Here is a 124,156-nt window from a genome sequence, read left to right on the forward strand (position 1 = left end):
GAGATATTGTTCATGGCCAATTAACAAGTCATGTAATTCTGCAAATGATAAGGCAGTTTCTCTTGTGCTAATGGGTGCCACCATATCTCTAAACTCAGAGCCAAGTCCATTAAGCACATATAATGTCAAATCATCATCTGAAACGGGTGCATCAATCAAAGAGAGTTTGTTTGCAGTTACCTTAACTGCATGGAGAAACTCAACCACCGTGCGAGAGCCCTTTTGCATAAGGGTAAGGTCTTCTTTCAACTGCACAATTCTAGCCCGAGATTTACTAGCAAACAAACGGGCAAGATGTTGCCAAGCATTACGGCTTGTTGTGGTCATAGCAATAAGGGACATAACTGCTTCAGAAACAGAAGCAAAAATAGCATTTAGCAGCAACTGGTCCTGTCTATTCCAGTGTGCATGGAGTGCTACAGCAGAGGCAGAAGAGTGCGCATCAGGTGTGGGAGGGCATTGAAAAGTGCCATCCAGATATTTCATTAGATCATATCCAATGAGAATGGTGAGAAAAGTTGCACGCCAGGAAGGATAATTTGAGGATGTGAGTTTGTATGGTAATTGGCTGGAGATGTTGATGGTAATGAATGTCAAAGAACCATCTCAACCCAATAGCTTAAGCTATTAGGTGAGGTTCCAGGATATGATTTATATTATTCTCTGACACACCCCCTCAAGTGAAAGCCATTTGGGTTTGAAACTTGCACAGACCCACATTACCTTGTGCTTAATTTTTATCAAATAAATAGGGATTGTGAGATTCGAACTCGTGATCGCTTGGTCATTAAGGCTCTGATACCATATCAAAGAACCATCTCAACCCAATAGCTTAAGCTATTAGATGAGATTCCAGGATATGATTTATATTATTCTCTAACAATGAAAGGTAGTGAAGATGCAGCAGACTCTGAAAGAGAAGTAGGGTTGCTATCGGTTGCCATGGAGATAAAGAGTGTTTCTAACCTCGTGAGAGAAGAAGGCTTGATACCATAAAAGGATTTCACGAATGATTTGGTAAATAACTTAAAATATTCATTGCACAGTATTGCCTATATATATTACAGAACATGTTACTATGTAAGGAAAGCTAGTAAAGGAATATACACGGCTGCAACTATTTAGGAAACATAATAAAGCAGAGGTGCTAAACATAGAATGAGATCATTGATGAGCTGAAGTCATGGTGTAAATCCGTGATGAGCTGAAGTCATGGTATTTTTCTTATAAAAATATATGAAAACATAAAAAATAATTTAAAATAAAAAATAAAATTCAACTTTTTAAAAAAATATTTTTGAAAACCTGGTTTATTTGGCATGAACAATCACACAAGCAATAATTACCCGAAGGTCTTCATATATATAGACCTTAATTCACTTGAACAAGTATTCATCGGAGCAAGGTTGCTGAAGGCATCTTTGGGACCAAGTTAGCACAACAGTCTGATTTCTAGCCTCTTTGCAATGGCACTTTGTCTCTTTACCAACTTCCCTAGCGTGAACTCCATGAATTGGAAAGATATGCCGAGGCATCCCCTGCCAAGAGCAGCTCATAGAACTTGCATTAACTTGCAGTTCACTTGTTCAGCAAGCTTGAAAGAATCCCACGAAGTTAGTAAGAGACGATTGGCCAATTACCAACCAACAACTTGGAGCTGCGATTTCTTGCAGTCTTTAAAGAATGATAATGCAGTAAGCACATGCCATATTATTTTTAGCTTTTTGTTTCTCATATATATATATGAAGCATGGTGTGAAATATCCATATATATTGTAGGACAAAATATACAAAGACAAGGCGATGGAGCTAGAAGAGGAGGTGAGGTGCATGATTAACAGTGGAGACATGGAGATGTTAACCATGCTTGAAACGATTGATGACATTCAACGGTTAGGCTTGGGGCATCGGTTTGAAAAAGACATAAAGAGAAAACTTGATAGAATTTCTTCTTCAGAACAAAATTACTTTGAAGCAGAGAAATCTCTCCGCGCGACTGCTCTTTGCTTCAGGTTACTGAGACAACATGGTTATGAGATTTCTCAAGGCACGTTATGAAAACCATGTCTAAAAGCCAATTGTTTCAACAACGTACAGGGTCCATATGTTTTTTTTTACATGTTCACAAGGACCATGCCCCGTGATTTGATTAACCATGTTGTTTATGTGATCTACAGATATTTTTCATGGCTTTATAGATGATCAAGGCAATTTCATGGCCTCCCTTCACAACGATATCGAAGGAATGCTTAGTTTGTATGAAGCTTCACATCTTGCCTGCGAAGGAGAAGAAATTTTAAACAAGGCGAATAAACAAACAAGCATATACTTAAGAAACCATCTAGGAAACTCAGACTCTATGACTGCTGAAAGAGTCAGTCATGCTCTGGAGGTACCATTGCATCACAAGATGATCATGTTAGAAGCTCGATGGCATATTGAATCATACGGTAAGAGAGAAGATGCGAATCCCACACTACTCCAACTTTCCAAGTTGGAATTCAACATGATGCAATCAGTCTTGCAAAGAGATCTCCAAGACATGTCAAGGTACGTATGACTCAACAAACTTAACAATAAGGAAATCGAGCTAGGCTTCAGTGTTGCTTTTATAATTGACCTCCCTGGTGTCGATGATCAAGGTGGTGGCATGACCTGGGCTTGAAGAAACAAGCTGAGATTTAGCAGAGACAGACTAATGGAGTGCTTTTTTTGGACTGTTGGAATGGCCTTTGAACCTGAATTTAACTCATGTCGCAAAGGACTGACAAAAGTGACGTCATTCATAACCACCATAGATGATGTCTATGATGTTTATGGGGCTTTGGATGAATTGGAAGTATTCACAGAGGCCGTTGAAAGGTTTGTATCGGCAGTATAATTAATAAATCAATAATCATTAATTGTTTTTATTTTTTCCTGATCCCTAAAGATATTGTTGAGAAATCCCAATTGTTTTTCATCAGGTGGGATGTCAGTGCTGTGAGAAATCTTCCAGACTATATGAAGTTATGCTTCTTAGCCCTTTTCAACACAGTTAATGAAATGGCATATGACCACCTTAAAGAACAAGGAGAAGATGCCATTCCTTGTCTAACCAAAGCAGTATGTTCATCTAATTTAATGGCTTCTGTCCTGATAGTGATAACCTATATATACTTTATCCACCGAAGTTACAATTATACAAGTTCTATTACAGTGGGCGGATTTATGCAAAGCATTCTTGCAAGAAGCAAAATGGAGCTACAACAATATCAGACCATCATTTGAGGAATATCTTGAAAATGCATGGCGATCGGTATCAGGAACTGTCATCCTCATCCATGCCTATTTCCTTCTGGGAGAAAACATCTCCAAGCAAGCTCTTGATTACCTAGTAAACTACGATGAATTACTCAGATGGCCATCCATTATTTTTCGACTCTCTAATGATTTAGCCACTTCATCAGTACGTAGTATATATGAATACTAGATTCTACTGCCAAGATTTGCTCAAGAAATTTATAGATTGTGCTACTTAACATTCTTGTTGTGGTTAATTTTTCAGGCAGAGATGGCCAGAGGGGAAACAGCTAATTCAATCTCTTGCTACATGTACGAAACCGGTGCTTCTGAGGCTGAGGCAAGAAAACACATAGAGAAACTAATTCAGAAGGCATGGAGGAACATGAACAAATGTCAAATTGATAACGAAACTCCTTTTGCTAGAAGCTTTGTAGGAACAGCAATTAATCTTGCTAGAATTGCCCAGTGCACGTACCGACATGGAGATGGTCATGGAGCCCCAGATAGCAGATCCAAGAACAGAATCTCGTCCTTGATAATTGAACCCATTTCATTTCATTAATGTGTGTGTGTATACACACACATATATTACCCACCTTGTATATAGTGTGTTCCTCGCATTTCATCTTGATTTTGAGTTTAAAAGGTGTTTATTGTGAGATCAGGAGGTTAGAGTAATGCCTCAATTTTAATATTATTGATGTTATTATTTTTAATTTAATCTATAATTCCTTTTTTTGTCTCGCTAATTACTAATTATATTAATTTTTTTTAATTAACATGAATATCTGGACGAACTTACCTACATTTCAACTAATTTTATAAACCTTAAAAATAACAACCATGTAAACTTTCAATAACCCTAAGGTTTCTAGAATTCGAACAGGTAACTTCTAAAAAGTAAACCTAATATCTAACAATTTGAATTACATTCTAGAATTAACTGTATATTTACTTGATTTCAAATAGAATTTAATAAATAATTTGGTCCACATAGATTAAAAATCTTTAATTCATTTGATCACATCAAAATATGGTGGCAAGTGGTATTATTCCGACCATAGATTCTAGTGAAGGTTACGTGTTCAGTTGTTAATATTGTCATGATTAACAGATGAAATGAACAGATGAGAAATTTTAATAATTCATATATATATGAGGAAAAAAAAAGATGAAGAAGAAAGCAGCTTCATGGTCATAGAACCATGATCGTGACATATAGATGTACAAGAACCACAAAGATCTCAGATTTGTTGACACGGGCTGGGCTTGTGGGTCCTTCCGAGGTTCCTAATAGCCATGGCGGACCTACCTCCCTCGCCGACGAACTGTACATTTGTGATTTGTTTTCTTTCGTTGATGGCTATGGATAATAAGAAATATATAGTTATTTATTAAGAATAGAATTAGTCTATTTATTATTTTTAGTTTTTTTAGTTTATATATAATATCTTTTTATTTAGATTAAATTTATTTTTTAAAATTATTTTTATTACATTATGGAGTATGAATAGAACTTTAATTATTTTTTCTTTTTTCTTTTTGTATTTCTCTTTATTTTTTTGGATTATTTATCAATAATTACTCTTGTTCTCCCCATTCCGAGTTTTTGAATATTTTTTTAGTTTTAAATTATTTTTTATATATATTTTTGAATTATTTTTATGTATTTATGTATAAATACATTTTTAAAAAAATATTATTTTTATATATTAAAAAAAATTAAAAATAAATTTTTTTATAGTATTGTTAGATGGACTCTTAGACCTCTTCAAGGGACATCGATGCTTCAAGGGACATTGTCTTCTTGTTCTTATTAATTTTTTTATTTGTTATTAAATAAAAATTTTAATATCTTTTAGAACAGAGGGTATTTTTTTATAATATTTACAAACATTTATTTTTTGTTTAATTATTATATTATTAAATTAACTAACTGAGCCGAGTCACCTCAATAAAACAGATGAGGAAAAAAGCTGAAGAAGAAAAAAGTTAGACATGAAGGAACGGAGGACATTGATAATAGAATGCACGAGAACCACGAGATCTAAGATATACTAGCTTTGATACCCGCGCGATGTTGCGGGTTATTTTTTTTGCATAAAAAATATTTTAAAAAATAAAAATTTAAAAATCTTGGGTTTTTCTGAAAAGTTATACCCAAGAATCTTGGGTTTGGCTACAACACCTGACCTAAGAGTAATATTTATAATATTAATAATAAAATTAAACTTGCATGATCCAAGTTTAAGTGAGTATGACTGTAACACCGGACCCAAGAATACTGGATGTGGGTCTGGCTATAAGGTCGTGTCATAAAAGTGTGATAATTAAATAGATTAATTAAAAAAAACAAAGAAAAAAATCAACATGAAGGAAAAAACTAATGAAAAAAAAGAAAAAAAACATTGAATTAATTGAGTCAACCTTTTAAACCAGGTTATCCCGTAAAACCTGGGATTTGCGTCATGAAAGTTTGATAACTAAATAGAAAAAAAAATGACTGGTTTACCTAGAATTAACCGGGTTAACCCATCAAACCAAGTTAACCCGTCAAGCCCAGGATACATGTCATGAAAGTATGAAAGTCTGATAATTAAATAGAAAGAAAATTAACTTTAACAAACTAAACTAAATGAAAAAAATAACTCGTCAAATCAGGTTAACCCATTAAACTCGAGATTCGTATCATGAAAATCTGTTAACTAAATAAAAAAAAATTTAACATTAACAAACTAAATCAAACAAAAAAAATTCATTAAAAAAAATAAAAAGAAAAAACAAAAGAAAAAAACAGTTATATAATATAATACAATATAATTATAATTATAATTATAATTATAATTATAATTATAATGAAAAAACATGGGGAAATTTTTTTATAAAAAAATGTGGGGAAAGCTAAAGCTAAAGCTAAATTCTCAACCAACTCAATATTGAAAAAATAAATTTAACAAAGATAATTTAAAAAAAAAACATGTGGGGGAAATACTGTAGCAAAACAAAAACCATGTAAGGGAAACACTGTAGTAATCCATAGTAAAAAACCGACAAAGACTATCTTAAAAAAAAAAAAAAGTCAATTTTAGGTAAAAGAAATGAAAAATAAAATACACAAAAAAGGAAACAAAAGCGAAAAAAAAACACGTGGGGAAAGCTACAGTGTTTTAAAGAAAAAGACAAAAAAACTAAATTTTCAACCGGCTCAATAGTAAAAAAATAAAATCAACAAAAATAATTCTGAAAAAAACAAAACAAAACAAAACAAAATATGTAAAAAATGACAATTTTGGAAAAAAAGAAAAAAATAAAATAAAAAAAAAACATATGGGGAAAGCTAAAGCTAGATTATCAGCCAGCTTAATATTGAAAAAATAAATTCGATAAATATAATTTTTTAAAAAAATATATGGGGAAACACTGCAGCAAAACAAAAACTATGTAGGGGGAACACTGTAGCAATCCATATTGTTTTTTTAAAAAAAAAACTACAAAGCTAAATTCTCAACCAACTTAATATAAAAAAAATAAAATCTACAAAGACCATTTAAAAAAAAAATTAAAAAATCATAAAAAAAAATATATGAGAATATTATAGCAATCCACAATGTTTTAAAAAAAAAAACTACATAGTTAAATTTTCAACCAGCTCAATATTTAAAAAAATTAGCAAAGATGATTTTGAAACAAAAAAATTTTTAAAAAAAAAGAAACAAAAAAAAGAAGAAGAAATCAATTTTGGGTAAAAAAAAAGCAAAAACAAAAAAAAAACAAAAGTAAAAAAAAAAAAAAAACCTGCTACAGTGAATATCCCACGCGTTTTAGAGTTCTTTAATATGTTTTGAGGTGATTTTTTTCTCTGGCAAGAAAGGCAGATCAGGTTTCATTTTGACTTTTGAAATTCAGTTGACATTTTTTTGTAATTTTTAAATGTTTTGGGGTTCTTTAGATGATTTTTATAGTGTTTCTAGTTGAAGATTAAATGAAAAACCTATTCTCCACTTAAAAAAAAAATAAGGGATGAAATCATTTTTTTCTAGTTTTTTTTTTAATTTTATCTTTTAATATTAAAATTTTATTGAATTTTTTTATTTAATATTTAATTGATTTTAAATTATTCTTCGTAACTTTTTTAAAGCAAAAAAATATCAAATGTTTTCAAAAAGTTAACAAATAAGGGATTACTAATTCATATATCAAAATTAAACGGACAAGCTACTTGATAACTTGGAACATAGGTGGATATATGATTGATAAAAAATAAAAAATAAAGTTCAATAATTGAAAATATTAGTGATTAATTGATAAAACAACAAATCCCAATCTTGATAGCGAGACAAGAGAGTTGTATTGTCACAACATAGACTAAATTAGAAAACAAAAAAAACCTTATAAAATTGAGACCTTACTCTAACTTTATTAAATTTATTCTTGTTAATTTTATTAAATTTCAGAAATTGATTTATGCGTTTCATTGGAAGGGAACATTGTATGAGAGTTGAATTGTAATTTTTAAAAGTTAATTTGATCAAATTAAAATTAAAATTATATAAATATTAAAATTTAATGGACAATTAAGTATTTGATTGAAGAAATTTAAAATCTAGGATCAAACTGAAAAGAAACATGTGAATTTAATGGCTAAAAATGATCAAATAAAAAGTTAAATTAAAAAAATTAGAAGTTTGATGGTTAATTAAATATTGAAATATATAAATTTAAAATCAATGATCAAAATAAAAAGTTGATCAACTAAAAATTTAAATTTTTCAATTTAAATTATATTTTTATGTAGCGTGAACCAGAAATGTTTCATAAAAATTTAATTTTTTTATTTTAAATTATATTTTTAGATTATTTTGATGTGTTAATATTAAAAAATATTTTTTAAAAAATAAAAAAAATTATTTTAACATACTTTTAAATAAAAAATATTTTCAAAAGCAACTGTTAATACACTCTCAAATATCTTTTAAAGCTCGTTTGACATTGTGGTAGTAATGTTAACGTGTTTTTCTTTTAAAAATATATTAAAGTAATTTTTTTATTTTTAAAATTTATTTTTAATATCAATACATTAAATTAATTTAAAAACATAAAAATTAATTAAAATTAAAAGTTAATTTTTTAAAATATTTTTATATGGAATGTTGATGGTTTGTATCTTGTTAGAGTTTTATTTTAAAAGAAACACATGCAACCCCACGTAATTTGTTTGTCGTCGAAGATGCGATTTGGAATATGGCGTAAAAAATCTGTTTTTTTCCTGCGCCGCCCGTAGTTATCAAACACATCCCATCAGGTCTGTTAGATGTCTTGCCTGTCTAGAGCTTAACCGAGTTCATCGGGTTTTGAGCTTGTTTTTTTAGTAATTTATTTTGGATTTGTATTTAAATTTTTTATAAAATAATTATTTTACTCATAAAAAATTAATTTTTTTATCATATCATTTATATATATTTTTTCATCACATGAATAAAAAATATAAATAATTATGGTAATTATCAAAATTGATTATTCATCAATTCTTGTTTCAAGAATAAGTATAAATAGGGGTGAGAAGGAAGATGTTCGGTGTATTTTTTTGGTAGAATATCTCTAGCCTTCTCTCCACTACTTTCCATTTTTTTTTTTGCTCATTTTTGTTTTTTCTATTTTAAAGCTGAGGTTTATATTATTTAGAGAGATTTTAAGTTTTTTTTACTTTAGTTTAAAAATCTTGTTTAGTAATATACTTAAACAAGGAGGAGCAATTGATAATTAACAACAATAAATAAATACTTATTTATAGTTCTTAAATCCTCAATAATTATGTATCTTACATTTATACTAGTTTTATTTTTAATTTTGATATTGTACATAATAGTTTATATGCTATGATTTTTTTTATGTTTAATATATAATCATTTTCTTTATATCCTAATTGGTCTCACGATTTCAACAACAACTAGCCTAAGTAAACATTTAAGAACGCGGTACAATTAGTATTTTTAAAAATTTTAATATTTTTTGTAAAAAAATAATTTTATTGGTTTTGACTTTACGAAAGATATGTAAGAATAATATGTTTTAGCATTTTATTTAACATTACTTTTAGAATATATATAAATAATTAAATAATTAAATAATTTTTTTTTTATTTTAACTTGTCAGGTAGCACCCTCTAAAGTTGTTATAGTAGGACAGTAGGGTAGCTATGGCCCAATTTGAAGGCATGCTTTTTTTTTTTTGATTATCGTAGGGTGTCCGGGCCAGCTTGCGCGCACCACGACTATTCCCCGCGGTCCACTGAGCATCCTGCAAGTCTAGTGAGCAGGTAAGGCACCGCGGGGGTGACAAGCATGCACATAGAGGATCGAATTCGGAACGGGAGCGAAATAAATCACACGGTTGACCACTGAGCCAGACCCTCAAGTGCGAAGGCATGCTTTTCACATTGGATGATTACTAGCTATCAATCTATTCTCCATGAAGCATCAAATATGGGAAATTCAACGGGGCTAGGTATGGCCTCTATTTGAAGGCATGATGACGTGTATGGATGAGTTTAAATCCAAAAAGGCGTTTAGACATGAAAACAACATTTTAATGAAAATGGATATAACTCTTGATTTGATTATTCAATCAGCTAGCCAGCCACCAGTGTGTTTTACAAGCCCAGTTCTGTAATGGTTCAGCTTCATATAATTAATCAAGGTTGTTTTTGTGTTCAAATTAGACCTCAAAGTTGTTGTTTAGACTTTTGTTCTTCTAGTTATATTTAGATTTCTTGTTTTAGCTAGGTTTCAGGATTTTGAAGAATTGAATTCCCAAATTGAATGACATGGGGTTTGAAGAATTGCAAATATAAAAGTGGAAGAATTTGAATTGAAGGGAAAATTATGGATTTTATTTTTGAATAGGGATGGAATTTAAAAAGATAAGGGTGTAATTGAAAAGTAAAAAGAAAACAATTTTTGGGCAAATTCGAGTTAGCCTGGGCCTCCTAAATCACACGACGGATTGGCTAGCAAATGAAATTTGCCTCGGCGATAATTTCTTCAATAAGTTATTTGGAACAATCATATGGAAGTGCTTGAGACTGCACCTCTTTCGATGGAACAATGATCTGCCCTTTTTCCATGAGATTTTAATAAGCTATTCAGGCATGCAGAAAGAATAAGGTTGTCATGCATTTTTAAGAAAAATATTTTAAAAAATAATTATTACTATATTTTTAATTTTTTTTAAAGTTTGTTTAGTATCATAGTAATTTTTTTAATTTTTTTATTTAAAATATATCAAAATAATAATAATATTATTTTTTAATATTATCTTATCAAAATAATTTAACTGTAAAAACAAATAGTATGTTAATGCTTCGTACCTAGTTAGAATTTTATTTTAAGAGAACACGTAATTTGTTTATCGTGAAGACGCGTGTAAATCATTATCACAAGAAATATTATTATTGGATTTTACTTGTATCGCCTAGTTACTCTCTGTTTTTTTTTATATATATATTTTAATTTTTTTTCAAATTATTTTTTCAATAAAATATAATTAATAAATATATTTGAGATCAAAATAAAAATAGATTTCATTCACTTTTAGAATTGAAAATTTATTGAAAATTATTTTTCTACTTAACATGAAATATTAACATGATTAATATAAGTTACAAGTAAATATTAAATTGATTTACAAAAAAATTGATTCACATGTTTTTTTTATATACTCGTAATTCTTTATTCCACATAAAAAAAATACAAAATTCTCTTGTATTTTATTTAGTTGAAACTTGAAAGCTCAATAATCATAAATGAGCCTTCACAAATTAGTATTGTTTTAACTATCATATGCAGGCTTTCTTCAGCTTGGCTTGGGCTCTAGCTCAAGCATGGGTCACGAGCCATGGGGTCTTGGGCTTGTGTTTTACTAACTTATTTTGAACTTGTATTTAAGATTTTTTTTATAAAATATTTATTTAGTTTATAAAAAATTATTTTTTTATCAACTCATTTATATATATTCATCACAGGAATAAAAAATCTAAATAATCTTATTATTTCTTAACATTTTTTTTTCTTTAAGTGAAAAAATTCTTGTTTTTAAAGCTAAACACTATCAGATTTTTTTTTTATGGTAGATAATCAAGTAAAATGACATAAATTAATTATGGTAATTATCAAAATTAATTCTTGGTTTAAAAAATCAATATAAATAGGGGTGTGAATGAAGATGTTCGGTATTTTGTTTTGGCAGAATATCTCTAGCCTTCTCTCCACCTTCTTTTGCTCCTTTTTTTTTTTTTTTTATCCTAGAGTTTAGGCTTATGTCCTTGTAGAGAGATTTTGAGTTTTTTTTTTTTGTTCATAGATCTTGTTTAGTAATACACAGGAGAATGAGTTGATTGCATAAGTATCATGTTTTCATCAAGGAGGAGGAATAAAATTTTAAGAACATAAAATTAATTATTGATAACAACAAATAAATATTTATTTTCAATTCTTAAATCCTCAACAAGTATGTATCTTACATTTATATTGATTTTATTTTTATTTTTAATTTTGATATTCTTGTTTTAGCTAGGTTTCAGGATTTTTATAATGAACATGTAGCTAGATTAATTCCCCAATTGAATTGAATGACTTGGGGTTTGAAGAATTGCAAATATATATAAAAGTGAAAGAATTTGAATTGAAGGGAAAATTATGGATTTTATTTCTAAATATGTATGGGTGGAACTGAAAAGGATAAGGGTGTAATTGAAAAATAAAAAGATAATTTTTTGATAAATTCGAGTTAGCCCGGGCCTTCTAAATCACGTGATTTGTTCTAAAACATTTCCTACCTCATCTTCCCCTAATCTTCAAAAATTTGTAATCATAAACTTAATAAATTGAAATTAGAAACCTCCTGGACTGTTATGCTACCGATTCAATCTTCTGATTGCTTTTCTCATTTGATTTTTCGTTTTCTACGTGCTCTTCTGTCGGTGTCCAAAATATCGTCTGCTCCCTGATTGGATCAATCCAAGTGTCCTTCACGTAACCTTTTCTTGTCATCCAACCGTCCACCTGTTTTTCCCGTTCCTGGGTAATATCTTGACCCTTCATTTCTGTCCTTTTCTCTCCCACCTTCTCTCGCCATTTCTACCCCCGTCCCTCTCTCTCTCTCTCGCCAAGGCGGTCCTTGTTTGAGGCATAGCCTTTTCCATAGCTAAGTTTTCTTCTGACCATAGATTTGCATTTTACACGCGTTCGCTTTCTAGTTCTTCTGGAGCACTATGGTCTTTTGATAGCTTCAATGGGCTTGGCGATAAGGTAAAAAGCTGTTTCCATAATACATTAACTTAAAAGCTTGGCGATCGATCAAGGTAAATACAGAACCTGGTGTATTTCTAACCTTTCAAACTCATCATCTGTTGTGTTTTGTTACTCTGTAAAAATAGAGAATGAACTTGTAGAAGAGGCCCTGAGGATGATCTCCATGCATTTCCGATCGAGGTAGTCCTCAAATGCCGGTAGTATTTACATAAATCAGTCCACTGAACAGATAACACAACGGATTGGTTAGCATGCAAATGAAATTTGCCTCGGCGATAATTTCTTCAGTAAGTTATTTGGAACAATCATATGGAAGTGCTTGAGACTGCACCTCTTTTGATGGAACAAAGATTTGCCCTTTTTCCATGAGATTTTAATAAGCTATTCATGCATGCAAAAACAATAAGGTTGGCATGCATTTTCAAGGAAAATATTTTAAAAAATAATAATTATTATATTTTTAAATATTTTTTAAAGTTTGTTTAGTATTATAGTAATTATTTAAAAAAAATTATTTAAAAATATATCAAAATAATAATATTATTATTTTTTAATATTATCTTATCAAAATAATTTAAAATTAAAAAAAATAATTTAACTGCAAAAACAAATGGTATGTTAATGCTTCGTCCCTAGTTAGAATTTTATACGTAATTTGTTTGTCGTGAAGATCTGATTTGGACTGAGGTGATATTTGTTTTTTATCCTTTTAAAAAAGTTGACTTCTTCAAACTTAAGTATTCCGATAACCTATGCTGGTTTAGGCCGGTGGCCAAACCCTATACTAGTTTAGATTGGTCAAACCCTAGTTTGATAGAATTAAATTCAGGAATTATTATTTTTATTTTTATTCAAAACATTATTGTTTTAGTTTTTTATTTTTTTAAAAAATATAACATCATTTTAGAATAAATCTAGATTGGTTAATGAATTGATGTATTCAACTTGCTAACTAAATTTTGGATAGAGTTGGGTATCAGTATAATAATTATAGTGTAAATCATTACAACAAGCAATGATATTTTGGATTTTACTTAACAAAGTAGTAGTGTTTTCACTATCATACGCGGCTTTGTTTGGCTTGGCTTGGCTTCTATCTCAAGCATGGTTCACGGGACATGGGGTCCTGGGCTTGTTTTTTACTCATTTATTTTGAATTTGTATTTAAGTTTTTTATAAAATAATTATTTGGCTCATAAAAAATTATTTTTTTCCAACCCATTTATATATATTCATCACATGAATAAAAAGTCTAAAAAATCTTATTATTTCTTAACATTTTTTTTTCTTTAAGGGAAAAACTTCTTGTTTTTAAAGCTAAACACTATTAGGTTTTTATTTTTTTATGGCAGATAATCAAGTAAAATGACAAATTAATTATAGTAATTATCAAAATTGATTCTTCATTAGTTTTGGTTTGAAAAATCAATATAAATAAGGGTGGGAAGGAAGATGTTCAGTTTTTTTTTATTTACAGAATATCTCCAGCCTTCTCTCCGCTATTTTCCACCTTCTTTTGCTCTTTTTTTTTCTTCTTTATCCTAGAGTTTAGGCTTATGTCCTTGTAGAGAGATTTTGAGTCTTTTTTTATTTATTTATTCATAGACCTTGTTTAGTAATACACAGAAGAAGGAGTTGATTGCATAACTATCATTTTTTATAAAGTGAGGAGTAATAAAATTTTAAGGATATATAATAATTATTGACAACAACAAACAAATATTTATTTTCAATTCTTAAATCCTCAACAAGTATGTATCTTACATTTATATTGATTTTATTTTTAATTTTAATTTTGATATTGTATGTGATAGTATATATGCACGCTAGGATTTTTTATGTTTAATATATAATCATTTTCTTTATATTCTAATTGACCTCATGGTCTTGGTAATGACCAACCTTCTCTTCCAGTGTTGTTTCTATTTTAGATTTATTATATTTGAACATATAAATGTTTAAATTTGTAGTAAACATTTTATTTTTATAGTAATTTATTTTAAAATTATAAAATAAATTTATTTTAATTATTTTTCTAGTTAATTTTATTCAATATGTTTTTAAAAAAATATTGGCGAGGTTACTGACGAAACTAGACTTTCAGTACATTCTACAGAGTTCAAAAAGAATTATTACAAATGTCACTATTATTGATGGGGTTACCAACAAAACTAAACCGTCGATATATTTTAGAAAGTTGAAAAAGAATTAATGTAAATTTCACTACTACGGTTAATTGCCAATAAAATTATAAGTGGTATTCTATTGATGATATGTTATTTTTACCAATGAATATACTAATGAAATAAAATAAGTAATTTTTTTTTGTACGCTTTATATATCTGTAAATCTATCAATATATTTATTACTAATAAATTTATTGGCATAAATTACTTAGGAGAGTTTTTCTAACAACTTTTTCCATACGTGAGTCTGGATAATATACATATTGACAGAAATTATCATTGTTAAATCTGATTGTGTATTCTCGACCACTAGACCCATCTCCATTTTGATAAGCACACTGGGCTTGCCGAGCAAGGTTAATTAAAGCTGTTCCAATAAATGGTTTTGCTCACAAAGAGTCATCAAGTCTTTCTTTGTTCAGCTTCTTCCTGTTTTCATCAATCAAATTCCTTACATGTTCAAGAGCAAGTTCCTCCGAAAGGCCAGTTCTGTTCATGTAGCATACAGAATTTGCAGTTTCTCCTCTCTGAATATCCGCCTGTGTACACAAACAAGAATGTTGATGTGAGGAACAATATTTTCTATGCATTTTTCCTGATGTCTCTCACTAGAGGTGATGCACCCTTCTCAGAGAATATAAAGGAGAGAACTAAGGCAAGTGAAAAACCTAATGATAATGAAACCAAACCCTGATGTATTTCTATGTTTTCAAGCTCATCGTTTGGTGTTTTTACTCGGTAAAACATGATAACGAACCAGTAGAAGAGGCCCTGAGGATGATCTTCATGCATTTTCGAGATAGTCCTCAAATGCCGGTGTGGACTTATTGCAAAACCATTTTGCTTCTCGTAGGAAAGATAACTGAATAGAGATTACAGATTGGTTAGCAAAAGAAAATGGCATATAATAATTTTTTCAGCTGAGTTATCAGAAAGTTAGAAATAACCAAACGGAACTGTACCGCTTTTGTCAGGAATGGAAGAATGTTTGCCCCCTTTTCCTTGAGATTTTCATAAGCTATATATCTCATTGATAGTGTTATAGATGTAAGGAAGCAAATCTCCATATAATCCGGAAGATCATTGATTGCATTGACATCCCTTCTGAGATAGTAACCAATTAACAAGAGCAAAAACTCTATGATTCAGCAATTTAACGACAGGATCAAACGTAATGGTCAAGGAGGGAATTCTTTCAGAGCACAAACCTTTATACAGTATGTGTAAATAGCTCCAATTCATCTGGAGTGTTGTTACCTATTTTTGGGTTCACATAAAAAAAAATACAAAAAAAATATATTAAAATAAATCCAAAAAATAATAGGAGCGAGAAAAGAATTGCTGAAATGCCGAAAAAATGCCAAAATTGATTGAGGAGATTCAAAAATACAAAAGGTTGAAATTTGACAGTGAGAGCCCTGTTGATGAGGAAAATTCAATTTGAGAAAAGAAAAGTCCAAAATCAAATGTTTATGAACTTAATTAAATTTTATCCAAGGTTTAATTGAATTCATAGAGGGTTTGATTGCAAGAAAATTGATTTTGTAAGTCAATTTAGGCTTTTATCTGAAAAAATTAAAATTCTGGGGTCCAATTGTAATTTTAAAGAGTTGATTTGCTCAAATCAGGGGCTTAATTGCATATTTATTGAAGTTTGATGGCCAATTAGGGACTTAATTGAAACAATCCAAAAACAAGAACCAAACCAGAAAAGGCGATAACATTAAGGGACACAATTACAATTTTGGCAAGGATTTGATTACAAAGCTGCTAGAAATTCAATGGCTGAATCAAAAGAAACCAAGCGGCGCCGTTTCACCATGTCATCGTCTGCAACAGCTGGTTTTCTTTGATAATTAAGGAAGGAGACATTGACAGCGATAATGGAGCCGTTTCCAAATCAAGAAGGGAGCGTATCACGGCTGAAAACCCTCACCACCGTGATGCACGCAGGCTTACCAAAAACATTCTCATCCTCCGGCTATAAAAGCCAGAAGAAAAACCAAACGTAGGGAGGAGGGGGGAGAGAGCAGACCGAGAGGAGAAGTGACATTGAGGAGAAAGCAAGAGGGCAACAGAGAGGAGAACGTAAGAAATAGGAGAGAGCGGAGAAATATTGAGAAAGCAAAAGGGAGAGCAGACGTATCCAACCGAACGGAAACGGAGGACACAGTAAAGAAGACAACACAGCGCCATCGTCATCTTCGTCTTCTCAAAACCAGGTACGTTCGATGGCCTTCTCAGTTTCTGTATAACGGGATGATGCATGTTTACTATGTAAAAGAAGAAAAGAGAACGTAAGGAAATCAATGCTGCAATCACTCTTTTTTTTCTTTCCTCTTTTGTTCTGTCACCGTAAACAAGATGATGAACAGTGCGAAGGTAATTTAATTACCTTTGCACTGTTCATGCACGCGTAAAATATTACGCGTGCATGGGGAGGGATGGGCTGGTCAGGCCCAGCCCATCTGCGCAAGTTGGCTGGGTCCAGCCCAGCCACATGGGCCGGGCTGGGCCCAACCCAAAAAAAAGTTAAAATAAAAAATAAAAATGTTTCAAAAAATCGGTGATTTTTTTTTGTTTTCTATTGTATTTTAATCAACATTGATTTGTATTTTTATACTGTAAAGATACAAGTTTGGTGTTAAAATACTGGTTTTCGGTAAAACCAAAAAATAAAAATAGAATAAAAAAAAATATATTTTGTTTTCATGCTTACGGCCAAGTCTTAGCATGCATTTTGGCTTTAATAACCAGTTTATTAAAGTCACGAGAACTGGGCCAATATTTCAAAAAAATTTAAAAAAATATTTTGTTTTGTTTTAATATCTGGGGTTATGACCTTATACGTAAAACATATTTCGAATATTAAATTTCTTTTGTTGCCGTCAGAATTACCTGATAAGATAAGGATTTCTTTACCGAGGAGGACTTTTCTTAAACTATAGACGAACCAACAATTAGAAAACACGACAACACCTTAGATTTTATCAGACAATAAAACAACGCAGCTTATCTTAGGTAGGGCATATTTGGGGTGTTAATACCTTCCATTTACGCTACCAGTCCCTGTACCCGATCTCTGAGACTAGTTAGGGTTCCTAATGACCAAAATATTAGGTGGCGACTCCCATTCCAATTTTTCATTGATAAGAGACAAGAATTCTTTGTCTCCCTATATTTTTAGATAAGATTGATGTGAGAGATTATGTTTTCGCCGCGACACCACACACGTGCGACATGGAGTACAATAAACATCATACACATCATTGTATAATGCTCTACTTTTGTCAGCTCTTGCAGGAAATTAGTATATTGACGTTCAAATACCACTCCAACCTGCCCAGTAGAAGCATTCCATTTATCTGTCTGATCTGGCAAAGTTCAACTTGGTTAAGAGACTAACGTTCCTCCACCAACAAAATGAGATAGAAGAACCATAATTAGTATACACGAGATGATATGTTCACGCGCTGCCGCGTACTTATAAAACAAATGCACTTAATAGTATTATAATTGTGAGCCAGAGCTAGATAAGTAATAGAAATTAAAAGTATGATGGAGCAAATATTTCATGATGAAAAAAAAAGTTGTGTTGGTGATCAAAAACTTAGAGACTTAACAAAATGATTTGTAGCAATTTACCGTGTTTTGTGAGGAAAAATACAGTGCTTTCGCCATATGATTTAACTTTTCAGTTAATAAAAAAAATTACAAAACTAAATTCTCTACCAACTTAATATTAAAAAAAAAAACAAAGATAGTTTTGGAAGGAAAAAAACCCATGAGAAAAAAACATTGTAGCAATTGACAATGTTTTGTGAGGAAAACTATAGCGCTTTTCCCAATAAAATAAAATAAAAAACCATTTAGAGAAATATTGTAGTAATCCACAGTGTTTTGTGAGAAAAACTACAACACTTTCCTCATATAATTTAATTTTACTGTAATTATAATTCTTAACCAACTTAATATTAAAAAAAAAATAGACAAAGATAATTTTGAAAAAAATCATAAAAAAATCACATGGAAAACACACTGCAACAATTCATAGTGTTTTAAAGAAAAAAATTACAAAGCTAAATTTTTAATCAGCTCAATATTAAAAAAAAAATCGACAGAGACAATTTTAGAAAAAAAAATAACAAAACAAACACTAAAAAAAGAAAAAAAAATTATGTTGGAAACACTGTAGCAATTCACAGTGTTTTGTGATGAAAGCTACAGTGCTTCCCTATATGATTTAGCCTTATTTATAATGACTTGTAATTATAATCTACAAACAACTCAATATTAAAAAGATAAAATTAAAAAAGATAATTTGAAAAAAGTTATAAAAAAAACCTATACGAAGAGACACTGTAACAATCCACAATGTTTTATGAGCAAAGCTGCAATGTTTTCCTCATACAATTAAGCTTTATTACAAAGTTAAATTCTAACCAACTCAATATTAAAAAAAATAAAATCAATAAAGATAATTTTGGAAAAAAATATCACAAAAAAAAAAAGAAAACACAAAAGAAACTGGAAAAAAACCATGTGAGGAAAAACTGTATCAATCCATAGTGTTTTGTGAGGAAAAACTTGTATTTACTTGTAATTGCAATTCTTAACTAGCTTAATATTTAAAAAATAAAATTGACAAAGATAATTTTAGAAAAAAAACATTATAAAAACAGGAAAAAACACTGTAGCAATCAATAGTAATTTTCAAAAAAAGTTACAGTGCTTTCCTAATATATTGTAACTGTAATTTTTAACCAGCTCAATATTAAAAATAAAATAAAAAAAGATAATTTTGGAGAAAAAAACCATGCAGAGAAACACTGTAGCAATCAACAATGTTTTAAAGAAAAAAAATTACCAAACCAAATTCTCAATCAGCTCAATATTAAAAAAAATAGACAAACATAATTTTGAAAAACAAAGAAATAAAATAGAAAAACTATGTAGAAAAACATTGCAGTAATTCACAGTATTTTTTTTAAAAAAATTAGAAAGCAAAAATTTTAACCAGCTCAATATTAAAAAAAATCAATAAATGTAATTTTAAAAAACAAAGAAATAAAATAAAAAAATTATGTGGAAAAACATTACAACAATTCACAGTATTTTTTTTAAAAAAAATTACAAAGTAAAAATTTTAACCATGTCACCCCATGTTACTTTCTTGTCGGAGCTTAACACTGACTGCACCATCGTGCAGTCCAGGAAGGAAAATTCAAGAAGTATTTTATTTGCATCACCCCTTTTACGATGTGCCTCAATACTCCACCCAGCTGTTAGTCTGTCTGTGCTGCGATGCAACGGAAGCTGCCATGCGTGATTCGCTTGTTTTACCAGATTTCTGCTGTTGAGGTCCTCTAGATTCCATCTTGTTAATGCCTTGGCCTCCTCCAAAAGATTTTCACCTTCCAAGGCAAGAAATGGAGCTTCATATAAACTTAGAATGTCCTCTTTCAGGCATTCCATGAAACTTCAGTTTTGGTCCTTGAATTTGCTGGACACATCAGCACTTTCAAAGGCATTATGATCAGTATCCAATATAAACTCCATATTGCAAGAACATACCTCATTGTTAAGCATGGAATATGTGAAGTATAATTAAAATTCCGTAAGTTTAAAAAATCCTTCAAGCTAATTATATTTTAATTATACCTCAGTGTTATATTTATCCAATATAACAGTCACTCAAATACCAAGTTAATTATATTTTAATCCTTCAAGCTTATGATTGACTGATTACATCCGGCAAATAACCAAAAAAATCAAAACATTTTTTTTATTGACGGGGCATAATTTATTTATTTATTTTGTAATTTTGGTCAATTACTAGCTCCTGCCTGCTGAAATTATAATTTAAACTATTTTAAAGTAAAGTTGTGCATAAAAAATATTTGAAGTAAAATAAAAAATAAATTTTAGCGTCCATGCTCATTAATTAGAAAAAAAATAATAATGGAGGGGATGATATTTGTTAGAATTATTTTTCATGTTTTGAAAAGGCTGTATTATAAACTTATTATAATGTTATATAAATGAACAACTATATTACTAATATTTAGAATTAAATTAGTAAATTTGTTGTTGAAATAGATTATATCTTATTAGATTAGAAATAAAAGTATTATTACAATCCAACACCAACAACTAGGCTTCTACTGTGTTGTGAAACTGTATCACTCCATCGTGTCTCTGTATCTTAATTCCAGTTGTTCGATGGAGTGGATATGTGCATGCAGCTTAATCATTTTCTATTGACGGTAAGTAATCATAATTCCAGCTGATCGGCGGTAGCACCTTTTGTGCTTACTATTGCTGCACATTCGACCTGCATAGTCATTTGGGGTGCCATGGAGGATTCTTGTTAAAGGATTTCTGTACAATTTCTGAGTCGTCAAGGAGAATGAACCTGGCAAGCACAATATTTAGAAAACAAGAAGCTCTTAAGCCCATGCTAACAGGTTTTCTTCCGTCGAAAAACCATCTCAACTTGAAAATTAAACAGCGATGATTTTATGATAATCCCAGTCTTGAAACAATCTAACCAGTTAGGATTTTCAAAATGCAGATCCGAATGTAAGTTAACCAGTTGCCTACTGTAAGCCCAGTTTTGGTGAACTTAAAGCCTGAGTACAGCTTCTAGGATCCCACAATCAAAACCAACTCTGTAGTGTCTATAGTTTATGGAAATTGATGGAGCTCTTTCTCACATCATAGCCTGGTCACCCTTGCTTTAATCCTAATCAATCTAGTTTTTGGCTGCGTACGGAGACCATTGTCATAAATATTAGAGAATGGACACTTAGTAATCTAGTTTTTGCTGAAGCCAAATCGCTGCAAAGACGAAAGATGTAGGAAGGCCAACTGATGATATCATGATACTTTTGTAAGTTCTCAATCTCCTCTTTTTTTTATGTTCTTACTTACTGCAAAAGAGGCAAAAACTAGTTGAAGAGGCCCTGAAGACGATTTCCAAGCATTTCCAAAGTACTCATCGAATGTTGGTGTGGCCTTATCGTACAACCGTTTTGCTTCTTGAAGGAATGCATCATCCCACTGTAAGAAAGAATAGATTAATTAGAACCGAAATCTGCTAGCACAGGAAAATTGCAAGTGTGCAATTTTTTCTGCAAATTATAATCAGTAATCAGATTTAAGACTCTGTATATTTATACCATACCGCTTTTGTTTAAGTATGGCAGAATGTTTTCCTCCTTTTCCTTGAGATTTTCATAAGCTATCTCATTGGTAGTGTTACATCGAGCTAGGAAGCACAGCTTCATATAATCTGGAAGATCATTGATTGAATGAACATCCCTTCTGACACAGCAAGAAATAAGGAGAAAAATGAAACGATTGGCATCATGACAACAAAATAAACCAAATTGGTGAGAGGGTAATTCTTTTCTTAGTACAAACCTCTCAGCAGCATCTGTAAATAGCTCAAGCTCATCCAGAGTACCATAAACATCATAGATATCATCGATGATGGTTACAAAGGAGAACATTTTTGCTACTGATTTACGGCAATCACTGCATTGAGGTTCGAACGCAACACCAACAGCCCAGTCAAAGCTTTCAATTAACCTTTCTCTAGCAAAATGCAACTTTGTTGCAAGACCAACACGTCTCCACCACCTGAGCGGCACAGCAGGCGAGGAAAATTATTTCCATGAATGGCAATCTAATTGACCTGAGTACTGCTCTTGATTTATTGTTTCCTAGACCTTGGTAAGAACAAGAAATTTTGGTCTTGGAGTGACCTTGATGTCTCGCGAAGATCTCTTTGGTAGACTGATAGAACGATGTTGGAGTCCAGTATAGCAGGTTCCAGCAGTACTTGATTTGCATCTTCCTTGTTACGGTATGATTCGATACTCCATACAGCTTCTAGTCTTTGCGTCCTGCGATGCAATGGAAGCTCCAATGCATGATTCACCTGTTTGCCGGGGTCTTATCCAGTTTTTTTCTTCACTATTTAGTTCATAATTGGCAGACCTTCTGGTTTCTGTTTCTGTTGAACTGACATTTTCCGTGCTCTCTGAACATCCGACTCTCAAAGATAAGGGAGCAGCCTGGATGACTCTAGGTAAGGGATTTCTGTGCAAATTATTTGTCTATGAAAGGGATGGTGCAAGCACAATAATTCATTCTGCATGCCCAGTAATGGAAACACCAACATAAATCCTTTCTTTCCTTGTTTTCTCAAAGTTCGTCCCTCAAATCGGCAATACAAGAAATGTACTCTTACTTGTAGGATCGATTTGCTGGCTTAAAAGAGTGATTTGACACTCTTGAAGCTTTCTCGAAATAATAATTATTTTTCTATTTGATTGATTTATTTTTAATTTTATTTATTTGAGTAAATAATTTTTTTTATTCCACATTAGTATCTGCTGTTACGTGCTGACATGACCAAAAAAATCGGTCAAAATAGAGAAATTGCATATTTGATATCCAACATTTTTTTTTTATTTGAATGCTACAGTTTTAATTTTATTTATTTAAGTTATTGATTTTTTTATAATTTTTTCTATTTAAGTATCTATTCTAGTAAAAGAAAAACAAATTGATTAAACGAGAAAAATAAGTAATTATTCAAAAATGATATTTTTTTTCATCGAAACGATGAGAATACTCACCCCTACTAATGATTTTGAAACAATAATGCATCATGCTGTTTCCCTCTCAAATGTATCGTTTCGTGCTTGTTGGTCGGCAGTCCACTTCATGCTTGCTCGATTGGGAAAAACTCCAACGACGAGGAAAATATCCGAATTTCATCTTTCCAATATATATATTTGAGTTGAGCATATAAGAATAGTTAATCTATTTTTATTTTATGTTTAAATGAATAAATGAATACATGCTCATGAATTAACTTTTACTATATAAATGTTCGAGTGACGCCCCAAGTTAATTAGACCAAGATTTTTTTTTAATATTAATAAAATATTTAGGTATTGTTAGCATTTTAAAAAATAAAAGAAATATAACTTACATCATAAACTTAATTGAATCCAATAAATTTGTTTCATTTAATTATTTAATAAAAAAATACAACAATAGTAGATGTATCGACGACTTACAAAAAAATATATTTGCCCAAGAAGAACAAATATGCACGCGTCACTGATTTTGCCAATTAGTCCATGATATTAGCCAAAAAAAAAAAGGAGACTAGATATTTTTTTTAGCTTTAAATTTGGTTTTTGAAAATTATTAAATTTAATTTAATTTTATTAAATCAAATATCAACTGAGTGGCAAAATATTTTATCAAGATATCCATACAAAGTCATAAAAAAACAAGTTACTAAGATGAATCTCGAATCAATGCATTATTAAAGCATAAAAAAAAAGAGTAACCAAAAAAAAATAAGGGATGAAAAGAAGGGAATCAATAAGAATCCATTATGATCCCTCTCGCGTGTCACAATAATTCACTGATCTCATGTAGGTTTTTGTTAACACGTAGAAACTGAAAGCATTTTTTTTATTTAAATTCCAAATATTATTGTAGAAAACAATCTTATTTTGAAATTGAGCCAACTAACACTTCATAGCCACCTTTATTCAATTGGTTTACAATCAAAATGCATGAAAAAAAATTGTATTTTTTTTTTCTCTTCTTTCACTACAATAAATGGCAGATTTTAATGATGAGCCTTGCGATTCACTTTTTTTTTTTTAATTTTTTTTCGTTTTTCTGTGACAAGATTATCAGAAATTGGTTTGGGTTGCACTATCAAAAACCAAATAATTTAGAACCGTGAAAAAAATTGAACCATTATTCCATTGGAGTTTAAAATTTAAGGAATATAAGTTTTAATGGATTTAATGTGTGTTTGAAAATTCAATGTAGAGTGTTTTTTAATTAAAATAACATTAAAATAATTTTTTTTAAAATTTTTTATATTAATACATAAAAAATATTAAAAAAATTAATTCAATATTTTTTATCTAAAAAATATTTTAAAATGTAATTGAACGATCTCTCAAAGCACAAGTAAAGATTGCAAAGGATAGCCCACCTGGAATTTGCAGTTTTTTTTTTTTTTTTTTAAATTTGCAGTTTTGATGCTTTGGGTTAGCCTCCCTTGTGATAGTAATTATTTTTAAAATGTTTTTTTATTTAAAATATATTAAAATAATATATTTTTTATTTTTAAATTTTTTTTATACAGTATGATAAAATTATTTAAAAATATAAAAAAATTAATTTAAATAAAAAAATAAAAAATAAATTTAAATATTTTTTAAATATTTTTTAAACAGATAAAAAAACCATCGTTACCAACCAAAGGCAAACTTTCTATTCAGAATTCTTGTCCCCACAGATTCCCTATGCCCGACAAACCTTCAAAGAGTATGCTCGAGGTGGCCCCGATTGCTCCATCAATAGTTGGTGATACCGTTATGCGGGGTTGACTCCGTGATTAAAGATTTATCATCATAGCAATATTTGTAGTGATCTTTTTTTTTTAAAAAAAAAATAATAATATTTGGTCAAAAGAGCTGTTAAATCAGAAATACTTGGAATGTTAGAAAAACTTCAAAATGAGCTGTTCTTATGCAGTGTTGGGCACTAGGATCAAAAAATATTTTCAAGAATATTGTTAAAATTAATTTTTAAAAAATAAAAAATATTATTTTAATATATTTTAAAATAAAAAATATTTTAAAAAACAACATTCCCTGCTATATTTTTAAATATCCTTTTATTATTATGTGAAAATATTTTTAATTATAACAAGGTTTCCGTGGAGAAAAAAAAACGTTTGTTTATCCTGTTAAAAACTATTTTTTTAAATCTTGATTATGGAAAAAAATATATTCCTTAATCATTCTCCAACGTGTCGATCCCTTTGATTTTCCAATTTGTAGAGAGGTCCAGCGTGAACCAAGGATGATAAATTAATAGTACTATTAAATTGGGTTCGTAATATCATTTTCAAGCAATTTTTTTATTAGTCAATATTTTTTTTTGTTGCATTTGCACAAAGTGTGTTTGGTAATATAATTTTATTTTTTTAATTAAAAATATATTAAAATAATTATTTTTTTAATAAACAAGTTTTTTATTTAAAAAAAATACATCGTATACATTAATCTGATCAAAACTTAGAACACAAGATTTTTACTTTTGGTCACAATATACTTGACTTTTCCAAAATCATAATTGCTTTGATCACCTATACTTGCACTAGAAGACCTTTTTTTCTTAATCAATTATAAAATATATTTTTAAACAATTTCAAACATTATTATTAAATTTAGCTAATTCAAGAACTAGAATTTCACTTCAATCAAGTTTTAGTTAATGAAATAAGAAATTAATCTAACCAAATTTGATTGTTTTAATTATTATTTTAATAAAAAAATTAATCTAAATTAACCTATTGATTAGCAAATTAATAAGCCAAATTATTTTGGTGTCCATCTCCAACAAATATAATTTCAAACTCAAACTTCACCATGTATGCTTGATATTATTGTGCAAGATATATTTTATTTGAAAATATATAAAAAAATAATTTTTTTATTTTATTTTTGATATTAACATATTAAAATTAAAATAATTTTATGGTGTTTAGGGATTCTATTAGTTATTTCTAAGGTCATTTTAAATAAATAAAAAGATACAAATAAAAAAAATAAATTATAAATAAAAATATTCTTATCTATTTTAATGAGTAATTGGATTTTTTTTTATGTTTATTTTTTTCAAAATGAGCTCCTTAACTAATAAAATATAAATAAGTACTCTTCAATCACTATAAAATTCTCCTCAAAACATTAAAAAAACAACTTAAAAGTTACTTAAAAAAACATATTATTCCGCAAATACAAAGACTATCTAATTAAATAAATACACAACTCTATTTAAAATTTTGAACTTCCTTACAAAACATCACAGAGGAGCGCAGGTTAACTCCCTTTGACACCCACCGTTCATTGTAGCCTTATTCAAACACAAAAAAAAAAACTCAGACACCACACCACACCACACCACGCCCCACCTCCCAACAAAAAATCCAATCACACACAACACTTCACCGCCATCATTTTCTCTCTCTAAAAAATAACTTTCTATCTCTAGAAATCTCCAAAACCCTAGGGCTAGGGTTTCAATCACATTCCATCTCTTTCTCTCTGGATCCAGAACCTATGGCGGAGGAACCAGCATCACCGTCGCTATCATCGGCGGCGCCGCTAGGATCATCGGTGATACCGATAGTTAACAAGTTACAAGATATATTTGCTCAGTTAGGTAGTCAATCGACGATTGAGTTACCGCAAGTGGCAGTTGTAGGCAGTCAAAGCAGTGGTAAATCGAGTGTTTTAGAAGCACTTGTTGGGAGAGATTTCTTGCCACGTGGAAACGAGATTTGTACTCGGCGACCGCTGGTTTTGCAGTTATTGCAGACTAAAAGGAAAGGTGACGGTAGTGGTGAAGATGAGTGGGGAGAGTTTCTGCATTTGCCTGGGAAACGGTTTTATGACTTTTCGGAGATCCGGAGCGAAATTCAGGTGCGGAGTTGGTGGATTATGACCTTTTGTCGTAGATTTTGTGTGTTTGTGAATTCAGTTTTAGAGTTCTATTTTGTGGTGTTTCTGTCATTTGTTATTGTTGAAGATATTTTATAGAAAATAAGGCCCTACAACTCCCAAGCAATCAAAATTACTGTTCTTTTCGCTAGCGAAATTATGTCATGGAAATTCGTTTGCTGTCAGGTTAGGTTATTATAACCGTTTAAGAGTTTAATAGTAATTTCTGAGATGTTTGTGTGTTCGGAACCATTGATGATTGGAGAGAGTTTTGAGAAATTAAAGAATGGTTTTGTTGAATGAGTAGGTGTATGTATATATCATGGGGTGCGTGCTGTTTTTAATAGTAATAGTTGAACAAAAATATGGAGAAATTAAGGTCTGGATTGCATGAAAGAGTATTTGTGTTTTGTTCCTCTATTGTAAATGTCTTAAGAGATCAATTTTGATTTTTTTTATATTATTTCTCTGTGTGTGGGCTTGCAGGTCTTCTGTTTTGTAATAGTTGAACTGAGGTGTAAAACATTGGGAGAATTTCAAGGTGTAGTTAAATTCAGAGTTTCTTTTAGCAATTCAATTGCTAATAGTTGAAGGAAAAGTGTAAAGGAAAAAAATTGACGAAGTTTTTAGTTGGTGTTTAGGAATGTATGAATGGGGAGGTAATTTGAATTAATTAATAGTTATACTGTGATTTGTTTTGGTTTGTTAGTGTAATTTTGCTTGAGTGATTTTGTTGAGTGTACTAAATGATGTATTTAGTTGATTTTGGTAGTTGAATGGTTAAGTGATTTTGTTATTGGGAACCATTGAAAACCTTTTTTTTTTTTTTGAATTTTTGGAGAGGTAGGGAGGGTGGTTATAAATAAATTCCAACTGATTAGATTGTTTCAGATTGTACATTTTGCTTGGATGGTTCTATGGGGAGTGATTAACTTATAATGCTAGGCTTTTTGAAAATTTCTTAATGAAATTGAGTGAGAGGAAAAAATATTGCATGTTTTCTGGAAATTATCGTTTTTGTTTCACATGTTTGTTAAATTTATAATTTGTTTACCTTTGAAGTGATATTGGAGTTATTTCACATTGTTTATGCTGTCGGTGTTGCGGAACTAGCACTTAGGGATTAGGCATGTGAATTTTTCTCTAAGTACTTGAAGAGCCTTGTTTACATTGGAGGCAAAAACCCTTATTTTGAAGAGTTTTTACTTGTTTATCAGAACGAAACTTGTTTGGCTGTACTTTGGGTAGCAATTTGATATAGATATTGCAATGTAAAAATGGAAGTGATAAAGTCCAATTAATATAAAAGAACAGTCTTCTTGTTAATTGCTAAGTACCAACACAATTTATTGACTATGCAGGTTTTTATTTAACTGCTCTTTTAGCTTTGTATTGAATAGGGTAATATTCATGTTTAATCAAGTCTTTGTTACTTGCGTGGCTCTAATAGATTTTCTCAACTTAGAAATATTTTACTGTGCGTCAGGGTTTGGTTCATTGATTGTTGATATCCACTTAATAAATTTCACTTTCAATAACCAGTCAGCTCATTATTCAATAATATTGATTTGATTGCAGGCTGAGACTGCTAAGGAAGCAGGAGGCAACAAAGGTGTCTCGGACAAGCAAATTCGTTTGAAGATTTTTTCACCAAATGTTCTTGATATTACACTTGTCGATCTACCTGGTATAACAAAGGTTCCTGTGGGTGATCAACCCTCCGATATTGAAGCACGAATTAGAACGATGATCATGTCATATATTAAAAAACCAAGCTGTCTGATTCTAGCTGTTACAGCAGCAAATTCAGATTTAGCAAACTCAGATGCTCTTCAGATTGCAGGAAATGCAGATCCTGATGGTAAGTGTGCCTTTGATATCCTGCCTGGGTGACTTTTTCATGCTTATCTTGTTTAACTTATGCTAATCTTTTTTGACAGGTTATAGAACCATTGGAATAATCACGAAGGTGAGCTTGCAACTTTAACATCATGTTTCTTGTGTGTTTTAACATCTACAGCATCTTGGTTGCTCCTTAGAAGGATTTTCATGTTTTTTCTTTGACTCAGTTGGACATTATGGACAGAGGCACTGATGCTCGTAATCTTTTGCTTGGAAAAGTGATTCCCCTTAGACTTGGTTATGTTGGTGTTGTGAATCGTAGTCAAGAGGTAATCATGTAACTACGTAGGAATAGTGCATGCTAGTGGTTTAATGGCGCATCCTTCTGCATCTTATTTTTCTGGGCCCTGCCTTGTTACCTCATTCTTTTTTTTTTCTTATTCCTCCTTTTATGTTATTGCATTGCTGATACTTGGTGAAGTGGTTGATAAATTATTTTGGTAGTTGTTTTTGTTTTTTAATATGCTTTACTTGTTTTACTCATTGCACCTGTTTTTCCCATAAGGAATTGTGTTGGTATTGTTTTTTTTTCTGACACTTTACTGGTTGAATGTAGAAACTAATATCCATTACTGGTAATCATTAAAAATAAGAATTTACTATATGGTTTGTTTTCCTTTTCAGTATTTTAAAATCTTTTCTTGTTCTTGATCATTTGATTTTCAATATTCTTATGTCATGGGATACATTTTGAAGACATATCAACCTATCTGGCAAGCCTTTTCAACTTATATGAAATTTTCCTGGCTGTGCATGTTAGGACCATAATATATTGCACATGATGTGACTTCCTGTTGAAATACGAACCATGACATTCTAGACCACTCATGGACTGATCTTCCGAATGGCTATCCTGATGCTGATGCAGGATATCATACTCAATCGGAGCATCAAGGATGCACTTGCTGCGGAGGAGAAGTTCTTCCGTAGTCGTCCAGTATGACTGCCTTATCTCCTTAATGTTATACCTAATTTGTTGCAAAATCAATTACAGTAATGTATTGCTTTATTTACTCACATGCTGTTCTATAGGTATATAATGGTCTAGCTGATCGCTGTGGCGTTCCTCAGCTGGCGAAGAAGCTGAATCAGGTAGAATTTTTGCAGAATTATTTACTTTCAGAATACCTCAAGGGACATCATTTCAAAGTAGATTCCTTGTGTTCTGCATTTATTGCTAGGACTTCCATAGGATTTTCCCCCCTCTGAATGAACCTTATTTTGTTACTTTTCCCTCCAGATTCTAGTGCAGCATATAAAATCAATACTTCCAGGGCTGAAATCACGCATAAGTTCTGCTTTGGTTTCTGTAGCAAAAGAACATGCAAGCTATGGAGAAATTACGGAATCAAAGGCATGTATTGTTTACTTAATTTTTTTTTTCTGAGTGTCCCTGCAACTTGATTGAGATTATTTTCAAATAATTTTATGATTTCTGGTATCCGACTGTATTACTTGACTGAGCTGATGCTTTGCCTTGATAATTGTCCCTTTTTTTTGTAGTGTTATTGGTTGTTAATGCTTGACATTCATAATTTTATTACACTTGAGTTCTTATTTTGTGACAGTTCCTTGTGTTTTCAGAAGGTTCTAGTCGTCCACTCTTGCCAAAGTATGTTTTTATATTATTGTTTTAATTAACTAGTTATACTACTTTTTGTAAATAATAGGCTGGACAAGGAACTCTTATTCTGAACATTCTTTCAAAATATTCTGAAGGTAATTATTGTTATTCTTTTCACTCACATTTTGAATTATGTCTTCTTCATAGATATTCGATCGTTTCTTATTCATGCTTAAGATCATTAATGTGCTCCAATTTCTTGTTGGAAACAGCATTTTCTTCAATGATAGAGGGCAAAAATGAAGAAATGTCAACATCTGAGCTTGCCGGAGGAGCACGAATTCACTATATTTTTCAATCAATCTTTGTGAAGAGTTTAGAGGTGTGTATATTAACATTTTCATGTTCTTCCTTGTGATCATTTAATAGGATTGATGTAACAAATTTCTATCAGTTCCATGTGCATGCTTGGCATTTTCTCCTTCATGAGAGTAATGTTCCATCTGGTTCATTTGAATAGAGTGAAAGCCTGATTACCTATTGTAAATCTAGTAAAACAAGCCCTTTTTTCAGGGATAATATTTTTTTTTTGGGGAGGGGATTTGGATGTGGGCACTCCAAGTTGTAGAGCCTAACGTTTGAATCTTTAACCTCTGGACCAATGCCACATTGGTTTGTTAAATCAGCTTTAACTTTCTTGGTTCTTCTCACATAAATTAAATGGAACTATTCATTTGTGGTGCAGACCTGAGTATCGCTTTTTACATGGAATGGGGTTTCTAGGATGTCATGAAACCATGGAGATAGAGATGGTTGTTTACAAGTGGTTTTTGTGCATCTATTTTTGTAGTTAAGAATTTTTACTCTGTGGTGCCATAGAAACTATAATGTAACTAGACTATGGAAAATTGTACAAAAGCCCACATGGCTATGCTTGTATGCGCTCTGCTATCCTGCCATTATGGCATTTGACACTTATCTGCCAAGAGATCTGCTCTGTTCTTTCACCCATTAAAGTTAGTGAATTCATTTAAATGATAGTAAATAATTTGTTACTCTCATGTTTATGGTTCCTTTGTATATTTTGACAATGTCTTTTATCTTATCTTTTTTATTCATGGAGTTCCAAAATAAGTAGTTTCTATGGTTTTAATTTACAATTTCCAAAAATTTAGCTACTCTCAATTTCCAAAAATTTAGCTACTCTCATACTTAAATGATTGATTTAAGGTATGGTCATACCATTCTGCTACTTTTGTGCTTTTAGATAACTAATATTTTTATATCTTTGAATGATAGTCACCATTTACAAGTTTAAAAAGCCTTTGCTTCTTTCATTTTAAACAATGAGAGGTTAAAATGATATTTCTAGTACAATAAGCTTGTTTTGTTCAATAAAATTCAGTTGCTTGAGTGACTTAGCTACCATCCTGCGGGCAGCATGACAAGTACTTTTGGGCAAAAAATGACTGTAATTTGCTGCTCATTACTGAATTGACTGAATCTGATGTTACATGATTTGCTATGCAGGAGGTCGATCCTTGTGAGGACTTGACTGATGGTGACATTCAAACTATCATTCAGAATGCCACTGGTCCTAGAACTCCACTGTTTGTACCAGAGGTTGGTTTATTATTTCTTTTTCTCAAATAAAAAGTGATACTTTTCTTTTTTACACGTGGAATCTTTTTTTTTGGTGTGTTTTAACTTTTGCATCTTATAAAGGCTTCTATTTCTAAGCAAGCAGTGTAATGATTTTGGTTTTCATTTATATAGGTGCCATTTGAAGTTCTAATCAGGAAGCAAATAGCTCGTTTATTAGATCCAAGCCTTCAGTGTGCCAGGTTTATATACAATGAATTAATAAAGGTACGGATGTTGTGATTGAGGCTGTTTTAGAATTAGCATTTGCACTGTTGAATCTTCAAATGAAATTTCTCTCCAGATTAGCCATCACTGTCTAGTGAATGAACTTCAGCGGTTTCCTGTTCTAAGAAAGCGCATGGATGAAGTTATTGGAAACTTTTTGCGAGATGGTCTTGAACCATCAGAGACAATGATTGGACATATTATTGAAATGGAGGTATGTTCATACCAATATTTTTCAAAATCTTATTGGTAAAGTTTTCTAGTTAATAATGCTTTGTATCTCCATTCTCCTTTCAATCCTTGTGCATTCATTTTGTTGACCTGTTTTCTGTTGTATTTTTTTTACCAAACTTTCTGTTGGCATTGAGAGTTGTAGACTATTCTACCTTTGAGGATTTTCTTTTCCTACCTTTCCTGCCAACTTTGTAATTTTTAGACCTTGAACCTGCAACTCTTTGGCACTTCCCAAATGATGGCCCTTTTTACTGTCCTATGTGGTTGAAAGTTCTTCTTGGATAGCGAAAAGATAGTTATGCATATGCCTTGCAGTTCCAAACCTGTTTGCTTTCTCTGTTCTTTGGTTTCTTTACCATGTCAGTACGAGCAATTGTGTTGTTGAGCCCATCTCTGATATTGCATAACATTTACTTCCCTTTGCAGATGGACTACATAAATACTTCCCACCCAAATTTTATTGGTGGGAGTAAGGCTGTGGAGATTGCACAGCAGCAGATCAAGTCGTCAAAGGGTTCTCTTGCTATGCCTAGGCAAAAGGTATGCCTGCTATGCAAATGATCCTCAGCACTGTTGTATTCCACTATTTGATTTCTTACTTGTTAGCAGTGTTGTCAAGAGGCACTGAGGTGCTCGCATAGGCACTCCAGGCGAGGTGAGGTGAGGCCCCATTGCCTTTATTAGCCTCAGGCATTGGGTTTCAATGAAGCGCCGCCTAGGCGAGCGCCTTGTGTGTGGGTGGAAGGTGTTAAGGCTAGCGCCTGCTTGAAGTTCTTTTTTTTTGTTGGATTTTTTTTAAACTGATTTATGTTTTGACCTATTTGTCTTTTTTTTAATTGATATTTTATTTTGCTTTTTAATCTATTTGGCTACTTACTACTTTAAATTATCTTTTTTTTTTAAAGGGTGAAAAATATAACTTTATATGACTTTGTTATGGTATTTTATAATTTCTTGATCTAATCTTAATTGGGAAGATATATATTAGATTTATATAATATGATATAATATTACATTTGTTTTTAATTTATCGCATATTGCCTTGGTTCATTCGGGCAAGCGCCTAGCACCTCAAACATTTTACAAGCTTGGTGCCTTTTAGCGCCTCTCACCTGTGACAGCACTGCTTGTTAGATCCCATATTCTTTTCTTTTGGTCCCTATTCTTTTCATTTTTATTGTCAATTAGGATGGCATAGAGCTTGAAAAGGCACCTGCTTCTGAAAGGAGTATGAAGACTCGTGGTATTCTGGCCAGACAAGTAAATGGGATCGTGCCTGATCAGGCATGACATTTTTTACTTTCTCGTTTATTCTTAAATCTTTAATTTTATTGTAGTGCATACTGTTATGGAGCCTGTCTAATCTTTGTATGACTTACAGGGAGTACGTCCGGTGGCAGAAGTTGAAAAGGTCCCACCTGCTGGTAATTTTCTACTCAGAAATTCCATTGGATATACACATCCATTTTTAGACACTTAAATTGTTTTATCAGGCAATACAAATGTTTCAAGTTGGGGTATCTCATCAATATTTGGTGGAGGTGATCATTCTCGAATGTATGCTAAAGAAAATTCAACAAGCAAGTCATACAACGAACCTGCTCAGAGCATAGAACCCTTGGAACAAAGCTTGTCTCTGATTCATTTAAGAGAGGTATGTTGTCTCTAATACTAGTCCTGATTAGCTCATGAGCATAATCTGATTTCCTTTTTTTTTTTTTAATTCTCAATGCATTTTATTCTAACAAATTTCCCTTTTTGTTTTTAATTTTTTTATTCTCAATGCATTTTATCCTAACAAGAATATTTTTGTGGTTTTTTAGCCCCCAACTGTCTTGAGGCCTTCAGAAAACCATTCAGAGCATGAGTCTATAGAAATTGTAGTCACAAAATTGCTGTTGAGATCATACTATGACATTGTTCGGAAAAATATTGAGGACTCCATACCAAAAGCAATTATGCACTTTCTGGTAATTCTTAATCAATGTCGGTTTACCTGTTACTTTCTTGTGGCCTTTGTATAATTACTATTACACTTACACATGGCTGTTATGTGATCTCATCTTATTTTGGGCCTTTCTATTGGTTTTTCACTATTTTGTTTCTTGTTTTTATTCATATCTGCTCTCTTTTTGGGTATGTTATCTACCATCTTTGTGGTCATTTTGTTCCTCTGTAATTTTTGCTGTAACTCTTTTCTCTTAAAAAGTTCAACTAAAGAAACAAGAGTTGTTGGGTATGACAGCATGGCCTATAGAACCAGTATCAATCTTATCCAAACATTGTCTGCAACTGCATAATGTTTATATTTTCAAAATGTTCCAAACCTCTCTTGTTTCCACCACCACCACCACCACTAGAAAAACTACCATGATGGAATGGCAGTTTGGACAAGTTCTCTAATGTTTTAAGTATTGTACTGCTAAAATTCAAAATGAAAGAACATTTGGGGTCATCTCGGCTAGGATAGTTGGATGTAATTTGTCATATTCTTTTAGTTCTGATGTCACTTGGATTCATCATGTAGGTAAACCATACAAAGCGTGAACTGCACAATGTCTTCATTAGAAAACTTTACAGGTACGATAATGTTTTACATTGATTTTAGTCATTGGTCGTGATTTCATCCTTCCAATTATCACTCGTGTAATGTAAGCTAGTCATATGTGTTAAACCTGGATTTCTGTGTCTTCCTGAAACAGGGAGAATTTGTTTGAGGAGATGTTGCAGGAACCTGATGAGATAGCAATGAAGAGAAAGCAGACACGAGAACAACTTAGAGTTCTCCAACAGGCATTTAGGGTAGGCTTTTCATGACTCTCCAATTAGCAAAGACCATATACCTTAACACTGTCCTCAAGTTCTATTTCTCTAGAAGTATTAATTTTCCTTAAGCTCGTTGGTGTTGGGATTGGAGTTTTCTTTCAACTGCACATGTATATGGTGATTGGTATCTGCATATTTATGCAAGCATTTAACGGGCTTACTGTCAGAACTCGGATGAGTAGGTAAAGAACATAAGTGTTTCGTCAAATTGGGTGACCTTTAAGATTTTAATTTTTCTTGCTTAGAGCGTTGTTTATCTTGTGCATGGTGACCCTTGTTACCCTCTCCTCTTGGAGAACTTATTTGCTACCCAAAAGCTAGCATGCATCAGTGGGCTTTTGTCACCAGATGTGGATATGAAATTCAATTGCTCTGTTGTCATGAGGTTCTTTAGTTGCTTCTGCATTGCAAATGTAGATGTGCTGAGAAATTCCTGGCATCTAATTGGCTGTATTCTTTCTTTTCAGACATTGGATGAATTGCCATTGGAAGCTGAAACTGTTGAAAGAGGATACAGTTTGAGTTCTGATTCCACAGGATTGCCAAAGATCCATGGACTGCCAACATCAACAATGTATAGCAGTGGTTCCAGTGATTCCTACACAGCTTCTCCTAAGAACCCGAAGTCCCGGAAGTCATCCCACTCAGGGGAGCTACAGCCGCATCTATATGCTGATTCTAATGGAAGTGGACATGCTTACATGCCAGGTCTCTATCCAACAGTAGACTTTTAAGCCATTTGATCGAGCATATTGGTAAATTTCTAAAAGTGTCCAGGCATTTTATATTTCTTTGAATTTCTAAGTCACCTTACGCATGCAACTTCCAGATTATTGAAATCCCAACTTTCAAAGATGGCTTAGAAAGACATAAGCAAACCGGAAGTTGTGTTGCTCCCCTCCATATCTCTGTTTCTCTGATATAGTATAGGGTTATAATTGCATTTTTTTACGAGGCTCCATGAAGAATAACCAGGGGGGGTTCTATCAGCAGCAGCCCTTAATATATATATTTTTTGACCTATGTGCTATTATGAAAACTGTTGTCCAATTTCCAGTCAGGATTGCCCGTCCATATCATTTTGATCAAATAAAACTATGAAGGAGCACTGGGAGTGCCCTGTGGTGCTTGCTAGTCGTCAGCATTACTGAGCTTTCAAACACTTGTAATTTAGGTTCGCATTTCTTTGATTTTCCAGGTGTTGAGTGTCTTTATACAGAGTATGGTATCCATGTAGCTGCTTCCTTGTTGAATTTGCAACATTTAGTTTGCAAGTCAATGTTTTACTTCGTTTTAACTTTCAAATTCCACCGTCTTTGGGCTTGAAAAAACGTTACTGGAACAAGCTGATGTGATTCTACGACTACGTGGACAAAATAAGAGCATCACCGTCAATGTCCTGTAGACCCCTTCATACATTTCCTATACTTGGCTCGATCCGCCTCCCATTGTCATGTTATCAAACCTCCATTGTTGCAAAAATTGCGTTGTGTTGCATACCGACGTGGGTTAATTTAATGGGCTAACATTCTATACCCTTTTCCTTTGTAAGCCCATGTCCAATGTATTTGACGGACAAGGAAAAAAACATTCTTGCCTGAATCAAGACTTGTCACTATAATTGATGATAGCGCTTCATGTAACCATGCAGATTGACATTATTATCACCATGTAAATCTAGCCCTACCTACGAGGTTAACAAGGTGTCCTACCAACTTGAAGTTTGATTCGAGCTTCAAGCTGGTTTTTTTATTCAAACTAGTTTAGATATTTATCCAATTAAATTGGAGTAATTTAATTTACAATTCAGTCGATAAGAGTTGAATAAATCAATTTTAATAATCTTTTCTAATTCAAAACAATATCATTGAAATAATATCATTTTAAGGTTGATTTGACAACCTATTAACCCAAGCTCCTATCCGGGTATGACAACTTTGTACGATGTGGTCATAGCCTCATAGGGGAAAAGACTCACCATAATTGGGCCTAAACCGTTATACATGACCACTTGCCCAAAATTCCCTTGAAAATCCAGAGAAGAATTGGGCCTAACTGTGATAGTTTTCTCTTCCAGAGGCAGCAAGTACCGGAAATAACTAGCAGCAGCAGATTCTACTTTGTAGACAGCGTTCTCCGCCAAAAAAAACTAAAATTTGACTTCTCTCACTTCTCTCTTCTCCAAGAAACCACCAGCTCCAAACTTTCTCTTTCAAGAACAATTTTCCCGAGAAGATGATGAACATGAATGCACATAACATTAACATCCTCCGATACTTACTTCGGAAATGGACATTAAAACAACTTCTCATTTCGGTCATCGTTTTCTACACATCCAGTTGCTTGCTAGAGCACTATGTCTTGAACCAGTATTTTCCTCAATTCATCTCTGATCAGGTGCTCTCTTTCACTTCCTTCTTGTACTTAATTTGTTTTTTTCTTTAATCTCTGCAAGCCCATTTTTATGCATTTTCTTTTTCTTGTTTATGAATGTGATTCTGGGATTCAAGATTTCTGATATTTATGTTATTTTTATGCCCTTCTATGGCCATGAAGGCGAATTCAGATCAAGTTCCTTACAGCTATACTCATACCTCTTTCTTGAATTTACTTTTATATGCTAAGATTCTATGTTTCTCCTTCTGTTTCAGTAATTCTCTCGTTTTCTCTTCAGTTTATTCCCTTTTTTAGTCCTCTCTTAATGCTTCTTTTATGGTTTTATGAATGATTATTTGGCTCAGGTCCAAGATTCTCTGAATGAAGTCTCTCACTCACCTACAGTTTTCAGGATGAATTATGCGGAAATGGAGAGGGAATTTAAGGTCTTTGTGTACCAAGATAGAAACATAACAAAGCATTGTGATTTACCGAGCAAGCACAACAGCAAATACGAAAGCGAAGAATATTTCTTCAGTAATCTCAAAATGAGTCCTTTTCTTACCGATGATGCGGCGGAGGCTCATCTCTTCTTTATTCCAATCTTTAGCCAAAAAATGACGAAAAAAGTACGTATTTCGTATCTCGAAATGGTTCACTTTGCTCTCTTCGTAGTTTGATGTAAGCGATAGCGCTCTGTTTTTGGATATTCTCGATTCGGATAGATTGATTCTTGTGGAAAAATAAAGAGTGTCTAATGCACCAATTCTGCAATTGTATCCAAATTGTCTAAAGGACTTTAGGTGCTGATCATTTTTTTGTGAGTTGCCATGTTATTGGAATGAAGGCTGCTGAAAATATTCCATTTCTAGAGAAGAATACGGCTCGCCCTATGTGTTCTTCAAGTTATGATTCCAAGTATATTCCACATAAGGGTGTCGCCTTCCAACAGATAAAAGAGCAATCTCTTCCTTCTGATGGAGATAAGGGGTAACTTCAAATTGGTGTGACCCTTTGTGTATCCTTGAAATGTTGGAAAAAAAAACAATAAACAGAACAGATAAGGGTTACTACTCGTATGATTTTGATGCAATACAATATACTAAATAATTATACTCTCACATTTTCATTATCAAAAACTATACAATATAAATAACATTATAAAAATCATTTATAATCTTCAAAGTACTTAATTAATATTAGACTCTTCAATACTTACTCTAGATTCATAATATTTCTGATGTTCATGATTATTTATTATAGCATTAACTTCAATACATTTAATCTTAGCAAACAAGTTTAATAACTAACATTTTTCCCTCTTAAACTTATTCTATCCATCTTCACGATTTCAAGCTTTTTTTGCAAATAACAGAAAACATCAGTTATCAATGGCTTTGTAAAAATATAAGCAATTTATTCATGAGTTTTGAAATGAATTAACTCCACCTCGCCTTCTTTTATGTGCGCTCTAATGAAGTGAAATTGAGTATCAATATATTTTGAACGTTCACAATGAACTGGATTCTTTGCAAGTGTTATAACAGATTTATTATCAACAAAGATTCTTGTAGCCTTGCTATGTTTTTGCTATAAATCTTCCATCAGTTTCCTTAGCTATGTTGCATGATACATACACGATGTAGCAACAATGTATTCTGTTTTACATATGGATAATACAACAATAGATTGTTTCTTTGATGTCTAAGTGAAAATTGTTTCTCCCATAAAAAATAATACAAATCTAGTTGTGGTTTTTCTGTTTTCTAAGTTTCTTGCCCAATTAATGTTACTGTAACTTGTAATTTTAAGATTCTGCGAAGATGAATAAAACAATTCATAGCTTATTGTTCCTTTAACAAAACGAAGGATCCTCTTTACTGTCTTCAAATGTGAACTTCTTGACTTCTTCATATATCTGCTAATTAAGCTCACTCCAAACAGAATGTCTAGTCTAATACATGTTAGATAACACAAGTAACCCCCAATACTTTGGTAGTTTGTAGGATTAACTAAATCTCCTTTTTTAGTTAACTTAGTTTTATATTCAATTGAATTGTCTGTTGGACAACAATCTTTCATAATAAATTTTTTCAAAACTTCTTTTGTATACCTGGCTTGTGAAATGAAGATTTCATCACTGCATTGCTTCACATATAATCCTAGAAAATAGACCGTGAGATCTAAGTATGTCATTTGAAATTCCTTCACCATGGTTGCTTGAAGTCTTGAATCATAGTAGGCTGATTCCCTGTGAAAAGTATATCATCAACATATAAACAAACAAACATTTCTTGGTCATGAACAATTAAATGTTTTTCCTTGTAAGTTGTGTTTTGGTTGATTTTCTTAGCTGTCGTCGTGTCTTTCAGTTACGTCTGGAAAAAAGTTCTCTGTAATTGTCAAGGAGGATGATGTTCCCCATCTAAAGAAAATTCTTGAAGGCATACGAGAAAGGAAGTTCGAGAAAATGAGCCAAAATGTTCTTAAGGTAGACAGAAGTCCAAGAAATATTGCCAGAAAGGATTTTGTTATCGTCTTAACCATCTGTCACCTTTTTTGAAAAGAAGAAGAAGAGGTTCTCCAAGCTCATTGCCAAGGTGCTTACTTCCTGAAAGCATTCGCCTGAGATGTATGGAGGTGCTATGTTGGCATCTTTGTGATGTATCGTTTTTTATATTTTTTTGGATTGCAGAGACGGGAAAAAAAACAGGAAGGGAAAACAAATTCTCTTGCAACCTTTTCTTTAAATACCAGGTTAGTTGGGCTGTGTTTTCAGATGGACTTTGGGCCAAAACATGTGTCTTCCATTATCTTCCATTATGAATGTCATCAAGGTTTACACAGAGCATGCAATTGATCCTTTACAATAATAATAAAAAAAGATTCTTTGTATGTCACTTATATATCTTCTGAAGCCCATGAGGGTTACCAGGAATCTAAATAATTTTGAACCAATAGGATGTTATAGCTGAAAAATTGGTAAACATCAAAGATCAAGCCGTGTCTTGTAGTTTTCAACCAGGATACAGATATTGTTGTAGTTTAATTTTTTCCCCATGAAATCAAGCACAAACGACATTAAACATCAAAGTTCAAGTAGTAATAGCTTTGATATGGCTTCAATAAAGTTGAAACTAAGCATTGTGGGCAATAACTAAGTAGGGTAAGGCAGTGACGAATTCAAGATCTAATTTTGGCAAAATAATATAACTACATAACTATATTAATAAAGATCCAAAGAATCCAAAATTTCTAATATAAAGAAGAGGGTGACAATAATAAGAGAAATGTGCAGTTGGTAAATGGCAATTTGAAATTCTGAAAACTTTATGGCAGAGGAACCCTAATATTGTATTAGAGAATTCACCAGGTGAGGAAAATAAATTCAGGGACTGTTGCATGATTTGTTCCTACCTTTTATGCATTTTTTTTTCCAATGAAGTTAAACTGAGACATGGCCTCATGGTTTAGCTTTGGTTTACTCCTAAAACTTTTAAAAAGATTGCCACAAGTATCAATGGGATTACCTCAAGCAAAAAAAGAAAAAGAAACAGTCTTTAAAAAGCAACCCCAAACGTAGCTGGGAAAAGTAACTCCAAGAGCAACCTAGATCAGATGGCCAAGCAGACAAACAATAGAACATGGAGGGGAAGAAGGAAGGGGAAAAAAGAAGAAAAAAACAGAGAAATGGAATGAAATCTTCAAGGAAAACCAAAGAGTGAGATTAGTGAAAGCCATATAGAACCTTTCGAGGATACAATTGACCACTGCAATAACTTGATGACACAAAAGAGTCCTTGGAAGCCCTTCCACTCCTCAAAAGGTTTCAAGACAATTGCTCAATGTTTCTCTATGTATGATAGGGCTTCAATGTTATGAAATATCCAAAAGCCAATGAAATGGAACGTCTGAAGCCTAAAGTGACCTTTAGCAATCTGACGATGAAACTTCTGCTGCCTGGCGAACTGAATTATACACTTCAACTCGCTTTTCTCTTAAGACTCAGTCCTCCATAGATTATTAGCAGATCCAGGTTCTAATAATCTACTTCCATGCATGTTTAGAGCAGGTAAAGTAAAATCAAGAGTGGTTGGCACGGTGATTGTATGATTTTATTACATGGGCATGAAGGAGAAGCTGAAATTGAGATAAGATTATTAATTTTTTAATTCTGTCAATCTGATTTATATTTTTAATGAAATTAAAAAAATTAATTATGCTTAATACCTATAAAAAATTCATTCTAAAACAACTCTTTAATGATTAAGTTAATATCAAACAATTCTCTTTAAAAACAAAACTCTAGAAATAAATATTTTTCTGGTAGTAAGGAAAAATCGAAGCTTATCAGGTCGGAGTGGTGTTTTTTCTCGTCATTTGTTTTGATAATGTACATGTGGTCATTGGTTTCCTAATGGTACGGGGATTGTTTGGTTTTTTATTCCAACAGCAAACAAAAAACAATCAATCAAAGTACATATTTTGGGATCTTTCTTTCTTTGTCAGCTGCCCTGTGCCTGGATTCATCCATTCATTTATGAGTTTCTGGCTTCTTGTTAGCTATTCTCAGGTAAAGCGGCAATGGGCATGTTTTAGCCAACTTTGCAATTTTTAATTATAGCTATAATTAACAAAAGAAAAAAAAAAGTGATGAAATCAAAGCTTAATAACTGATAAAATTGTTTTAAACATACAATCCAATCCTCAGAGTATTTTAAAGTTGGCTAAAACCTAAACAGGACAAAGAAAAGCAAGCTAGTTGGTGCTGATGATGATCATGTTCACAAGTATTCACAGGGCATATGATAGCGGCAAAGAGGACACATGTGACTAGTTTGCAACCACTTAACAATGCAATCTGAGTGATAGACATGCGAGCACGGCATCCGAATGGCTTCACTCCCTGCATCAATCTCTTCCATACAAACAGTGCAGTCTCTCGCCGACGCCGAGGCGTCCAAAACCACCCTTTCCAATGCATCAATAGAGGACTTGGTGGCCGGGATTGGCTTTGCCTCAACCTCCATTGACTCTCTCTCAGCTCTAGCAATATCATCTTCTTCATTACGAAGTCTAGCTTCTTGATAGACTGTCTTCCGTATTGAGACAAACATGAATACGCCGTTAGAAGTATCAATGCCATGCGCCTTGGTTGTAATTTCGAATAGTATCTGTGATCTCTTGATCTCAGGGATGCCCATATCGGTCAAGATCTCTTTGAAATCATTAATGTAATGACTCGGTGAATCTCCAACCGGAATGTGAATAATTTTGCGGCTTATGGCCTGGGGTCTTCTATACACTCCATGAAGAGAGTGGATCTCTCGCTTGTAAAGCAAGAAGTTCACAGGGAATGTTGTTGGTAGTTGGTCAACATTGACGTGTTGTGAGTTTCTAATTGTTCTGCGTTTTAATCTGACAATAAAGTTGTAATCGATGGGAGTCTCCATGATTGAGTTGAGAGAGGAAGAAGGGCAGTACTGGGGTTTGTGACAAAACGAAGAAGCTAATGAAGACAGTGAATCTAGCAGCTAGGGTTTGTGGAAATATATGACTCCTTGTTTGTTGATTTATAGGCATAGAATAGCGGTTGACAATGTTTTCCTGGTTAGAAAAGGATTCCTGATTCCTTAAGGAATTCTCAAAGGTCGGCTAACTGAATTGATGAGGTTAATTCCTGATGATCATTATCTATAGATAAGGCAGCATTTTCCAACGCAATCTGAAAGATAAGATCACTCAACCAAAGGATTTAGGTAGTCTTGTGCACAAACGCTAGGCCAATCATTCATGCCCTTAGTGTAAAAATAAAAATAAAAATAATGAACAAATTGAAAAATCGGGCTAGTGGTTTCGACATGATCTGATCCAACACAAGCTATAAGTTGTCTCAATGCAATCTTTTAACGTCCACTGCATGGGGCTATTTGAATATTAAAACATATTGGACGCTTAGGGAAAAACAATTATGTCAAACTAAGAGAATCACAACAGAAGTATCACAAATTTTACAGAAGCCGGCGCCGGCCCCCTTGTGAGAACAAAAACAGCTTTGAATTTTGGATTTATTTCTTGGTTTCATCATTAACAATGGAACATTGTAGTATAAATACAAGTGCTAGACATGAGAGTCCGCAACCCACAAAACAGAAAAGTATAAACTGAATATCCACTAGAGAGGAAGGAAAACACATTCCTTAAAATGGCCCAGGGAAACCGCATATCAGCCTTTGTTTTGAGCTCAGTCTTGGTGCTCTCCTTTCTCCTCATTATCTCCATGGCTGAAAGTCGCATTCTTGGCAGTAAGTACTTTAGATAGCATTACTTTGTTCTGAAAATCCCTTGTAATTATTAACTTATGTTTTCATGAAATATATTGACTTCATTTTCTTTCAAATGTTGAACAATGTCTGATGAGCAGCTGCTGGTTTCTTCGCCGAAAGTACCCCAGAATGTGATGATGTGGTTGGAGTAGCAAGTGGAGACACTTGTTTTACCATTGCACAGTCATTTAATTTGACAGCTGCATCCTTTGATGCTATCAACCCCAATCTCAACTGCAATGCTCTCTTTGTAGGACAGTGGCTCTGCGTTGCCGGGTCGGTCTAAGTTGCCGTGTTATTGGTTACTCCATTTAGTTCAAAAGAAGCACTGCCTTTACCCCCAAGGGCTGATTGTTTTCTTCGCTTTCGATTATCACTTAGCCTTTTTTTTTCTTGTGATTCCAAGAGGATGTTGAGATAAGAAAGATTCTCATGAATGTATGAGAATCTGCGTTCACATGAATAAGAATAAAATGCTATCCATTTCATTTTTCTGGAAAAAAGTAAACCAGACATTAGATATGAAGGCCAGATCGAACTACATCAATTTTGAATTATACTGTATCTGTCAATTTTCAAGATCCCATGCTCGGTATATCTTGTTTCAACATAACTATAAATCTAAGCAAAACGCTCAATGCACACAGCAATTATGAAATGATATAGAAATGTGAAGCATGCTGTTCAGCTTGGAAACTGTTCTTAGGTCCTTCACCCATTACCATACTCTTTGCATGCACATTGTCATTTTCTCAACATGCAGGAGATAATGAGTAACAGCAATAAGACAAATCTGATTCCAGAAAGCTTTTAGTTATCTATACTTGTTTTTTGAGAATTGAGAAAAATTAATAGATTTAATGTGTTGATTGTGATTTTGTAATTTAGGTGTGACAGATTTATTTTAATGAGTACCAATTATTGTTTTCTCAATTTTATGGTTAAGTTGAAAATTTGGGTTTTTAGGATTTCTTGGGCTATATGAGGATTTTGTGTATAGTAATTTAAGATAATTCGGAGAATAAATATTTTTTTATTATTATTGTTAAATAAATTGGCGCGAAGATACAGTTAGTGATACTAGACCACTAAAATGGCATTATGGTTTTTGTATTAGTAAATTTTGTATATGGAATTTTGTATACGAATCAAGTAATGCTATGTGCTTTTAACTTGAGAAACCAGCAATCTAGGGAAAATCTTTGCTGTTCAGGATGATGCAGAGATATCAAACTAAATGTACAAGCTGAAACATCTTCAGCAGTTCACTACTTTCGTTGTCCTAAGCCACTGATGTTGTTATGTGCAGGGGAAATCCGAGGATGAAAGGTCTACTGCTGTCGAGGATTTTGTCAAGAGCATTATTTCCCAGTACCCTTAATGGAACAGAAGTTTAGGTGCCGATCACTTCTTCATAAGCTGTGCAGACATTGATGTGACTGCTACTGCTCGAATTGCTAATCTTATGAAGAATTCAATTAGACTCGTGTGTTCTCCAACTTATAATCGTGAATATGTTCCTCATAAGGATGTATCCCTCCCACAAAATGTGCAGCCATTTGATGTTTCTTCTGCTGGAAATAAGACTTCGAAAAGGTAATTTAACATGTTTGTCATATTCATCATATCACGAATATAACTACATAGTTTCATATCAATTACCACAACACTAGCTGAATGGCATGTATATGTTGCAGAACTAAACTAAACTAGCTTTCTGGAGAGGTCTTACTGATTCTTTTGTTGGAGAGAGGCTGGTCTACGCTTGGGGGGGTTTTGGTACAGAAATGGACATCAAAGTAGGACTAAAAGCCAGTACTGAAATGCTTTCAGGCTCGAGTAGTAATAGTTTTCCTTTGTTAGAGAGAGGCATTTTCTGCCGTCGGCCCCATACTGAAGTGCTTTCAGGCTCGAGTAGTAATAGTTTTCAGTGCCCAATTTAAGCCCATAGTTTTCAGTAGCCCTTTTGGTTCTGTTAATTTAACAGCATTGCAGATTGGAAGAGACTACAAGGAGTATCTGTCAACTAACTAATCCAACTGCCACTGTTTTCCCTCCTTCCTTCCCTCCCTTCCAATTGACTAACTGTCTAACCCAATCCTCTTCTCTATCTCCCCCTTCATTTCTCTAGATAAAAGCACAGTATATAGACCATAAGCCTTGACACTATTACTTCTCGAGCCTAATAAAATATTTGGCAAGTTTCACTCTTCAAATTTTCCCAAGAAAAAACCATCATGAACAATCTTCAACGAGGACTTTCCTGTTTTTTGGTTATTCTTTCAATCTGCTTCTCAATATATCACCCTCAATTCCCAAATTCTTTTCAGGTACTCTCTTTCTCGTATTTTCTTTTCGTGTGCTTTCTCCCTCATTTTCTTGCATTTTCTACACTATTCATTTATATTTTCTTTAAAGATTAGGCCTTTTCATATATAGGTGCTGGCGCGGTCATTGAAAGAAAATGCTACAGATCCAGAAATCTTTTCTGAACTCTTCCATATTCCTGACTCTTTCAAAAAGGATTATAAGGAAATGGAGAAGAACTTCAAGATCTTTGTGTATCCCCATAACACGGACAAGCATACTACTGCCTGTAATAAGCCACCGGAGCTTGGCTGTTTTAGGAGTGAAGGATACTTCTATCACAATCTCAATCACAGTCGGTTCTTGACCAAAGATCCTGAAAAGGCTCACCTTTTCTTCATTCCCATTTATTGTCATTCGATGTCTCCTGAGGTATATCAATATGATTAAAAAAGAGATTTTAGCAGATGTGGTTCTTGAATTCTGATTACAAGAAGTTATCTTGAATGGACAAATTTTGGTGATGATGGTTTTCCTTGTGCTGTAGTATTTTTTTATTACTAATTAAATTGCGTTTTAGGGAGGCTTTTGAACTTTTGATGATGAATTTAGTTGAAAAAAGAAGATTAATTACATTTTCTTTCGCAGTATCAGATTGCTTTCTTAATTCATTTTCTTAAGCATCGCTGTCCGTACATTGGCATGCTTCTCTGATTCGTTGTACAATGCCTCTGATATTCATATTTCTATGTCCAGGAAAAATCCAAGAAAGAAAGGGCTATTGCTGTCCAGGATTTTGTCAAGTTTCTCATTTCCAAGTACCCTTATTGGAACCGAACTTTAGGTGCCGATCACTTCTTTGTAAGCTGCTCAGAAGTCGATGTGGCTGCTACTGCACGAATTGCTGACCGTTTGAAGAACTCAATTGGACTCATGTGTTCTCCTAGTTATAATAGTAAATATGTTCCTCATAAGGATGTTTCCCTCCCACAAAGTGTACAGCCATATGCTTATACTGAAGCCAGAAATATAGAAAAGAACAGGCAACTTTTATTTCTTAACCCGATGAATTCTGTCATACCAGGAACATTACTACCACAAAGCTAAACAGCATGCATATGTTTCAGGACTATGCTGGGTTTCTGGAGTGGTGTTGAAGATTCTTATATAAGAGAGCGGCTGTACCTCACCTGGGAGTATGACTCCGAACTTTACATCGAAGCCAGAGATTGGCCTACTAGTATTGAACAAGGACATTGGCAAGCCCGTGAGGATTTCTACAATTCTAAGTTTTGCATCTGTCCTGGAGGCCCTCAGCTTGATGGTTTTATAGCATTCGCAATTCACTATGGATGCATTCCAGGTGATAGATCAGTTCTTCTTTCATCTCTTCTCAGCAGTTATGTGGATTTTCTGAATTTGCAGCTTGATGGTTTTATGTGGATCTCTCTGCAGTTATCTTATCTGACTACTATGATTTACCATTCAACGACATTCTTGATTGGAGGAAATTTTCTGTAATACTAAAGGAGAATGATGTCTATTCGCTAAAGAAAATCCTTCAGGACATACCAAAGCAAACATATGAATCTCTGCAGAATCACACATTCATGGTATATCTACTTCACTTGTCTGTAAAATTCACTCTGGAAAATGCTTCTGAGAATTGTATTAAACTTTGCTTATAAATTTCTTGAAACTGAATCAGGTCCAGAAGCACTTTCAGTGGAACTTATCTCCAGTAAAATATGATGCCTTTCATATGATCATGTATGACCTGTGGCTGCGCCACCATGTTACCAAGTACCGGTACTAGCCATAAAGATGAGCAATTGCTCTTGATATGCTTGAGAAATGTGTTGTATCCCACCCATTTTCCTTTCAAATAGCTATTAGATGAGATTTTCTTCCATAAAATGAGGTTGTTTACTGATCCTATCTTCTGAAATGCGAACCTTGCTGGATGAGAGCAGCCTCGGTGCTGTGAATTTTCATCTGTTTTTTCACAGCAGCAAAACTTGTAAAATATTTTCCATAAGGATTGTGCATATGGTAAAATATAAAAAGAAATTAATGAAAGGATCCAATTGAGAAATTCAGGAAACCTTGAGGATCTAACTAAAAACATTACAGGTTCGGGATACAATTGAGCATAGGTATATAGGTTTGGGACTAAGTTAAGGTTTTTCCATTTTAGAGACTAAGTTTATCAAGAAATTCTATAAAACTCAAACTGTAACTATCAATATTTATAATATTAGAAAATAAATAAATAAATAGATAAAATAAAGAGAGAAATTCTTTTTATAGGACAGGATGTGATTTTTTTTCTCATCTTTGTCACTTGGACGTTATATCATTTTATTAATTTTCATTAAAAAAAATCATCTATTTGTTTTGAATTTAGACTCATAATTTATATATTCTTATTAAGAGAGAGAAAACAAATGGTTATTTATTTATTTTTTTTGAGAAAAAAATGAAAACCTGAAAAAAAGAAAAAAAAAAGAAAAGGAAGAGTAGAAAAGAGCACAGCTGGGCCAACCCCTGAAAAGAAAATGAAATGGGCTGGGCCGTCATTAAACAGCGACTCGCTCTCATCACTGAAACCATCAAAACCCTACAAGAACACAGACACCAGAGAAAAACGAATTCGAAGAGAAGGAAAGAAAGAAATGCAATCTCTATCTCCCCTTCGAAGCGCGCTTGGTTCTATTTCTGCTTCACTTCCTCGTGGAACTTTCAGCTCCATCTCCAGAAACGCCGCCTCTCCAGGCAAGCTTAAGCTCTCTCTCTCTCTCTCTCTCTCTCCCCACCCAATTAGTTTGTTGGTTTACTTGATTTGAACAGATCATTTGCATAATTGTGTCTTAATGAAGTATACGTGGACCAGATACTTAATGTTTTGTATGAAATGATTGCTAAGGTTTCTGATTTAGTTAGTCTTTCCTTGAGCTTTTCTCATTTGGGTTTCTTTTATTTGTTATATTTGATCTTAAATTTAGATTTAATTTGATCTCTTAAGCCCAAGTTTGTTGCTTTGATCTTAAATTTAGAGTTCTTGAGTGCCTCGGATGTGGATGAGCAAATGGGCTGTCCTTAGTTTGTTAAATTGGCGATCACCTAATGATCTTGATTTGCACAAATTATTTCATTTCATTATGCAATTTCATGTACTGAAATTTTGTGTGTGTTTTTTTCTTCTCAAAACTTAGAATTAATTGATACCAAAATAGTTGTTTGGATACTGAAGATAAATGGTCTAGTGAAAGAACCCAAGAAGGTTTACAGTTGGTGTGAAGCAACTGCCAATCTGATAATCGTTGGTGGCTGAACAGCATCACTAACCTTGGATCTATGCCATAGATTCTATGTATTTGAAGTAATTGTTTGTGGAACCTATGTAACTGTGGGTCGATTGAAAAAACAGGGTTGGTGACTATAAAATGGTCTCTGGGGAGGCAACAGCTGGACAAAAATGTTATGAGCAACCCTTACATAGTTTAGAAAGATGCATATTTAGAATTCCACTGCTCAACATGTTTTTAATGATGTTATTAAGCAATGGACAGGTTGTTCAATCATGCAGGCTGTTTAGAGAGACTTGGAGGTAGTTTTTGGTCTATTCATAATGTTGCCAGAGGAGAAAATGCAAGACACGCATCATGGTATTCTGGAAATTTTGGGATGAGTTTTGGTTTGTTGACTTCCAAGGAAGATGTTACCTTTCCATATGCTTTGAGTTTTCAAAGTTTCATCCACTCCACGGGTCATAAAGACTTTGAAACAGGGAGAGATTCCAACCCCAAAGACTTTGCTGCAGGTCGGGAAGACTTTGAGATGGAGAGAAGTTCCATGCAGAATTCTAACCTTGAGATGGAGAGAAATCCCAGGTCTATGAACTTCTCTGCAGGTCGGAGAGACTTTGAGATGGGGAGAAGTTCCATGCAGAATTCCAACCTTGAGATGGGGAGAAATCCCAGGTCAATGAACTTCTCTGCAGGTCAGAGAGACTTTGAAATGGAGAGAGGTCCCCGGCCTGACTTCTATGCAGGTGGGAGAAATTCCAGGCCAATGGACTTTGTGAGAGGAGTAATAGGGCAAGAGGGTTCCCGATTTCCTCAGTACCATGTTGAGCTGAATGATGATTTTGTGTTCATGAAGCTAAAACGTAACAATACCTTCGTTGCGGTGACAGATTCTAAGGGAAATAAAAAGAAAAATGCTTCAATGACAGCAGGATGGTTGCAAAAACTGCAAGGGGGAGCAAAACTCTCTCGGTATGCTGCTGAAGCAACTGCAGAACATGTTGGGCAAGCGGCAAGACAGCTGGGGTTGAAATCATTTGTGATGAGGGTCAATGGTTTTACGTACTTTAAGAAGAAAAGGCTAGCCATCACGAGCTTTGCAGAAGGTTATGGTAAGGGTGGTCTAAGTCCTATCAAACATATAGAAGATAATACTCGGCGTCCACATAATGGATGCCGACTCCCAAGGAAGCGCCGAATTTAGATAACAGCATGCTAGTTATGTTAAATTGACCCCAGGATAGAACTTTTTGTTTGGCGGTTAGTAAGAAGTTCACTGCAAGCAATCATGATAGTGGATACTGGTACCTATTCTGTTTGAGATAGCTTGTTCCAGGACGCACACTGTTGGCAACCAACAACGCTTGTTTTAGGCTGCAAATTCCATCGTTTAAGTCTCCATCTTCCTGGATCTGTATTGTTTTTTTCTAAAAAAAAAAACTATTTTTGGTAGCTTTTCAGGGCTTAAATTTGTGATAATTTGTTTTTTGAATTTTCCTTAATTTAGCCTACTGAGTTAATCCAGGCTATGTTTTTATTTTATTGAATAATCGAGATTTATCATTTTGACTTCCCAGATCGGGGAAATCCTGGGGATTAATGCACATTCCCTGGGCGATACTCTTCCCTACCAGAGACCTTTTCCAAGCCCGTGACCTACACAAGCAATAAATTAGTTATGCCTAATCTGCTGAAAGCTATTGTTGCATTCTCAACAAATAAACACATTTTTTTTTCAATTCAAAAATAAAATCACTTAAATAATTCAGCCAAGCGACTTGTTAATTTTAGGTTATATTGTTATATTTAATGGTCGAGATTTACTATTTCTTTCTTCAACGTTTTGTGTTTCTTTCAATCCCTTTTTTTTTTTTTAAACTAAATGAGAATTTATAAATGATTTTATGGATCAGTAAAATAAATGGATCAGTAAAATAAGTAAAGCTACTCCCAGAGTTCCCCTACTTAACTAACTAGAGGCCAGAGGGAGTATTTTATTTTCAACTAACTGGCACAACCACCCCCTCTCTCTCAAAGCAGAAGTCACTTTCTCTCTTCCATTCTCCCTGAAAAAGCCATGAAGAATCTCAAACGAGGAGGGCTTGCCTGTTTTTTTGTTATTGTTTCCATCTGCTTCTCCATCTATCCACCTGGATTCCCACCTTTTCAGGTGCACTCACTCTCTTTCAGTATTGTTTCTTTTCATGCAATTTTCCATTTATGAACCAATATTCCCACCTTCTTGAATGCGAGCACTGTTCCTTTTCATGCGTCAACTTCAGTTCTTTAATTAAGGATTACTGGCACTGTTTCTTGTTTCTTTCACCGCTCATTTTCTTTCACTTTTGAGCCCTTTTTCATGCATATTGTTTTTGATGTAGGGATCATTTCAAGCTTATGCTCAAGAAGCTGGATTTTTTGGCGAAGTCTTTCACGTTCCTGAGGCTTTTGATCCTGATTATGAGGAAATGGAGAGGAAATTCAAGATCTTCGTGTATCCACATAATACTAGTTCCTGTAGTAATCCAAGGACGCTTGATGGCGAGTATGGGAATGAAGGATTGTTCTATCTGAATCTCAATCTGAGTCGCTTCTTGACCAAAGATCCTGAGAAGGCTCACCTCTTCCTCATTCCTATTTCTTGCCATTCACTGCCTGCAGGGGTATAGTTTTTACTGATATTGATGTGATAGTTGAATTCTACACAGGTCCTTGCAATTGCTGTGCATAAAAAGTTCTAAAGATTTGTGGGGATGTGATAGTTAACTACTTCAATGAAGGGTTTGACCTTTAGAGGAAATAAAAGTTATTGATCACAATTTCTTTTTGCAGTATAGTGAATGTCACTGTTCTAATGCATTGATACTACGTTGATGATGTTATTTTCAGAGATCAGAGGATGAAAGGGCTCTTGCTGTTGAGGATTTTGTCAAGAGCCTCATTTCCAAGTACCCTTATTGGAACAGAACTTTAGGTGCCGATCACTTCTTCGTAACTTGCGCAGACATTAATGTGACTGCTACTGCACGAATTGCTAATCTTATGAAGAACTCAATTAAAGTCATGTGTACTCCAAGTTATAATGATGAATATGTTCCTCATAAGGATGTTTCCCTCCCACAACGCGTGCCGCCACTTGCTCTTACTCCTGCTGGAAATAACTTAACGAACAGGTAACTTAGATTATTCTGCTGAAAATTTTTATTTTTTACCTAATGAATTCTGTCTTGTAAGGGATGTGTGTGTGTGTGTGTAACTTTAGAATTTCATATCATTTACCTAATGAATTCTTAAAGTAACAAGTCTTATATGTTACAGGATTACTCTAGCTTTCTGGAGAGGTCTCAATAATTCTGATATAAGACAGAAGCTGCTTGAGGCTTGGGAGAATGATTTAGAACTTTTCATACAGAAAGGAAGGAAACCTAGTTTAGAACAAGGAGATTTGGTGCACCATGAGGCTTTCAATAACTCTAAGTATTGCATTTGTCCTGGAGGCCCAGAGCTCGATCGTACTATAGCATTAGCAATTCATTATGGATGTGTTCCAGGTGATAGAAAGTTCTTCTTTCATACCTTCTCTTGACTAAATTCTCTAGTGTTGTATCTTTAAGCTTTTTGTTGCCGGTTGTTTTCTAAGAAGACTGTAACTTTGTGCAGTTATCATGTCTGACTACTATGATTTACCATTCAAAGACATTCTTGACTGGAGGAAATTCTCCATAATACTCGAGGAAAGTCAAGTCTATTACCTAAGGGAACACCTTAAGGAGATGTTAGAGCATGAATATCGAGCCATGCAGACCAACACCGTCATGGTACATTTTTTTTTTGTCTCTCACCAGCCCTCCACTCCAATTTTTTGTGAAATTTTCTCTTGAAAATGCTTCTGAAGATTAGTTTCCTTTATATTGCTTTCTTTGAATGTATTAAACCTTCATTGTCTGCTGCCTGATTGCTTTAGTTCCCTACACCTGAATCAGGTCCGGAAGCACTTTCAGTGGAATCTAGTTCCAGCCAAATATGACGCGTTTCATATGACGATGTATGACTTGTGGCTGCGCAACCATTTTACCAAGTATTACTGACTGAGTTGCTGCAACTTTCGCTCCATAAAGATGAACCTTAATTCTCTCTCCACTCAATTTCTCAAATACTGACATATATGTGATGTATATCACTCAAATTGCTTCTGTATTTCTCAAATATTGACATATGATATGCCACTGTTGCTACTTTTCAAATCGGTGTCAGATAAGTTTTTCTCTCAAAATATTGTTCTTGTATCCACACGTCAGAAAGTGGTATCCACCAAGGTGAAATTCAGTAGTTTTGATGAAATCTTGAACGTTCCCTGAGGCTTTCGGTCCATATTATGAGGAAATGGAGAGGAACTTCAAGATGAACGAACCTTTGCATTTCCAACGGAATCTTCCTCCAGTCAAACTTGATGCATTTCATATGACCATGTATGACAGAGTTTGCTGAAACTTTCGTGCCACAAAGATGAACCTTTGCCTTTTCAATTCTCAGAAAAGTGTTGTGTACGTATAACTCAAATTTCTTCTATAGTTCTAAGGTGCTGTGTATAATTCTAAGGTTTCTATGTATGCCTGCCACAGTCACTACTTTTATCGTGAAACTTGTATTCCTGCCTTGCAAGATTCTTGTTTTCTTTGCAAAGTATTAAATAAAATATTTAATTTTATAATAATTATTATTTTTTAAAGTATTAAATACGTTTACTGCCTAATATTGCTCTTTCATTGAAGTTAAGAAACCACTGCACTAACAATATCTTCGGTGACTCAATTAGTGAAATAGTATTTTCCTCCAAAAAAATATGTTTTTTTTACCACCATACAAAGATAATAAGGATTTGTTCATATATAAAATCATAGTTCTTGATACGGGCCTTCTCCACATAAAAAGGAAATCTTTTGTTACAATAAAAGCAAAAATAATGTTGATTATTTAAGAATCAAAGTCAATTTGCTTTATAAAAAAAGATATCAATGAACTTCTATGAAATGGTTTCATGAGATTTAGTCAATTGTCTTGATCATAGGATATTATTCAGAAAAAAAAATTCGTGTTATCAAAAGATTTTCTGCGATTATATTCATTAGAGTTTTATCATTCAGAATATCATTTCCTATTTGATCCTTTTGAATTCCATATTCGAAGTTGTAATTGGATATATTCATTTAAAAAATCAATTCAATACATTTTTTATGTACCTATAAGTGTTATATTGGATTTGAATCAAATTTTGGATCAATCCATATTGATTGACTGCCTCCACTATGTTGTTGCTAGCAAATATCACTCTTTTTTATTTATCTATTATAAACAAAATTCTTGTTTTCTTGCAAAGTAATAAATACTTTTACTATCTTGGACTTGGTTAATTATCAAGTCCAAGCTTTTTAGGTCTAGCATATTGCTAGACCCATGCTATCTTGAGTTGGTCTAATTGTCAAGCTCAAGTTCTTTGGGTCTGACGTATTCATCAAACCCATTTTATTTGGTTTAGATTTTTTAACTTACATTGTCTATGAGGAGTATTAAAGCTAATAAAAAAAAGTTGTCATCCCAAGTTGAGATTAACCCAAGAGAAAACACAAGTGTTATGACTTTTTGAAATGGAAAAGAGGTGATAACTTAATTGTCAGCTTCAATTTCATATTCTAATATAACTAAGGTGCAGACCATAACATCAGATTCAACATGAACCGAGACCACTCTACCAGATTCAACAGCAACCATGATGTAGACTACCATGCCAGATTCAACGTCAAGTTTAATAAAACATACAGCCCCTGAAACGATAGATGCATTAGCTGATAATGAAAGTAATAAAATCATCTTTCTTATTACTAAGAAAAAGACAGAGCATGATATTGTTAATATTTCATTGTTGGATGCGATCAAGCAAATTCTATGATATATAAAATTTCAAAAGGAATTGTACACCAACCAAAAGAAGTTGAATACTGTTAAGAAAATAAGAGTTGGAAAGAATGTGTCCACAATCATACAAAGAAAATTGTCTCAGAAATACAAAAACATAAGATAGAAAAAGCTATGCTTGATTTAGGAGTATCAATCAATGTTATGTTACTTTTAATTTACAAGGTTTTGAATTTAAGACCTTTAAAGAAAACAAAGGTAATAATTCAATAAGCAGATAGGTTTAATTCATATCATGCATAAGGGCATTGATGAGGATGTTTTAATTTTTCTATGGATTTTTACATTATACACATGGATAATGAATTTGTTTTAAATTCAACTCATGTATTGTTAGGCATACCATTTATGAAAACAACAAGAACTAAGATCAATATGTATAAGAGAGTTTTATCTTTTGAGCTTGTTGGAGAAATAGTAACATTTAACATTTTTTATTCTATGAATCTGTTTTTCATGTTAATGTAACTGACTCCATTGTGCTAGAAGATTTTGAGCATGTTTGGCAAATCCATATTATTTTAGACTTAGCTAATTATTATGTCCAAACTCTTTAGGTCTAGTATGTTTATCAGACTCACGTTATTTTAGATATAGCTGGTTGTTTTACAATATATTATCCAACAGTTAATAATTCAGCTCTATAAAAGGAGATTAGTTGAAGGATTATATAGATATAACACTTGATAAAAAAAAATTTAATGTGTGAATATTTTGTTTTGGGGTCTACTTTTTAGTTATAAGACTAAAAATGATTATTTTTTTACTATTCCATGTTATATAAATAGATCATACAAACTTAAAAATAAAAATTCAAGTACATGAATATATAAAAAGTTTAACAAAAAAAATATTTTAATGTAATTTAAAGATATATTGAAACTGAATAATTCAATTTCGTGTTGTGAACAAACCACTGCTTGTGACGTGGCAAAAGTTGCCAGAAGAAATAACCGACACTAACTGAAAAAATTAGTTAGTTATAACGTTTATTCCCTCTCTCTCTTTCTCTCTAACCGCCAAAACAACACAACAGATATTATTTATTTCCCTCGTATTAGTCCCTCAACTACCTACCTTTCATCAATCTGATCCTTCTGTCAAAACACTTATCATTTTCACTATTCAACACCATCTCTAATTATTTGAGCACAAGGAACGGTTTGGGGGAGATAGACGGGGACCTAATTGGTAAAATCAATAATTTCAGGACTTAATCAAGAAATTATAAGTAGTTAGCTGACTATATAATCTGAGGCTTTCCCTTTTGACCTCTCATCCTCTTCTCTTTCAACTAAACAAGAAGAATCTCCTCTCCTCTTCTCTCCTTTCCTCTAGCTAGCTCTAAAGAAAAGAAAGGAAAATTCAAGAAATGAACAACGGAAACGGTTTCAACCACCACCTCCCAGTGTACGGCCCGAGCTCAGACGATTCCGAAGAAGAAGGTATAAATAACTTTGTCGTTGAAGAGCTGCCCTCCGATTATCCCTCGGACGATCTCCAAGAAGAAGTTCATTTCATTGTGAACCAATCCTCCGATGATTCTGAAGACAGCAGCGTTAACAACCAATCCTCAGAAGATCCCCAAGGAGGAGGCTGTGACGTCCACCAACACGATGCACATGACCACCAAGAAGAAGCCATTGTTGTCCAAAAAACTGATGATGGTCCCCAAGGAGGAGGCAGGGACGTCCACCAAAACGCTGCACATGATCACCAAGAAGAAGCCATTGTTGTCCACCAAACTGCTGATCCCCAAGGAGGCAGCAATGACGTCGAAATACACGCTGCACATGATCCCCGTGATGAAGTCATTCATGTCCATCAAACTGATGATCCCCAAGGAGGCATTGAAGTCGACCAACACGCTGCACAAGATACCCACGAAGAAGCCATTGATGTCCAACAAACCGCTAATCATGACCCTGGAAACATGAATTTTCTAGGAGCAGTCCTTCTTGCTGTCATAATCGTTTATCTTAAGATTTGCGCTTTTTGCTGTCGTAATATCGTAGGAAATGCCCTTTTAGCTGTCGTAATCGTTTCTATGTTAATCTTTGTGATCAGCTTTTTCTTGAACAAGTAACACCACTTGCTTTTTGACTTTCTTGCCATTTCTTGTTCCTGTTTTGATCATTTTCTTGCTATCTTTTCTGTTATCTTCCCTTCTTTTTTACCTCCTTTTTAATAAATTTTTTTATTGTTTTTCGAGTTTAAAAGAACCGAAACGAAGCGTCTAGATGAGAAGCTTCCATTCAAGTTGGTGACATCTATCAAAGAGAAGCATCTTTCTTGCGGAATTATGCAGCAATGGAGAGGGATTTTAAGGTGCAAACGCATCAACATGTTATCACTCAACTGATCACAAGCTCAAGAGCAAATATGCAAGTGAACATTACTTCTTCATGTTTGAGTACTGACGATCCTCATAACGCTCATTTATTCTTTATTCCCATTTCTTGTCGAAAATGGGGATTTCAATACATTTTTTCATAGTTTCTGTTCAAGTTTTTTTCTTTCAATGAGGATTTCAAGTTTTAAGCACCTGGTTCTTTGCAATCTAAGGTCTGAGATTAGTACATGTGACTCCTAATTCTCATAATTCTCAATACAATATCATTTACTTTTAATCTAAACAATGTAATTTACCAAGAAAAACTCATAATTCTCTCAAGAGATTTGACACCACACAACATGCTAGATATCCTGAAAAGTAAAAGTCTCCAGTGACTGACCATGATTCATTTAAATATTTATTTTTTTATTATAAACATAGTTCTTAAATCTAATTTATAGCAAGGTTCGGAATGATGAGTTCACTCAGTTCAATTTATTTTTTTATTTTATAAAATAATAAAAATGATAACATTTAAAAAATATATATTTTAAGCATTTTATGGTTTGATTATTTTTTTACTTTACAACCAAGTTTTTTAATATTATATTTTACCATCTTAGTAAAAATAGATTTTAAAAATCAGCAAAAATAAATAATAATACCCTCATATATATATTAAAAAATATGAAAATTAATTATAATTACATCACTCATTCTCTCTATACTAAACCCCGAACAAAAGACACAACACAAAAAAAAAGAGTAAGTCAACAACTAGTTATCAATCAAATCAAGAAAACCTAGTGAATTCAGATCTTAGCAATAAATCCTCATAAAAAAAAAAAAAACTACGTAGATCTTGACCACCCACAACTCCCATCAATCCTTCTTCCCCCACACCATTCTCACCCACTTGCCACCACCCCCACCCCACCGTTGGTGCTCGTTGCAATTAAGATTAGTGTGATTTTCGACCTCTTTGACAAATCTACCCGTACAAAAGAAAAACAAAATTATCTCCCTTTTATCTCTCTCTTGCTCTCTCAATCTAAGAAATCCACAACTAGTTACCAAGTAAACCAAGAAGGTGCTTGGCAGGAACATTTGTTGTGTGATTTTCTTTATTGCTAATATTTTGAGCAAATATTGTTGGCATACATGTTAATGGTGGAATAAATGATTTTAATTTTATATTCTAAATGGGAAATTCTCTTGCAAAGTGGATTGATGATTGGTTATTTTGCTTGTTTTCGTTATTTTTAAGCTTTAGAACTCTTTATTCTTTATATCAAATATAATAAAGTCTTGTAAATAAATAAATATTTTTTATTAACTTTTTTTTCTAACACAAACTTCTAAGGAAAAAAATTACAAGACACATTTTTACTTTTTAATTGTAGATGCCTCCAATTACTCATAATTTACAACCATTTTTTTTAGGAAAAAAATGAGAATAAAACGTTCGCAAAATAAACAAAAAGAATTTCTCTTTTACAATCCTTCAATTATGATAGATATTTCAATTAAAAGTAAGACTATATACTCTTTTACAATTCTACCATCAAACGATCAATCACTTGAAAATAGTTTCCATACCATGTAATTTTTCTTTTGGGTGTCAAGAACTACAGTTTGAAAATTAAAAACTTATAGTTTTTATAACACTGCACTAGAGAATTTTTGTATACCATAAATAAAATAAAACTTATAGTTTGAGAATTTTTCAACTCAGACAAATGTTTGTCAAAACTACAAATCTCTCTAGTCTCTCCTTTTACTTAGAATGTTCTTTGTAAAGAAAATCAGTGACATTTGAACGATAAATTTGCAAAATTGTTTTTGCAGATTGCTTAAAAGGTATAGAATAGTTTGAGGACTGGTTTGTAGTTCGCCAAAACCAGACACAACCAGAAAGCCAGAGCAAAAACAGGGGGAGCCGTTGTTGCAAACAAGAGAGAGAATACAGAGGACAAACGAAACAGCAATGATTGTAAATGGTTTTCTTTTAAAAAATATTCAAATTTATGGTCAACATAATGCTTCTGCAACTATAAATACCTACAATGACAACCCTGTCTCATCACAACTCAAGAAACAGAGCAAAGTAATCAAAGAAGCCTTAGAGAAGGGTCTAAAGTTCATTTAAGACAGAAAAAAAATATCAAGCACTGCTGGTCAAGTCATATGTTGCAAAGGTAACCAAGAAAGTTCATGATTCCTTGTGGGGTCTGTGATTTGTTCTTTGTGCTGTTGTCGTTTTGTGTTTTTGGATTTCTCATTTAAGTTTGGCAATGACTGGATGCATTTTGCTTAATCTGTAGCTGCTGTGGCATGGGAAGCTGGGAAGCCACTGGTAATAGAAGAAGTGGAGGTGGCTCCTCCTCAAGCTATGGAGGTTCGTTTGAAGATCCTCTTTACCTCCCTCTGCCACACTAATGTTTACTTCTGGGAAGCCAAGGTGACTGCATTTTCAATTGTGATTATTATGTCTGCTCATTGGTCTTTTTATAAGTTATACTAGTAGAGATTTATGCTTACAAAAATGGGCTGTCAAATTGCAGGGTCAAACCCCATTGTTTCCTCGAATATTCCTCGAATATTTGGTCATGAAGCAGGAGGGTATGAATTTGAACCATTAGTCCATTATTGGTCATGATTAGATGGAGGTTTTTGGCTGTTGTAATGGTGATGAATTGAGGTGACTAATTTGATTTTTTATCCTCCTGGCTTTTAGGATTGTTGAGAGTGTCGGGGAGGGTGTGACAGACCTCAAACCCGGTGACCATGTGCTTCCTGTCTTCACCGGAGAGTGTAAGGAATGCCGATATTGCAAATCCGAAGAGAGTAATATGTGTGATCTTCTTAGGATTAACACTGACAGGGGTGTGATGCTGAATGATGGCAAGTCGAGGTTTTCGATCAGAGGACAGCCCATTTACCATTTTGTTGGCACCTCAACCTTTAGTGAGTACACTGTGGTTCATGTTGGCTGTGTTGCCAAGATCAATCCTGCTGCTCCTCTTGACAAAGTTTGTGTTCTCAGCTGTGGAATCTCTACAGGTTGGTAGAACTACGCGATTTGATAAAAACCATTGAGTGGGCGATTTGTTGCTCTCTTGTAATGGTGATTTCTTTTTTTGACTTGTAGGTCTTGGTGCCACCTTGAATGTTGCAAAACCAAAGAAAGGCTCTTCGGTAGCCATTTTCGGACTAGGAGCTGTAGGACTTGCGGTGAGTTTGTTTATTCTGGTAGGTGCATGATAATTTTCTTCTGTTCAAGCTGCTGGTAGTGCTGATGCAGAACTTGTTTTTGTTGCTTTTTCCTAATCTAGGCTGCTGAAGGGGCTCGGATTGCTGGTGCTTTAAGAATCATTGGTGTCGATTTGAATTCCAATAGATTCGATGAAGGTGAGAGAAGCTGTAATGTTGTTCATTGTGGCTGCTGCGCATTTCTCTTAAATTATTGATTGATGCTTTGCTCTGTCTATTAGCAAATATCACAAAACTGATAGATTGAAGTAGCCTTAATGTTGATTCTTGGTGATAATAATTGCTCCCTGATGTTCATTTGTGTTTTTTCAACAGCCAAGAAGTTTGATGTCACTGAGTTTGTGAACCCAAAAGATCATAACAAGCCTGTTCAAGAGGTAAGTGACACAGTGAGTCGTGTTTTGAGCGACCAGCATCGGCGAATCCTTTACGTCTGTCCTAATTTTGATTTACTGTGTTCAGGTGATAGCTGAAATGACCAATGAAGGAGTTGATCGAAGTGTCGAGTGCACTGGAAGCATCAATGCCATGATTTCTACATTTGAATGCGTCCATGATGGATGGGGTGTTGCTGTACTTGTTGGTGTGCCGAACAAAGATGATTCTTTCAAAACCCATCCAATGAATGTCTTGAATGAGAAGACTCTCAAGGGGACCTTCTTCGGCAACTACAAACCGCGCTCCGACCTTCCTTCTGTTGTCGAGAAGTACATGAACAAGGTAAATCTGAGTTCCCATTAATCTTATCCAGCATGCAGTATGAACATACATTTCCATCCTTACACATGTAGTAGACTAGAATTATGGCTCTGTTGGTATTTCTTAGAGGGAACTTAAAGATAAAAGCGGCCAAGACATCAACTTAAATTATCATCTTTATATTGTGAAAATGAAAATCCTTAACCTTCTTTGGTAGTGCAATGCTAATACAATTGCATTGAATTTTGAAACTTCTGTCACGGGAAAGAAATCAGTAGTTATTCCTTCTTTTTATTTTGATGCAATCTCCTGCACTGTTAACTAATCTAGTTGTGATGTGACAGGAGCTGGAGCTAGAGAAATTCATCACCCATGAAGTCCCTTTCTCAGAAATAAACAAGGCTTTCGAGTACATGCTTAGTGGAGCTGGCCTGAGGTGTATTATCCGTATGGGTGAATAAAAGAAGAGTGGTTTGGTTTGCCTGGGTGTGACATGAAGCAATAAAATTCTTGTTTGAGATTGTTGATTAAAGAAAGTTTCTGTGTTTGAATGTCAGAGTTTTTGATAAAACAGCGTGTAATTTCTTTCATTGTAGATCGAAAAAAATATATAATAGCCCATTTCTGGCATGTATATGTAAATCAAAATTTCACTTGTACTTTTTCAGTGCTTTTTGTGTCCCTTTCAGTTTGTCTTTCACGGTGCTATGGATACAAAAACATTGAAAAAAATCCTGAAGCCAGGCCAGATTGGCATTTTCACTTCTGGTTCTAGAGATTACTCCTTCCAATGAACCTAAAGGGAAATTAGGCATGGCTGTTTGGAACCCATTACCGAGCGGCAGAAGATACAGCAAGGTTTGTCCGGAATGAACTCTAAATTTCATAATGGTGCACAGAGGTCAGAATTTACTCTATCAATTAGTTACTGATACGAAAATCGTTAAACTTTCTCAGAAATCAACAAGGCTTTCGAGTACATGCTTAGTGGAGCTGGCCTGAGGTGAATTATCCATATGGGTGCATAAAAGAAGACTGGTTTGGTTTGCCTGCGTGTGACAGGAAACAATAAAATTCTTGTTTGAGATTGTTGATTGAAGAAAATTAGGGTGTTTGAGCATCAGAATGTAATTTCTTTCATTGTAGATGGCAAAATTTTTTTATATATATAATTAGCCCATTTCTGGCATCTATATATAAATCAAAGAATCACATGTTTTTTTTCACGCAATTTGTGTTTTTAATGGTGCTATGGATAGAAAACTTTGAAAAAAATCTTGAAGCCTGGCCAGAATGGCAACTTCACTTGTGGTTCTTGATATAATTATGATCCAATGAATCTAAAGGGAAACTAGGTTTGGGAAAATCTGTTATGATCAGAAACAAAAAATAATGTTTGGACCCGTTCCCAAGCAGCACAAGATACAGCAAGGTTTATCCTAAATGAACTTCTAATCTCGTCTTGGTGCACGGAGGTCAGAATTCACTCCATCAGTTTGCTGATTAAAACATTGTTCAGAATGTACTAAATTTTAATTTAGGTTCAAGAATTCTAATTCTCAATTCAAGAAAATTGTGCACTTTCAACCAAATTAAAGCTAAATTTATAGAAATTAGGATTAGAACTCTTTACTTGGAAGAAATCTAAGCTTTAATTCTTAATCTTTTTGGAAAATCTTGGCTCCTTTCTCCTTTCTCCTTTCTCCTTTCTCCTTTCTCCACTCACCCCTTTTTTTCACAACTTCCACACTTGTTTTTTATAATTTCTCTTATATAAATATGATGTTTTTCTCCTATAGACTTGTCTAGGACTTGTAACTTATTAAACCTTGGTGTTTTCTATGTCAAATTTGATTGGAAACTCTAAAAATCCCCCCCCCCCCTTTTTATGTGTTTTCTGTCTTTGTGACGAAGAAGAAATAGGGTATTTATAGTCCTATTTTTTATTAATTACATTTTAATTCTTATTTTTATTTTATTTTCACAATTTGGGCCTCTCTTTTTTTACTTTCATACTTGTTCTTGTTGTGGTGGTGGTGGTGGTGGTGGTGTGTTCTCTCTATATTTATTAAAATTTTAGTTTTAATAAATTTTTTTATGTATAAGTTCATTCTCAGGGTTTTACATTTATCTTTACATGCCTTAGTTGGTTAACTTTTGAATAGGGAGTTTTTTACAGTGATATTTTAAGAATAAAAAATATTAAATATTATCTATAGAGATATGTCCCTTCTTTACCTCTTATTTTAGAAATACTCAATAAATTTGGTAATCAATCATCAATAAATTTGACTTGAAAATTGTTTGTTACATTCAGCAATCAAATCATCTTATATTTATTAAAGAAGAAATCTATATAAAAAAAAAAGCTTATCTAAACAAATATATTTCACTAAGTTTTAAATATTTATTAATGAAATTTTGTAGCAGGAGGAGGAGTACCGGAAATAACAGAATTAGTTACTTAAAGCATTCGTTCCCTCCCTTCAACCGCCACAATTAGTTATTTCTTTCTTGAGACCACCTCTCAGTCTCATTCTCTTCTCTCCAAGAAAATGATGAGACCATACGCCAATCCCCGCCCCATCAACATATGGACGGCTAGAAGAAATATTAAGAAAATTATTCCCGTTACTTTGGGCTTAGTCTTTATCGTGACCCAGATCATTCAGCTCCAGAGATCTCCCCTGGTATCCTCTTTCTTTCCACTCTTCCTTGTGCTCTTTAGTTACAACTACTTGTTTTCTTCCTGCTCATTTTTGGTTTTTTAAAGGCCAAGTTCTTTAGTTTCTTGGATTCTCGTTACTGTTTCATTGCCCTTGATGTTGTTGTTCTGATATGTTAATGCTCATTTTATAGTTTAGGGAGAAAGATTCTCTTCCTGATGAAGTATTTCGCACTCATAAGGTATCATTCCCTTTCTTCCGATTTAAGGTTCTTCTAGGATCACTTGCTTTTTCTGTTTCCTCTTCACTTTGTTGTACTGTTTGGGTCTTAAAGGGCGTTTCAGTGAGTTTAATTCCTCAGTTTTTTCTTCCTCTCCTCTTATGGTGTTTAAGGGCAATTCGATTGGTAGCATTTATCACAGAGAAGACTTCTTCTTGCCAAATTATGCGACAATGGAGAACGATTTTAAGGTCTTTGTGTACCCAGGGAGAGACCCTACAACGTGTTATGATCCAAGAGACAAGCTCAAGAGAAAATATGCAAGTGAACATTACTTCTTGAAGAATCTGATACCCAGTTCGTTCTTCACAGATGATCCTACTGTGGCTCATCTCTTCCTGATTCCCTTGTCTTGTAAGAAAACGGGAGGCAGGGTACGTACTTGAAACACAAGTAATTATTTAAATTTAATCTCTGTAATTGAATGTAAGCAATATGTCTAGTAATGCAATTAGGTCCAAATGATGAATGAACTGATTCTTTATAATTCGGCAATGGTGGTGCATTTAACTTCAACATATATAATTTTTCAATGCAGGAGGAGAAGGATATCGAGAATTATGTCAAGAGCTTGATTTCCTCATACCCTTACTGGAATAGGACTTTAGGTGCTGATCATTTCTATTTCAGTTGCCATGGCATTGATAGCGGGACTATTGAAGAAGTTCCATTGCTCATGAAGAATGTAATTCGACTTGTTTGTTCACCAAGTTATGACTCCAAGTATATTCCGCACAAGGATATTTCCCTCCCGCAGACATTAGAGCTCTCTCTTCATGATGGAGACGACGTGTGGAGCAGGTAATCTTTTATGGTTTAAAACCTTGTATATCCTTGAAGTACTGTGATTTTCCATGAACGTAACTTTAGAAACTTGCTGCAACTTGCCAGGTCAACTGTGATGTCTCGCCCTTTAATGATTTACCCAGAGATGATGCTCCCTCGCAGGTAGTGAAAAAAACAAATTTAACTTTCTATGAATGTTTTTGGCTCATCTGAACACAGTAAAATCTGGCACTAAAGCTTCCCAAGTTCCACATGGCTTTTAGGCAGGCTTTTTGACTTGGTAGTCGCATCCTTAAGCAATGATCGTATAGACTGGAGTGGTTAAACCTTGTTATACAACTTGAATTTCGATGTATGATTTGATATTTGAATCTTCTCATAGAATCAGTTCTGCATCAGCTAAGCTTCTGGGGCAAATATTGCAGGACTAAACTCGGTTTCTGGGCTGGTTCTCTTAACTCAGATGTAAGAAAGAATCTTCAAGTTTTTTATAAAGGTGCTCCAGAATTTAACTTCCATTTCTTCGACAAAATGAAAAAGGCTGCCATACTGGACGCTTATGAAAATGAACTGTATGGGAGTAAATTTTGCATTTGTCCTCGTGGGAATAATCATGGCGGTGGTGTTTGCTTAACGGAGTCGATGACTTTTGGATGTGTACCTGGTAAGAATGCTTCTCATAAGGCTTTTCTTTTCTCCTTCTGTTGTATTCATTCATTATGTAACCACACTGGCATGCTTCATAATTTTTTCATCCATAAAAACATTTTGACATTCATTATTTAGTGATTTTTGATGATATCAGGCAAGAACTTCAATTTCTTAGATAAAGCATACATTACAACACTTTTTTTTTTTACTCGTCAACCTGTCTGGCCTCTGGTTTCTCTTCTAAGCAGTTCATGTGTGTTTCTGCAGTTATCTTGCACGACTACTATGACTTTCCATTCAATGACGTTCTTGACTGGAATAATTTCTCTGTAATTCTCAAAGAGGAACATGTTCCCGATCTAGAGAAAATTCTTAAGGGAATACCAGAAGAAAATTACAAAAAAATGCATCAAAATCTTCTTCAGGTGGATAAGAATTTTGTCCCTTTTCAATCAAACCAGTGTATTCCCGAAAATATCCATTCATCACCTAGATTATTAACCAAATATTTTATTCTTGTTTGCAGGTTAGGAAGCACTTCCAATGGAATTCTCTTCCTGTCAAGTATGATTTGTTTCGCATGATTATGTATGAGCTATGGCTGCGCCGCCACATCATTAAGTATTGAACTGCTGGAAGAAGTTTCAACTTGTACCTTACATATGGTTTGATATCACTGCGTAATCCTGAACAGCAAACACTTGAACATTTTCCCCAGATTGTTGGTTTCTGAAGTTAAAAGCACATAGCATTACTTGATTTTCCTGTTCTGTAAAATGTAAAATGCTTGAGCTTAATGCAATATATCGGCAGTGAGGCTTTCATATATGAAGCTATCGTCATATTTTGTTCCTCAAATATATGCGAGGAGTTGATTTTCCCACGATATGTTGAGCAAAAGCATTCACTTCAAAATCCTACCTGGTTAAACAAAGAGAACCTATGGCATCCATTGTCAAATCCTGCAAAGAGGAACTCTGTACAAAACTGAAGCGGAGCAAAATTGGAAACATACATAAATCTTCAATCAAAACTTAAACTCATAATACTCATATCTTCAGATCTGACATAACACAATTCCGTCACCGGAGGAAATTAGGATTGGTTTTCTCTGGTCTGATCCGATCATCATATCGATTGTTGTGGATAATAAGCAAACAATGAAGATGAAGCAGCTCGACTAAGACAAATAGTGATCTCGTGAATGGACATCCTGACAACATTCTTGTTCTATCATCTCCAACCTCCCACTGAGGTTGGCGGTCCAAACATTGTTTTATCCACCATATTGTTAATCGGCCTAGAAATTGTTGCCTATTCTCAAGTCTGATTCAGCTAACATATTCGAAAACTCTGACTTTTATGATAACCAACGACCTCCTTCTGCCGATTACAAGGACAAGTTCCTATCAGCAGTCACTCAGCTGCTGAACTCGTATCAGGGTTCTCAGATTATTTCTTTCGAGCTCTCTTTCTGCCTCCATTCTGATTCCTCTGATTATGTTGATCACTGAGTGAGGTTTTTCATTAGCAAGGGTGCTAAAAACATCTCTCAAGTTACGTTGTTGTGATAAGCAACATGTCTTTTCCAACAAGTTGTATGAAGGTGCCAACACTGATCTAAAGCATCTCAAGTTGGTTTCGCGCATCTTGGGAACAAATTTCACCAACCAATTTAGCTGCCTAGAAACACTCAGCTTGGAGCATGTTCGGTTAGGTCACAATTTCCATGCCCAGAGCTTCTTTTCTCCTCTATTGAACCTGAAAGTCTTGAGCCTGAGTAGATGTAGACTCCCAGTTGAATTACCCCGTGGTTCGATGCACCTTCTTAAGTCTTTCTTGCTTGTTTACTGCTCTGGGGTAAAGAAAATTGACCTGTGATTCGGTCGGTAATGCTATGAATGTATTACTTACTGAAGAATCAAATCAAACATAGATGGAACCCCTAACTTGTCAAGATATACGGATGTTTTGGATACACAAGGACTGCTCAATTTTTTCAGCGGCCTTTCACCACGTCTAACAATGGTGAGGTACCTGTCTCGAGCAATTGAGTAAGTAAGAAAACAACCAAACAATGGGAATAAACCCTTTGATTTCTTTTCTAGTTCTTTCTATATAAACTTCTGCTGACACGAAGGTTTTACTCTGGTGTAGGCTACATGCTTACCAAGAAAACTTGCTACCTGCTTTTGATTGTAATACTGCTTTTAGCCTTTCACCTTGGTGACCACTCTGACATGCGTGATGATGATGATGAATCATGGTCGTATATAAAGGGAGGAAGGAGAAAGGCCAGAAATTTGTGAAGTACTGCAGGAATATATGCAAAAGATTGCAGTGGTGATTGTTCATACCCTTACTGGCTTTTCAACCCACTGTCGTTATACTCCTTTGGATTTGCTCTGTTTCCATATAGAATACGAGGATAAATTCAAGAATAGATGAGAGTGATATAATAAAGCTACACATATAAATATTTAAAAATTAATTAATTGTATTATATATATATTAAAGATTATCTCACTCAATCAGAAAATAAAAACAAAAGATAACGGATGCAAAACTAAAAATTACTGAAAATCATTAGAAGAAATGTTAGCAGAACATATAACAAATAGAGAAAATACTAAAAAACAATTTGAAGCAAATTAATATAAAAGATTAAAAACTCTAGTTTAGAGATCAAAACGTAAATATTATGTTGAACTCTTTTACTTGATTGATTTCGAACATAACTCAAATTGATTAAACCTAACAGGCCTAATAAAACTCTATTGACGGGTCGACCAGTCGACCAGAATGACCAACCGATCAATCGTTATCATAGGCCAACCGGTTAGCCAAACGGCCGGCCGGCAGGCAAAAACCAGCCAACCGATTGGCTGGTTCAACCAACCAGTTGATCGAGATTTTCAAAATCTTGATTTATCAGTTTTCAAAACTACAGATTATATAATTTGTTCTTCAATAACTTATAATTTCAATCATCTAATCAGTTTTTTTTCAGTCAACTAACATCCTAATGCTTCAATTAAATTTCTTGAATCATTTAATCATTTATTTAAAGCAAAACCCTTAACTTTTGTTTAATTTTTCCATAAACAAACCATAATAAAAAATAACTTGATAGAGAGAAAATCACTTATTATTTCCATCTTTCCTGAACCAACAACTTAAATTAAAGAAAAAAAACTAAAATCCCTTTGCGTTTTTAAGGAGGAGGTGAGGAGGTCACGACAGAGAGGAAAATAAATTTGTCTTGAAACCTTTTCTTTACATACTTGGATAAGTTGGGTTGGGTTTTGGGCTGAACCTTGAGTTTAGATTCGACAAAGAATATCTTTGCTAAACACCGAAAACTCTCCGACGTCAATAGGGTCCTTTCTTTTGTTCAAACCGGAGAATCCTGCTATAAGAAACTCAGGAACAGGGAGATACATTAGCGTGGTGTCCTCCTGTTGTTCAAACCGATGCGTGCAGCTATAGGAAACTCAGGAACACTTTACTTGACCAATGCTATGCAATCAACTTTATTTGATAGAACAACTTCAATTGAATTTTTGCACCTATCTTTTTATATTCTTGTTGTCTTTATAAACCTAACGAAAAGGGCAGAAAATCCCAACAAGATATGACTCAAAATTGCTCAAAATTGAAAGTACAAACATGAGGGTTTTTTTTTTCCTTTACAGTTCCTAAATCTCCAATTGGAGAAATGAGTAGTCCATCTATACATGAAAACACTCATCATAACACCGTGAACAAACGACATTAACCTATTTACTTCCTTGCACTTCATAACCAGATCAGCTCAATGCTTCATGAAGGCAAGCAGGCCTTACCACAACGCATTTCCATTCGATTAGTTACATCCTTACAATAGAACAAAATGAGGGTAAACACGGGAAAAGGAGAACAGTAATCACATTATACATTGAACAAAAGTGTCAAGAGAATGCCCAGCAACTTTCAAATACAAGTAAAGTTTGTCTATAAACAAAAATCATCTCTAGACATCTGATGTTAGTATAAACCAGAATTGCATCTTCATCCCTGGAAAGAAACCGGATGCTCTTAGAAAGGATTAACAAGGAAGGCAGATAGCATGGTCTTAGGTTCCAGGCCACTCGGTCCCTGTACTGGAATCCTCAATGTCAACCTGTAAGTTTGTACTGTGAACTTGGAGAAGTAACTAAGATTTACATGCTTATAACCCAGCTGAAGTATAGAGTTAGTCTACAATATGCTTGATGCCAAGTCACTAAAAAACCACTACCTGATCATCAAAATGCTCCGGGATTTCAAATTCTGAACCTGAAACGTCACCAAGCTCATCCAAAGTGTTCTCAAAGTCCTGGTACATGTCACACATTGCAACAATAAAGAGTGTTCATGCCGCTAAGCTTCTTTGGAATGCTGTGAAACATATATAAAGCAATGCAAGATTTGATCTGTCACATCATTCACTTCTAAGCAGCTTCCCCTCTATTATGAATTGAACATGCTTACAAGCATACGTACTTACTGGGTAACTGGTGCTTGTTTAAGCATAAAATAGATCGACTTTATTTATTTACTTTCTAAAATTTTGCGAGTGTAAAACCCTCATCTTAGTAATCTATACTCTATCTTCCTGAAATCATCATCTAAGTAATCTATACTCTTATCTTCCTGAAATCAGGGACGGGACCCAAAGGTTGCACTTTCCTCAAGTAACACAATTCAGTAGGTCTAGAAGAATTGGGAATATTAAAGTAATCAGCACAGCGTATGACCAGTATATAAATATCTGAACAATTTTTGGAACAAGTATCAGAAAAAGTAGAGCTGCTAGGACACTTGACCAACTGGGGAACTCAATCAAAAACACCACTTAACAAATAAGAACTTTCCCAAAAATACACTGACAATCATGAATTCAACCTATCTTAATTTTATAGTCCATTTATGATCATTTATCTTTTTGAGTGAAGTCAGACCGATACAGTAAAATATATTATTTTACCAACTTTACCCTTGCCCTTTAAGGGTGTGGGATTGTTACATAACATTAATTATGTGCATGGTCACAAAGGGAAATCAATGATAAAACTTTTGATGTTTTGATAGAAAACAATTTGGGAAATCCTGTCAGGCAGAAGTACAAAGGGTTTTTAGGGGGATAGTCATTGAAATTTTGAGATGCATATTTCAGCAATCTTATTACCTCATCATCAAGGTTCATTGATGAATTTTCCACGCGCATGGGCAAGGGATCAGGAGCAGTCTCATCAGTTTCTAGCAAATCCTGCACATAAGAATTGTGAATATGATAATCAAAACAAAAGGTTTGTGCAATTACTTAATTAACAAAACCAAAAGACAAAAATTAAAACCAAAACTCTTGAATTGGGGACTTTACTGAAATGCTATGTAATTACTACCATAAAGCTTCAGTAAAAGGAACATAAAGTTTCCAACGAAAAGCAACCAGCTCATTACCCATTTAAGCATGTGACCTCCTAAGTCCAATTGTCTGATTCAAATAAAATGGTTAGAAAAGTATTACAGCTTACTAGGACAAGGTGTTTTGGAAGGAAAAAAGAGGCATGGCAACTCCTAAAGCCAAATGAGAGATGAGCTATTCGCAGGTTCACAGGAGTAGTTGTGTTACAGGAACAATGATTTTGACATATCTAATATGGCATGTAGAATCCAGCATCAATATGCCTGCTTCTAAAATATAACATCATCCAATAGTTGATAAATATTTCTCGTAAATCAACCAAAATGACTTACCTGTTCATTTGGCCTCAGAGAGTTTTCAGAATCTAATGGCACAGGCTTACTCTCTTCTTGGCTCTCCTGATCATTGAAAAAGGCAGGATCCATCAGAATAATGTACAAAAGATAAAAGTTGAAAGGTGTTCATGGATCAACGAGTGTCTTCTGATTATGGAACTATTCGTGTAGGTTATGGCCAAATAAAAAGTGGCAGTCTAAGCAATCTAGTAATTTATTGCATTTCAGATATGTTGCTTCAGATAGCTGTGTCTCACAGATATAACAATCATACCGCTTCATCAGGGTTGGCAAAAGGATTTTCTCGTTCTATGGTTGAAGGCTTAAAATCAGGAGTTACCTGCAAAAACAACAGAGTTATCACTCCAAATAGGAATTTCTAGTTGGAAAAGAAATACATGACTCCACAAAACAACCAATAAGGATAATCATATTGCTTAATCAACAATCCACTTAGAAAGAAATAAAGCACAAAATTAGTATTGATTCATACTGGTAGCAAATGTTGTTCTTAAAGCAAATTCAGTTGGAAAAGATACACACCGGTTCATTTTGATTGAAGGAAATTTGTCGCCCCCCTTTGTTAAGATCTCTCAGAGTTCCCTTCAAGACAAAACACATGGAAAAATGAAAACTGGACTAGAAGTAGAATCAGCGGTTCAAAAATTATAATGCTTGTAAATGCCAGGATAGCAAGATATGGAATAACTAAAATATATCTTGATGCTTAGGACATGCAAAGAAAATGGTAAGCTCTAATCCATGACCTAGTTATATCTAAACAAACATAAGTATCCATGAGAAGACATGTTGTGGATACAAAACATAGATATTGACATTTATCATGTAAGATACAAGATCACAAGTTCATAATTATGAGTAATTGAGCACCTGGATAAACAAACGATAAAATTGATAGTCTAAAAAAATAACACAGACATATCCAATTTGCACATTATATATAATATAGAGAAATTATGTTTCCACTAAAAAAGGAGGCTCGTAAACTGGACCAGTGACAATCAAAAACATATAAAACTGCTGAATCAACATTGTTAACTGTATAACCAAATCAACAGATTTTCCAACATTGTGATGCCTACCTTATTTGCCCACATAAGGCCACAAGCATTACATAGAGTTCTTGGACCAGCTGGTCCCCGGCGCATTGCTGGAGTATCCTTTGCACTAATGCCACAGTGTTGACATCTAAGCAAACTAAAGAAAAATGCAGAAACTAGTTACCGCAATAGACCAGGCACCATGTAATCCTTATGAAAATAAAACACATATTTCAAAGCATGCTTTATGAAATTATATAAGGGAATGATAAGCTTTGACTCACTCAAATTCAGGATTACGCATGCCATTGCTTGGTTCCCAGTTGCCAGAATCTGTGCCATAACAATTGTTCAATGACGCAAACTGTCCTCTCTTACGATGCATCCTGGAAGAAACATCAGATGCATGGGTTCACCACATATGCAGGGGTTCGTATTTGTGTTCCTCGGAACCCATTTATTGTCCTTGTAAGATTGTTGTAATATGGCCCAGAAAACAGGGCTCTTATTGTTTATTCAATTCACTTTCAACAAGAGGGTATATTTAATGAAATCAATTCATGCATAAAAGTCTCCACATGTCCTATGATAGAGCACATCAAAATTTAGAACCTACTTCTGAGCAACCTCTTTCCGGCAGGTATACCGAACTTTCTTTTCAAAGCATCTCTCCTTCCGCTTTTCACGGAACCTTACCAGGGAGGCAACTCTTCGTGAATGTTTCAAGCCCTGTGAGGCATCACCTGCATTCTGGGACATGTAGTTAGAAAGCATTAAAATATACAGAAAAAAGACAGCAAACAATTCAAACAGAGCAGCCTGCTGGTGACACAAGAAATACCCTGGCATTCTGTTGAAGCAGATATTCCGAGCTTGGCACAATAGTGGATGTCTCAGGTTCTCCCAAAAGAAACAACACTGCTTGCACCTGTCACAAGCAATCCAGAAAATCAAGGCAAGAGAAGATGCCCAAAGGGAAAATTAGATACAGCTTAGAAACATTTCTCTATGCAAGGGAACAACAAGCACAAAGTTAAAAAGACCATGAGAACAGATTCATATGGCAGACACTAATAACAAGTAGCTTATACCCCATATACTTAAAAAACAGACTCAATGTCAACAATTGAGTGCATGTCGTAGAAGTCAGTCCACCAGCCACTCTGACATTCTTTGTTTTGATGGCAACAGCATTTAGAGAAACCAACTGAAAAGTATATGAAACTCTAGCAGTTGGGATGTATACAGAAAGAGAAAAAATAAAAACAAAGTAAAACCTTGAAGGCATGTGATGAAGTAAAAGACAAACAGTTAAAGCACAAAATGCATTTCTCAATTTCCAAGCCTCAACCATGAATGTAGTGTTCAGCATCATCATATGATTTTCATGATCAATTGCATTATCAAAAAGAAATGAAATGAACGGAAACAGGATCCACAATCTAGAAAGTACCAACAAACGCAAATAATTTGCAAAGTAGCATTCATGCTCATATAACCAATAATACAAGAACTCGATAAGATCATCATTATACATCCTCCCAAAGCACATAATCATTCTAACAGCAAAACAATCACCAAACTTAAAACTTTTCCTATACTACTGACTCAAGAGAGTAACAACCACAACACTCAAAGCTGATATCCCATTCGTGTGTGAGAACTGAGAACCACAAACACCCAGTCAATTGATGGTAAAACATAGTATGACTCTCCATGGAACATGCTCCATTAGAGCTTTCAACGATTTAAAAAAAAATGCATAAAGGGGATTAACACAGCTATATTACACTTTTCTTGCAAGCTTAACACAGCCACTTAAAACTGAATTCCCCACTGTTCCATAATTCAAACCAAACTATCAAGTAGCAAACACCAGAAACTCAACTTTTTGTTTCCTCCGATCCAATCCACTTCCTCAGCAAATAAACAGATTCATAAATTTTAAACTGCAACAGCAACAAATTTAATTTTTCTATAAGCTAAAACATCAAAACTGAAATTCCCACTGATCCATAAACCAATTTTCCAGGACAAAAACCAACAACAACACCGAGAGAAACTATTCTTCGGTTTTCCCTTTTTATTCATTTTCTCAGCGAACAAAGAAACACACCAAGAAAAACCCAAAAATTCAAACCTTCCTTCCCCTGTTTTCCTCGCTTTCTTCCACTAAACAAATTGAAACATCAGCTAACATACCCCAAAAAAATCAAAACCCATTTCAATGTATAAAAAAACCCACATAGAAAACAAGTCAAACAATCAAAAAATCAATCTGAATCAATCAACCAACACAAGCATCCATAATAAAAAAACATGTAGAGGTAGACAGAAAAGGAGAGGTTAAGCATCACAAAACTTACTTTAGAAGGAGTAACAGCAGGGAAAACATAGACTTCTCCTTCGAAAGCAATGGTAAGCTCACTTGTTCTTGTTGATTCAAACACGCCATCATTCCCATTACTAATAACAACACCATTAATATTGTTGTTGGCACTAAATTGCCCCACTTCTTCTTCTACTCCTACTCCATTAATCATCTCCATCATCCCATCATCAAAACCATATCCATAATCAAAATCACCACCCTCGATCTGCATCACTCTTCGATTATGATAATCCCTACCCTTCCTTACTCTCTTTTGCCTTTGATGATTCACCATCTCCATTTTCTTTACCATCCCCACTAAAATAAAGCCCCCCTCTCCCTCCCTCTCTTTATGAATAGAAATTTGTAGCTATGAAATAGTAAACTAGCTAGTAGCTACTGCTAGCTACTACGAGGAAGCAAAGAAAACTATTTTCTTTATTACAAATACATTTTTTATTGCTTTTTATTTTTTCACTCTTGAGTTTTCTTTGGAACTATACAAATCAGTCCCTCAGTTATTATAGATGTTTCAGATTAGTTGTCATATTACAGTTTATTGTGCTTTTTACCATCAAACCATTGGTTTTTATAATATTATTCTATTAGGGCTTGATAGAAAGTTTTTTTACTCTAATGGCAGTTTTATAAATGTTTGGTAATACATATTTGATTTTCTTCAAAACATGCTGTAACCGTGTTTTTATTGTAAAATTTGAGTTTTTTTTAATTATTTTTTTAGTGTTTTTCAATTGATTTGATATGCGATATCAAAATAAATCTTAAAAAATATATTATTTTAAAGTATTTTCAAATAAAAAAATTTAAACAACCAGAAAAAAAAAATATTTTTACAAAAACACCCTACACCATATTAACAAACACACTAATGTAGTCATTTTTATTATATAAAACAGAATTTAACTGAATATTTATTTATAATTTGACTTTTATTTTTATAATCCAAAACCTAACCATCATTTTATATACCTAAATCTAGTGAATATAATTTATTTATTTATTATTTTTTTCTGAAATTTTCTAGGGGACTTGGTTGTTATATTAGTGGTGTTTGGATAGGAGAATTGCTACATTTGTACATTGGGAAACTGATTTGAGATCCGTAACATTGTTTGGGGACGGATTTGTAGTTATCCTTTTTCTGTAGTTTTTTTTTTCCTCTTTTGTCAACAGATCAGAGAGATAATATCAGGGCCGTTAATAGGAGGGGCCCGGGCAATAGAAGAAGAGGACGTGTGTCACGTAATTTTTCAAGAACAATCTCCACGATGAATCACCGTCCATTTACTCAACGAAGCTTACTTTATAAAAATAAATAGATATAAATAAAAGAAAAATTCATAAATTTTATTTTTTTATTTTTAGCTTGAGTACCATAAATTTATTTATATTTTGACAGAAATACATAACAATAATCGAATATTTTTCTTTATTTAAAATGTGTTTTATTGAGTAACTAGTATTGAAATTTTTTTATATTTAAACGGCATACATAATAATAATTTTTAGATTTTTTTAAGTAATCTTTCTTTTTATAAATAAGAGAATATATTTTTCCTTAAGCTAGTTTAATGTTTAGTCATCTCTAAAGGCTTCAAAGTTTAAAAACAAAGGGAGTTTTTTAAAAAGAAAATTATATAAAAAATTTAGAACTCAATTGAAAGAAATACAAGGTGAAAATAGCTTAAAAATACCTTTATTGTTAATGCTATATATATATATATTATTGTCACATTTAAAAGACAATTTTTGAGGTATCATGTACCGAGATTTAAATTAAATTTTTCCTTTTTTATTTTTCTTTTTCTTTTTAATAACTTAATTTTTGGTATTAGAATAGCAATAGAATCGTGATTAAAAAAAATAGAATAAGATGATATGATATCAAAATAAATGCAAGGCATCGTAGGCAATGCTTAGTTTTACGCGGAGGCAGAATCCTTGTGTGTATAACATAACATACAAGATGGACTTGGTGTAATTTTTTTGTTCGAGTCAATAAAAGGTTCCTATAATCTGCTGTGTGTGGGTTGGGTGAATTTTGTTGTTGACTTTTATTTGTGTTATTTTGCTTGCTTACACATTGTGCATAGTATCTTGAGTTTATGGGATAAATTTATTGTAAACAAAATACGAGTAAATTAATAAAAAAATATATTAAATTTAACGGGATTAGACGACCACACGAGATCTATTTTCAAAATGAAAAATTGACCTCGTGGCAATCAGTATATATATAAAATATCTTTATGATTTGTTGTTTTTTTACATTCAACAAATTCATGTAAAAAGATATTTTTATTTAAATAAATTAATAAATTGTTTTAAAAACTAATGGACCCATGTCTATCTCTAAAAGACATTTGAATAATATATTAAAAAATAAATATATTTGACTATATTCATACATCAACATAAAACAAAACACTAGATAATTTAATATGTGGTTCCATGACATGATAAAATATAGTGTTCTTGAGTTGGTAACTCTGTCGAGTCAACAAAAATTGATGCATGCATGCATCACTTTTTTACCCAAAGTTTCAAAATTCTCTCATCAGCCACAGCATTCAATCACATCTTATATAATGTTCTCCAACTTTTAGTCAGGTGCGACCGTATCTCACCACTAATGAAAAGCTATTTTAAAATCGTTTTTTTTTTAAATTAAGTCTCAATTAATACATAAATTGAATTAAAAATAAAAAACTTGATATGGGAATTTTTTTTTTTTTTTTTTTGATGCAGGCGAAGAGGTAGAGAACAAACTCTCGTTGAAGAAGAATGAAAGGGGGAACGTAAAACATAAACTTCTCTATAATCTATAGAGAGACATCGCATCATAAGCAGACAAGGCTCCTTAAAGTCTGGCTTATCAAAAGTAAAACATGGCCCTTAAACTCCGGATGCTATCAATCAGAGTCCCTACCACATAACAATATTGCAGCTGACGCTTGAATTGTAAACTTCAACTAATAAACAATGTTAGAAGGCTGATTGCAGTCAAATGCCTAGATTAAGTTCAGCCAAAAATGAAAAAGAAATTGGTACCATTGGTCAAATTGCTAGGAACGCAAGAGCCCTGATTTGGACCCTCCTCCAGAAAAAAAACTGGATTTGAATTCGTCCTTTCCAATTTCCTTACACAGGTTGATTACTCTGCAAGCTACATCCATCCTGCAAAAATTTGTGATGTCCTCTTCTTGTTGGAAGACGAATACAAGGAATATTTCCTGCTTGTTCTCAATGCACATGTTTTGAAATGAACCAAGAATGACATTTCTAAATTGATCTTCGAACTTCATTTACAAGATCTCAACTCAATTAATGCCTCCATTCCAATTTATTTGGGGTTGCCTACAAACTTGCAGGTTACAACTATAGCACGTTAAAAAACAATCTGTACATATGACAAAGGTGCTGAATCATTTGTACAATTGGTCTGAGCGTAGGTGAATGTTATTTCACAAGTTATTGGGCTGTTTGGCATCTGTTTTCTAACAGAAAATGCCAATCGCTTCAAGAGAAACAAATATCTCATGTTTCAGTAGCCAAAGTGGAGTTATCACCATTAGGCGAGACTATGTCTGCAGCCGCAGTTATGGCATCAGAATTGTTAGCTTCACCATTAACCTTCAAAGGAAACATAACATCCAGCATGAGTGACACGGAATATGTAGCAACCAGCAACGATAAAAAATGGAATACAAAAATACAAGATTTGCTTCAAAGAATATCTCGCCCCCACACGATAACAAAAAAGGACTTCAATGAATGAGAAAGTGCATATTTTCCAAAGGCATGCACCTGTGCAGCTGTCTTCATAGAAGATTGCTGAATACTCATGATTGGAAGCTTTGAAATGTTTCTTAAAACACCCTGCAAAACCCACACTTCCCAAGTGAGATGACATCAATAACTACTGCCCATTATTTTTTAAAGTCAGTTGCCATGCCTTTACATGAATGGTTTATGAATTCAAGATTGTATTGGAGTCCATCAAGGAGGAGTAATTCAAGATTGTATGGAGTCCATCAAGGAGGAGTAAATAAGATGTTGAGCATCAATTTACCCAGATCATCAGGCATGAAACCCGATCAGTCAGATACCCGAATCTAACACTTTAACCTAGACTTTAGGGTAAGCTGATAACAGCATGAGAAAGAGACATGGTACCCAGGACGCAGTATTCATTGTAACTTGGCCAAAAAGAGATGTCAAAAAAGGCAAAAGGCAGGCCAGAAACTTGATAAATGACAATAACCTGCATGGATAACCTGACATAAATGCCCATGAACACATTTTATGTAGTTTTATGATAAAATCGAGGCCAAATATATCACATAAATTAAACAAGGGTGCAGTAACTGCAATCAACATGGCTCAACCTGCAGTAAGTTCACAAATTAATGTAAGAGGACACCAAGAAATTTACACACCTTGTTGGCCCACTTGAGTCCACATGCATTACAAAGAGTTCTTGGACCACTTGGACCACGACGCATCATTGGAGTGGACTTTGAGCTGATTCCGCAATGAGTACATCTGCGCAAAGCATCGGGCAAAAAAGTCTATTCTCACACAGTATTTTCACCATTTTTATGGAAATGACACAATGTTAAAGAAAAGGATTCTTGTAGATTAAAGGAAAGAATCAAGACTCACAAAGTTTCCAGCATGCTCTCATCTTGTCCAGAACCCTGCATTCCACTGCAGCCAGATGAAGCCAAGCCCCCTTCATCAGAATTAGCCTTGGATGAAGTAAACTGACCCTTCTTACGCTGCATCCTGACAGTGACTAATATATTAGAAGAAAGATATAATGGCAAACACTTGAGAAACCTCACCAAGCAAGTAAATAAAATTACAGAGAGAGATAGAGCTTCAGGTGGTGTCTGATTCCACATTTAACTTCAAGTGATGATTTCCATTAAAACCAGACGAGTCTCTCCTATAAGGCATGGAATCAGAAAAGCATGCTGATAATACCTGAGAGCAACTTCCTTCCGCACAGTGTAACGAATTTTCTTGTCAAAGCACCGCTCTTTTCTCTTCTCCCTGAACCGGCTTAATGAAGCAGCTCTGTGAGGTTGAATTGACCTTCCAGTTCCAGACAAGTCATAGATGCCCTAGGTGACATGAAGGTAAGGATAAAGCAGCACCGCATCAATAAATATATAAAATGGATTGCAAGAGGACTTACATGATTGGGCGTCCTTTGGTTAATAGGGGCAGTCCCCATGGCGGGAATGCCAGAAGGGATTTCATAGCCACCCAAAAGCAACAACACTGCCTGCACCTGTAAAAATCATCCACATTTTAACCCTGAATTACATGTCCAGTTTGTTTTCATTGACAAATCAACTACAAAGTCAACATATATTAAATTTCATAAATATTAATTGGCAAACACACTACTCCTATTCTGCAGTCACAGAAGCACTAGAGTAAACTACTTGAATGTTCACACTACATTTCAACCCCGAACACTGAAACACATTAATACAGAATATGAAAGCCTTTGTAAACTTAAAACCCTATCATGGCTGAAGCCTGATTTAGAAAACAAAATTTAAAGATACCGATTTGATTTCACATCAATACAAAAAACAAAAAGATCACAAATTTCACAAAACCAGACCTTCTCACGTAAACTAAGCATCAAACCCATAATACAAGAACCCCCAAAATTCACCTATTCCAACCAAAACCAAATCAGAGGTAACAAAAGTAACCAAAACCCAGATACTAAATCCAACCAAAAAACAAAACCGAAATCTTATTTGGAGAATTAAATTCAAAAACACAAGGACTAACCTTGTCAGGAGCGACAGCATCAAAAACATAAACTTCACCCTGAAAAGACAGAGTGAGTTGGTCATTGTTTGCAGTCACTAAACCATAATCAGCCCCACCACCACCATTAGCACCAACATACATATCACTTGCTGCTACAGCCTCCCCAACAACACCACTACAACCACCATCTTCAAATTGAATGCTGTTGGTGTTATCTATTGACTCCTCTCCTCCACCAGCAATATTATTGTTATCCCCATCCTCCTCATCTACCAATTGGGCTTCTATATGATTCATTGGTACTGGCACTGCTGCTGCTGCTTGCCCATTGGAATTAGGCATCTTTTTTGCATTTAATGGTGGTTTAAGAAAAAACGCCAACAAAATAGGGCTTCTAAATAAGATTTTCAAAAAGTAAAAACAACCCAATATAGGGAAACTAGAAATCTGTCGAATGATGGGATAAAGTTATGATCTTTAATGGAGAGAAAACCTAGAATTTGGGGATTAAAATTGGGTTCAGCGTGTTTGGATGAAGAGAAGAAAATGCGAGAGGGACAATATGTGAAAGAGATTAGGCCTGGGAAATGGGGCATTGAAATTGTGGTAATTACGGTTTTGTGCCACTATGAACTAGTGGCCACTAGGACAAGAGTGAGTGATTTTAGGGGAGAAAAAATCTTTTCGCCTTTTTTTTTAAAAAAAATATTAGATTATTACTTTTAAAATTTTTTAAAATTTTTTTTTAACTTCAAAATATTAAAACCTTCCACCAACGTAAAAAAATATTTTTTAAAAAAAATAGAAAAACCAAATCTAGTTCCTAATATATAAAACTTTTCACAATTAACTCCCAAAACAAAATACTTTATCAATCAGGTTCGTGATGTTTCACACACATCTCAATTGAGTCCTTATATTAATTTTCTTCGGTCTTTCCATATACTTCAATACTTTATGAATTAAAATCACACTGTTTCGGTAAAAAAAAAATTAAATGAAAAATAACATAAATTTAGAAAATGATCCAAATGAAAATTTATGAAATTCTAGGGCCTAATCGATGAAATGTTTTTCTTCTGGACTTGAATGAGAATAAGTGATATATTAGGTACTACTCACGTGGTTTCCCCTACAAGATAACGAAGAGAGTGGTGATGTTTATCATCAACACCTGTTAAGACATGGAGGTTTAGTGGACTTTAATGACACGCGACAAGAAATGATTGGGTATTGCGTGCTTGCCAAATAAAATATATCTTTGTATCTCTTATCTATTTTATCTTAAATCTTGTAATCCTAATTAAATTATGAAAATATTTGGGAACGCGATGCAAACTGTATTTTTAAAAAATTTAATTTTTTTATTAAAATTTAATATAATTTGTATATTTTGAATCATTTTAATTTACTAATATTAAAAATAATTTTTAAAAAATAAAAAAATATCAATGACATACATTTTGATATAAAAAATTATTTAAAAAATAATTACTACCATACCATCAAATATACTTTATGTGTGCGAGAGAGAAACAAATCCCTCTAATTACATTCCACCCATTCCATGTTGAGTCAATGTCAGGTCAACTAATTTGAAAGTTTACCTTGTAAAGATAGAGGCCATGTAAGACTATTGATATGAGTTAATAAAATAAATTTTAAAAAATTAATATGTAATATTTAAAAAAATATTAAAAAGTCAATAATCAGTTAGGAGTCGGTTCACTGCGTCTCGATTAAGATTGAGTTTAATAACAATAGTTTTTGAAGATATTTAGAAATATAGTTATTATTATTTTTTTCAAAGTGTTTTATACTTAAAAATATATTAAAATAATTTTTTTAATTTATAAAAATCATTATTTAATATCAGCATGTCATAATAATTTAAAATATTAAAAAAATAATTTTTCATAAAATAGTATTTGGAAGGTAATATTGCAAACCAAAATAAATGGTTATATTATCGTAGAGGTTGAAGATTGGAAGAGTAGAAATTGGTTCTGCTCTTTCTATCATCTGAGATTGATGTCTGTGTTGATATTCTGGGTAAGAAGGATTCTTCCTCTTCGTGTTTGGAACGAGCCACCACTTGAGCTTCTTTTTATTTTTTTTTAATTTGATTTTTTTTAATTTTTTGATATGATGTTGTTAAAAATAAATTTTAAAAAATATTATTTAAATATATTTTTAAATAAAAAATATTTGCTCTCTTTCTCTGTATTAAAAACTAAATAAAAAGAGATATTTCTCCTAATTTATTGAATTTTGGGCTTGTTGGATTTTCATTATGAATAAAGTAAATGGGTGCCCAAAAATTCAAGTTAAATATCAATATACTTTTTACGCGAGTTTCGTATCCATCCGAGACATAAGAGAAAGATGTAAAAATATATATATAAATATTGAAAAAATAAAAACAAAAATATAAAATGAATCTGTTTTTCGGATTATTTTGAAGTAAATTACATACTTCTAAAATATAAAATATAATAAGATAGGTCTATTTTTATTTTATAATCTCCTTTTTTTTCATCATCGTGAAATATGATAATTATTGTCTATTTAAAACATTTTATTAAAAGTATAATTTACCACTAACTTTTTTATATATCTAAAAGAAAGGCACACTTTTTTTTATCTATTTTATTAAAAATATAATATTTTATATTTATTTTTGTATATTTTGATTGATTGATCCCTTATATTTTCTTTAAAATAATTAAAAACTATGTGTGTCTGAAATGATTGAGGAACATGCAATGAGCATGTGTAATAATCACTAGCACACTTCTTGTTTTTTTTTTTAATATAAGATGAGATCATATTTTTATATTAAAAAATGATATCACCCCAGCAAAGGGCTTTTTTTTTATATTAATTTTCACACAATTAAAGTATAATTAGATAATTAAATCTTTTGATTAAATCATTTTTTTTATAAAAACAATATAATCTTGTTCCTTTTTAAATAAAATTCTTTGATATTAAATTTATTAGATTTAATTAAATCAACCATGTCACCAATTAATATGCAATATCAATTAAATTTTAATCTAGTTAATAATTCTTCTCGTTCAAGTTAATTGTTTTTATTTTAAAAAGGACATCTTTAATTATACAGCTGGATTGGTCCTTTCATCAAACCAAAAAAGGCTATTTTATGGGGAAGTGTAAAATAAAAGCATAAAGGACATTCCTCCAAATTCCGAAACTTGGACAAGAAACTGCGAGGGGAGAAGATATCTCAAAGGAAAAAAGAAGAGAAGAGAGAAACCATGAATGTTGAAGAAGAGGTTGGAAGACTCAAAGAAGAAATCCAAAGGCTTGGCAAGGTCCAGCCTGATGGCTCCTACAAGGTAAATTTACGTGTACAGTTGCAGACACATCATTTTATTTTTTTTTTATGGAATTTAAGCATATGATTTCTTTGAAAATGCTATGATCCGGATCTCCATGCACTGGATCTGCCATCCATTTTGTTGTTGAGTTTGTTCGTAAAACTTAGATCTAGCTGCTGCTGGTGCTTCTTGTTCTTCCTTCCACGCTGGCTCTTCTGTTCCATTATCATATTTGTACAAGTTGCAGAATGTCAAGGTCAACGGTTTGGTGGTTAAGTTTATGCCCTTCGAAGATTATTTTGAAGGAACCCACAATACAGAGTTTGCAGTTTCTGCAAATTCTTTAGATCTAGTCTCTCTCATCTCTCTACCACTTCAAGACTATGAGTAACTTTAGCATTTCTGATCAAGAACAGCTTTCTTAACAATCTTGGGTCTATTTTTAGCTACTCGAGTCCTTTGAGGGATCCCTTGTCATGCCAGAAGCAGGTTTTCTCCTTAAATAACATGATGTTTTTATCTCGTGGATTGTCACTGGGGTTGATATTCTAGCGACTCTTTGGCTATTCAAATTTTATTGCCTTTTTAGTTTTGAAGATCTAGGATGTTTCGAATCTGATTTTCGAACATTCTGAACTAGTCGAGTACCTGGAAAATGCTCTGTTGCTGATGCATTTCAAGTTTATTGTAGCAGTAGCATGCTCAATATTCAAAAGCATAGCTATTGGAGTTAGAGGGTGACAGGAAAAGGAGAAGATTAAATAAAACTGTCGTATACTCAATATTACAATGTGATACATATCGGAGTTCAACTAATCTGTGATTTCTGCTTGTTTCATAATTACAACTCAGGTATTTGCAAAAGAGAAACTGCCCTAGAGCTGGTCCCCTGCATCCTTGCTCTCTTGCTTTATATGCCTGCTCGTTTTCAACATTACAAAATGCTTCACAAAAACCAAATCAGTTGTCTAAAAAAAGTACACAGTTGGATAATTGCTGCATTATGATTCCTTTCCTGTGTCAATTCTTGAAGATGTTCTCCAGGTCACACAAGTTTGATCATACTCGAGGAAAAACATAATGCATTGCATACAACTCACTAGTTCGGTATTCTCCATTCATCAATCCATACAAGACAAGGTTCAAATTTTTAGTATTAGATATCTTCACTCTGTAATGGACATCACTATCTTTTTTTTCTTCATATACTCAAGGAACTAAATCAACTGATTGCTTGCACAAGTCCGTGTGAACAGGCATGCTCATGAATCTCAAGAAACCAGACCTTGGAAGTTGGAATTTGTATCAACTATTCCTGTAATAAGATCTTGACATATTGTTTTGTTATCATTTTTCCCTACCATAAACTCTCTTTTTTTTTTGCTTTGTAGGTTACTTTTGGTGTGTTGTTCAATGACGATAGGTGTGCAAACATATTTGAGGCATTGGTAGGTACACTAAGAGCGGCAAAGAAGCGTAAATTTCTTACATATGATGGTGAGTTGTTGCTACAAGGAGTCCATGACAATGTGGAAATCATTCTCAAGGCAGCACCCCTCCCAGCATCAGAAGCGGCAGCTGATTCAGTTGTGAAGAATTAAAAGAGTGCGGGGTTTGTATCCAGCAGATCCTTTTGTTGTGACATATATCTTGTTGTATGAATAATATTGTTGTTCTAATTAAGAAATACATTAAATGGACCTCTGTTTGCCTTCATTTACAATAAATTTTTGCATGGAAAGGAGGTGGAAAAGAAAGTACAGAAAAAATAGTGTAAAGTACTTCTCATTTAGCTTGGTAGAGGTATCGCTCGTCTTTCCAAGATCATGAATCTCTTACTTCCATGCATAAAGGAAATTTGAGTTCCAAGCAAGGTGTAAAAGGCTAGATGAATGAATAGAGATGGAGGTGGGATAAAGGAAGTGCTAATCTCATTTGTTTAGACATCCATTTCAGACTTCCATCTATTTATGCGTTTTATTGTTTGCCTAATATTCAGACTTCCATCTACTCCTCTAGCCAAACAACAGAAGGGATGAATTGCTTTCTGCTTTACACTTTTAGAGCAGAGAGAGAATACTTCATATAAGTCTATGTTCATCCTTTCTAATTTTCATCATCTTCATTTTTTCTCCTAGTCAAAGATGGTGTCAACTTGGTCGAAATCTGACCCAAGGATAGCACCTTATTGTATTTATTTTGTTATTTATCTATTTGAGTGATGAAAAGTCAACAAAACCTACAAAAATAGACACCAAGGATGCGCGACTCATCTTTCTCCAAAAAAAAATGGTCACTCACTCATCCATGGAGACAAGAGACAACCAAGGTCACAGTCCTTACTCAATGGAAAAATATCGAACCATATTGCCAAAAGTGATCTTCGAAGAGTTGATATACTCTTTTTCCTCAAAAGCTCCTACTAATTAATAGCATACACCTGAAATATCTGCTATTTTTTTGTTTTTCTATGTACAAAAATCATGACCTCCACGAGGTGCATTGACTGTAAGCTTTTGGGTGTGGCCAGTTCAGATTATAAGAAGCTAAATGCGCTGGGTGCCCTCTTCTTTGTTGTTCATATTTAATCTGCACATTTTTATTTTTTTTGTATACTGAGTTAGGTTCACATGAATTTGAACGTTTAGTTCTTTCTTTCATTGTAATGAATTCATTCTTCATATTTCTTCTCATACCATTGGTGCGGTAGCAACATGCCGTTGACTTATTTAATCATTCCTATGATCTTTGAGCATAAATAAGCTAGGTACTCGAAACAAATAAAGAGGGTCAACAATTACTATCACGAACTTTCTTAACACAGTTTTTTTACCATTGTACATGTTCATTTCTTCTGTTTTTTGGGTAAAATATATATACCAGCTCCATGAACATACATATATGAATGGCCTGAGTATATCCTTTGGATCTCCCTACAGAAAGTTTCTAGTCTGCCACTGTGTCCATGGTTAAGGTGGTTCCATGTATTGAGATGAAGTTGCTATTACAACAAATAAATTGACAACCGAACCAGTTAAGGACTGGATATTTGAAGATTCTGGATTGCACAACAAGGATATGAAATTGATATTACTGCAGGGTAATGTTCTACAATGCAGATACATGTTTCAACCTGTTTGGACATAACATTTGCAGATTCTCAATGACACAATAATGTGCTGTAAAGATATAAAAGGGTTTGTTCTATGATGCATATACAGATTCCATCATTGATTTGTGTCCTCGTGCAAGGAGGTTTCATATTTGGATTCAGGTGCAATCAATTTGAATTGATTGCTCATTACCCAAAGCAACATGAATAAAAAGCATGTTACATTTGACTGACTTAAGAAGCATTTTTTTTTTTTTTTACTTCGGTTTGCATTCATTTACACTACATTTGGGTGGGGAAAGAAAGATGGATGAATAGGAAAAAGAAATCCATCCAGGTCAGAAGAATTGGGAGAGGAAAAGGCATCCGTTTCCCTTTCTCTTTTCAACCTTACATTTCCTAGTCCTCTTTACTTCCAATCACTGCAAAGTTTAGTTCCTATTTTCTTACCAACCAGAAAACTAAAAGAAAAGATTGCTTTCCATTATTTTTTTCCCTCTGGTTTTTAATATCTTGTCATTTCCATCCTCTCCCTTATCCATCCTCCCAACCATAGTATTGGATTCAACCCAAATCTCATCCAAAGCGCACCTTGTCAAGAGTATTCTTGTACAAACTACATATTTTCAGATACAAAAGGAAACTACCATGTTCATTTGACTATGCGTCACATGAACCCCCCAAAAAAAGATGAAGAACCTATAAATTTTATAAATTTTCCTCATCAACCAAAATCCTACGTATCTAAAAGTGTATAGTTTCAACCCTGCAATCCTTCAAAGAGTCAACAGCATCTTCTAAACCCATCTATCCTTTTCATAGGTGCAAAAACCACAAACTTGCAGGCATTTAACTCTATCACTTAAAACTGTCCTAATCCAATTGGGTTTCCACAATTCCTTTACACCAAGCAACCGATAATCCTTCAAGTGTAGTCAACCCAAAAATCCCTCAAAAAGTTGAGAGTTTTAGTTCTCAACTCATCTATCCTTTTTGATACGTGCAAAAGACCTGTCTTTAGGCATTTAACTCTTATCATTTAAAGCTGCCAAAACCAGGAACCAACACTCCTAAGCTCCATGCACCATGTAAGAGTAAATAAATGATTAACAGGTTCAACAATTTCTTTAAACACAAACAAAAAAGAAAAAAAACATTGGGTCTAATAAACATTCTCTTCTTTTGAAGACTCTATATGAACTATTAAGTCCTCCCCTGATTTGAAACAAAGTTTTCAAACTGGATCGTTAACGCTACCTGTCCTAAACTGGAAATTTGCCAGTTCCTGATGGCACAACATAATGGTGTAACACTAAAAATATAAGTGCAGTACGATGTTCTAAAATGCAGATGTATTTTTGTAATTTGTTCTTTTGTGTCCTCATGTAAGGGAGTTTAACCTTCCTGGTCAAGTATTAATCAGTTTATGGGGAGTGTTCTGTTACCCAATGAAACCAGCAACAAGATTATAACAGAAGGTGTGTTCTTTATCATGTTGTACAGATGTTATTGAAGGGACATGTTCCACAATGCTGAGACAAGTTAGTATTTGTTTGTTTGTGACTCATGTCAGTGTAGGTTTTGCCTTCCAATTCAAGTATAAAACTGTTTGAATTAAATGTTCCAAGGTCCGATGATGAAATGCGTGTGTGCGAGCGCGCAAAGAAAGGACATGATAAGTTGGACAGAAACCAGGATACGACATAACTAATTGGTTATGAAAACAAGATTATCAGAAAACAGTTAAGTTCACTGACAACAAAACATATTGCTGAATTGCCTATTCCAAAATGAGGGTTTGTCATAAAAGAAGGCAAGGACTAGTGTACACAGTTTGGTGAAAGAAAAGGAAACTAAACGAAGCAACTGTGACTTCTTTGTGAAAGTAGTTCCAACCAAACATATTTTTGTCAATATTGTCCAGTGAGGATGAATGCGTGAAGGAGGCTCTGAGCTGCTTGGGTTTCATCAGGGGTCCCAGATATAACAATAATCCTGTCACTTGTTCCTAGACGAGGTTCATGCACTATTACCTTGGCACCTGAGAACTGATTAACGAACACCAGAGGATAAGCTGAAGTAGATTTAAGATAAGATGTATAATGTATGTAAAAGTTTTTTAAGGTGTGAAACACTTTTTGGACATACCATTCTCAATTATCACTGAAATAATTAATAAGGTGTAAACTAAATTAAAAATAATGCAATCCTAATAATCAGGGAGACTCGTTTTTAATGCCCAACTTCTATACCTGATGGGTAATCAGTTATAGAATATTTTCCTTAAAGATTTCATATTTCTTCAACTTAAATACATTTGAAAGATAGAAAATTCAAAGGTATGGTTTTATTTGTGCTTTTTATAATGAGAATCAAGTTAAAATTATTAAAGCCTTTCACTACTATTTTTCTTCTATAGGTGCAAGTCTTGTGTAGAGGAATTTAAGGTGCATAATCGTTAAGCGGGTTGTCTTCAAGGAATTTCAATCAGCTTATTTATAGGTTTGAGCATTTGAAATTAGTTTGGCATCAAGGCAATTGTATCATATTTGTGGTCAGTTTCTGAGTAGATTGGTTACAAAGGTGGTGGGCATCAAACTGATTGTGTTGTGCCTTGTCTCTTGTTTAACATTTCAATTTTGTGTAACAAGAAAGTTGGTATTATACAAGTTGTCTTTTTACATCTAATAATGAGGTTGAATTTTACTTGTACATTATAGATGTAACCTTATGTGTCAATACTTATAGGAAGTTTCAAACTGGTTGGCCTCAAGTTGTTAGGCTAATCCTATTTTTCATGTAAGTCCATTTACTAATTTACAAAGATTGTGTTGATAATTCATATCACACCCACAAGAATAGAAGCACCATTAATATATCAGCACAGAAAGGAGTAACTTGCGATAAACTAGAAAAAAAATTAACTTACAAAATTTAAAGGGGAAAATAAAGAAATCAAAATTCTTATCAAGCTAGGGAAAGAATATGTTCCTTATCTCATTAACCAGAATAGTCTGGCCAAGGAGAAGGCACATTGATGCTTGAGAATTAAACTTAAGTGCTATTCTTTTGATGGTTTTAAACTCGGTCAACGTGTCAAAATTCTTTTCCTCTCCTTCAAAATAATGAACCAAAATAATAATAACAGCAATGCTTGAAGAAGCAACTTCTAAAAAGCCTTTAGGATTATCAGTGTGACGATGAGAACTCCATTCAATGAGTAATAAATCATATTGATTTACTTGTTTAACTATCTTGGACAACACAATGACAGCAGAAGCAAAACTAACAGAAAAATAAAAGGCAAAAGTGCATACCTGTCTCAAACGAGCTAGATTGCTACCATTCTCCCCATATACAGAGCCGAAAGTATGCTCGGGAATTACAATCTCTACAGTTGTATTTGTAACAAAAGCAGACTTACCTCCACTGCATGCCAGAGGAAAGAGACAAAAGCTCATAAAGTGCAAGTGATCAGAAAGTTTTAGATGACTGGTCAGGGAGAATGCTAATCATATTTCAAATAGTAGTAATGACTTATTCATTTCCTATAAAATTTGGGTAAAATGCCTTATAGGTCTTGCTTTCTTCTATTCCTGTCTACTGAAGTTGCACTAAATCTAATTACTGATTAAAATAACAATTGCCACGATGATGAAACTCAAGTCAAGTATGCTCTATCCCGAACTAGTCACAGTCAGCCACGTGAACCCTTTCTTTCCATTCACTTATCTAATTGGTTAAAGTTTCTAAGAATTGTGATATCGAACCCCTGGTGACACTATTTTGGTCTAACTCTTCCTCTTCTCACTCCTAAAATTCAACAGTTTTTATTCTACATGCTATTTAATACAAGAGCAAAGGTCTTAAAGTTTTCACAGACCAAGTAACATGTCACTAACCTGACAAGATCATCTAGGCCAGCTTTAAAAGAAGGCAATCCTCCACTGAGATCTGATATGCCCCGTGGATTTACTCCAGGTATTGTCTGCAATCAGTCTCACCAAAACAAAGTGAACAAACATTATAACCCAACAGGGGTAAACACAAATATTAACATCCTACAGGGAGGAAGATAGCACCTGCGATCCCCATAACCTTGGTGAAGGAGAATGATCTAAACTACGTGAAAATCCAAGATGATCCATACTCTGTGTTATAACAGTTTGGCGATTTAGATTATGAGAAATGCCCACCATTGGCTGCAAAAAAGAGGCAGAATCCCTCCCTAGCTCCCTCAATGGACCCCTCCCAGGTCCCCTCGAAGGATCCCTCACTGGTTCCCTCAAAGGATCCCTAATTGGTTCCCTCAAAGGATCCCTCACAGTTTCCCTCAATGAATCCCTAAATTCATCCCTCAGAGGGTCTCTCAATGGATCCCTCATAAAATCCCTCAGTGGGTCTCTCAATGGATCCCTCATAATATCCCTCAGTGGCTCCCACGATGGATCCCTCAGTGAATCCCTCTTGGCATCCCTCACTGGGTTCATCAATCTCACATAGGGGCTGGTCTCAGCTAATACAGAAGAACTGCTCCTTGCTCCAGGAGTGCCCAGAATGCTAGAGAAAAGATTATCTCTGAGTCTTCCAGTAATGTGGTATATTGAGTCTTTCACATTCAAAAAATCTCCCAAAATCTGTCAAAAAAACAACAAAACAGACAATGAAAAATTGTGCTGTGTTAGAGCAGGTCAGTAAAAGGGATTTGTTGTTGACCAGAATAAAGAGTTGAACAACTTTTTTAATTTGAAAATCCAGAATATTTAAGAGTTAATAAGACCTCAAGCCATAACTCTTGCATTTAATTTGAGATTCATTTTTAATTGCACCTCAAAAAAGTAAAAAGGGTGACCTTTGTTATCCTTGCACTGTACCAACTAAAAAATGAATCGATAAAGACTTCATTATACCTCTACCACGTGATCATTCTCTGGCACACACTTAGGGTTACCCTGGTCACGCCCTATTATTCGTATGCTGGTACTGGTTGCCTTCCGCATTTCTGAAATTATTGTGCCTCCTTTTCCCAACAAACAGCCAACTTGGTTTGGGGAAACCACGAGCCTCACACTAACAGGGGACCCCTCGCTTGAGCCTGGATCTAGACCCTTTTCAATGACGGACTCCACAACCCTCGAGAAAACAAGCACCACAGTCTTCTGTGCAGCTGAGTACCGAGACTCTGGGTTCTGCAGGAGAAGACACCAGTGCAATTAGTCATTAGCACTAATTCCCACATGATAACCACTGCTTGAATGGGAATATGAAAAAGGATACATAATGCCAAACCTCAGATGCAGTAACAGTGATTAGTCGCTCATCACACCCAGCCATCTTAGGTCCAATGCTTATAGTAGCACCTGTCTCATTCTGAAGAGCCGTGACTATGTTACCACCTTTTCCAATAACACCCCCAACCCTATCATTATTACACAGAATTCTAAAAACCACTTGCTGTTGTGGTGTACTTGTGTCCAGAGTGCTGACCCTCTCAGACTCCAACGAAAAAAGATGAGTTCCTGAAGCATAATCAATGGAGCTATTCGTTACAGTGGGTGGCGCTACGGAATGTTGTGCTATGGTGGGTCGCACTGCAGAATGCTGTGGAAGAATTTCTACACCCACTTCAGGAAAAGAGACTCTGGAAACTGCCTCAACAGGTTTGCTGCTGATCACCCTTGTTTTATCAACCGGTTGACAATCTTGAAGGCGGTGAGAAACCGCAACAAGTCCTTTCTTTACAGCTGAAACATCCCCTTCAATCTGCAAAAATTAACCATTTCCACAAGAGCAATAAATATTCATTTAACTGATAATGAATCTGTTCCCAGATCACAATAATAGAATTCAAAGCTCAATAATTACTCTAGAAAAAAAAACTAATAAACTACAAAAAAAAAAGATCAAAACTCTGAAATCAAAAACCCTATTATAAATTTCAATTACCTCAATCATCTCTTCATTAGAAGAAGCACAAGCAGGCAATTTATCAATCAAAACCTTAACTTTACACCCACAATCTTTCCTAATCTTCTCCACTGTTTTTCCTCCTTTCCCAATAACCGCGCCAACCGAACTTATCTCCGCCAACAACCTGCAAGAAACCAACCCACCCGCCACCGAATCACTCTCCGCCGCCACCTCTAATATCCTCTCAAAAACCCTAACCAACGCCTCCTGCCCCTTGGAAACCTCGATTGCACTCCCAATTCCACTAAATATCACCGACGATTGCGTAACTGAACCAACTATCGTTATCACCCGATCCGGTGATTCGAGTGGAGCATCTTCTATCCGGATCTTAGCTCCGGTTTGTTGTTGCAAGCCTTTTATTATGTTGCCGCCCTTTCCTATAATGCCACCAATTCTTGACTCGTGACAGAGTAGACGGAACAAGACGTGCCCCGACGGGACTGGTGACGGAGCAGCTGGAGTAGAGGGGTGGGGTTTGGAGCGTTTGTTTGCTGAGTATCCGTTTGTGGAATTCGGGTTCGGGTCGGGCAAGATGGTGGAGTAATATACGGGGCGTTTTGCTGGTGGAGAGAGAAAGGGACTGAAACTGCTTGCCATTGTAAATTTTCTAGAGAGAGAAAGTTCTGTGTGTTTGTTTTTTCTCTGTCTAGGTCAACTTGTCTTCTCTCAGGATAGAAGAATGTGGAATTTAGAGCTAGACAGGCAGAGAGAGACTCAAGAGCTTGCAGCTTCTAAGGCTCCGAAGTCTTACTCTTAGCTTTAATTTGGTTCTGTACTTTATATTTATTCAATTGATACCCTTGTTTTTAATTGATTTTCCAACAATTGAAGTTTTTCTGTCCACCTGTCATGATTCTTAACTTTTGAATCAAATGCTAAGACTTTAGGGATCGGGTACGATTCTTAACTTTTGAAGTTCGAAGTAATTAACGCAGCGTCAAATAATGGTGTGTTGCACGTGAGAGATGCGGTGCCGTGCAGAAACGTGGATGATGACGCGGAGGCGTGACGACTGTAGGCTTACTTAGGAACTAGGAAGTATCTCGTTTCTTGTTTTTAAATTATTTTTTTATTTAAAAATATATTAAAATAATTTTTTATTTTTTTAAATTTATTTTAGTACTTTAAAATAATTAGTAAACATTAAAAAAATAATTTGAAACAAATAAAAAAATTTAAATTTTTTTTAAAAGCATTTTTAAAATGTAAGAATAAAAATATTTTTAGTGTAGCATTGTATGCATGTTTCAAGTATATTTAACTGAAAATGTATTAAATTAATATTTTTTATATTTTTTTAAAAAATATATGTTGATGTTAAAATAAAAATATATTAAAACAATTATTTTAATTTATTTTTAAATAAAAAATACTTTAAAAAATATCATGTATTGTGAATACAAGACATACTATTCATTGACAATATAATAGAATTCTCATTCATAAAAGGTTATCACTTGATAGGATTCAGGAGTGTAATTTTATTATCTTTGAAAAAAAAATTTTAAAAAAAGAAGAAAATTGCAGTGAATGTGATTTATTTTTTTTGTAGAATTAATAGTAACTTTACTTTTTATGGTAAAAATGTTACTGGCATTTTAATGTTTTTGAAAAACTCAAATTTTATGTATGAGTTATATTTGGTTATAAACTTTGCATTTATTATTTTAAAAGGTAATATAAACAATATTTTTACTTTTTAATTAGAAAAATAATTGTTAATAAGAGTGTTTTATATTCTAAATAATTATAAGATTAAGATAATATATATATATATATAATTCTCATATATTTAGTTTTGCTATTTACAATTCAAAAAACTAATTTATAATTTTTTTTAAAATACACTAATTATGTCATAAATGATCTATTTAAAATTTATTAAAAAGAGATTTAATTTTGACATTGATAAACTTAAAATTAACCATAAAACCTTTCTAAAGACTTAAATACCAAGAAATACGGGTTCAAACAACTTGGTCTCAATTGCTTATGGGCTCAGACCTAATGCTCAGTGGACTCAACCCCGGCACCCTAGCTCAAGCACTGAGTGTAGACCTAACACCCCATAAGCTCAGGCAACATGCCCATAAACCTTCAAGCTTGGGCAGCATGCCCAAGCCTAGGTGCTCGGCGTGTGCCTAGCACCTTACAGGTTACGATGCTATGCTTGACCCCATGTTCTGGGCTTCACTTGGTATAAAAGTGGGCCTTGGGCATGTGTTTAAGCCCGAGAATATATCTAAATATCATTGGGCTCAATACATGTCCCAGCCCGTGCTAGACCGAACTTTGTAGCCTGGCCCCAAGCACCTCTCAATCTCATTAATACACGTGTAAGAGATATTTATCCCTTGATAATATTAATCTGAGAGATATTTATACTTTATTAATACATGTGTAAGAGATATTTATCATTTAATAATATTTATATGAGAGATATTTATATTTCATTAATACATGTGTAGGAGATATTTATCTCTTATGAAATGTTATTAGGATAAAATTACATTCCAACATCTTTTTCCATAAAAAAGGCTCGCAAACTATAAATATCTTATAAATCTTCGAAGTTTAAGGTTTATAATTTTTATTCTCAATCAAAATATATTCTTAAATTTAAAGCATTTATCATATCAAAATTATAAACAAAAATCTTTTTTCTTAATAATAAATCTTTTTTTTCTCATTTATGGTAGCTATTTATTTAAAAATCACTGACTTTATTATTCAATAATCCTAAAATTCCATTTTAGGTTACAAGCTTTTTATGACAAATTACAAGTATCACAAATAATGTAGAATATATTATATTGCCAGAACATGCGACTAACTCATAATCTAAAGTCTAAACGCTAAAAATCTAATTTCTAAGTGGTTTGTATTTTAGAACATCATTATATATGTAAAAAATTTGAAAATGCTTACTAACTTAATATAAATCCTGTGAGTCCTTTTATTTAAAGGAATAGAAAATAACACAATTTTTTATATATATAAAAAAATTACATGAAATAAATAAAAATGACTGTAATCAAAATGAGTTTAGACAATAAATATAGAAATCAAATATGTAATCTCTGAAAAAAGTACGAATTAATTAGTGAGACTGATTTATAATTAACTCAACACACTACACAAGGAAAAAAACAGAAGCAAACCTCAAAAAGTTAAAATTGAGAAGTGAGAACAAACGAAAGCTCCGATTTAGAAATCAAAATTGGTTAGGAGCAAAAGCGATACAAAACAGATAATTGGGGGACTATTTTGTATCTATGCTAAAAAAATCCAAATTCAAAACCCCAAACACACTCCCACCAAAACCACCACTCCACTCAGCAGCAGGAGCAGCGGAGCTGCAGCAGAAGAAGGAAAAAAACCCTAAAAAATGTCGAAATTCGAGTACCCTATGCTCTCCCGTACGGACATGATTTCAATCCTTGCAGAGTCACAAATCGCCGCCATAATCGAAACTGACCTGAAAAATCCAACGCCAGATTTCGTGGCCGATATCTACACCCGTCTCCTAGTCTACCTCGATCTTCTCCACGAGTAAGTCTCATCATCTTTTCTCCTTTTATTTTAAATAATAATGATAAATTAATTTCTGCTAGGATTGTTGAATTTTTGCAGGGAAGATGAAGGGCAAGTTGAGTTTGCAGCTTTAGAGCAGCTTGAGAACCCGCATTACCATGTCGGGTCGGCCCGGATTATGAATCTTTATATTAAGGTAAAAGAGGTTATAACAATGCTTCAATGTCCTGCTGATTTTACTCTCAGAGATCTTTTGAAGCCTCAAGGAGATCGCACTCAGTTTTTTCTAAGTGCCATTCTCAATTTCTGTCTTCATAAAGACTCGAAAATGAATGAATTGAGGCCGATTGGGGAGGAACTTACGCTTCTTGACGAGCAGCGAAGAGGCTTGGAGGATAAGATTTCCCAGGTTGGGTGGTTATGATATTTTTATAGTAGGAGGTTGCAATTATTATTATTATTAATTTTTTTTTTAAGAGAATGTTTTATGTTTTTTTTGGGGTCGTGTAGTTGAATGCGGAGATCGCGGAGTATAATGATGCGAGGGAGAGAGAGTTACCGCTTGCTCAAGAGGTTAATGGCAAAGTTAAAGAATTGCGACAAAAGATTGCTGACCTCAACAACCACCAGATGTCCCTGAGAGCTTCGTATAGGAAGTTGAAGGAGAGGAGTTCGGAAATGGATGGGGAGGTAAGGATGTTGAAAGTTGGCTATGTGTTGTTCGTTGATTTTGGTGAATAGATTTTTGTGAATTTAGAGGCTTCTATGCTCTGTGATTGATTGATGGATTGATTTGAGGTTATAATTTAAATATAAAAGTTAACTGTGTCTGGCGGCTAGACATAACCTTTGAAGATTTGAGTTATCTGCGCTTTGTGTGGAACGTTTTAATCTTCTTTTCGATGCACTTTCCCTTACCTTAATACTATCTTGTGCTTCGCCATGATATTATTATGTTATATCACATTGAATGATAACAAAAACATCTTTTTATGTTAATCATGTGGGTTGACACTTTGAACATGCGTATGCTTACCTTACATATAGTGCATCTTTTGATTTATTATTTGGATTTCGAAGGCCGAGAGGAAAATGATATCATAATACCAGTAAATCTTTTGACATGTGTGTATATATAGGATTACCTTACAGATAGGTATTTATTCCGAGTGCTTAGTTACGGGGAGTCATCATAGTGGCTGTTGTTGATAGTTAAGCTTTTGTTTTGTTTTTTCAGATTTCAAGGGCCGAGTTTGACCTGGTACAAAGTGTTCAAGAGAATGCAAATTTACGTTCAAAAATTGTTCAATCACCAGATAAATTACAGGTATATTTTCTTCTTCATTTTAAAGTCCACTTATTCAAACATTGGCACTTGAAATATCCAAAATTTATAATGCATGCTCTAGTGAAGTTTATATAACTATAGGAGCCACAGTCAACTGTGGAGGGATGGCCTTGCTCTACATTATAATGGTGTAAAATAGTAAGGCATGATATGATTCACTGGTTATACAAAATGGCAATCCTTGCCTCGGAGGAATTTGGAGTGGCTTTAGATCATGATTTTGGAATTGATAAATATAGTTTCCTAAGTCACCAAATATGTGGGAGTAGGTCTATTTCCCTCCAGATATGTGTGAGTTAAACTGATTTCCCAGGGAAAACTTCTCTAAGGATTAAACTACTGCATGGAGGGGCCTGATTGCAGAAAACCTTGTCGCCCTTGTAAAGCATGGTAGACCACGTCACTTCCAGCTCAATGTATTTGCAATCTCTTTGACGAGCTGACTCCAAACACATAAAAAACACCTGGCAGTTCTGCCCTTATAGCATCTCATTGACCCACATTGGCCACAAACCCAGCCACCCATGCACCATTAGAATCATGCAGTAAGCCACCTGCTCCTGCCCTCACGTGGCTAACTTTGCTTGCTCTGTTGGTATTTAGCTTAACCCGTCCTACTTTTATGAGAGTTCCAACCAATAAGCTACTCCTTTATTTCATGAGATACATGGCCCAACACGGTGGTTGTATACACCTCCTCAATCTCATGAACAAATGAGAAAATGTCTTTTCGAAGATTCTTAGTTCCTTTTTTTTTATGCAGCACCCTACACTTTGCCATTGTTGTTTTCATTAGTTGCATGCTTTTATTTTCCTTTTGGATCCCTTTTTGACTTGCAAATAACAATCATTGCATGGGCTAAAAGAGGGCTTTGGAGGAGAAGAAATCAGTTCGAGAAGAGGCAAGGAATGCTGAAAGATTAGCAATGCAGTCCTTTGAGGCTAAGACTGCTGTCCTTGAGGTTTATACAAAGGTAACTAATATGTTACCTTCAGGGGTTGCTAAACATGGCTAGCCTATTGGAGTTTGCTTATTACATATTTATGAAAATGCAGTCTAATTTCATTGCATTATTTTTTATAAATATTTGTTTTCCGAGAAGTTTCTGACTTTCTAATTGTTGATATTGTGAGATTGCTCGAGGTAGACTCTAAAATTTGATATTTCATCTGGATAAATGATTTTGAATGGAATGAGATTTGAGCTCTATAGGCTTTGTTCAACTTCCAAATTATTTATTTCTTTTTCAAATGCTAAACGGGATGTGGTTCTTGAAACTATCAGGTTTCAACCATTTATTCTTTTTGGATTTAGCATTACATTTGCTGTTGTCAAATCTATTTAACTTCAATGGTGTTTCCTGTGTCTAGCCTGTTGGATAATCAGCTATACAATTTTTTACTGGATTCTTATAATCAGCTACACAAAGTTTTACTGATATCTTTAAGTTCTACTCTCAGGCTCTTAAGAAAATGTCAAAGCACTTCGATCAGATGCAGGCAATCCATGAACAGGTGAGCACATGACTACTTTTTTGTCCTCGGCAATTCAGTATTCTGGTCTCACAGCTTCATTTAGAATACTCTATGACCACCAAGAGGAAAATGATATCTTATTATAATATCAATATTCACCTAATCACACAGATTGCTTTTTATTTTCTTTTAGCGCCCCATATAGGCTTTTGAGTGCTATCTGTTTATAGTATTAATTTATGGTGCAACGCAACAGGCTCTGCATATTCCTAAAGCATACTATCTGTTTAGTTAGGCAATGACTGAATGTAATTCCCGAATCCTCAGGATGTAATTTCCAATTTTGATAGGTAAATTCTGCCAAATCCATCGAAAAAGACTATAAGGCTTTAAAAGCTAAGCTCAGTGACGATGGGCTGATGGATAAGTCACTTGATGCCAAACTGGTTGAACTACAAATGAAAGGTAAATTCTTAAGAAACTTGAGGTAATTTGGTGTCTTTATATATGAATGAATGCTTTGGAGCTGATAGATAGCATATTCTGCCTTTCCCAGCACAACAGTTGAATGAGTTAAAAAAGCTGTTAGAGAAAGAAAGAGATATGAAGTGTGAGGAAGCTACTAAAGAATATAATACTATTAAGTCGGAGGTGGAATCCAAGAGGCATGATCTAGAAGCAAGACAAAGGAGGGTTGAAGCTGTATTGTCAGAGGTACATTTATACATAATGCTAAACCAACTCATATTGATCTGTAGTAGTTCGATATTACCTAAGTTTCTTTTGTTCCATTAATAGGTGGATGCCATAACGTCAGAGACTAACATGGTAAATGAATCTGGTGCCGCTAAAGTTCAAAAGCTAGTTAGCAAACGTGAAGAGATTGCTGAACAGGTGAACTGCCTTTGATTCCATTGATGAATTTCTGTGTGCTTGCTTGTTATCGAATTAATATGAACAATTTTCTCAAATTGACTGGGAACTGATTTCTTTTTGTGATTGCTAAACTGAATTTGTGTCTATGCTTTTGTTCGGTTGGATGCAGTTTAAAAAATACAAGAACTCCTTAGAGCCTTTGCTGCAGTGTGCTAACAGTTGAAGTTGAAATGGCTGTGCTCATAAGAGCAGCTTGCTTGTACTAAATGAAGTCTGAGGTTTGCTATTCTCTATTAAGGTCAATTCGTGTAAAGAGTGTTTTGGAGTTGCTTTTGTCAGTGTTGTTGCCAGTGATATTATGCCATGCTCAGTCTTGATTTCGAGCTACTTCTCTTGTAGAATCCGCTTCTGTGAGCGAGAGCAAGATTTCTTGCTTGAGTTTCAGGTTTGTTTTTTAGCTGAATCTGGTTCAAGGGCTGGCGACGGTGTAATGGTGTTTGTAGTATCATAGTAGATGCCTGTTTTTGCCCAAAGTTTCTGCTTTGCGTTTATGGGCAGCCAAGATTTTTGGTAATGTTTTCTTTTGGGTTCATAGCAACCTCCTTGCAAAGCTTTCTGTATAAGTCCTCTTTGCCTAATTCATCTAATGATCTCATTAACTAAAAAGAAAAAAAGAAAAAATAAAAAAATCTGACTTTCAAAGGAACACAATGGGCTGGCCTGATAGACACGAGTGCTTTGTGATTCCAAGCAAACATAAAGCAATTAGGGCTAGTTCTTTATCCATGGAAGAAATTTTAAGCAGCAGTGTCGTGATGGTGAAGAAGCAGGAGGGTATTTGTCTTGAGGACCAAATGCCGATTTTCCAAGATTAAGTTTCTGGGTGGACCAAATCTATTCATAGATTTGAACTTAGAAGGGTAACTAAAAATATAAACTCATTTACCCATTTGAGTAAGACAACATGAGTGATCTTTTTTTGTTGCCAAGAGCAAGCAATTTCATGTTTGCGTCCCTATAAAAATTCCCTCTAGCATGAATCAAGATAAGATTTAAAATATTCATGGAATTAGTTTTGAGGCGTGTGCTGCCTTCAGTTTTGGTAAATATTATTATATTAATTACTCTATTCATCAATTATTTTAAAAAAAATCTACAACTTCAAATATTTTAAAAATGAATTGTTCATAATCTTTTATTTCTAATAGCTGAATAATATTATAGAAATGAAGAAAGTCTATTTTTTTTTTCGGATTTAGAGGGATTGTTGAGTAACATGTTCATGTTTTTTGTTTTGTTTTGCATTGAATATACTATAAAATCAAAACCCATAATCTATAAACTATGTAAATAAAGAAATTTCTTTTCTATGGTGGATTAAGGGAAAAAAAATGGATTATATGGTGTTTTGATGTACACCTAAAATCAAAGGTTATTTTATAATTGTGTTCGCATAAAAATAAAAATAAAATAGTGCTATAAAAAGAGAAATTATATATAAAAAGCCTATTAAATATGTTTTATGGAAAACACAAGATTAAATATTACAAAAAAAATAATACAGAAAATATAGCGTGGTAAAAAAATGAAAAGAATATCGTATAAATAATTTAAAGATATTATAATCTATTTTAAAATATTATAATTAATCAAATGTACTTTATGTTTTTATTTATACATAGTTATGTGTTACAAATAGATAAATAAAAAAAGACTATTAAGAGTGTGTTTGTTTTTCCATTCAAAAAATATTTTTTGTTTTAAATTATTTTTATATGATTTTAGCTCATTAAAATATATTAATATTAAAAATAAATTTTAAAAAATAAAAATTTATTTTAATAGATATATATATTTTAAAATATATAAAAAAACCATTTTTAACAATTCAAAACTGTACCTAAAAAGTTAGAACCACTATTATACGATATGAGGGCGTTTGGTAGCGAGGTTGCGTCTGTGTTTTTAACAAAACGCAGATGCAACCCATTTGGTAAAGAAAAAAAGCAATTTCCTATTCATGGGACCCACGGCATTTCAACGTCCAAAACGCAGTATTTGAAAAGCAAGAATTCCTTGTTTTTTTGCACTGTTCACGTTAATTGCACTGTTCAATGAACACTGCAATTAACATGAACAGTGCAAAGTGATGCACTGTTCACTATTTTTAAGTGAACAGTGCAATTCTCTTGCACTGCGTGGAACTTTTTTTTAAAAAAAATTTTAACATTTTTTTAAAAAAACTAGTTTAGAGTGAATTTTATACATGATAATATTTTATCTAATTTTATTACACGCTAAAAAATTATGAAAACTGTAGTTCTTGTCAGATAAATTTTGTACGTAATGGAATTGTAGATAGTTTAATAGAACAATAATTTTTTTTTATATAAAATATGATTTATTTCATGATATTACTGCAATAGTTAAATCCATAATATTTAAATTAAAAACCATCAATATTAATATATATATTTTTAAATTATTTTATAACCTCAATTTCAAAAACATTCTTCACCAAACACATTAAACTACTTTTTCTTCAATCTTAATTTTATCAATAATTTTAACCAAACACCTATTTTTTCAAACAATCACAATTAAAAATATTTTTTATAAAATAATTTTTTTCAAACCACAACTACAACAGTTACCACAATACCATCTTCCGTTGTTGCGTTTAGGTTTGTAAATTGTTGGCAGGTGTGAGGGAAGGAAGAGATCCTCGCCTATCACAGTGGGTTGGCCCATTTGTTGCCTAACAATAGGCAGAGCCGCAGAATTATTAATATCCTAAAAGTGTTTTGAATTTTTTTTTAATTTTTTAATTATTTAGATATGATAATATTAAAAATAAAATTTAAAAAATAAATTAAAATATTATTTTAATATTTTTCTAAATAAAAAATATTTTAAAAAATAACCGATATTATAATACTAAACCAGCTCTAAATATATCTCAATTTTTTTTCATAAATATACAATTTACTAGTGAAAATATAATTCAAGTTATATTTTAAATTAACTATATAAAAATTAATCTTTTCAGATTTGGCTGATTAATCCTTAACTCTGTTAAATTCCAGTCAAAACTGCGTTTGATGTTATTTTTTTAAAACATTATTTGTCTTTTTTATTTTTTTTAAAACAATATTATTTTATATTAATTTAGATTAACCTACATAAATCTTGAACGGTTGGATTAGGGTCCAATAATTTTGCTGTGGGAGTGATTGATATGATATGATATGATAAGATAAGACAGCTGATAATAATACATTGGGAAAAAGGGAAATTCAGATGGAAGGACATGCACGTTTTTGTTTATCTAAATCAATACCTTTTTGACTTGTCCCTTAATGATACTTTTGACTTGAAGTTCAAAGAAAGATTCTTTCATTTCACTTCTGTTCTTGCTTTTGTGGCAGTGAAAAAAGAAGAAAATGGTGTCCGAAACTGTTGATCTTTTGAAAAATGAACTGCCTCTTGAGCAGGAGTCTGTGGTTTTGCCTGAAGATGTTGTGAATGGTCTTGTTCTTGTGGATATCATCAATGGTTTTTGCTCTGTTGGTGCTGGAAATCTGGTAACTGAATCTCTCTTTTCTTGACCATTAAATGTTCTCATGGCTCTATAATTAGGTGCCTTGTTTCTTTTTTCTTGCTGTGTGTGTTTAAACTAGACTAGGTATACATTAATCCCTCTCTTGCTGTAAGCCTACCAAGGGAAGCCAATACTATGCCCTGATCCTACTTTTTCCCACTGAATAAATACCAATTTATAGCATTAATGACAGTTGGAAGTTGAAACTATACAATCAAATCAAGAAAGATGAGATTCATGTCATGGAATTTTGTTGGTTAGCATGCATGGATCTATCCTTTTTATCAGACCTTTTGTGTAATACGAGGGTTATGCCTGTGATTGTCTATAATATGCTCTGGACTCCATATATTTGTTCATGAACACCAAAAAAGATAAAATTCCTTGAATGTGGAATTCAGTTTCTGTGCTGGTAGTTGATAAAAACGTGCTGTCTCAAAGCATAGATGTTTTGAAAAATGAGCTTCCTTTCGAGCAAGAGTCTGGTTTTGCCTGGGGATGATGTAGCTGGTCTTGCTCTCGTGGATGTCATCAATGGTTTTTGCAGTACTGGTGCTGGAAATCTGGTAGTCTAAACATTTTTAATCCTAACTACTCTACATGGCTGTATATAACCGATAGCTATTTACTTTTTTTGCTCTTTCATGCTCAGTATTACATATCTGGTTTACAGGCTCCGAGAGAACCCAATAGGCAGATTACAGGAATGATCAATGAATCAGCAAGGCTGGCCAGGTTGTTCTGTGACAAGAAACTGCCTGTTCTGGCATTCCTTGATTCTCATCAACCTAACAAGCCTGAGGAACCATACCCCCCTCATTGTATTGCTGGCACGGATGAATCCAAGCTGGTTCCTGGTATTTAGTTTCTCTTAATACGTTTTCTTTCCAATAATCAAGAATTAATTTCTACGAGCATCTGCTTTCCTCTAGATCCTTGGAAAAGAGGAAAATTGACAAGGTGATATAGATCTGAAGTTATGTATGCTGTTTGTTCTATAAAATGCAGCACTGCAATGGATAGAGAATGAACCAAATGTCACAATCCGACGCAAAGATTGCTTTGATGGATTCTTGGGCTCAGTCGAGGATGATGGCTCCAATGTTTTCGTAGATTGGGTGAAGAACAATCATATAAAAGCTGTAAGTCCACTACAAGCCATGATACTAGGTCACAAGTTCACTATAAAGCGAACCTGTGGCCATCATTCTTGCATGTTTTTAATCACAATGACACAAACAAAAGCTTAAAAAAGATCGTATGCAATTTATGTGATCTGTTGAATGCAGATATTGGTGGTGGGCATATGCACAGACATCTGTGTTCTGGATTTTGTCTGTTCAACAATATCTGCCAGAAACCGTGGATTTCTAGCCCCTCTGGAGGATGTAATAGTGTATTCTCGTGGCTGTGCTACCTTCGATGTTCCTCTTCATGTTGCAAGAAACACCAAAGGTGCCTTATCTCATCCCCAGGTAACGAGCATTTAGTTTCACCTTCAAAGAGACTTAAACACTCCATTAATATAGAAGAAACCACCCACCAGTCCTCACTCTCAAATTTTTAGTTTTTTATTTTATTTTTTATGGTTTATCTTTGCAGGAGCTGATGCATCATATGGGCCTTTACATGGCAAAGGAAAGGGGAGCCATAATAGCAAATGAGGTGTCACTGGTTATACCAAAGAAACCATGAATCCCATCACCTCACCTCTAGTTAGCAACAATGGAGGTGGTGTTCGGAGCCTGTACAATTTCATGTGATTAGCTATTAGCAGACCATGCCTGTATTTCTTCTACACAATATAATAATACATGTACCTAAAGATTTCTTCTACTCAAGAATTTAATGCTTTTTTAAAAGAAAAGGCACCTTAAAAAAGAAAGTTAAAACAGGAACACACCTTTAAGCTCTACTTCTCTGCTTTGTTGAGAGGGCCAAGTCATAAACAATGTCCCAAACGCAATAATTTTCCTACCGTTCAGAATTCCATGCAAATTCAAGTTGCTACTCAACAGAGTTCTCCCTGATTTTCCAGGGGTTTCAGAATTCTTTACGAGAACACTTACTTCTAAAAGTTGGACCAAAAGCTGCTTAACTTATAAGCAGCTAGGGCAAGCACATCCTTAAAGCATGCATGAAATCGATTTCCAGATCTGCGGAAAAAGCTGACACAACAGCATTGTAACCAACCAAAATACATTTACAAAATAACTGGTTGAAGTTGCATTTTTATTAATTTCTTATATGCAATATAGCACAGCACAAGGTTCCTGCAGAGTAATCATTTCCCCACAGGTCATCCCAAATCAGTAGCCACTATACTCCAGCATCTATCTCAGTGTATATGCAAAGTAGTAATAAAGAGCTATATCATTGGATCAGCTCTATGAGAGCTGATCACTCGGACCAAGGGCTCACAATACATGCAGAAGCAGCATGCTAGACTGTAAGATCAAATCTGTAATCCAGTCTGGTCCACTAAAATGAAAACAAACTAAAAGCTAATTGTGTATCTTATGGCAGATTTACTAAGACTTCATTAATCTAGTTTAACAAGGAATAACATGCCCGGACAAATAAGGAGAAAGAACATACAAGCTCAAGTATAATGTACACGAGCATCTACTGTTGAAGCCTCAGGTGATTGAAGAACACCAAGAAGTGATGTTCAGGATCCCCATACACGAACCCAACAACAGGCCCACCTTTAATGTACTGCAAAAAAAGAAAAAGAGATAGACAGAGAGAGAGAGAGAGAGAGAAGATGAGAAAGAAAAGAAAAGAGAGATGTCATGGTGAACATTCTATTTAGAAAAAGAAAAACATGGAACATAGCTTGAGAAAAAACACATATCAGATGCAGCAACAACCAGCACCAGCATTATCTCGTAAGAAAGCTGCCTCCAGGTATTGCTCTTGTTCTAATGCTCTCTGAATCAGCCCCCCCAAGAAAGCAAGAAGACTGGTTAACAGAAGAAATTTCAGCATTTTACTCCTTACGAAAACCAGAGTCGCAAGTTAAATTACTCACATTCAGCAGCGACATCACTCTGCCAACAGTATCATTTGTTGCTACAGCTGCAATTGCCACTTCAAACCTAGCAGCATCTTCATAATCCTCTCTGTTTACAGCATTGCCTAATCGCAACTGCAAGGCAGGAGAGAATTTCTCAGCATTTGAAAGAAAAATCTTAATCTATATAGAGTTGCATTCCCTCCATCACAGTTTGCTTCTAATCACACAAAACAGTAAGAACTACCGTCAGTTTATGTTTTTCGCTTGCCAAATCTTTTTATTTCCCATTTGGATCATAGAAATTTTAAAAAAGAATTGAAAAGGTCAAGTGTAAAGTTCTGATCTTTTCAAAAATCCAATGTTTCAACCTTTCTAATTTGAAGTATCAGTATCTTCTAATACATTCCAGGAAAATCAGAAGGCACCAGCATTTCCAGCAAGCACAGATTCCCCTAAATCCAACACGCTGCACTTCCCAGTCTCAAAGATCCCTTCTTTTCACAATTGCCAACCACAATTCACACCAATAAAAACAACAGCACATGCACATATGCAATACAACAAGTCAATCAGATATCACTTTCAAAACCAAGTTGAACACAAAGTTTCTATTTTACCAATTCAAAGAATAAACTATATAGCCTGAAAAAAGAGTAATGCTTTACTTCCTAATCCCAAATTTCCCATCTTCACACAGTTCTTAACCATAATTCTCAACCAAAAACACCAAAACATGCATGCACACTCACACAAGGCGATGGGATTAATTATAATTTTTACTTGAAAATAAATTAAAATGATTTTTTTTAAATTTTTATTTTTATTTATAATATTTTATTAAAAAATATTTAAAAAATTAAATTAATTTTTTTTCAAAAATATACTTTTAAAACTTATTTTTACTATACTCCCAAACAGTCATTTCAAAACTAAAGAAGCTATTTGTAACTTTAGATTTATTTTTTTTAATTTTCTTCTTTATGCATAAAAACAAGGCATCACTAAATATATAAATATAGAGTTAAATAAAAAGTTATTAAATCTGATTTAATGTTATAGATTAACTTGAAAAATCAAAGACATAAAACATAATTTAGATTAAATTTTTAATTAAATCTAACAAAATATTGACATAACTAAATCTATTAAGTAGTTTTTAATTTTTTAATTATTAGTTACCTTGGTTATATTCAATTGATTTGATAATATTGGATCAATCTTTTGTAAGAAAAAAATAAAATAAAATGCTGTTATTTTCATAAAATTAATTGAATTGACTCAACTATCCAAACCCTTGTCAGATCCGACAATCATGAGAGGTAGAACATGGGCATTAAACTAAGAAAAGGTCGATCGGTACAAAACGAACTTCTTTGAAAGGAGAGCTCAACGAATCAGTTCTTATTTATATAATAACGTTGATCAATACAAGGCACATGATATTTGACTATTGTTTAAACTTGATCATGATTCTTGTATTATCAGAAAGCATCCTTTCAGTCATTTGAAAGCACCAGTCAACAATTAAACGATTTTTTTTTCATAATCCCAACTCATTTGATTGTCTATTCACAGCCATTTATGAGCAATCTCGGCCATTCATGCTGGTTCTTCTTCTCATCATCAGTCCCAAAAGGGTCTGTTAAACTTCTTTTATTGTCATTCAATCCTTAGTTCATCAACAGATAAAAGGTGTCTGAATATTTACAAACATGAATTCTTTATTTCAGAGGATGATTCAAGATACAATCCAGCGACAGCTTGTATTTTTCACAGATTGCAAGTTTCAACTCCTGAGAGTTACAGAGACTTCGTATGTAACAGGGGATCGGAGATGACTTGGGGCTCAAAGTCTGGCTTCAAGTAACGGGAAAGCATGTCAGCGTATAACTCATACCGAGCAGTCATCCGAAATCCCCACTTGTCTTTCAGCTGCCTACAGAGGTTTAGATCCATGTCTGAGATCAATAATCCATCCTTGTAACGTGAGAGGGAGGGTGTGCCAGAAGCATCTGGAGCTGAAAAATGACTAGACCCGTAGAAATGCCCAAAATCTGCATGTTGTGGCTTCCCATCGCCGGAAGTAAATGGATTAGGGAATGTCTCAGTTCCAACACGATTGATTGACCCAACAAAGTAGCTGTTAGCTATGGCAGCATTACGAGCCTGCAAAACCATCAGTAATATGTCAGTGACCAGTGATAAGCAACATGTTGACTTTTGGAAGTTCAATTTGTCCAACAATAACAAAAACTCGAACTATTGCACACATTCTAAGCATGAAACACAGCAAACTGGTATTAACCTCAATAGGCCACATTGGTTCGCTGAGTTCACCAACAGTTGCAGAAGGATTGAAAACAATCTCTGCACCATTCAGGCCAAATGCTAACCAATTCAATGGATGGTGCCTCCCATAACATATATTGACAGCAATCTTTCCATAAGCCGTCTCAAACACAGGATGCCCGGTATTTCCTTCCATGTAATACGTGCTTTCATTGAAATCACCGACTCTAGGTATATGGTTCTGTAAAATGCAAAATCATAATGTTTTGAAAAAGAACAGCAGGAACAACATAACACAGAAACAAATAGCATGAGAATTACCTTCCGATGCTTGCCAATTATGTTTCCACGGTTTCCAATTACAATAGCAGTGTTCCAGAGAGTCTCTCCATGATTAACATCTCTCTCAAGAATTGGATTTATAATGACCATGTTGTATTTCCGCGCATATTCCTGAAGAAAATGTGTTGATTCCCCGTCAACAGGCTCTGCAAATTCACACCACCTCTTCTCCCGGGTACAAAATGCAAATGGCATCATCCATGCTTCCTGGGTTATAATTATATGAGAAATAACATCATATTTTTCGGAATGCAATGGACAGTAATCATCAAAATCAGTTTAAACCTCATGTCTCAGCTTACCTGTAAGCATAATATGTTGACTCCTGAAGCACCTGCAGAATCAATGATTGGCTTCAATTTCTGAAAGATAGCTCTTTTTTGGTCCAATAAGGGGGCAGTTGTTGGAAGAGCTACAGAGTTCTGAATGAGACCCACCCTGACTACTCGAGGTTCTCGCACCAACTCCTTGTCAGCATCAAAGGAAAAGGCCTGAAAATTTTAATGATTTAAGTTTCAGAAAAATCAATCACCTAGCATCAAAGATTTAAAAGTCCCATCTTAGAATGGGAAGAAAACTTAAGTGACAGTTCAAGCATTGAACTGATCATCTGTCCCATCCAAACAAGTGAGGCCTATACAAAGTGTTAGCTCCAAAATACCAGCACGACCATTTCTAGCACGTTGTTTAGGACCAAGAACTAAATCATCTGTTCTAACCATCTACGTAATGCCCAAAGACAAATTATTTATATATATTGAACAGGGAACTTAATTCTTCAAAAAGATTCAACATTAACTGCTAAAACAAAAGGTGGGACAAGCACCTACCTGGAGGTCAAAATCATGTTTCGAAGAGAGAGCTTTTGCAGATTCCGGGAGAGCAATAAGCTCGAGAGGTTTTCCACAATTCAGTCCAATAAGCAAGCGACTGACTTCCTGAAACATATGTATCAAACATCATAAGATTTCCAGTCAACCTTAATGATTCACAAGTTTCTTACAATTAGTCAGTAAATCAACATGGAATTCAAATGTAATCAAACCCTATAAAATCGCAACATTAACAATCACACAAGTGACAGAACTCATCCCATCTCCAGCAAAAGAGGTAAATCCCCTACTATAGACATAAAGTTTCAATCTTTGCAGCTACAGACTCACTTAAACAGAAAAATAAACAGTCCTACAAAACAACTAAATAAAATCAGTGAAAGATGAGAGATTTATCTGTCTAACCCATCAAAATTTGCTCAAACTTCAATAAGAAAACACACACAAAAAAAAAAAAGAGAAAGGAAAAGTTACCTTGTATAGATGAGGCTTAAGATTGACACTTAGAAGGTGGTGAAGGGACTCATACCCACAAATTGAACCATCTTTTGCACTTGAGCTCTCTTCCAAATTGCCATTTTGTGCTGCAATCTCTTCTTCAATATTGTCCATCTTGATGATGTTTTTCTTTGTGATTATGTGGCTGTGGAGATAGAGTTCTTACAGGCTACGGCACATGCAATTATGCATGTATTTATGACTCAGACAGAGGAAATTGTGGATTGCTTTTGAATATTAAAGCCTTTGTTAGCTAAGGTTTGATTGGATTTTTTTAAGACCTGCATGTGGAAGGATTTGTCTGTTTCAAGAAATGATTTGGGCTGGTGACGAAAACATGATTTGATATTGGGAGTAGTGGTGAGCAAAACTCAAATAATCCCACAACTATAAATTAACTCCCAATATAGTATCTAGACTATCAATTTACTCAATTAGGTCCTCATACTATAAAAATAAAATAAAAAAAAAAGATCTTCTCCTCCTTTTGATAATAAATGTTACATTTTTGTAAAAAATATGTCATTTATACATGTAATTTAAATAAAAAAAAATGTTTGGACAAGAGAATTTGTAAAGTGTTGGGTATGTGTAAAATATTTTTCTCTTATTTTTTTTTTAATTTTTGTTTAAAATTAGAGAACATTCAACTTAAGATTTAAGAATAAGAGCACCGAGGCTTCCGGCCCAACAATAGAGGTAAGGTTTTCTTTTCTCTGCCTTCTGGGTTCGAGCTTCAGTGTGCACGTCAGTGTGCATATCCGTCACCCCTGCGATATTTTACTTGTTTATTGGGCTTGCAGGATGTTCAATGGGTCCAGAAATTAATTGTGGTGCTCGTAAGTTGATCCAAACACCTCCAATTTACAAAAAAAAAAAAAAAAAGAATCATAGAGTATTTTAAGTTGGTGGTTGTATAAAAAATACTTTTTTTGATATTTGTTTAAAATCTTCGTTTTCTTTGGTTTTTTCCCCTCTAAATCCGGCCCAACATGTCATATGCTCTTCTGTGGATTTTAGCTTCGGCCCAAAGTTCACAAAGCTCATAAAATCCACCGTGAAAATTCCGCTGACACGTGTCAGTTACATCATTATTGAACCGACATGTGTCGGTCTGCCGCCACATTCCCTTCTTAAGATTTAAGAATAAGAAGGCATAAAGTATTTTAAGTTGGTGGTTGTATAAAAAATACTTTTTTTGATATTTGTTTAAAATCTTCGTTTTCTTTGGTTTTTTTCCCTCTAAATCCGGCCCAACATGCCATCTGTTCTTCTGTGGATTTTAGCTGCGGCCCAAACTTAATCGGGCCACACAAAGCCCATAAAATCCACCGTGAAAATTCCGCTGACACGGGTCAGTTACATCATTATTGAACCGACAGTGTTGGTCTGCCGCCACATTCCCTTCCTTTCTTGAACAACGGCCGAAAGATAAGAAGAGAATCCCGCTCGAGAACTAGAAGAAACAAAAAGAAATCGTATTTTTCTCCATCCACCTAGACACGTTTCGATTCAGCTTCAATGGCGAGAAACGAAGAGACAGCTCCTTTGCCTCCGTCTCCTCGAGAATCATTAAGCTCATTACGAGCTCGATCTGGACCGGACCTCTTTTTAGTCGTTTGTAGGTGTTTCAGCGTTGTGACTGCACTCACCGCCATTCTTTGTATTGTCGTCAACCTTCTCTCCGCCATTCAATCCTTCAAAAACGGGTCTGATGTAAGACTATCTTTATATATGTATAGGGGAGCGAGTGTGTGAGGTGTTGATTGCTGACTGGTTGTTGTTTTGTGAAGGTTTTTGATGGAATATTCAGGTGTTATGCGGTGATTATTGCGGTTATTGTGGTGGTTGCCGAGACTGAGTGGGGATTTATCATCAAGTACTGGAAGGTCCCGTAATTGTTTTTTAAAGTTTAATTTTATATTTTGCTCGTGTGTTTAATCTGTGAAAATTGGAGTTTGGTGATGAATATTTTGACATTTTCACTTGTTTTAATTAATTGAATCGAATCGAATTAATTTATGATTAATTAATTAATTTACTCTAATAAATTACCATGCTGGAATTTGTGAAAATGTTAATTGTTAATATTCTGCAGGTATTGGAGTATTGGGTTGGCAGGGGCATGCTGCAAATCTTGTAAGTCATTTGTTTCAACGAGGACGGAAAATGTTCGTTACACAGGGTTGCGTAGAGTCGTACGGTTTAAGATGATGGTTTTTCTTTTTTCAGTGTTGCGGTAATGACGAGAGCTTTCCCTGACTATTCTTCAAAGCAGAAGCAGCTTGTTATTCTAGAAAATGTAGCAAGTTATTTGCTCCTTGGTTGTGGTGTAGTTTATGTTGTTTTGGTAAGATGATAGACGGATTGGGGGGGGGGGGGCTTTGGTTTAAATTGAGTTTGGTTGATTACAATGACTTACTTCTAAATCCAATGGTGTGTTGCTCTTGAATGTAGGGAATTCTGTGCATTGGGTGTCTCAAACGGGCTCAACAGAAGAAAAAAACTACGAGGGTGCAGGCTATCAAGGATCTGGAGGTGAGCTGTGTATTGCTGTAGCTCTTGAAATGATGATTGGTATTGAGTGTTTATATGAGGTTCCTGTTTTTCATTTTACTCCAAGCCTGTATGTGTATGTTACTCCTCCAAGTTATGCATTTAAGTTTTATCCGTGCCCTCGCTTTTTGGAGGTCAAGGCATGTTATGAGATTTTAGCGACAAACAGGAACATGAGTTCTAAGATCCCTACAGGCATATTTGTTTGTTTACAATGCGTGCAAGAAGAGAAATATATCATAGCTTATCTGAGCGATGAAATGGTAAGCCAACGTGAGGAAATGGATCAAAATTTTGTTGCGTTTCTAAAACTTGAAGTGCTACAAGCAGTGAGCGCTTGTCACAATAATGCTGTAGAAAAGGTTTTGATATGCCCCAATCAAATCTGTAAGCAAACAGACTTCCATGATCAGTTATGTAAGTCGTCAGGATGTATTAAAATCAGACAAGGGTGAAAATGCAAGGCAATAAGATTCTCAATCTGATATACATGTGCTCGCACACAGTTTGTTTTTTCTGAGAGTATGCAGTTGGTTTTATTAGGCAAATGGTGTTCTTTTGCCAGTGATTTATTGATATCTGTCTATTGTTTTTACAAATATTGATTGTTACTCAGATTTTCCTCTATTAACATGCTTGGATTAACGATCACAGGAATTAGAGCAGCGGAGGGAGGAACTTGAGCAATCACTTGTGGGAGAAAGGTCTTGAAGCAATTTGTTTCAGTGTTGTAGTTCAGATAACCAAACACTAGGTGAATCTGATGTTTGTATGCTATAGTTGTCTCCAAATCTGATCCTGTTGTTGTTTTTAGAACTGGACATTCCACATGAGCTTATTTGTAAATTTTATATAGTATGAGTGCAAAGCCATGTGTCTGGTTCTTTTTTTTTTTTGTTGTCGTCGTCGTCATCGTCTAGCGATAGTAATTTCCACTTTGATTTCCGTGTTGTTACTCGGAATGGCGTTTAATAGTACCAGTTGCAGCCTGCGAGCTTCTATGTTTGAGAATTTTTGTTATTCTTCATTTTGTTCTTTGGCAGATGCACTCTTGTAATGTTATGCTTTAAGCATGAGGCCACTTATCCAAAAAGTTTTAACATAACTGTATCCTTAAACTAGAATTTGCAGAGGTTTCTCTTCAACTATACTCCACAAACTTTATCCAAGGAACCATGTATCTCATGATTTTTCTACAAAATTTGTCATTGTCAAGTTGTTTGCACTGTTTACAAAACTAATCTCCTCTTTAGAAGCCGGAAATTGGTAATTGATGGACTGCTACTTGATGATGGAGATCCGACGATGTTGAGCAGTGACTGCTAGCCGTGGACAACAACAATGCCTTCTCTACATCTCTAGTGACATGCTGTTTGATCAAAGCAATTGCATATTCCACTGGCTCTGCATCACACGGCAACGTGAGATGTCCATTGCTAGGCAATCCAAACTCCTCTTCTGCCCGTTGAAGTAGCTCTCTCACAATTGCTTTGTTAAGATAATCTAAAGGAAGCAAAAACCGTTTCTGATCTGCAGAGTACGCAACAAAATGGCCCTTCAAGGTGGCTGGGCATGTTTACTTGCGTCCGACAACCAACCCAACAAGGTGGAGCATAGCAGTGGTTTCAAGTCTACATTCTGTCCTGTAGTTTAACAGCGGATATAAACAAAGAATGATGACTCATGACTGCAGGTCACGACAAACTCTGTAAACCACAAAAATGAATATCAATAAGCAGACATGAATATGACTTTTTTTTTAACCTTTTTTTTTAATTTTATTTTTTAACAATAAATGCTTTTGCATTGGATATTATTATTTATTTTAATTATTTTTTATAGGGTTAGTGTGGTGTCATGATTATTTTAATATATTATCCCAAACATCTCTTAAATTGATGCTTTTTTATAGTGTTTTTTGATGATTTTAATGTGGTGATGTAAAAAAAAAATTAAAAAATTTATTTTGATGTATTTTCAATAAAAAATATATTTTAAAAAACACTACACCATAATTTCAAATACCACCTGAACATTTTGAACTGCAAATAATGTTTTTTTTAACTACTGATATACCAATTAAAGTAGGATTAAAAAATTATGATAATGAGTTTTTGATTTTGGCTTTAATTTTGTAACAAAATAAGCAAGTTTCTTATTTCTGCTCTATATTATTGGCATGTGTTAGTGTTAGTATTTTCGGTGAAAGTAGTATTCAAAATGATTCGACAAAGCAATCAAATCATTTTTATTGGGTACATTTTATATTACACATAATAGAGGAGGAGGAGTATATCCACTCTACTCAACTCCCATGCATCACACTCTCTTGTAGATGCGCACTCTGCAACTACAGTACTTCTCTTCACTCTCAGCTGCATTCTCTTGGCAGCTACGCTTCTCTTTACTCACAGCTGAAGTACTCTCTTGGAAGCTACACTCACAGTTGTTGTCCAAGGCGGCATCCTATATGCTGCTGCTGCCTTGGCAGCTCTCATCCTTCTCTTTTCTCTCCTCACTTTCTCTTCGTTCTGCTGCTATATATCTTGTGCTGCTGTCTTGCCTCTATTTATAGGGTGTAATGGTTACAATGGCAGACCATTCCAGCTCACCGGACTTGGCTTCACATGCTTCTACTTTCGGCTGATGCTTCTGCCCATTTTCCTTTCACTTTCGGCTGCACCCATCATGCCCACTCACAGATACTTTTTTCTTCTCTTCATCACACTTCACACCCTGCACATGTCACAATTAGCAAATGTCACACCCAACACCGTGAAATGCAGGGTACCAAGGCTTATACTGTTCCATTTCTCGGTGTTGATGGGACTAGGATAATGTAGTGTCTGTTTGCCATGAAGATTCTGCTTGGAACCCAAAGGAATTAGCCTTTCAACTTCTTAAAGCTAAGCCAAGGATGATCATTCGTCACTCTCTAGTCAATGATATCCTTGTTTGGGTTCCAGCTAAAGATCCAGGACACAAGTTCATCACTCATCTGTCAATGCCTATCATGGATCAGTAAGGTACCGTGGCTTCATCATATAATATGTTGTGTTATGTCCTCCACGATCCACTGGTTCAGTGATGTTATCTACTGTAATTAAGGTATGGCTTAAACATGTAAAATGCTGTATTATGTCCTCCACTCCACTGTTTATGATCAGCTAAGTAAGGAGGTTGTGATAAGCTTATCTATTCCAGTTTGAAGTTGGTGTAGTACTGCTTGAATGATGTATATACTATTTGCGTATTTCAAGTTCAATAAATTTCGAGTGTTTCAATCGAGCTTCTTTAACTTGTAAGCATGAAAACATTTTTTTTCTATGAGTATTAATATATTGGGTGTAAAAGATCCACTAGCTTTAGGTCTTGTGTATAGTTTATTAAGCATTTTTCATAGTAAAATCTGTTCTCACTCAAATTATAAATTTTCTAATAGTTTCACTATAGGATACCTAAATGCCAGGTCACAAGTCGAGCAAGATAATTTAGAGATTGATAATATTTAATTTAAAATAATTAAATCGTAAAAAATATGTAAACTAAGTTATTTAAAATAATTTTCTAATAGTTTCACTATAGGATACTTTGTTCTGAAAAAAAAATTATTTTTAAAAGTCAAACTAAGTTTATTGAATCATAAATTAATTCGTCAAGTCAATCAAATCAAACTAGGTGATTTTTTTTAAAAAAACTCAATCTTAGATCAAACTAATGTATTATAAGACCCAAACTTTTATCTCAAGCCCAAATCTAAGTTAGCCCGAACCCACCTCAACTAACTTTAAGTATTTAAAGAAAAAATTGTTAAGAACATTTTTTTTCTTGTGATTGTTGTGACCCTTCCCCATCAAACCAAGAATTTCAGTTTTTGATCTTGAGTTTTTGATTCAAGAAACGTGGAAGGAACAAGTGAGTGTTTCTCTCCATTGTTATTTTTTATTTTTAGGTTGTTTATGAAATGATTAATGAAGAAGTTAGGGTTTTATATTGATTGATGATTTAATGAATTAAGGAAGTTAATTGATGTTTTAGGGTGATTAGTTGGACTAAAACAAATTGATTTGATGTTTGGATTATAAGTTTGTTGAAGAATAATTTGTGTTTTTGAAAAATCTACAGAATTGAAGATTGACAGGTCAGGATTCTGAAAATCTTGACCAGCCAATCAACTAGTTGGTATGAACCAATTGACTGGTTCAATTGCTATCAGTTGACCGGTCAGTTTAAACCGGCTGATCGATTGGTTTGTGTAGCAATTGATCGGTTGGTCAATCCGGTCAACTGGTTGATTTGGCAATAGAGTTTTATCGGGTATATTAGATTCGATCGGTTTGAGTTATATTTTATTTATTTATATAAGGAGTTATAAACATTTCAACAAGAGGTTTACAACTCCTTATATAAACCAAAAGTAACACACACACACACACACACATATATATATATATATATATATATATATATATAAAAGTTATAAAACTTTAAAATAAAAGAAAAGCAACACAAGTCCTAAATAAATTAGAAAAAATAAAATTATCAATGAGAAAAATAAAAACACTATAAAGTAAGTTATTTTTGAAAAAAATACTAAAATTTTTCTTTCTAAAAATCCTCAACATCACGAGTTAAGTGAAAAAATGGATTTGGTGTTATTGTTAACCTCTCTGAGGTTAACAATCCTTAATAATTACTAATCTTTAACTTTTTTTTCTTTAAAGAATTAAACTCGTCTTTCAATTTCAATTATAGGTGAACGATTCTGATTTATACAATATTTATGATATAATGAGATTAATTTTCGATTATATGATGGTCTAAAAGGATTGACATAAAGGGTATGGAAGTCCAAAAATTATTGTTATTCGTGTTATAACTTTGGCAGATAATTGGAAACTTAATTTAAAACACAATAAACAATTAATTTGATAAAAAAAATAAAAAAAAAAGTCAACAGATCAATAAACAACGATTTTTTTAAAATATTTTAAAATAAAAAATATTTTAAAAAATAACTACTATCTTATAATATAATATAATAATTGGAATATCTTTTACGGCAACTCTTACAGAGACTCTGAATTCTCCAGTCAAGTTTGGCTTGTTAACAGCTGACGTTGATTGCTCTAAATTAATTCCCTAGCTTACCCTCTGAAGAAGAGGGTATTGGGCACTATTATATATACATGGACGCAAGATTAGTGCAGAAACAGATTATCACAACCAAGGAGATGGAAGACACCATGATGTTCTTAATTCTCACCATTTCCTTCGTTGTTATTGCTCTCAGTTTCTTGTTGCAAACAAGAAAGCAATACAAGAATCTACCTCCAGGCCCGTTTGCTCTTCCGATCATTGGTCATCTCCATCTCATGAAACAACCTATCTACCAAACCATCCACAACCTCTCACAAAGATTTGGCCCGATCATGTCGCTTCGATTCGGTTCCCGCTCCGTGATCATTGTAAACTCGCCCGAAGCTGTTGAAGAATGCTTTACTAAGAATGATGTGATTTTGGCCAATCGTCCCCCGTTTTGCCACGGAAAGTACCTGAACTACAACTTCACCACCATGGGAGCAGCCAACTATGGTGATCATTGGCGCAGCCTTCGCCGCATAGGCAATAATGAGATCTTCTCACCGAAACGTCTCAATGGGTTTCAAGAACTTCGTAAGAAGGAGGTCAAGAATCTCATGAAGAGGGTTTCTCGCGTATCTGGTGAAAATGCAGGGAAGGTGGAGCTAAGGTCCATGATTTTGGACCTGACGTTTAACATAGTAATGACGATGCTTGCCGGAAAGCGGTATTATGGTGAAGACGTGAGTGAGCTCGAGGAGGCGCTGCAATTTAGGGACATGATGAATCAGTACGGTGAGTTTGCTAAGGAGACACATCTAGGGGACTTGTTTCCCATTCTGAGCAATATTGATTATAACGGGTTTGTTAAGAGAATGAAAACCCTTAGCAAGAACATGGATCTGTTCTTGCAAAGACTGATTGATGAGCATCGCGCTGACCGGGATCGGAACACCATGGTTAGCCACTTGCTGACTTTGCAGGAAGCACAACCCCAGACCTATACGGATTCAATAATCAAAGGCCTAATTATGGTTAGTTTCAGTTCTGACTATAACGTTATTCACCAAAATCATATATTCCTATCCATTTCATTTTTAAATTTCTAATCATGAACTGTTCTTCGCAGATAATGGCAGTCGCCGGAACCAGGACTTCAGCTGCGTCTTTGGAATGGGCAATTTGCAATCTGCTCAACAATCGACATGTATTGAAGAAGGCAAAAGAAGAATTAGACACCCAACTTGGAAAAGACCACTTGATTGAAGAACCAGACATCTCAAAACTACACTACCTTCAAGGTATCATTTCCGAGAACTTGAGACTGTATCCGGTGGCCGCCATGCTAGTACCACATGTGGCATCCGAGCATTGTACCATTGGAGGATACGATGTGCCACCTGGTACAATGGTGTTTGCAAATGCATGGTCTATTCAGAGAGACCCTAAGGTTTGGGATGACCCATTAAGTTTCAAGCCCGAGAGGTTCCTGAACGGAAAAACGGAAGCATACAAGCTAATGCCGTTTGGATTAGGAAGGAGATCTTGCCCCGGGGAGGGCCTCGCTTACAGGTTAATGACCTTGACTTTGGGCTCATTGATTCAGTGCTTCGAATGGGATACGGTTGACGGTAAGGAAATTAACGTGGACGAGAAGGTTGCGACCCTCATGTCCAGAGTTCAGCCATTGGAGGTTGTGATGAAAGCTAGACCAGACCTAGACGACATTCTCGCCTGAGCTACCAAGGAAGTGAAAGGAATCAAAGCGTTCAGTTCTCTGTTCTTTTCGTTTATCAAATAAAGACTGTACAACGAGGAATTAAGTTAATGTATTACGTTAAGCTTTGCTCCCAACTTCCAATTCGGAGTTTAGAGTTATTTTGTGTGTATTTTTTGTTTGAAATATAATAATTTTTTAAAATTTTTAATATTAAATCATTAAAATCATTAAAAAAACATCAATTCAATGTTTTTTAAATTAAATATATTTTTAAAAAACATTTAAAAATAAAAGCCACCAAACTTTCAAACAGTCTAGGAAAGAACAAGTCAATTCTCCTTTTTCTAAATTCTAACAAATAAAATAAGAGGTAATGATACACACACTCGAACACATGAAGTGCAAATTTCTATTTGAGTATAACCCAGAAAGAAACACAATTTAATTAGTTTAAAAATATGAATCAGCTTCTATATATTTGTACAGAATAGAAGTTAAAAAATCAAAATATTTAAGGTTTTTATCTAGTTGAAAATTAGTCAAAATCTCATTTATAAGGACAATAACATCCAATATTCGGTATTAATTTGAATGGAACTTTAATTTCCCACATCCCTTTAATTATATTGTTCTGATTAAGGGGTAATTATTTTCGGTTTGTTTTAGTTTTTACTTATAAAAAACAATCAAATTGAAATTTTATAAAATACAAGAAAAACAAAAAACCGGTTCAAACTGACTGATTTCGGTTCGGTTTGATTTTTTATATTAAAAACCGAAACCCAACCAACTAGTTTCAGTTCAATTTGATTTTGGTTCGGTTCGGTTATTTTATATTAAAAACAAAAAAAAACTATATTGTTTTTTGGGGTTTTTTTGGATTTTTGTTTGGTTTCAGTTTAGTTCGATTTTTTTCGGTTTGATATATTTTTTTGGTTCGGTTTGGCATATTTTTTTGGTTCAGTTTGATTTTGCAGTTCCAGACTTACGAAATCAAAACCAAACCAAACAGAATATTTTTTTAAATATTCTAATCGGTTTAATCGGTTTTTTTCATGGTTCAGTTTCTTCAATTTTGTTTTGTTTTCTTAGTTTAATTTATTTTTTTTATTTTTTTTATAACCCCTAATTGTTGTAGGACAATATTGTATTAAAATTGGCAATTTTTTAAACCTCATCTCATAAATTTACCCTTTAAAATTAATGAGCTATTTTACACATCATTTTTAATTTATATATAAAAAGGAAAAGAAACTGAGCCGAGTGGTCTCTGATTTACAGCTTTCTTGTGATCTCTGGTCATAATTAGGCAAAAATAGACTACCACTGCCATGACATCCTTGAGTTATTTTTTTTTTCAGGCGTTGTTCTTCACTTGCCGGTCTGGACCCGCCAGATATATTGAGAAATTAAGAACAATTCCACTTAATTTCTGAATGTTGACGACCGATGGCACCAAGCGGCGTACGCTTTGGGGCGAAAGAAACTCATGGGAATATGTTTCCCACAAAGTCTAAAAATACATGGTATTCCTGCGAGTTTCTATTGGAGTTTTTTAAATATTTTAATATATTTTTTTAAAAAAACAACACAGAGGAGTACCCCCGGCACCCCTGCGCCGTCGCGATATTCTTCAGGTGGCGGTCAAGATTGGCCACTGCAATGGCAAACCTTTAATATATATATATATATATATATTTGTCTTTGGTTACCCTACAACAATCCATCATTCAAGAAATTTTTTTTTTATAACTTTATTAAAAGGTGGACACGTGTAAAGTTAAAACTTGAGCACGCGCACAATGTTTTATAAAGAGAGTTAATAATTATAGTATAATCTAAGATAGATTAATAACTTCCATTAAATAATATTTTTTTTAGTCTAAATTTTCATGGTTCCAAGGGTATGGGCTGAATTGTAAATCCATTTGATTAATTAACAAAACAAATAAATTAAAGTTAAAAAGATATACAATGAATTAAAATTAAAAAATGTTTTCTTGATTAAAAATACTTATAATAATTTCATGGATTAGATTAAAATATATATAATGAAAAATCATATTGGCTGATTTGAGTGCTTTATAAAACACATTTCACACTCTGAATTTTTTTAAGTATATTTAAAGATGAAATATATTTTTAAGATCATAAGTAAACTTTCAAATTTAGAATTATATTGTTAGTTTAATATTTTTTTTTTTAAAAAAATAATTTTCACTCCCTTTATTTTAATAAATTTTTAAGATTTAGAAATCAATTCAAAACTCTTGCATGAATATGATTTCTTAGATTATTTTCTAAGATTATTTTATTTTTTTTGTGAGATAATTGAGTGAAAGAAATAATAAAGTAAGCATTGAGAAAATCATGAGAGGAGAGAAAATTGGGGTATAAAAAATTGAGAAAAGAAAACTTGCTTTCAAGCATACTATTTTTTTTTTTATGATCTTTGTTGACCTAATCAAGTTCATTTTGGAGTGGACTTTTCAATTTGGACTAAAATTCAGCATCAGATAATGACTGATTTCTTGCAGTTGAAATCAATTATATATAAAAATACACAATTTTGATCATAAAATTTTTTATGATATTTTCTCATGACTACCAACTGAATTATATATGCAGAAACAGGTTAATAGTACTAATGGTCATGACATATTTGACAAGCTAGCTAATCAAGGGTTAAATATTGAAAACCTGTAAATAAATTGACTTGTTTGTCCATAACAGTGACTTTGACTTGGTAATTATTACTATATATATCTTCATTTTTTTTAAACTAACACATAACATCTTTTTTTTT

General features: G+C 33.8%; 16 protein-coding genes and 2 pseudogenes across 23 annotated transcripts; 12 read left to right on the forward strand and 6 right to left on the reverse strand.

The window, feature by feature from the left end:
- The first annotated feature begins 1,369 nt into the window (after nt 1-1,369).
- On the forward strand, nt 1,370-4,006 carry LOC133672401 (probable terpene synthase 12). The gene is given in 8 exon segments (XM_062092805.1): nt 1,370-1,694; nt 1,780-2,047; nt 2,178-2,550; nt 2,643-2,667; nt 2,669-2,862; nt 2,967-3,105; nt 3,200-3,448; nt 3,548-4,006. Coding segments are annotated over 8 exon segments (1,776 nt in total). The 5' UTR covers nt 1,370-1,466; the 3' UTR covers nt 3,848-4,006.
- Nucleotides 4,007-14,970: 10,964 nt separating this feature from the next.
- Nucleotides 14,971-22,814, reverse strand: LOC133673276 (isoprene synthase, chloroplastic-like; annotated as a pseudogene).
- Nucleotides 22,815-26,725: 3,911 nt separating this feature from the next.
- Nucleotides 26,726-37,036, forward strand: LOC133673122 (dynamin-related protein 3A-like). 3 transcript variants are annotated; one of them, XR_009834951.1, is made up of 22 exons: nt 26,726-27,318; nt 28,915-29,197; nt 29,277-29,305; nt 29,406-29,507; nt 30,107-30,175; nt 30,271-30,330; nt 30,479-30,592; nt 30,909-30,957; nt 31,075-31,184; nt 32,333-32,425; nt 32,579-32,671; nt 32,748-32,885; nt 33,332-33,445; nt 33,515-33,565; nt 34,094-34,189; nt 34,287-34,329; nt 34,399-34,559; nt 34,729-34,875; nt 35,433-35,485; nt 35,608-35,707; nt 36,199-36,562; nt 36,657-37,036. XR_009834951.1 is itself a non-coding variant. In XM_062093777.1 (21 exons), exons 1-21 carry the CDS (start codon nt 26,956-26,958, stop codon nt 36,463-36,465), a joined length of 2,535 nt encoding a protein of 844 aa, XP_061949761.1. In that variant the 5' UTR covers nt 26,726-26,955; the 3' UTR covers nt 36,466-37,036. The 3 variants fall into 3 exon arrangements, 2 of the variants coding, with proteins under 2 accessions (XP_061949761.1, XP_061949762.1); XM_062093777.1 differs by having other exon boundaries at nt 36,199-37,036; XM_062093778.1 differs by lacking the exon at nt 33,515-33,565 and having other exon boundaries at nt 26,728-27,318; nt 36,199-37,036.
- A 5,855-nt stretch (nt 37,037-42,891) lies between these two features.
- Nucleotides 42,892-43,560, reverse strand: LOC133673063 (putative RING-H2 finger protein ATL69). The gene has a single exon (XM_062093685.1). It carries the CDS (start codon nt 43,558-43,560, stop codon nt 42,892-42,894), a length of 669 nt encoding a protein of 222 aa, XP_061949669.1.
- A 752-nt stretch (nt 43,561-44,312) lies between these two features.
- LOC133673277 (probable glycosyltransferase At5g20260) lies at nt 44,313-48,556 on the forward strand. The gene is made up of 10 exons (XM_062094021.1): nt 44,313-44,412; nt 44,532-44,683; nt 45,743-45,804; nt 45,916-46,029; nt 46,421-46,448; nt 46,873-47,172; nt 47,497-47,783; nt 47,868-48,103; nt 48,196-48,353; nt 48,449-48,556. Exons 1-10 carry the CDS (start codon nt 44,313-44,315, stop codon nt 48,554-48,556), a joined length of 1,545 nt encoding a protein of 514 aa, XP_061950005.1.
- A 742-nt stretch (nt 48,557-49,298) lies between these two features.
- LOC133673278 (uncharacterized) lies at nt 49,299-51,500 on the forward strand. The gene is made up of 2 exons (XM_062094022.1): nt 49,299-49,515; nt 50,330-51,500. Exons 1-2 carry the CDS (start codon nt 49,299-49,301, stop codon nt 51,250-51,252), a joined length of 1,140 nt encoding a protein of 379 aa, XP_061950006.1. The 3' UTR covers nt 51,253-51,500.
- Nucleotides 51,501-51,645: 145 nt separating this feature from the next.
- LOC133673430 (probable glycosyltransferase At3g07620) lies at nt 51,646-54,762 on the forward strand. Its single transcript, XM_062094229.1, has 6 exons — nt 51,646-52,218; nt 52,430-52,711; nt 52,938-53,221; nt 53,367-53,599; nt 53,709-53,866; nt 54,032-54,762. The coding sequence occupies exons 1-6, from the start codon at nt 52,126-52,128 to the stop codon at nt 54,134-54,136; spliced, it is 1,155 nt and encodes a 384-aa protein (XP_061950213.1). The 5' UTR covers nt 51,646-52,125; the 3' UTR covers nt 54,137-54,762.
- A 2,631-nt stretch (nt 54,763-57,393) lies between these two features.
- On the forward strand, nt 57,394-63,017 carry LOC133673279 (alcohol dehydrogenase-like; annotated as a pseudogene).
- Nucleotides 63,018-65,397: 2,380 nt separating this feature from the next.
- LOC133672528 (probable glycosyltransferase At5g20260) lies at nt 65,398-67,447 on the forward strand. Its single transcript, XM_062092960.1, has 6 exons — nt 65,398-65,648; nt 65,813-66,075; nt 66,166-66,222; nt 66,486-66,724; nt 66,979-67,136; nt 67,238-67,447. Exons 1-6 carry the CDS (start codon nt 65,448-65,450, stop codon nt 67,337-67,339), a joined length of 1,020 nt encoding a protein of 339 aa, XP_061948944.1. The 5' UTR covers nt 65,398-65,447; the 3' UTR covers nt 67,340-67,447.
- A 3,025-nt stretch (nt 67,448-70,472) lies between these two features.
- LOC133673042 (GATA transcription factor 19-like) lies at nt 70,473-76,331 on the reverse strand. 3 transcript variants are annotated; one of them, XM_062093649.1, is made up of 11 exons: nt 75,923-76,329; nt 74,398-74,484; nt 74,173-74,306; nt 73,841-73,942; nt 73,599-73,713; nt 73,039-73,098; nt 72,770-72,835; nt 72,493-72,558; nt 71,921-72,001; nt 70,991-71,068; nt 70,473-70,886 (listed from the first exon to the last, which is right to left on the reverse strand). In XM_062093649.1, exons 1-11 carry the CDS (start codon nt 76,238-76,240, stop codon nt 70,869-70,871), a joined length of 1,125 nt encoding a protein of 374 aa, XP_061949633.1. In that variant the 5' UTR covers nt 76,241-76,329; the 3' UTR covers nt 70,473-70,868. The 3 variants fall into 3 exon arrangements, with proteins under 3 accessions (XP_061949633.1, XP_061949632.1, XP_061949634.1); XM_062093648.1 differs by having other exon boundaries at nt 70,473-70,873; nt 75,923-76,327; XM_062093650.1 differs by lacking the exon at nt 72,770-72,835 and having other exon boundaries at nt 70,473-70,873; nt 75,923-76,331.
- A 2,932-nt stretch (nt 76,332-79,263) lies between these two features.
- Nucleotides 79,264-82,341, reverse strand: LOC133673043 (GATA transcription factor 24-like). Of its 2 annotated transcripts, XM_062093651.1 has the most exons (7): nt 81,766-82,337; nt 81,152-81,247; nt 80,938-81,077; nt 80,614-80,736; nt 80,388-80,493; nt 79,756-79,827; nt 79,264-79,581 (listed from the first exon to the last, which is right to left on the reverse strand). In XM_062093651.1, the coding sequence occupies exons 1-7, from the start codon at nt 82,087-82,089 to the stop codon at nt 79,486-79,488; spliced, it is 957 nt and encodes a 318-aa protein (XP_061949635.1). In that variant the 5' UTR covers nt 82,090-82,337; the 3' UTR covers nt 79,264-79,485. The 2 variants fall into 2 exon arrangements, with proteins under 2 accessions (XP_061949635.1, XP_061949636.1); XM_062093652.1 differs by lacking the exons at nt 79,264-79,581; nt 79,756-79,827 and adding an exon at nt 79,834-80,212 and having other exon boundaries at nt 81,766-82,341.
- Nucleotides 82,342-84,917: 2,576 nt separating this feature from the next.
- On the forward strand, nt 84,918-86,791 carry LOC133673157 (costars family protein). The gene is made up of 2 exons (XM_062093833.1): nt 84,918-85,109; nt 86,483-86,791. The coding sequence occupies exons 1-2, from the start codon at nt 85,029-85,031 to the stop codon at nt 86,690-86,692; spliced, it is 291 nt and encodes a 96-aa protein (XP_061949817.1). The 5' UTR covers nt 84,918-85,028; the 3' UTR covers nt 86,693-86,791.
- Nucleotides 86,792-89,900: 3,109 nt separating this feature from the next.
- Nucleotides 89,901-94,895, reverse strand: LOC133673156 (KH domain-containing protein HEN4-like). The gene is made up of 7 exons (XM_062093832.1): nt 94,150-94,895; nt 93,493-93,966; nt 93,114-93,392; nt 92,286-92,840; nt 92,106-92,191; nt 91,521-91,632; nt 89,901-90,251 (listed from the first exon to the last, which is right to left on the reverse strand). The coding sequence occupies exons 1-7, from the start codon at nt 94,771-94,773 to the stop codon at nt 90,114-90,116; spliced, it is 2,268 nt and encodes a 755-aa protein (XP_061949816.1). The 5' UTR covers nt 94,774-94,895; the 3' UTR covers nt 89,901-90,113.
- Nucleotides 94,896-97,439: 2,544 nt separating this feature from the next.
- On the forward strand, nt 97,440-102,020 carry LOC133672929 (kinetochore protein NUF2 homolog). The gene is made up of 10 exons (XM_062093504.1): nt 97,440-97,728; nt 97,810-98,119; nt 98,221-98,400; nt 98,948-99,037; nt 99,925-100,032; nt 100,520-100,573; nt 100,885-100,999; nt 101,091-101,248; nt 101,333-101,428; nt 101,580-102,020. Exons 1-10 carry the CDS (start codon nt 97,565-97,567, stop codon nt 101,631-101,633), a joined length of 1,329 nt encoding a protein of 442 aa, XP_061949488.1. The 5' UTR covers nt 97,440-97,564; the 3' UTR covers nt 101,634-102,020.
- A 2,665-nt stretch (nt 102,021-104,685) lies between these two features.
- Nucleotides 104,686-106,847, forward strand: LOC133672689 (nicotinamidase 1-like). Of its 3 annotated transcripts, XM_062093179.1 has the most exons (6): nt 104,855-104,994; nt 105,458-105,577; nt 105,685-105,868; nt 106,020-106,153; nt 106,301-106,486; nt 106,614-106,847. In XM_062093179.1, exons 2-6 carry the CDS (start codon nt 105,470-105,472, stop codon nt 106,704-106,706), a joined length of 705 nt encoding a protein of 234 aa, XP_061949163.1. In that variant the 5' UTR covers nt 104,855-104,994; nt 105,458-105,469; the 3' UTR covers nt 106,707-106,847. The 3 variants fall into 3 exon arrangements, with proteins under 3 accessions (XP_061949161.1, XP_061949163.1, XP_061949162.1); XM_062093177.1 differs by lacking the exon at nt 105,458-105,577 and having other exon boundaries at nt 104,686-104,994; XM_062093178.1 differs by lacking the exon at nt 104,855-104,994 and having other exon boundaries at nt 105,001-105,577.
- A 2,808-nt stretch (nt 106,848-109,655) lies between these two features.
- LOC133673501 (beta-ureidopropionase) lies at nt 109,656-112,328 on the reverse strand. Its single transcript, XM_062094353.1, has 6 exons — nt 111,969-112,328; nt 111,492-111,599; nt 110,964-111,152; nt 110,641-110,868; nt 110,336-110,560; nt 109,656-110,196 (listed from the first exon to the last, which is right to left on the reverse strand). Exons 1-6 carry the CDS (start codon nt 112,104-112,106, stop codon nt 109,831-109,833), a joined length of 1,254 nt encoding a protein of 417 aa, XP_061950337.1. The 5' UTR covers nt 112,107-112,328; the 3' UTR covers nt 109,656-109,830.
- Nucleotides 112,329-113,355: 1,027 nt separating this feature from the next.
- Nucleotides 113,356-115,559, forward strand: LOC133672647 (uncharacterized). The gene is made up of 6 exons (XM_062093121.1): nt 113,356-113,708; nt 113,786-113,881; nt 114,091-114,131; nt 114,225-114,342; nt 114,450-114,530; nt 115,203-115,559. The coding sequence occupies exons 1-6, from the start codon at nt 113,514-113,516 to the stop codon at nt 115,257-115,259; spliced, it is 588 nt and encodes a 195-aa protein (XP_061949105.1). The 5' UTR covers nt 113,356-113,513; the 3' UTR covers nt 115,260-115,559.
- A 4,163-nt stretch (nt 115,560-119,722) lies between these two features.
- Nucleotides 119,723-121,508, forward strand: LOC133672834 (cytochrome P450 81Q32-like). Its single transcript, XM_062093372.1, has 2 exons — nt 119,723-120,664; nt 120,760-121,508. Exons 1-2 carry the CDS (start codon nt 119,738-119,740, stop codon nt 121,366-121,368), a joined length of 1,536 nt encoding a protein of 511 aa, XP_061949356.1. The 5' UTR covers nt 119,723-119,737; the 3' UTR covers nt 121,369-121,508.
- Nucleotides 121,509-124,156: the final 2,648 nt, after the last annotated feature.

The sequence above is a fragment of the Populus nigra genome, chromosome 14 (assembly GCF_951802175.1).
Source record: "Populus nigra chromosome 14, ddPopNigr1.1, whole genome shotgun sequence".
NCBI lineage: Eukaryota > Viridiplantae > Streptophyta > Magnoliopsida > Malpighiales > Salicaceae > Populus > Populus nigra.

What these genes read in the sequence shown, in the direction of transcription:
- LOC133673122 (XM_062093777.1), top strand. Translation starts at nt 26,956, where the DNA reads ATGGCGGAGGAACCAGCATCACCGTCGCTATCATCGGCGGCGCCGCTA. An exon ending in CCATTGGAATAATCACGAAG is followed by an intron (nt 29,306 to 29,405) that starts GTGAGCTTGCAA and finishes TCTTTGACTCAG; the next exon opens with TTGGACATTATGGACAGAGG. An exon ending in TTCATTAGAAAACTTTACAG is followed by an intron (nt 35,486 to 35,607) that starts GTACGATAATGT and finishes TTCCTGAAACAG; the next exon opens with GGAGAATTTGTTTGAGGAGA.
- LOC133673063 (XM_062093685.1), bottom strand. Translation starts at nt 43,560, where the DNA reads ATGGAGACTCCCATCGATTACAACTTTATTGTCAGATTAAAACGCAGA.
- LOC133673277 (XM_062094021.1), top strand. Translation starts at nt 44,313, where the DNA reads ATGGCCCAGGGAAACCGCATATCAGCCTTTGTTTTGAGCTCAGTCTTG. An exon ending in GTCATTCGATGTCTCCTGAG is followed by an intron (nt 47,173 to 47,496) that starts GTATATCAATAT and finishes TTCTATGTCCAG; the next exon opens with GAAAAATCCAAGAAAGAAAG. An exon ending in TCACTATGGATGCATTCCAG is followed by an intron (nt 48,104 to 48,195) that starts GTGATAGATCAG and finishes ATCTCTCTGCAG; the next exon opens with TTATCTTATCTGACTACTAT.
- LOC133673278 (XM_062094022.1), top strand. Translation starts at nt 49,299, where the DNA reads ATGAAATGGGCTGGGCCGTCATTAAACAGCGACTCGCTCTCATCACTG. An exon ending in CAGAAACGCCGCCTCTCCAG is followed by an intron (nt 49,516 to 50,329) that starts GCAAGCTTAAGC and finishes TCAATCATGCAG; the next exon opens with GCTGTTTAGAGAGACTTGGA.
- LOC133673430 (XM_062094229.1), top strand. Translation starts at nt 52,126, where the DNA reads ATGAAGAATCTCAAACGAGGAGGGCTTGCCTGTTTTTTTGTTATTGTT. An exon ending in CTGGATTCCCACCTTTTCAG is followed by an intron (nt 52,219 to 52,429) that starts GTGCACTCACTC and finishes TTTTTGATGTAG; the next exon opens with GGATCATTTCAAGCTTATGC. An exon ending in GCCATTCACTGCCTGCAGGG is followed by an intron (nt 52,712 to 52,937) that starts GTATAGTTTTTA and finishes TGTTATTTTCAG; the next exon opens with AGATCAGAGGATGAAAGGGC.
- LOC133672528 (XM_062092960.1), top strand. Translation starts at nt 65,448, where the DNA reads ATGGAGAACGATTTTAAGGTCTTTGTGTACCCAGGGAGAGACCCTACA. An exon ending in GAGATGATGCTCCCTCGCAG is followed by an intron (nt 66,223 to 66,485) that starts GTAGTGAAAAAA and finishes CAAATATTGCAG; the next exon opens with GACTAAACTCGGTTTCTGGG. An exon ending in GACTTTTGGATGTGTACCTG is followed by an intron (nt 66,725 to 66,978) that starts GTAAGAATGCTT and finishes GTGTTTCTGCAG; the next exon opens with TTATCTTGCACGACTACTAT.
- LOC133673042 (XM_062093648.1), bottom strand. Translation starts at nt 76,240, where the DNA reads ATGGTAAAGAAAATGGAGATGGTGAATCATCAAAGGCAAAAGAGAGTA. An exon ending in CTGCTGTTACTCCTTCTAAA is followed by an intron (nt 74,485 to 75,922) that starts GTAAGTTTTGTG and finishes TGCTTGTGACAG; the next exon opens with GTGCAAGCAGTGTTGTTTCT. An exon ending in CCTTCAATCAAAATGAACCG is followed by an intron (nt 72,836 to 73,038) that starts GTGTGTATCTTT and finishes TTGTTTTTGCAG; the next exon opens with GTAACTCCTGATTTTAAGCC.
- LOC133673043 (XM_062093651.1), bottom strand. Translation starts at nt 82,089, where the DNA reads ATGCCTAATTCCAATGGGCAAGCAGCAGCAGCAGTGCCAGTACCAATG. An exon ending in ATGCTGTCGCTCCTGACAAG is followed by an intron (nt 81,248 to 81,765) that starts GTTAGTCCTTGT and finishes TGATTTTTACAG; the next exon opens with GTGCAGGCAGTGTTGTTGCT. An exon ending in GACTCAAGTGGGCCAACAAG is followed by an intron (nt 79,828 to 80,387) that starts GTGTGTAAATTT and finishes TGGGTTTTGCAG; the next exon opens with GGTGTTTTAAGAAACATTTC.
- LOC133673157 (XM_062093833.1), top strand. Translation starts at nt 85,029, where the DNA reads ATGAATGTTGAAGAAGAGGTTGGAAGACTCAAAGAAGAAATCCAAAGG. An exon ending in AGCCTGATGGCTCCTACAAG is followed by an intron (nt 85,110 to 86,482) that starts GTAAATTTACGT and finishes TTTGCTTTGTAG; the next exon opens with GTTACTTTTGGTGTGTTGTT.
- LOC133673156 (XM_062093832.1), bottom strand. Translation starts at nt 94,773, where the DNA reads ATGGCAAGCAGTTTCAGTCCCTTTCTCTCTCCACCAGCAAAACGCCCC. An exon ending in CTAATGAAGAGATGATTGAG is followed by an intron (nt 93,967 to 94,149) that starts GTAATTGAAATT and finishes TAATTTTTGCAG; the next exon opens with ATTGAAGGGGATGTTTCAGC. An exon ending in AGAATGATCACGTGGTAGAG is followed by an intron (nt 92,841 to 93,113) that starts GTATAATGAAGT and finishes TTTTTTTGACAG; the next exon opens with ATTTTGGGAGATTTTTTGAA.
- LOC133672929 (XM_062093504.1), top strand. Translation starts at nt 97,565, where the DNA reads ATGTCGAAATTCGAGTACCCTATGCTCTCCCGTACGGACATGATTTCA. An exon ending in TACCTCGATCTTCTCCACGA is followed by an intron (nt 97,729 to 97,809) that starts GTAAGTCTCATC and finishes GAATTTTTGCAG; the next exon opens with GGAAGATGAAGGGCAAGTTG. An exon ending in TTGAAGCTGTATTGTCAGAG is followed by an intron (nt 101,249 to 101,332) that starts GTACATTTATAC and finishes TTCCATTAATAG; the next exon opens with GTGGATGCCATAACGTCAGA.
- LOC133672689 (XM_062093177.1), top strand. Translation starts at nt 104,854, where the DNA reads ATGGTGTCCGAAACTGTTGATCTTTTGAAAAATGAACTGCCTCTTGAG. An exon ending in CTGTTGGTGCTGGAAATCTG is followed by an intron (nt 104,995 to 105,684) that starts GTAACTGAATCT and finishes TCTGGTTTACAG; the next exon opens with GCTCCGAGAGAACCCAATAG. An exon ending in TGAATCCAAGCTGGTTCCTG is followed by an intron (nt 105,869 to 106,019) that starts GTATTTAGTTTC and finishes TATAAAATGCAG; the next exon opens with CACTGCAATGGATAGAGAAT.
- LOC133673501 (XM_062094353.1), bottom strand. Translation starts at nt 112,106, where the DNA reads ATGGACAATATTGAAGAAGAGATTGCAGCACAAAATGGCAATTTGGAA. An exon ending in TTAAGCCTCATCTATACAAG is followed by an intron (nt 111,600 to 111,968) that starts GTAACTTTTCCT and finishes CATATGTTTCAG; the next exon opens with GAAGTCAGTCGCTTGCTTAT. An exon ending in TCAACATATTATGCTTACAG is followed by an intron (nt 110,869 to 110,963) that starts GTAAGCTGAGAC and finishes ATTATAACCCAG; the next exon opens with GAAGCATGGATGATGCCATT.
- LOC133672647 (XM_062093121.1), top strand. Translation starts at nt 113,514, where the DNA reads ATGGCGAGAAACGAAGAGACAGCTCCTTTGCCTCCGTCTCCTCGAGAA. An exon ending in TTATCATCAAGTACTGGAAG is followed by an intron (nt 113,882 to 114,090) that starts GTCCCGTAATTG and finishes AATATTCTGCAG; the next exon opens with GTATTGGAGTATTGGGTTGG. An exon ending in AGGCTATCAAGGATCTGGAG is followed by an intron (nt 114,531 to 115,202) that starts GTGAGCTGTGTA and finishes TAACGATCACAG; the next exon opens with GAATTAGAGCAGCGGAGGGA.
- LOC133672834 (XM_062093372.1), top strand. Translation starts at nt 119,738, where the DNA reads ATGGACGCAAGATTAGTGCAGAAACAGATTATCACAACCAAGGAGATG. An exon ending in TAATCAAAGGCCTAATTATG is followed by an intron (nt 120,665 to 120,759) that starts GTTAGTTTCAGT and finishes TGTTCTTCGCAG; the next exon opens with ATAATGGCAGTCGCCGGAAC.